The sequence below is a fragment of the Microtus pennsylvanicus genome, chromosome 17 (assembly GCF_037038515.1).
Source record: "Microtus pennsylvanicus isolate mMicPen1 chromosome 17, mMicPen1.hap1, whole genome shotgun sequence".
Taxonomy (NCBI): Eukaryota; Metazoa; Chordata; class Mammalia; order Rodentia; family Cricetidae; genus Microtus; species Microtus pennsylvanicus.
The window spans coordinates 562,268-680,246 of NC_134595.1; the positions used below are offsets into that span (position 1 = coordinate 562,268).

The 117,979-nt window shown below is 41.7% G+C and overlaps 1 protein-coding gene and 2 long non-coding RNA genes across 3 annotated transcripts; all 3 read right to left on the reverse strand.

The window, feature by feature from the left end:
- Positions 1 to 12,186: 12,186 nt before the first annotated feature.
- LOC142836953 (uncharacterized) lies at positions 12,187 to 43,986 on the reverse strand. Its single transcript, XR_012908178.1, has 4 exons — positions 43,897 to 43,986; positions 12,997 to 13,123; positions 12,746 to 12,806; positions 12,187 to 12,214 (listed from the first exon to the last, which is right to left on the reverse strand). It is a non-coding gene; the product is annotated as an uncharacterized LOC142836953 (long non-coding RNA).
- Positions 43,987 to 51,926: 7,940 nt separating this feature from the next.
- Positions 51,927 to 57,125, reverse strand: LOC142837135 (HAUS augmin-like complex subunit 8). The gene is made up of 7 exons (XM_075952099.1): positions 57,098 to 57,125; positions 56,084 to 56,142; positions 55,733 to 55,798; positions 55,491 to 55,649; positions 55,041 to 55,182; positions 53,834 to 53,996; positions 51,927 to 52,095 (listed from the first exon to the last, which is right to left on the reverse strand). The coding sequence occupies exons 3-7, from the start codon at positions 55,781 to 55,783 to the stop codon at positions 51,927 to 51,929; spliced, it is 684 nt and encodes a 227-aa protein (XP_075808214.1). The 5' UTR covers positions 55,784 to 55,798; positions 56,084 to 56,142; positions 57,098 to 57,125.
- Positions 57,126 to 68,210: 11,085 nt separating this feature from the next.
- Positions 68,211 to 76,531, reverse strand: LOC142836954 (uncharacterized). Its single transcript, XR_012908179.1, has 3 exons — positions 76,394 to 76,531; positions 70,981 to 71,030; positions 68,211 to 68,264 (listed from the first exon to the last, which is right to left on the reverse strand). It is a non-coding gene; the product is annotated as an uncharacterized LOC142836954 (long non-coding RNA).
- Positions 76,532 to 117,979: the final 41,448 nt, after the last annotated feature.

Genomic DNA, 117,979 nt, shown 5'->3' on the forward strand with positions numbered 1-117,979 from the left:
AGAAGCCAGATAAGTGAATCAGATCCCTTGGAACTGGAGTTGCAGGAGATGGTTAGCAACCATGATTTTTGGCAATGTAACCTGTGCCAACTGCAACAACACCCAGTGTTCTTAATTGCTAAGCTATCTTGCAAGCTGCATTTTTATTTAAAATTTATTCCCAAAATTTTCTTTTCTAATTCCTTCCTTAAGTCTGTATGAATAAGGATGTGCAACTATATTAATAAAACCTGCTGGGTCCATTTCTGTTGGTTTTGTGTTATTGTTTCAGAACTGAACATGTTGTTTCAGATACATAAATAGGGATCTCATCCCCGCCTGAGGCCAATTCACCCAATTGTAGGAGAATTGCAATCTTTATTGAGCAACATAATTCTGACCCTTAAGTGACTTAGGCTGACTTGGACAGAAAACATTATCAAGAATAAAAAACTTAGATTGGCAAATACCTCATCTAACATTTGCTAGTGCCACAGCCCTGAAGTTGTAGGGCTGCAGGAAAGACTATGGACACTGTCCTGAGCAAACCACAGGCTCCCTGGGTTCAATGGGCCTTCCACCATACCCTACTGACCATTCTCATTTTAGATGACTTTGAAATCCTGAAATTCCTGCCTCCACTTTCTAAGTACCATGGTTATACATCTGTAACCATGCTTGACTTAGTTGGCTTTAACTCCATTTAATCATTCGTTAGAAAGTTGGGGTGAGTAAGATGAGCAGTTACACTTAATTATATTAAAACTCCACCAATCTCCATGAGCCTGGGTTTCAACCATCTGTAGAATAAAGACAGTACTGTGCTCTAGTCTCTTGATGAATTATAATACAAAGATAAAGAAAAACAATTTTGCTCATAGTTGGAAGACAGTGGACCTTAAGACAGGAAGGCTGCATTTGATGGGAGTCAACTGTTACTTAGATCAACCAGTCACACCTTATTGCTATTAATGGCATGTTCGTGGGACTGAATAGAAGGCTCAGCACTTAAAACACTGGCTGCTCACCCACAGGGCCTGACTTTTGATTTCCAGCACCCAAAAGACAGCTTACAATTGTCAGTAACTCTAGTCACAGGGGATCAGACAACATCTTCTAGTCACTACTGGTTCCTGGCATGCCATTGGTATACTCACTGGCAAAACTTATACACTTAAATTAAATTTTATTCTTTTCTAAGGTAATAGACACATGAAGAAAACCCTTTTAACAATATGTAATCATATATATAGATGTCTTTCCACCATTTGCATATCTGGTTCCCTAGGAGGCCAGATGAATGCACCAGATCTCTAAGACTGGGAAATACAAGTCATTCTGAAGAATCAGATATAGGTGCCAGGAATTAAACTTCAGTATCCAAGAGGAGCAGCACTACTGAGCCAACTCTCCAGGTCATAATAATGCTAAAGATGAAGATGAGCTACTATTCCTTCTGTCTCCTATCACTTGAAGGTGAGGAAAGTCCCCTCTTGATGGTTGTCAAAGAATTTAATGGATTTCTTTACCTCTCCATATTGTTTCTGAGTTTTATTGTTAACACAGTTCTCTTGATGTAAGACTATAAAAGCTTCTGTTAAAACCATTCAGAGTCCAGCCAGATTATATTAGGAAAAGTTCCAAAATTTGAGATAAGATTTTATTTTTGGAATTTTTGACACAGGGTATGTCCACAGAGCCATAGCTGCAATGGAATTCACTATGGGCGCCAAGATGGCCACAGACTCAGAGACTGGCCAAACACAATCCTTCAAGTGCTAGGATTATAGCCATACACCTCTAAATCCAGTTGAGGTATATGTTTTTAAATGACCTATCATTTAATCAGAGAATGAAAAATAAAGTATGATTTAAAAGGGACCATCATTTTTCAGATGAAGAGTAAATTTCTTGAAATTCTGTAATTGAAATGTGCAATCATTTAATATGTGCTCAATAATTGGGTCATTGTCTTTACTTTATTAACTTTATCCATGTAAAAATGTTTGAACAGTGTTTGTGTGTATACACCTGGGCAACTCACAGGTGTCTATTATTTTCTTCCCCTATGTGAGTTTTAGTGATGAAACCTAAGGATTTCTTTGACTGCAATTGGTCTCAATTGCACTTATTCAGGATTAAAAATTATTTATGTGTGTAGGAGTGTGCATATGCCACTTCCCAAGTTTAGAAATAAAAGAAAAAACTTGTAGGAGCAATATGGATCACCCAGAGATAGAACACAGGTCATCAGGCTTATCAGCAACCAATTTTAATGAATGAGACAATTAATTGGAATTCAATTGTGGTTTTTGAGAAAGTGTTATAAACAAATGTTTAGTCCCCAGGATAAGCAAGTTAAAAAAATGTTTGTGCCATGGACTGGCTTAGGGGAGCCACTCAGACCATGGGAGAAGCAGGGTCCTGCTAACAGGAAGGCACAAGTTCGGTGAATGACAGACAGACACAACACACAAGAGAGTGGTTGGAATCTGCTGCGATTTTACTGAATTCATGTTTTCATTATATAGTATTCAAACAAAGAACAAATCAGAAGGTCATGTGTCATTGGTTGACACAGTATGAAAGCTTCTTTTAGTCACATCAGCAATATCTAAGAAAAGTACATTATCAGGAACAGGTGTTAGACATAAAGCATCCTTAGAAGAGGAAATCTTGTCCTTGGGACTGTAAACCTCAGACAAGTGGTTTCATGTTAAGAATAGAAAGTTTCTGTCTCATTATCGCTATCATGGCCCTTCCTCTTCCTAACCCTTTATTTCATCTAGTGACCAAATATACCTAATCAGTTCTCTGCACCTGTTGAACTATACTTTTTAATACCTTCTTATGCAGCAGACATCATGGGGGTTGGGATCTAGCAAGCCTATCCATAAAGTTCAAAGTATTATATAACAGTTTTTGTCCATCAACATTAACCCATCTATTCCCTTGCTCATCATACACCCTGTGTATAACAAAGGTTCTGCTGTAGTCTTATACATTCCCATACTGTGCTTCCTTATCCCAGAGCTGTTTCTGAAGAGAATGATCCTTGTCTTGAATATATATAAAAACTATCATTATTATGAAAGAATTTGTGCAAAGTTCATATCCCGCATAGCCATCTAATCGAGAAACCCGTCTATGCCTCAGCGGTGGCTAATACCAGGCTGTCTTCCATTGACCTCCAGGAAGGCTAGTCCCATAGGATACGTAGCTCCCATCCGGTATAATGACATATGTCATGTCACACAGACGACACTGGAGTTGGTGTGGCAGTTTGATCATACAAATATTTTCCTATGCAAAGAGGATTTTGCACTCAAATTATACAGTGTTCATCTGTCTTGTTTACAATCTGAAAAGAGGACAATAGTTTACTATTATAATATTCCTCATAATCTTATTTGAGGACCAGGGAAATGGCTCCATGGGAAAGGTCTGTGGTGTGCAAGGATGGAAAAAGAGGACCAAAAGTAGAAACTGCAAAGTGGTCTTCTGGTCTCCAAATATCTGCATTGGTCCTAAAAACCCATAATCACATTGCACACACACCGTAAATCTTTGTTACAAAATAAATCTTAGTGCCCTTACATTACCTGACATCTTTGGATAATTTCCTTAGAAGGCAATTCTTCAAGATAAAATGGTTAACTAATTGGCAGCAGGGAAGCATGGAACATCAGTATTATGTATATATATTCTAATATATATTTACAACACACATATAAAACATCAAGCTATGGTATGAGATACACAGTTGAATGTTCATTATCCTACTTTATTACATCTCTACCAGATAAATGAAAATACTGTTTTGAGTACACACACGAGATCATTAATGTTTCTTATATTCTCTTCTATTAAGCATTTTTAACATTAACATTGTTAAATTGTGTTGACCAAAGAGCAAATGTTGTGAGTACTTCATCTACTCTTAGACTTGTACTAAGGAGGTAGACTCATGAGGATCAAGAGTTCAAATATATCCCTGAATCATTACTAACATTTAGGCAAAACTGAATAACAAACAAGAAAATCTCAAGGGAATTTGTGGAAATATGAAAAACAAAACCAGGAGCAACAACCCACCACCATTTCATAGATACTCTTACTTAAAAAGTATGATCACACACTGCCTGATATTTAGATAAAAAAAATGAATCAATTAGATGATGGGGTTACCATTCTACACATTATAGTAGAAAAATACAGATTAACAAAAGTCACGGAAGAAAAATAAGGACCACAAAATAAACTTTACTAAATGGATTTGTCACACATGGAGCACACTTTAGTATCTACCTCAAATGTTTCAAAGTAGAAACCACAAGGCAGTGATCTCTACCATCAGTCTTCAGTGAGCATGGTAAATAATTTACTTCCTTCAAGGCTATAATGAAAAATAAATGGATCATTATTTTTTTCTTGAAGCTGAAGACAACTGTAATGTCTAAAGCCTTTACAAAATCATTTTCAGAAAGCATTTTCTTTTATGTGAGTTTATTCATATTTCTGTCTTTTAATTGATACACATAGGCTTTAAAATATTTAGAGCACTAGAAACATGGCTGGGCAGTTAAGAAATGTTTGCTACGTGGACCAAGGTCTGATTTTTTGACAACCTCCTGTAATTTCTGCAATAAAATCCTAGGATCTAATATATCAGAAACCAGCATGCACATTCACATACCCACACAAAGCACACTGATATCACATAATCACAATTAAAACAACTCTTTAAACATATTTTCAGTCATGAAAGTTTTTCTCATGTAAGAATTCATTCCTATAATATAGGTGTTAAGGCACCTAATGGCTTACAGAGTTTTTCTTCACCATGAAGCAATCAGGCAGGCTTGAAGTCTGAGAAATCAATCCTTCTAAGTTGATGGAATCATTTGGGAAGACTTATGAAATGCTGTCCTGCTGGAGGAAATAAGTCACTGTGGGTAGGCTTTTCTAGTTTACACCCTCTGCTTCATGCTGTAAGTTAAGGATTTGAGTTCTTAACCTGTTTTAGCTGTCATGTTAGACAGTTGTAGCAATAACACTTTCTTTCTTTCTTTTTTGAGAAAGTGTTTCTCTGTAGCTTTGAAGTCTGTCCTAGAACTAGCTTTGTAGACCAGACTGGCCTCAAACTCACAGAGACCCACCTGCCTCTGCCTCCTGAGTATGGGATCAAAGTATGCACCACCACTGTCCAGCTGTCATGTCACTTTCATGGTGATCCTGTATCCCGCTGGAGCCAAAGGCCAACTTAATTTTTATAAGTTGACCTAGACATTATATCACAACAGAAAAGGAACAAATATAAATCAATAAAGTTTTACACTTGAATCAGTGATTCCATTCAATTGAGGAGAAATATAAAATCTAAAAGGGTTACATTACTGTTTAAATTCATAGTGCAAGTGTTACAGCTCGGGGGGGGGGAGTTATGCTGACTGACAGAAGTCAGACTATACCTACAGCTATGAAAGGAAGGTAGTCTGGATATTTATAGCTGTGTAGAGAAAGATACCCTGATCTGATGTGGGATTCCCCTCAGTGTGATGTGATTACCATTAATGAATAACGAAACTGCCTTGGCTTGTTGATAGGGCAGAACTTAGGTCGGCAGGGATAACTGAACTGAATGCTGGGAGAAAGAAGGGAAGAGTAAGTGAGATGCCATGGAGATGCTGAAGACAGGTGCTGGGAATTTTACCCAGTAAGTCACAGCCACAATACCATACATAGATTAATAGAAATGGGTTAAATTTATATGTAAGACTTAGCCAATAAGAAGCCAGAGCTAATGGGCCAAGCAGTTGTTTAATTTATACAGTGTTTGTGTGATTATTTCAGATCTAAGCTAGCCAGGTGCCTGGGAACCAAACAAGCAACCTCCCTACAACACTGACTGTCAGAAGTCAGGCTATACCTACAGTTGTGAAGAGAAGGTATCTTGGGATGTGGGATTCTCCTCTGTATGCTGTGAACATGATTTATTACCATTGGTTAAAAAAAAAGTTGCTTTGGCCTACAGCAGGGCAGAATATAGTCAGGCTGGAAGAGAGAGAGAGAGAGAGAGAGAGAGAGAGAGAGAGAGAGAGAGAGAGAGAGAATAGGTGGAGTAAAAGAGATGTAGTTGTTCAAGCAGAAAGATGCCAGAACAGAACATTACTGATAAGCCACAGCCTGTGGTGAGATTAATAGAAATGGGTTAATTTAAGATGTAAGAATTAGTCAATAAGAATCTTGAGCTAACAGACCAAACAGTGCTGTAACTAATATATTTTCTGTGTGACTATTTGGGTCTAGATGGCGCCAGAAACTTCCTCAACAGTCTCAAATTACAATCCTGGATATCTACAGCTGATAGGAAAGCTACCCTGACTGTTATTAAGTCAGGCTATGCCTGAAACTGTGGAGAAAAGGTATTCTGAATAGTTATAGCTCTAAAGAGAAAGGTACCCTCACTGTCCTGTCAGGACATACCTACAGCTGTGAAGGGAAAGTATACTGGATACCTACACCTATAAGGAGAAAGGAATCCTGACTGTTGAGAAGTCTGGCTATCTCCTTCTGCTCCTGATTTGGACCTTGAGATTTCTGTCCGGTGCTCCCATGTGGGTCTCTGTCTCTGTCTCCTTTCATCGTCTGATGAAGGTTAATATTCATGAGGATGCCTATGTGTTTGTCTTTGGATTCACCTTCTTATTTAGCTTCTCTAGGAACATGAATTATAAGCTCAATGTCCTTTATTTATGGCTAGAAACCAAATATGAGTGAGTACATCCCATGTTCCTCTTGGAACTCAGGACCACGAGGGGTGCACCCACACACTGAGAAAATGGGGATGTTCTATCGGGAACTCACCAAGGCCAGCTGGCCTAGGTCTGAAAAAGCATGGGATAAATCCGGACTAGCTGAACAAAGCGAACAATGAGGAATACTGAGAACTCAAGAACAATCGCAGTGGGTTTTTGATCCTACTGCATGTACTGGCTTTGTGGGAGCCTAGGCAGTTTGGATGCTCACCTTACGAGACCTGGATAGAGGTGGGCAGTCCTTGGGCTTCCCACAGGTCAGGGAACCCTGATTGCTCTTCGAGCAGATGAGGGAGGAAGACTTGATCGGGGGATAAGGAGGGAAATGGGAAGCAGTTGCGGGGAGGAGGCAGAAATCCTTAATAAATAAATAAATTAAAAAATAAATAAATAAATAAAAACCCTGGTTCGATTCCCGGAAATCTGGCTATAACTGAAGCTGTGGAGGGAAGGTAGCCTGATACCTAGGGCTCTGAAGAAAATGGTAGCCTGATTGTTAGAAGTCAGGCCATACCTACAGTTGTGAAAGGAAAGTGTACTGGATACCTACAGCTATGACAAGAAAAGGTATCCTTGTAGATGCCCCAAACCATGAGCCTATTTCCACCTAGTCTGAAGGTCAGAGTTTCTTAAGGTGTGGTTGTTTTGTGTTTTGGACTTTAAGAGGGCCCAGGCAGATAAATCCACTCCACCTTGAGCAAAGGTGAGAGAATTCAAACATACTTCTGCTCCTTCTTTTGAATTAAGATGTTTGGCCTAAGGAATGACTGCCTTTAGGATCCTTGGTCTAGGGTCGGTTCACTGCCTGAATAACAGAATGTTTTTCTCAATAATCAAGGACTTGATGGATCAAAGTATTGAAGCAAGTAACTGTTCAGTTGTCCTTGGCATTGTATTAAAGCAGTCTTTCGTCTCCCCCCCCCATTGTATTGAGGTATAAACATAATGGGAAATTAAATGCAGGCAGATTTACAGTATTCACTGGAACTCCCTGCCAGTACTATCCTATGCTTCTGCTTTATTATTTTCACTTGTGTCTTCATTCTCTTTGCTTATTTTTCTAATCCCCAGGCCCCTACCCTGGTAACTGGCATACTTGTCAAAGATGGTCCCTGACAAATACTGGCTATTGGGAAGTCCGGCTATATGTGAGGCTGTGTTCCAGTGGGAGATGTTCTCCATGCAGGATGTAGCAATACTGCTCCTCTCCAAAAGAGCCATCACAGCTGGGCCCTGCTTCATTCTGCTAAGAGAGCTTCAGAACAGAGATGTCCATGGCTGTTATACTCCACTTCCCTAAGGGAGTTTCCTAGCAGAGATGTTCAATGCGTCTCTGTTTCACCCCACTAGGGAGTTTCCTAACAGAGATACCATTTTTTTCTCAGCTTCAGCCCAAATTGTTACTTCTCTGCTTCACTGGAGTTAATGGGAAACTTGCAGAAATGTTGAAGTCGCTGGTGAAGAGTTGCTACTTCTGCTCTGCTCCTTTAAGGGAGTTTGCCAGCAGAGGTGACCAAAGCTTCTCTGTTCCAATCCACTACAAAGTTTCTTACCACTACAGTGAAGGTTTTCACCCAAAACTCATTCAAGAAATTTAATTGGAAGGGAAGAATCCAGGAGAGGGGCTCTCTCTGCCAGGGCAGAAGCCAGCTGAACATGTACAGAACTTATATAGGACTTCTTAGTCACAGAGTATTCCCAGGGAGAAGGTTCTCATGGTGGGAATTGGTTAGATGTCAATCTCTGATCTTGAACAATGCAGAGATTGGCTGGATTTCATGTTCAGGGGTTGGTAGATCTTGAGCTTAGGGATTAGCTGGTTTTGTGCTCAGTTGGTCAAGGGTAGAGTGTGTTTCTTTGGCTTTTGTTTTAGAGTCAAAGTGTGTTCTATCACTTGCCTTTTATAGTCTTTTAAGTCTGATTTCAGGGTCAGGTGTTTCTTTCATTGGCTCTGGATTCAGAAACAAAGTGTATTTCCTTGTCTTGGTTTTAGAGTCAGGATGTATTTCTTTGTCTCCAGTTTCAGAGTCAAAATTATGTATTTCACTGGCTCTGATTTCAGAGTCAGGATGTGTTTTTTTTTTTTTTGGCTGGCCCATTTACCCTACACATAGGACTTCATAAATTCATTTTACCATGAGTTTGTAAGTACAAACAGTATAAAAATGACATCATAATGCTTGAAAAGATTGTTAACACTGTCAAATTTATTTCTACAGAAGAAATAGCTCTGTGTTGTAGGCAGAAGATCCTTGTTCATTCCTGGCTGCCTAGACCCAAAATAATGACACAGAAACAATATTAATTAAAACACTGCTTGGCCTATTAGCTTAAAATTCTTTTTTTTTGAGACAGGGTTTCTCTGTGGCTTTGGAGCCTGTCCAGGAACTAGCTCTTGTAGACCAGGCTGACCTCACACTCACAGAGATCCGCCTGTCTCTGCCTACCTAGTGCTGGGATTAAAGGCATGCACCACCACCGCCCAGCTAGCTTAGAATTCTTATTAACTAACTCTGACATCTTTTTTTTTTTTTTTGGTTTTTCGAGACAGGGTTTCTCTGTGGTTTTGGAGCCTGTCCTGGAACTAGCTCTTGTAGACCAGGCTGGTCTCGAACTCACAGAGATCTGCCTGCCTCTGCCTCCTGAGTGCTGGGATTAAAGGCGTGCACCACCATCGCCTGGCTAACTCTGACATCTTAAATTAACCCATTCCTATTATTTTGTATTTTACCACAAGACTTGTGATTTACCAGTAAGATTCCAGGGCATCTGTCTCCAGACTCCAGATACATGGAGTCTGACTCCACTTTCTTTTCTCCTCTATCTCTGCTTGGAATTCCTGCCTTGCTCTATTCTGCCCTGCTATAGACCCAAAGCAGCTTTTTTTTTTATTAAACAAAGGCAACAAAATATATTCACAGCATACATAGGGGAATACCAAATCACTTTGTAGCTGATTATAAATGTTTTGGCTAAAGATCTGACCAAATACTGTATAATAAGACGTCCTCTTTTTTATTTCAGGTAGTCAATGTCTACTGTAATATGCAAAGATTTTAAAAGATTGCTGCAAATAAAAATTTTACTCCTATATAAAGCACAAATTTTTCCACACTGAATACATTTATAGGGTTTCTCTGCAGTATGATTTTTTTCTCATGATTTAGATTATTCATACATGCAAATGCTTTATCACACTGATTACATTCATAGAGTTTATCCCCAGTGTGTGATCTTTTATGCATTTGAAGAGTACTGTGACGTACAAAGGCTTTACCACACTCATTACATTCATAGGGTTTGTCTCCAGTATGTGTTAGTATGTCTTTGAAAATGACTATAATAAACAAAGCCTTTACCACACTAATTACAAACACAATGTTTCTCTCCAATATAGGTTCTTTTATGCTTTCGGAGGTTACTGTGACATGCAAAGGCTTTACCACACTGATTACATTCTGTAGTAATAAGGGCAGTGGGGCTGCATTCCCAGCACCCCGGCCGCCTGCACTGCTAGCTTATGCCCCGAAATAATTACACGGACACTGTATTCTTTTAAACACTGCTTGGCCCTTTAGCTCTAGCACTTATAGGCTAATTCTCACATCCTGATCAACCCATCTCTAATAATCTGTGAGAACCGGTCTTACCGGGAAGATTCTAGCCTAGTCCATCCTGGGTCTGAACTTCATGGCGTGTGTCTGCCCAGGAGCGGGGCATGCCATCTCTCTGAGGTGTCTGCCCCGAGAGGAGAGCTGTCGAGTCTGAGGTCACTTCCTCTTCCTCCCAGCGTTCTGTTCTGTTTACTCCACCCACCTATCTTCTAACCAATAAAATGGGCCAAGGCAGTTCCTTTATTAGCCAATGACCTTCCTCCATCAACATTCATAGGGTTTCTCTCCAGTATGGCTTCTTTCATGCCTTTGTAGATTACTGTGACATGCAAAGGCTTTACCACACTGGTTACATTCATAGGGTTTCCCTCCAGTATGAGTTCTTTTATGCTTTCTGAGGTAACTGTGACATGCAAAGGCTTTACCACACTGATTACATTCATAGGGTTTCTCTCCAGTATGGGTTCTTTCATGCCTTTGTAGATTACTGTGACGTGCAAAAGCTTTACCACACTGGTTACATTCATAGGGTTTCTCTCCAGTATGGGTTCTTTTATGCTTTCTGAGGTAACTATGACATGCAAAGGCTTTACCACACTGATTACATTCATAGGGTTTCTCTCCAGTATGGGTTCTTTCATGCCTTTGTAGATTACTGTGACGTGCAAAAGCTTTACCACACTGGTTACATTCATAGGGTTTCTCTCCAGTATGGGTTCTTTTATGCTTTCTGAGGTAACTATGACATGCAAAGGCTTTACCACACTGATTACATTCATAGGGTTTCTCTCCAGTATGGCTTCTTTCATGCCTTTTTAGATCACTGTGACATGCAAAGCCCTTACCACACTGGTTACATTCATAGGGTTTCTCTCCAATATGCCTTTTTTCATGTGTTTGAAGAGTACTGTTATGTGCAAAGGTTTTAAAACATTGATTACATTCATAGGGTTTCTCTCCAGTATGAGTTCTTTTATGCTTTCGAGGTAACTGTGACATGCAAAGGCTTTACCACACTGGTTACATTCATAGCGTTTCTTTTCAGTGTATGTCTTTTTATGCATTTGAAGATGACTGTGATGTGAAAAGGCTTGACCACACTCATTTCCTTTATAGGGTTTTAATCTAGTAGGTGTTTTTTCAGGCATGTGAAGATGACTGCCACATGTAATGGCTTTAATACATTGAGTATATGCAGAAGTTTTCTCTCTAGTTTGACTTTTTTCATGCCTACAATGATAATGGTACATGTGAAAGCATTACTACATTTAATACATTGTTGAATTTTTTATCCGTATGAATTAATTTTACAATTTAGTCCTTTTTTAAAGAGGAATTAAATGTTAATGTTTTATTACCATGTTTACAATTTTGTTTTTCCCCATTATTAAGGCTTGCTTTTCATCTTTGAAGATACATGATTCACATTTACAGAATCTTTTTTCTACATGAGAATTTTCGTGTATTTGAAGAGAACTGAAAAAACTCAGAGCTTTACCACTCTTATTGCATTCATGTGTCCTCTACTGTGAGTGATACTACATTTGCTCAGTAAACTAGGACAAAGAGAAATATTTGTACAAGCTAGTACTCATGGTGCTTTTCTGAAATGTGAGATTGTTGATATATTAACAATGAGGCTATAAAACTAATTACTTGTATACTTTTATATCAAATTCAACAAGTATACTCAACATGGAGACTGCTACACATCTTCTGTTTGTTCTGAGAGAGAGAGGTATGCTATATCTTTTCACATCCCTATGCTCATGTGGCTTGTATCCAGAGTAACATATGATATACCTAGTAAAGGAAGAATAACAAATACAAGATTTCCACATTGAGATCACACTTTATGTCCTCATAGACTTGTGGCATCTGGATTAAGGCCTCTCCACAACAGCTGCCCCTTGATTCATGACTCTAACTGCCCCCTCACTGAACTTAACACAGTCACAAGTATATGGATTAAACTACCTTTTCTATGGACTATTAGTGTAATAGAGAGTTTTAGAGATATACTTATCATCTTTTCAACATGTATATCTTTTATAATATTAATAATATGAAATACACAGACAATTTTACAGTATAGTTCTCATTGTATTATGATTCAAATGGTAATATAAGTTAAGACATTGTTTCCTTGACTTCTTTCTTAAAAGAATGACTTGCAAATGCAGTTCACCTATCTGAAATTAAGGTATATGATTTTGTGAGAATTTAATAATTATCAATGCATGTTATTATATACACTGCTGCTGTTGTTTAAAACATATAGGATCTATTACAATTCTTCAGAGGTATATTTGTATATTTATAAATGAAAATTACCTTTCATGTCTTCTAGAACTTTGACAATGTTCTTCAACATTATGGTCTTCCCAACTGTATCCTAAAATATAGTGCCAGACATTATATATTAAAAATTGTAAAAAAAATTTAGCCACCATTTGTAGTAAACCTTACAACCATGCCTGATTTATTTACCCCATTCTACTTTCTCAATCATATTACAAAAGAGCACCATTAACCAATGAACAGTTGTCCCCTTATTTGAAACATGAAAGATAATTCAGCCCTACCTATAGTAGTGAGGTTTCTGTAGGTCTTCACCATCACATCTTTGTAGAGATTCTTCTGGGAAGGATCCAGCAAAGTCCATTCTTCCCAATTGAAGTCGACATGCACATCATCATGGGTCACTGTATTCTAAAATATGCCATACATGTGTACAACCAAAAGCACGATTCTGACAACACTGTAAATGTATACTTCTTTGACGGTATAGTCATATAATTCTGGTGCTCCCCATACTTACTCCATGACACAGACATCATAATTTAATCACCAAGTCACTTTAGAAGCAAAATGAATAGGAGGCTCACCTCTGTCATTTCTGACCCTTTGAATGGGATATCACCTTACAAGAGAAATGCCTACTGACCAACAATGAAAGCTATGTAAACAGATCAAGAGTACAGAGTACAGATAAGAGAAACTGTATGAAAGGTTAATACCTACCTACAAAAAGAAAAATAAGATGAAAAAGCCAGATGTATTGAATCATACCTCTAATCCTTATACTCAAAAGGCAGAGGCATGTATATCTATCTTCCTCTGAGTTGAATACCAGCCTAGTCTATGCAATCACTTCTAGGACAGCAAGAAATACATATTAAATATCTGTTTCACATGAAAAATATCAAACAAATATAAAAGAAATAACTCACAGGTTTTTACTGGTTTCTACAAAGAGTTATGCATTCACTTGAACTCTTTATTCATCTACCAGAAACCTGAAGTGTCCCAATTTTAACTGCAATGTAAATAAGATTTTACTAAAAGCACTGTGTGTTTAAAGTTACAAATTGACAAATGAAAACAATAGCAATGAATATGCTGATTATAAATAATCAACACAGAGCAAAAAAGATAGATCAACAGTAAATAGTCCTCCTGGTCTTGCATACAGGTGGGCTCAAGGACTTACATGGGGGATCATAACTATCCATTGTTCCCAGCTTAGGGTTTCTAATACCATCTTTTGATCAGTGTAAAGACCAGGTACTCATATGGTGCATATCCATGCATACAGGTAAAATACGTAGAGGTAGGCAGAGTAGACAGGATTGAATTCTGGAAGGAAGAAGGCAGAGTCATAGAGAACCACCATGGAGGTGCCAATATCAGACATGCTGCATCTTTCCCGGTAAGCCACAGCCTTGTGGTGATATCCAGATTACTAGAAATGGGTTAAATCAATATATGAGAGTTAGCCAATAAGAGGCTACAGATAATGAACCAGGTAGTATTTAAATTAATACAGCTTCTGTGTGATTATTTTGGGTGTAAGCTAGCCAGGACGACAAGCAATCCCATCTTTGTTGCCAAGAAGGGAACAAAGGGCCACCCTCCTCCTCCTACAAAAATATTCTTTTTAAAATAAAAATTCAAAACAAACAAAACAGGCAGGAAGAAGTTTATGCACCTGCAATCCAATGACTCAGAAGGCACAGGCAGTATTAATGTCATGAATACATGCCATTCTGGGAAACATAATGAAACCTTCTGACAAATTTTAAAATTCAAGATATGGGCGAAGCTCAGTACAATAGCATATGCTTGATAGGAACCATCATACAACAATATTGAAACAAAAGCCAGGAATGCTGGCCCACTTTTAATCCCAGCACTTGGGAGTCAGAGTCAAAAGATCTCTGAGTTTGAAACCAGCCTGGTATATAGAGCTAGTTTCAGGACAGCTAGGGCTACAAAGACAAACCTTGTCTCCAAAAATAAACAAACAAAAATGAAAACAGTGGGCTATTAAACCACCTAGGCACCAAATAGCAGCTAATTCTACTGAATCTTGTGTGATTTAGTGTTAGAATTTATGATGGTGGGGAAGTTATGACAGCAAAAGAAGAAAGCTGACTGATTAGTTTCAACCACAACATGGTAGGCACAAAAAACAGGAAATGGGTTGAGGCTACAGAAACTCATATTGTGGGATTCCCTTCTGTATGCTGTGATTATCATTAGTTAATACAGGAACTGCTTTGGGCTTAAGCAGAGCTATGGGAAAGAACTTAGCTAGGTGGGGAAAACTAAACTGAATGCTAGGAGAAAGAAAGTGGAGTCAGGGAGAAGTCATGGAGCCCCACCAGAGACAGATGCTGAGAACTTTACTAGGCCACAGTCACATAGCAATACACAGATTAATAAAAATTGGTTAAATTAATATGTAACTGTTAGCCAGTAAGAAGCTAGAGCTAATGGGCAAAGGAGTGATTTATTAATACAGTTTCTGTGTGATTATTTCAGGGCTGAGCAGCTGGGAACTAACAAGTGGCTTCCCACAACAAACTGGTGCTTGTGTGGCCAACTAAAATCCACTTAAAATCTTAGAGAGCTTGGAAAAGGATTCTAGACACTAAAAAAATAAAGTTTAGCCACATTTATTTCCCCAAATGGGGTTTGCTTACTGGTGACATGCTGTGGTTCCTTTAAGAGAGTTTTTCTGATTTAGAGATAGCAGGAAAAAAACCTGCACCATTTTGAAATGCTGGCTTTCTGGACTGTGCTGCCACCGTGAACTCTTGACTTTCTGGAGGACCAGCTATGGGATCTGTGAGCAGATTGCTACTGGCAACTTAGATCCCCTATATGCCTGAAAATGGGGCAATGGACTGGATGGAGCAAGCAGGCAGGCCGTATTTGCTCTACCAATGGCACAGCTTAAGTTCCACAGTGCTTAGCATTTTAAGAAGTGCTCCTGAACAGTAAAGAATTACAGACACACAATAGGACAGATTCATACCTAAAAGATCTCTAAATGAGACATGGTGTGTTTAAAAAATGTACATAGGCTTGGGAGAGAGAAGAAAACTATAGAAAGTTATAAAAAGAAGTAAATGGTTTATAAAAATGAAACAAAAGTCTTTAGAGAGACAGAGTATAGAAAATCATAAATTAAAGGAGTAAAGATAATAAAATAAATATTAAAAAGTAATAGAATAAAAAAATAAGCCACATAAACATGGACTATATACAGAGTCTCTGGATTATGTATATTATTGTGTTTTCTTTAATTTTTTTTGGCTGTAAAGGAGCTAAGTAACCAACATATATATTTTAAAGGTATCATGTCTTCAGGATTTGGGTCTAAGGATTTGTTGCTTTGCAAAAGAGGTTCTCTTTTTTTTCCCACAAAGGATGAGAACCTGTGGAATCCCTCCAGACTAATGTGGTTTGATGAAGCAAGACTGCCCAAAAGGTCACTATGATCACACCCAAAAAATTACTTCACCAAATAAAGAGCAGGAAGCAATTTGAAGAGAACTATGCCCATATTCCCAAATACTGTTCATAAATGTTTGTTTACATTTAAAAGGGAATATGCTATAGAGATTTGCATTGGTATGGATCTTGGTTCATTGATACTATTTTAAGGTCAATTTTATTTGTGCATTTCTGCTCTTGATTAAGTCATTGTATTTGTTTAGCTCATTTAAAAATGTAATGTATAATTAAAATATAGGTAAATAGAGAGTCATCTATAATAGTAATAGTTAGTAGCATATTAGATTTTCTCGATGTATAGAAATGTATTTCAGATAGATAGGGATTCTTCAAATCTTTCATAGACTTTCAGAATATAACCTTTAAAATGTTTTAAGAGCTTAAGACTTTTCATGACAATGAGACACATCTGCTCCTGGCAGCAGCAATCTACTTCAAGAGGATAATCAGCATCGAAGAGGCTCCTTATGGAGTTGGTTAGCCATTTGGGCAAGAAACTGCTCTAGGCTGGACTGCTTGATGAACTAGACATGCAGGACTCACAGGGTTCCTGATTCATGAAAGCGTCCGCCAGACATTCTGCAGGACACAGAAGAAGGCAACTGATGGACTATTCCATTGCAAGGCAGAACAGGTCTTCAAATTTCCTACTTTATGGAAAAGTCTGCTTGATAGTATGGACCTGTGAGCTGAAGATTGAATGCCCCCAACAACACAGAATAACTTTGGGTGACTATCCAGGCAACAAGATGTCTTTGTCATTTCTAGAGTTTTGGAAGTTGCTTACAATATACTTCCTGTTTACCTAGGTAATATTATATCCTTCTGGAGTCTCTGTTGGAGTTGAAGAATTGGGAGGTGATATGGAATTCCTCTCTCTATGCTGTGATTATCATTGTTTAATAAGGGAACTGTTTTGGACCTATAGCAGAGCTATAGGGCAGAACTTAGGTGGGGTGGGGGTAACTAAACTGAATGCTGGGAGGAAGAATGCGGAGTCAGAAAGAAGTTATGTAGCCTTGCCAGAGACAGATTCTGGGAACATTAGCTGGTAAGCCACAGCCACATAGTGTTATACAGATTAATAGAAATGGGTTAAATTAAAATGTAAGAGTTAGCCTTAAATAAGAAGCTAAAGCTAAAAGGCCAAGCAGTGATTTAATTAATACAGTTTCTGTGTGATTATTTCAGGGCTGAGCAGCTGGGAACAAACAAGTAGCCCTCTTTACTACATCATATCACAGCCCCAATGAGAGATTTTATCCAGAGAGGCTCCTCCTACTAATGATTTCACCAGCAATCAAATGAAAGTTACCAAGAAGAGGCACATGTTAAAATACATCTTCTTATCTGGGAGGTTTTCATTCAATCAATTAAATTCTAACCTGGGTCACTAGAGGCTTATGTTCATCCAAGAAGAAAATTAATTTGGTCATTTCAATGATACTCATAGTCTGCAATAGCCCCTACACTTTTCAAATGTTAAAAGTCTCTTCTGATGCTCAAAACAATCACTTGACAGTGACTTGTGGACAGAGGTTTCTGTCCTACCTGGTCTCAGTCATTCAATCCCAGAGAAACACACAGAGGTCTACATTAATTATAAACTGGTTGGCCTATTAGCTCAGGCTTTTTATTAACTAATTCTCACATCTTGCATTAGTACATAATTTTTGTCTGTGTTAGCCACAGGGTTTGGTACCTTTAATCAGTGAGGCATTCTCATCTTGTTTCCTCTATGTCTGGGTGATGACTGCAGACTTAGCCTTTCCTCTTCCCAGAATTCTCCTGTTCTGCTCACCCCACATATCCTTCCTGCCTGGTTACTGGTAATCAGCATTTTATTAAACTAATACAAGTGACAAATCTTTGCAAGGTACAAGACCAGTGTCCCACAGCAAATAACATCTTGTAAAAATCAGAAAACAGGGATGGAACCCGGTCGCAGAGGCGGACGGAACATGGTCGCAGAGGCGGACCAGCGGCAGCAGAAGACGCAGGCCGCAGGAAACGGGAACCATTGTGGCAGCAGATACAGGCTGCAAGGACCACACACCGAGACCAGATCGCCCCACATCAATTAAATCAAAGAGGTAGGCCTTTGGTTGGTGAAGTCCCTGGCAAAGGAGGAGCCAGGCCCTATTCCTGAAGACCCTCCTGAGGGGTGAGAGGGACCTTGGCCCCCCGGCAGGAACCAGGAAACAGAGTGAGGGCATTTTGTAAGAGGAGCCCCTGGCCAGCAGGGAAACCTGAACCAGTTTTAAAAGACCCATTAGATAGCATCCATAGGAGGAGATGGGCAGGCTCCAAGGCAAGAATTCACCCAATAATCTGAAAAACAGCATGAAAACACCAGAACCCAACGATCTTACAACAGAAGGTCTTCAACACCCTAACACAGAAGAAGTGGAAAAAATTGACTTTATGAAAGCAATAGAGTCCCTTAAACAACATGTGAAAAATGCCCTTATAGAAATGGATGAGAAGTATAACCAAAAGTTTGAAGAAATGAGTAAATACGTACATAATACCCTGGGAAACCAAGAAAGAACAATCAAACAGGTAATGGAAACAGTTCAAGATTTGAAAACTGAAATGGAAGCAAGGAAGAAAACACAAACTGAAGACCAGCTGGATATGGAAAATCTAGGTCAACGAGCAGAGCCTACAGAAACAAGCATAATCAATAGAATACAAGAAATAGAAGAAAGAATCTCAGATTCTGAGGACACCATAGAGAAAATAAATGCAATGATCAAAGAAAACTGCAAAGCCAACAAATTCTCATCACAAAACATTCAGGAATTATGGGACACAATAAAAAGACCAAACCCAAGAATAATAGGAATAGAAGAAGGAGAAGAGTCACAGCTCAAAGGGCCAGAAAATATTTTTAACAAAATATTGGAAGAAAACTTTCCCAACATAAAGAAAGATATTCCTTTGAATATTCAAGAAGCATACAGAACACCAAACAGACTGGATCAAAGAAAAACATCCCCTCGCCATATAATAATCAAAACACAAAATATACAGGTTAAAGAAAGAATATTAAGAGCTGCAAAGGAAAAAGGCCAGGTAACTTATAAAGGTAAACCGATCAGACTTACACCTGACTTCTCTATGGAAACAATGAAAGCCAGAAGGTCCTGGATAGAAGTACTGCAGAAGCTAAGAGACCGTGGATGCAAGCCCAGACTACTATACCCAGCCAAGCTTTCGTTCACTATAAATGGAGAAAACAAGACATTCCAAAATAAGAACAAATTTAAACAATACGAATCCAGCCCTACAGAAAATAATAATAGAAGGAAAATCGCAACCAAGGAATCCAACATTGCCAACACTGCCTACAATAACTGATGCATCTAGCGACCCTTCACTAGCACAACTCAAAGAAGGGAGACACACAAATTCTACTTCCAAAAACAATAAGAATATCCAGAATTAACAACCACTGGTCATTAATATCACTTAATATTAATGGTCTCAATTCACCTATAAAAAGGCACAGGCTAAGAGATTGGATACGAAAACAGGATCCAACATTCTGCTGTTTGCAAGAAACACATCTCAACCACAAAGACAGGCATCTACTCAGAGTAAAGGGTTGGGAAAAGGTCTTTCAAGCAAATGGTCCTAAGAAAAAAGCAGGTGTGGCCATATTAATTTCTAACAAAACTGACTTCAAACTAAAATCAATCAGAAGAGATCGAGATGGACACTTTATACTCATAACAGGAACAATTCTTCAGGATGACGTCTCAATCCTGAATATCTATGCCCCTAATATAAAAGCACCCACTTATGTAAAAGAAATATTACTAAAACTCAAGGCAGACATTAAACCACACACACTAGTAGGAGGAAACTTCAATAAACCTCTTTCAGCAATGGACAGGTCAATCAGACAGAAACCTAAGAGAATTAAGAGAACTACTGGAGGTAATGAAGCAAATAGACTTAACAGACATCTATAGAACATTCCACCCAAATAGGAAAGAATATACCTTCTTCTCTGCAGCTCATGGAACCTTCTCGAAAATTGACCACATACTTGGAAACAAAGGAAACCTCCACAGATACAAAAAAATATCAGTGTCCACCTGTGTCTTATCAGATCACCATGGATTACAGTTAGAAGGCAAAAACCACACTACCTCCAGAAAACCAACAAACTCATGGAAACTGAACAGTCAATTACTGAACCATACCTGGGTCAAGGAAGAAATCAAGAAAGAAATTAAAGTCTTCCTTGAATTTAATGAAAATAAAGGGACAACATAATCAAACCAATGGGACACTATCAAAGCAATGCTAAGAGGAAAGTTCATAGCACTAAGTGCCCACTTAAAGAAAACGGAGAAAGCATACATTGGAGACTTAACAGCACACCTGAAAGCTTTAGAAAATAAAGAAGCAGACGTGCCCAGGAGGAGTAGAAGACTGGAAATAATTAAACTGAGGGCTGAAATCAACAAAATAGAAACACAGAAAACAGTCCAAAGAATGAATGAAACAAAAAGTTGGTTCCTGGAGAAAATCAACAAGATCGACAAACCCCTATCCAAACTAATTAAACAACAGAGAGAGAACACGCAAATAAATAAGATCAGAAATGAAAAGGGGGACATAACCACAGACACAGAGGAAATTCAGAGACTCATTATATCTTACTACAAAAGCCAATATGCCACAAAACTAGAAAATGCAAAAGAAATGGACATTTTTTTAGATAAGTACCATATACCAAAGCTGAACCAAGACCAGGTGAACAATCTAAATAGACTTGTTACTCACAAAGAACTAGAAACTGTTATCAAAAATCTCCCCTCCAAAAAGAGCCCAGGACCATATTGTTTCATTGCAGAATTCTATCAGAACTTCCAAGAAGAGCTAATACCTATAGTCCTTAATGTATTTCACAATATAGAAACAGAAGAGGCATTGCCAAATTCCTTTTATGAAGCTACAGTTACCCTGATACCAAAACCACACAAAGACCCAACCAAGAAAGAGAATTACAGGCCTATCTCACTCATGAATATCGACACAAAAATTCTCAATAAAATACTGGCAAACCGAATTCAAGAACACATTAGAAAAATTATCCATCATGATCAAGTAGGCTTCATCCCAGAGATGCAGGGCTGGTTCAACATATGAAAATCTATCAATGTAATCCATCATATAAATAAACTGAAAGAAAAAACCATATGATCATTTCATTAGATGCTGAAAAAGCATTCGACAAAATTCAATATCCCTTTATGATAAAAGTCTTGGAGAGATTAGGGATACAAGGGTCATACCTAAAAATAATAAAAGCTATTTACAGCAAGGCAACAGCTGACATCAAATTAAATGGAGAATAACTCAAAGCCATCCCACTAAAATCAGGACACGACAAGGATGTCCACTCTCTCCATACCTCTTCAATATAATGCTTGAAATTCTAGCAATTACAATAAGACAACATAAGGGGATCAAGGGGATTTGTATCAGAAAAGAAGAAGTTAAGCTCTCGTTATTTGCAGATGATATGATAGTATACATAAGCGACCCCAAAAAATCTACCAAAGAACTCCTACAGCTGATAAACACCTTTAGTATTGTGGCAGGATACAAGATCAACTCCAAAAAATCAGTGGCCTTTCTATACAATAAGGATAAGGAAACAGAGAAGGAAGTTAGAGAAGCATCACCTTTCACGATAGCCACAAATAGCATAAAATATCTTGGGGTAACTCTGACCAAGGATGTGAAAGATCTATTTGACAAGAACTTTAAGTCTTTGAAGAAAGAAATTGAAGAGGACACCAGAAAATGGAAGGATCTCCCTTGCTCCTGGATTGGGAGGATCAACATAGTAAAAATGGCAATTTTACCAAAAGCAATCTATAGATTCAATGCAATCCCCATCAAAATCCCATCAAAATTCTTCTCAGATCTGGAGAAGACAAAATCAACTTTATATGGAAAAACAAAAAACCCAGGGTAGCCAAAACAATCTTATACAACAAAGGAGCGTCTGGAGGCATTACCATCCCTGACTTCAAATACTGCTACAGAGCTACAGTATTGAAAACAGCTTGGTATTGACATAAAAACAGAGAAGTCGACCAATGGAATCGAATAGAATACCCTGACATTAACCCACAAATGTAAGAACACCTGATTTTCGATAAAGGAGCTTAAAAGTATACAATGGAAAAAAGAGAGCATCTTCAACAAATTGTGCTGGCAAAACTGGATGTCAACCTGTAGAAGAATGAAAATAGATCCATATCTATCACCATGCACAAAACTCAAGTCCAAATGGATTAAAGACCTCAATATCAGTCCAAACACACTGAACCTGATAGAAGAGAAAGTGGGAAGTACTCTACAACATATGGGCACAGGAGACCACTTCCTACGTATAACCCCAGCAGCACAGACATTAAGGACCTCATTGAATAAATGGGACCTCCTGAGACTGAGAAGCTTCTGTAAAGCAAAGGACACTGTCGCTAAGACACACAGGCAACCCACTGACTGGGAGAAGATCTTCACCAACCCCACAACTGACAAAGGTCTGATCTCCAAAATATATAAAGAACTCAAGAAACTAGACCATAAAAGGCTAATCAACACAATTATAAAATGGGGTACTGAGCTGAACAGAGAATTCTCAACAGAAGAAGTTCAAATGGCCAAAAGGCACTTAAGGTCATACTCAACTTCTTTAGCGATCAGGGAAATGCAAATCAAGACAACTTTAAGATACCATCTTACACCTGTCAGAATGGCTAAAATCAAAAACACCAATGATAGCCTTTGTTGGAGAGGTTGTGGAGAAAGGGGTACACTCATCCATTGCTGGTGGGAATGCAAACTTGTGCAACCACTTTGGAAGGCAGTATGGCGGTTTCTCAGGAAATTCGGGATCAACTTACCCCTGGACCCAGCAATACCACTCTTGGGAATATACCCAAGAGAGGCCTTATATTACAACAAAAGTATATGCTCTACAATGTTCATAGCAGCATTGTTTGTGATAGCCAGAACCTGGAAACAACCTAGATGCCCTTCAATGGAAGAATGGAAGAAGAAAGTATGGAATTTATACATATTAGAGTACTACTCAGCAATAAAAAACAAGGACTTCATGAATTTTGCATACAAATGGATGGAAATAGAAAACACTATCCTGAGTGAGGTAAGCCAGACCCAAAAAGAGGAACATGGGATGTACTCACTCATATTTAGTTTCTAGCCATAAACCAAGGACATTGAGCCTATAGTTAGTGATCCTAGAGAAGCTAAATATGGAGAACCCAAAGAAAAACATATAGGCATCCTCCTGAATATTAACCTTCATCAGGCAATGAAAGGAGACAGAGACAGAGACAGAGACCCAAATTGGAGCACAGGACTGAAATCTCAAGGTCCAAATCAGTAGCAGAAGGAGAGAGAGCACGAGCATGGAACTCAGGACCGCGAAGGGTGCACCCACACACTGAGACAATGGGGATGTTCTATCGGGAACTCAGCAAGGCCAGCTGCCCTGAGTCTGGAAAAGCATGGGATAAAACCGGACTCTCTGAACATAGCGGACAATGAGGAATACTGAGAACTCAAGAACAATGGCAATGGGTTTCTGATCCTACTGCACGCACTGGCTTTGTGGGAGCCTAGGCAGTTTGGATGCTCAACTTACTAGACCTGGATGGAGGTGGGGGTTCCTTGGACTTCCCACAGGACAGGGAACCCTTATTGCTTTTCGGGCTGGGGGGAGACTTAATTGGGGGAGGGGGAGAGAAATGGGAGGCGGTGGCGGGGAAGAGACAGAAATCTTTCATAAATAAATAAATTAATAATAATAAAAAAATATCAACCAAAAAAAAAAACCACCAAGGATAGCCTTTGCTGGAGAGGCTGTGGAGAAAGGGGTACACTCATCCATTGCTGGTGTGAATGCAAACTTGTGCAACCACTTTGGAAAGCAGTGTGGCGGTTTATCAGGAAATTCAGGATCAACTTACCCCTGGACCTAGCAATACCACTCTTGGGAATATACCCAAGAGAGGCCCTATCATACAACAAAAATATATGCTCTACTATGTTCATAGCAGCATTGTTTGTAATAGCCAGAACCTGGAAACAACCTAGATGCCCATCAATTGAAGAATGGATGAAGAAAGTATGGAATATATACATATCAGGGTACTACTCAGCAGTAAAAAACAAGGGCTTCTTGAATTTTGCATGCAAGTGGATGGAAATAGAAAACACTATCCTGAGTGAGGTAAGCCAGACCAAAAAAGAGGAGCATGGGATGTACTCACTCATATTTGTTTTCTAGCCATGAACAAAGGACATTGAGCCTATAGTTAGTGATCCTAGAGAAGCTAAATATGGAGAACCCAAAGAAAAACATATATAGGCATCCTCCTGAATATTAACCTTCATCAGGCAATGAAAGGAGACAGAGACAAAGACCCACATTGGAGCACCGGACAGAAATCTCAAGGTCCAAATCAGGAGCAGAAGGAGAGAGAGCACGAGCAAGGAACTCAGGACCACAAGGGGTGCACCCACACACTGAGACAATGGGGATGTTCTATCGGGAACTCACCAAGGCCAGCTGTCCTGGGCCTGAAAAAGCCTGGGATAAAACTGGACTCGCTGAACATAGCGGACAATGAGGAATACTGAGAACTCAAGAACAATGGCAATGCGTTTCTGATCCTACTGCACGTACTGGCTTTGTGGGAGCCTAGGCAGTTTGGATGCTCGCCTTACTAGAACTGGATGGAGGTGGGGGTTCCTTGGACTTTCCACAGGGCAGGGAACCCTGATTGCTCTTCGGGCTGAGGAGGGAGGGGGACTTGATTGGGGGAGGGGGTGGGAAATGGGAGGCGGTGGCGGGGAAGAGACAGAAATCTTTAATAAATAAATAAATTTAAAAAATCAGAAAACAAGTTACATCTTTCCAACATACAATGGTATAGAATATGGAACACCATTTACACTGCAAAATAGAGAAATGGAGACATAGTGGGAGAAGATTGAACCAAGAGAAGATTGAAGCATAGCAGGACAAATATTAAATCCTGTAGCTCTGTCTCTGATACACAAGGCTTCAGTTTCAAAGGGCTTAGATGGCCCTATCCCTGCATCTAGTTTTTGTTTTTTTTTTTTTTTGAGACAGGGTTTTTCTGTAGCTTTAGAGCCTGTCCTGGAACTAGCTCTTGTAGACCAGGCTGGCCTCGAACTCATAGACATCTACCTGCTCTGCCTCCCGAGTGCTGGGATTAAAGGCATGCACCATACCACCCAGCCCTGCATCTTTTCATATATCTCTGTGGTTAATTTCACTCCCTATATTCAGCTAGTTCTCCACAGAAGATGTTTTATAGTTTAGGCATCTCAATATCTTATGCTATCAAAATGCAACCTAGGCTGTATCAAAATACAACCCTGGCTGTTGTGGAATATTATTGTAAGATGTGTTATATTTGTTTATGTTGTGAAACAATTGTTTCAATGATACAAATATGTGTTGCATTCTTTTATGTTGCATGTGTATAATTCTGTGAAGCTATGATACTGGGCTGGTCTAAAATACCTATTTGGCCTAATGAACAGTCAGTAGCTTGGTAGAAAAGTATAAGAAGGGCTGGCAAGCAGAAACAATAAACAGGAGGAGAAATCTTGGAGGAAAAAAAGGCAGGATGACCAAGAAAAGGAGAGAAAAGCATGGGCCAGTGACTCAGATGCACAGCAAGCCACAGAATAAGAAGTAAATAAAAATTTATACAGAATAGAGAAAGATAAAAGCCCAGAAGCAAAAGGTAGATGGGACAATTAGTTTAGAAACGCTGGCTAGAAACAAGACAACCTAAGACCAGAAATTTATAATAATAATAATAATAATAATAATAATAATAATAATAATAATAATAAGCCTCAGTGTATGTCACTTTTTGAGAGCTGGGTGGCAGACCTCCAAAAGAGTAAAAACAACAACACCAGGTTTTGTCCTCACAGCTTCATGGTATGAACTCTCACAATCTCTTCACTGGGTTTCTGTCTCTGCCAAACATGGATGCCAGTAACAATGCTGAATTGTAACCACAAACTAAAAACCCAGTACCCTAAATTTTGATTCTTTCTTGTTTACAGGACCAGCACATGATGAGTGGTCCTGAAAAGCTTAACTTCTTAATTGACAGACACTAACACACTTGGACCACAGGTGTAGCAGATTTTGTATGAAATTGCTTCCTAGGATTAGGAATCACTTTGCTTACTCCTTACATAAATTGAAGGTTTATGTGGATGGAGTCTTACTCCTGGAGCACCTTGCTAGACTTCCATTCCATGGAAAGGGCCTGTCTATAATAGTAATAAACTCCTTGAAAATCCCTGCTTCTTTCAGTAATTGGTGGCCACCTAAAACTACCTTTTCATTTTCATTTATTTCAGCCCCACGTGTTTTCTTTTTACTGTAGACCTGAATGAATCATCAGTAATAACCATCCAACAGATCCAATATTTCATTTAAGGAATCAGCCCATTTTTTTAAATTGTGCTTTACTAAATATCCAGGTAATAGAAAGATTTTGGAGCCAAAATATCAAACAATGACCTCTAGCTTAATCTGTTATGGAGTCTATAATTTCCAACTGAAATCCTATGATCTCAGTCTCTACTTTCTGGCATTCTTCTTAACATTTCTGTCTTCCTGGTCCTATAAGAACAGCCAATTTAGTTCTGTGTAAAACTTTCTATATTTTTTTCACCACCTAAAGTCTAGATATCTTCTACACTCTTTCAAGAGGCATCATTCCCAGGTTCTGCCTAGCAACAATATTACTTTTGGTTTTCCATTTCTTTGTCCTAACTTGCATTTATGTTGCTCTGATTAAATCCTCTAACCAAAATCAGCTCAGACAATGAGTGGGGTAATTTGACTTCATCATTTTTAGAGCTTAGGATAGAAAATCATGTTAATAGTTGAATGCAAAAATCCATGGACAAAGATTGTTTCCTGGCTTTCTCTCTTGCCCAGTCACTCCTTCATTCATGCTAAGATAGCTCCCTTTTGTAGCCCAAGCCCACTTTCTTAGGGATATTGCCACCCTCATTGGAGGAGCCTTCCCACGTGAATCATCAACACAATCTCTCCCAGATACAGCAGTCATGGCTTTTATGAACCACGCCACTCTGAACACAGTTGAGCAAATGTCCTTGTGGTAGGATCTTTTGGATATATGTCCAAGAGTGGTATAGCTGGGTCTTGAGGTGAATTGACTCACAACTTCCTGAGGACTGCATGTTGATTTCCACATTGGCTGTACAAGTTTGCACTTGTAAAATGAATCCCCTTGCTACATGTCCTTGCCAGTATTAGCTGCCCCTTGATTTATGGAGCTTAACAAATCTAACAGGTGTAAGATAAAATCTCAAAGTAGTTTTGATATTCATTTTCCTGATGGCTAAAGATATTGAACATGTCTTCAAGTGTTTCTCAGTCACTTTAGATTCTTTTACTGAGAATTCTGTTTAGAGGTGTTCCCCATTATAGTTGGATTATTTGCTTTGTTCTTGTCTAGTTTCTTGAATTCTTTAATATCCTAGGTGAGGAAGCCCATAATCACATGGAAAAATATGATATTTACTCACTTATAGGTGGATATTAGCAGTTAAGTAAAGTATAATCACAGTAATCACAGTTAATCACAGTACAATCCATAGACACAGACAGGCTAAGTAACAACAGCTCTAGGGGAGATGCATGGATCTCCCTGGTAAGCAGAAATAGAACAGATCTTGTGGGTATCCTGGAGGCAGGGAGGATGGGAAGAGGAAGGATCAGGTGAGCGAGGAAGAGACAGATGGGGAGAAGACAGGGAAAGATGATGGGAATAGAGAAGCTTTTAACAGGGGATGTGGAAACTGTAGTGAAAACATTCTGGAAACTATAAAGGTGACCCTAGTGACTGTTCCTAGTAATCAAGAATATGGAGGTTGAACTAGCCGTTTTCTGTAACCACATAAAGCTCCCAGTGTTACTGGGACACCAAGCCAGCCACAAAATATTCAACCCACTTGTACCACCTGCAAGATATGCTGGGACACTGGTGACTCTGAGATTTCTTAATGGCCAAAAAATGACTGGTCTAACTTGAAGCTCATACTATGAGAGGAAACCCATAACTGAAAACTGCCTAGATGGCCAGGAACCAGAACTTGAATGGCTCAGAGAACAGGGGTAGAACCAAATAACAGCTGACCAAGAAAAGATATCAATAAAATGATTCTTAACTATTTCTTGCTATAATCATAGGTTGACACCTGGCCTACTTGTTATTAAAGAGGCTTCTTCCAGGGGCTGATGGAAGCCCATCAGAGATCCTTACCCAAACATAAGCTTGAGCTGTATTGATCTTGTAGAAGGAGGGTGTGAGGATTGTAGCATTCAGTGGTTGAGGAAATCAGGAGAACATGGCCCACACAATCAACTAAGTAGGGCATATAGTGGCTCAAAGAAAACTGATGTAGCAATCACAGAGTCTTCATGGCTCTGTGCCAGGTCCTCTGCATACATGCTATAGTTCAGCTTGGGGTGTTTGTGAAACTCCTAACTGTAGGAGTCATGGCATCTCTGACTCTTTTGTCTGTTCTTAGGACCCTTTTCCTTCTATTGCATTGGCCTTGTCTAGCCTTGAAATAAGAGTCTGTGCCTAGTCTTATTGCACCTTGGTATGATTTATTTTGTTGATTTCCCTGGGAGGTCTGCTCTTTTTTTTTTTTGAAGGGAAAAGGAAGCAGTGGGGCTGGGACAATGAGATTTGGTGGGGGAGGAACTGGAATGAGTAGAGGAGGGTGAGAATTGAATCAGGATATATAGAATACGAGAAGAATCAATACAAATAAAAATAAAATGCATTTAGTGTAAGTTCAATGATCCTTATAATCTGTAGCAGCCCAAACATCACAAATGTCCAAAGTCTCTTCTGACATTTTAGACAATCTCTTGACTGTCACATGTTGTAAAATAAAAAAAAATAAAGATTTACAACATATAATAGCACAGGGCATAGTCCCATTCATAAAAACAGGAATATGACTGTGTTACACCTCCCATCTTAGGCAGACTCATGTGTATGTCACACCAGTGAGAACAGATAGGCAGACCACAAACCCATGAAATTTCCACACTCCCTACATTCCCACAGACATGATCTTTCAGCAACCCTACAGCTGCTACCCTCAAAACCATGTACCCACCCCTATATCAGATGCATAGCCTCTGCTCAAGTGCAGGCCACATGAGCCAAAATAAAAAAAAAACAGGTAGGAAAACAGAGGTAAAGACTCTCTGCTGGACCAGAACCTATGGAAGTCACCAGAAATTCACATGGGTTTATCTGTGCACCTCCATTCTTTTAATAATTCCACAACACTATCCCCAATCCCACTTCCCTCCTCTTCTCTGTGTTGTAGCCTTCAACTTCAACTATCTGCAAGAAGTCTATGTAGGCCACCTTCCAAATGACCTTCCTCTGTCTCTCAGTCCCCATCAACACTATCTCTAAATTCCCTATGGTCTCCTCTCCTTTCATGCCCAAACATTGGGTGAACACCATTTGTAAGATTTCCAGCTCTAACTTGGGATGAGAGCACCTGCTCAACCATAGGCCACATAAAGCAGAAAATTAGAAAGCAAATAGAAACCAAGCAAAATAACACCCATGCAACAAAGACAAACTGAGAGATGAGTACCTAGATCCACAAATTCCTAAAACCCAGATACTTGGACAACAACATAAAAACACAATCAACAACAGCCAGAGCAATAAGTCACTACCAGATTCCAGGTATCCTACTGCTGCAAGCTCTGAATATTCCAATAGAGTTGAAGCACAATTAAGACCAACTTTACAAAGATGACAGAAGTCCTTAAAGAAGTAAATGAATCCCTTTTTAAAAAAAGTAGAGAAAAGATAAATGCAGTATTGGAGAAAATTAATATATCCCTTAAAGAAAACCAAAAACAAACAAAGAAACAGTTGGCAGAAATGAAGCTGTTCAAGACCTTAAAATAGAAATAGGAGCAATTAAAAAATATGAACTGAAATAATTATGAAAATGAAAATCTAAATAATCAAATAAGATATTGAACAGAGAATTTCAGACTTTAAAGGCATGATCAAAGAAATGGACATATTGATCAAAGAAAATGTTAAACCAAAAATTTCCTGAAACATAACATCCAGGAAATCTGAAACACTAGAAAAATACCAACCCTAATAATAACAGGAAATGGAGAACTATCTCACCCCAAAAACACAGAAAAAAATATCAAAAAAATTCATAGTCAAAATCTTTTCTAACTAAAATAATACAGGAGAACGCAGGCCACAGAATCAACTAAGCAGGGCTCTTAGGAGCTCACAGAGGCTGAAATAGCAATCATGGAGCCTGTAGGAGTTTGCCCCAATTCCTCTCTATATGTGTTATCATTTGTAGCATGCTATTTTTGTGCAACTCCTAACAGTGGGAGTGGAGAATGTCTCTGACTCTTTTGCCTGCTCTTGGAACCCTTTTTCTCCTACTAGATTGATCCATGCAGTCTTTGATATGTGCCTAGTCTAATTTCAATTTGCTATATATGGCTTTATTGATATCTCTTGTGTGTCTGCTCTATTCTGAAGGGAAATGAAGATTGAGTGGATCTGGTGGAGAAGGGAGTTGTGGAGAGGACTGAGAGAAATGGAGAACAGAAAAACTGCAGTTGGGATATATTATAAGAAAAGTGATGTGTGATGTCCTTCTGTATAAGTGTTGCTTTTATTGGTTAATGAATAAAGCTGCTTTGGCAAGGCAGAATATAGCCAGGTTGGAAGAGATATATATAGAGAGTAGGCAGAATGTAAGAGAGGCCATGTAGCTGCCAAAGGAGAAAGACGCCCCAGAACCTTATCAGTAGGCCACGGCCTCGTGGTGACACAGATATTAATAGACGTGGGTTAAGATGAAAGAGCAAGTTACTAAGAAGCCTGAGCTAGTAGGCCAAACAGTGCTGTAATTAATATAGTTTCTCTGTGATTCTTCAGGTCTGGGTGCCTGGGAAATGAATAAGCAGCCTGTGTTTACAAGAAGAATAAATTTTGAAAAGAGAGAAAGAGAAATGTGGACACAGTGAGGGAAGATTGGTTCATGGTAACACGAAAACTCAGTAGGGCAAACAACAAATCCTTTAGCTGTGCCTCAGACAGGTAGGGATTCATTTTCAAAGAGCTTAGATAGCACTATTCATGAAAAATTATATATATATCCTTATATATTTATTATATATATGTATATATCTACCTCCTATATGTAGTTCTCCATGGCAGATATCTCATAGCTTGGGTATTACAACATCCTATCATCTAAAAATACAATTCTGTCTTCATCTTCACAGCTTCATGCAATAAAAAGTTTCACAGTCTCTTCAGTGGGTTTCTGACTCTGCCAAACACAGATGGACAAAACCATGTTCAACTGAAACTAAAGAGGAAGAATTTATGACTTTAAAATTTTGCTTCTTTCTTTTTTCCAGAAACAATCCAACATGGGTCCCTCCACAACACACACAATTTGGCTTCTAAGTTGTTATGGATGCTACTATGCTTTGTTCAGAGTTCCAGCAGCTTCTGCATGAAGTTGCTTTCTCAGATTAGGAATCAGGTTGCCTATTCCTTTGAGAAATTGAAGACTTGGATAGATGAAATCTTTCCCTAAGTTACCTTCCTAGGCTTCAAACAATAAGAAGGGCCTTCTCTTTAATGGTTCTAAACTTCTTGAAATTTTGTCCTCTTTTTCATGACAGGACTGCCCTTTGAATCTTCCTAGTGTTGTTTTTCTCCACAAAACTGACTTTTTGTTTCTATCCACATCACTCATTTTTTTCCACTGTAGACCTAAATAAATCATCAGGAATAAATACCCAACCGAATCAATGCTTTGTCTAAGAAATCTCCCAACTACTTTTTAAGTTGGCCTTACTCAACTTCTCAGGGAATGGAGAAAATTGGAATGATTTGGGAAGAAAATATTATACAAATGACCCATAGATAAATTTTTCATTAAATCTATTTCCCACTGAAATCCAATGAGCTCCACTGTGTGCATTACTTTCAACACCCCCATATTCCTAGTCCTACAGGAATTGTTAATTAAGCTCTGTACAGTTTTCTATTCCTTTTGCCACCTAAAGTCCTAATATCCTCCACATTCCTCCAAAAGACAACGTTTCCACATTCTACCCAGCAACAAAATCACTTTTGGTGTACCACATTTTGACCTAATTTATTCATTTCTTGCTGTGATTAAATTCCCTAAATAAAAGCATGTGAGGTAATAAACAGGTTTCTTTGACTGATATGTCCAGATCACAATCCACAACTGTGGAAGCTTAGGATAGAAATTCAAGTTACAAAATGAAGGCAAGAGACACTAAGGAAAAATATTTACTGGTTTTCACTCTTGCTTAGTCACTCTCTCTTGTTCAGCTAGCCTACTTATCCCTCTCAGTCCCACTTTCTTAGGGTATTGAAACCATGAGTGGAAGAGAAGAGCCTTCCCACATGAATCATCAATCAACACAATTTTCCCATAGTTAGTAGCAATTTTGATCTGGGCAAAGCCTCAACTGATGTTCTCTTAAGATGACTCTAATCTACATCATGTTGACAGCTGAAGCTAATTAAGGTAGAGATGATAATATAGGAGAAGAAGATTTTTTAACACAAAATCAATATATTAACCATATCAAACATGAAGAACTGAAAAACACAGATAGGTCAAGAAATGAGAAAAAGTAAGCCTCTAAGATCAAGAGGAGAAAACTAAAACTGTTTCTCCACAGAAACTTGCTAAACCAAGAAATGCTGACGGACCTATGAACACCTGATATTCAATAAAGGAGCTAAAAGTATACAATGGAAGAAAGAAAGCATCTTCAACAAATGGTGCTGGCATAACTGGATGTCAACCTGTAGAAGAATGAAAATAGACCCATATCTATCACCATGCACAAAACTCAAGTCCAAATGGATTAAAGACCTCAATATCAGTCCAAACACACTGAACCTGATAGAAGAGAAAGTGGGAAGTACTCTACAACATATGGGCACAGGAGACCACTTCCTACGTATAACCCCAGCAGCACAGACATTAAGGACCTCATTGAATAAATGGGACCTCCTGAAACTGAGAATCTTCTGTAAAGCAAAGGACACTGTCAACCCACTGACTGTGAGAAGATCTTCACCAACCCCGCAACAGACAAAGGTCTGATCTCCAAAATATATAAAGAACTCAAGAAACTAGATGTTAAAATGCTACTTAACCCAATTAAAAAATAGGGTACTGAACTGAACAGAGAATTCTCAACAGAAGAAGTTCAAATGGCCAAAAGACAATTAAGGTCATGCTCAACCTCCTTAGTGATCAGAAAACTGCAAATCAAAACAATTTTGAGATACCATCTTACACCTGTCAGAATGGCTAAAATCAAAAACACCGATAGCCTTTGCTGGTGAGGATGTGTAGTAAAGGGTACACTCATCCATTGCTGGTGGGAATGCAAACTTGTGCAACCACTATGGAAAGCAGTGTGGTGTCTCAGGAAATTTGGGATCAACCTACCCAGCAATAACACTCTTATAAATGGACAAATGAAAACATCAAATATTTATGTTGATCACAAATAATCAACACTGAGCAGGAAACATGTTTCAACAGTAAAGAGTACTCCTGGTCTGACTCAAGGAATTACATGGGGGGATCACAACTATTCATTATTCCAAGTTCAGCGTTTCTAGTTCCATCTTTTAATCAATATAAGGATCAGGCACTTACATGGTACATATCCATGTACAAGTAAATACTAATATTAAAATAAAAATTCAAACCAAACAAAATAGGCAGGAAGAAGAAGGTGATGCACCTGCAATCCAATGGCTCAGAAAGCACAACCAGTATCAATGTCATGAATACATGCCATCCTGGGAAACATAATGATACCCTCTGTCAAATTTTAAAATTCAAGATATGGGTGAAGCTCAGTACAACAGCATATGCTTGATAGGAACAAAAATCATCATAGAACAATATAAAAACAAAAAATCCAGGCCCACTTTTAATCCCAGTACTTGGGAATCAGGTTCAGGGGATCTCTGAGTTTGAAGCCAGCCTGGTATATAGAGCAACTTTCAGGAAATCTAGGCCTACACAGACAAATCTTGTATTCAGAAATAAACAAACAAAAATGAAAACTGTAGGCTACCAAACTGTCTTAGCATCAAATAGCAGGTAATTCTACTGAATCTAATGTGATTTAGTGATAGAGTTTATAATGGTAGGGAAGTCATGACAGCAAAAGAAGAAAGCTGACCAATTAGTTTCAACCACAACATAGCAGGCACAAAGAACAGGGAATGGGTTGAGGCTATAGAAACTCATATCACGTGTCCAATGAGGAATTTCATCCAGAAAGGCTCATCCTCCTACTGGATTCACAAGCAATCAAATGAAAGTTGCCAAGAAAAGAGACATGTTCAAATACATCTTCCTATATGGGAGGTTTTTATTCAATCAATTACATCCTGACCTGGGTCACTATAGGCTCATGGTCACCAATGAAGAAAAATGCATTTAGGGTTACAGTTGGGAATCACTTTGCTTACGCCTTCCATAAGTTGAATGCTTATGTGAATGGAGTCTTACCCTTAGAGCACCTTGCTAGGCTTCCATTCCATAGCAAGGTCCTTCTCTATAATGGTGATAAAATCCTTGAAAATCCCAGCCTGTTCCAGTAATTGACTGCCATAAGAAACTGCCTTTTCATTTTCATTTATTTCTGCCCCACTTGTTTTTTTTTCACTGTAGTCTTGAATGAATCATCAGTAATAACCATCCACCACATTCAATATTCCATTTAAGAAATTAGCTCATATTTTTAAATTCTGCTTTACTAAATTTCCAGGTCACAGGCAGAAAAAGACATATTTTGGAGCCAAAATATCACACAAATGACCTCTACCTTAATCAATTTCAACTGAAATTCTATGATTTCAATCTCCACTTTCTATCATTTCTCTTAACATTTCCATCTTTCTGATCCTACAAGAAAAGATAATTAATTCTGTGTACTACTTTCTATTTTTTTGCCACCTAAAGTTTTGATATCTTCTATACTCTTCCAAGGGACATCATTCCCAGGTTCTGCCTAGCAACAATATTACTTTTGGTTTTCCATTTTTTGTTCTAACTTGCATTTATGTTGCTCTGATTAAATCTTTTAATGAAAAGCAGCTCAGGCAATGAGTGGGGGTATTTTGGCTTCATCATTTTGGGAGCCTAGGATAGAAAAGCAAGCTAATAGTTGAAGGCAAAAATACATGGACAAAGATTGTTTCCTGGCTTTCTCTCTTGCCTAGTCAGATTGGTGCCTTTTGTATCCCAAGCCCACTTTCTTAGAGATATTGCAACCCACAGTGGAGGAGCCATCACACATCAATCATCAATCAACACAATCTCTCCCAGATATAGTAGTTTATGGCTTTTATGAACAAAGCCACCATGAACACAGTTGAGCAAATGTCCTTGTGGTAGGATCTTTTGGGTATATGTTCAAGAGTGGTATACATTGGTCTTGAGGTAGATTGACTCCCAATTTCCTGAGGACTGCATATTAATTTCCACATTGGCTGTACAAGTTTGCACTTGCAACAGCAATGAATCCCCTTGCCAGCATTAGCTGTCACTTGTGTTATGGATCTTAACAGTTCTAAGACTTGTAAGATGAAATCTCAAAGTAGTTTTGATATTCATTTCCCTAATGGCTAAGGATGTTGAACATGTCTTCAGGTGTTTCTCAGTCACTTTAGATTCCTTTACTGAGAATTCTGTTTAGAGGTGTTCCCCATTATAATTGGATTATTTGGTTTGTTGTTGTCTAGTTTCTTGAGTTCTTTAATATCCTAGGTGAGGAAACACAGAATCACATAGATAAACATGGCATGTATTTACTTATGGGTGGATATTACCAGTTAAAGTATAATCACAGTAATCACAGTTAATCACAGTACACTCCATAGACACAGAAAGGCTAAGTAACAAGAACAGCTCTACGGGAGATGAATGCATCTCGTTGGTAAGAAGAAATAAAACAGATTTTATGGGTGCACTGGAGGCAGGTGGGGATGGGAACAGGAAGGATCAGGTGAGTGAAGAAAAGACAGGTGGGGAGAAGACAGGGAGAGATAACTGGAATAGGGGAACTTTTAACAGGGGATGTGGAAACAGTGTAGCGAAAACTTTCTGGAACCTATAAAGGTAACCCTAGTGAGGACTCCTAGTATGCAAGAGGAGGTTGAACTAGCCATCTTCTGTAACCACATAAGGCTACCAGTGGAACTGCGACACCAAGCCAACCACAAAACATTCAACCCACACTTGTACTACCTGCAAGATACGCTGGGGCACTGGTGACTCAGAACTTGCTTAGTGGCCAATAGATGACTGGTCTAACTTGAAGCTCATACTGTGAGAGGAAGTCCATAACTGACACTGCCTACATGGCCAGGAGCTGGAACTTGAATGGCTCAGAGAACAAGGGTAGAACCAAATACAGTTGACCAAGAAAAAATATCAATGAAATGATTCATAACTATTTTCTGCTATTATCATAGATTGCTGTTTAGCTTAATTGTTATTAAAGAGGCTTCTTCCAGGGGCTGATGCAAGCCCATGCAGAGATCCCTACAAACAAAAAGTAGGAAGGAGTATGGAGAGAACTACTACCAAATTCCCAAATATTGTTTATAAACATTTGTTTACATTTAAAGGAGCCATGAAATAGAGATAATACTTTGCATTTGTATAGATTTTGACCTATTGATAAAAATTTAAGGTCAATTTTGTTATATATACATATATATATATATATATATATATATATATATATATATATATATATGTTCTTGTTTAAGGTATTATATTTGTGTAGCTCATTTAAAGATGCAATACAAATTAGACCCCCCCCAAGCCTGCCCTGTTGTCTGCAAGGTCCTTGGCTCAGGAATAGTTTCCTGCTCCTGCACCAAGGCTACCCACCCAGAGGGGTGAATGCCTGCCTATCAGGCAGGCCTGAAGGTCCCCTGCAAGGGAGCGAGGGCACTTTCACCTTGTGCTGCAGGGTCTCCTGTGTTCTACTCGACCCCGCCCTGCTTCCCACGTTAGCCCTTCTGTCCGTGGGTCTTTAGGCTACCAGGCTTCCCTGTTTCAGTGCTGAGGAGTTCCATCTGGATGGTGCTGAGGACTTCCATACAGACAGGAACAGTTCCTGCTTCTACACTGAGGAGATCCACCCAGAGATTCAGTCACAGCAAAGACTGAACCAAGACACCAGGCCTCTCCTGGCTCCATTTGAAGGAAGTGATGGGCAGGCAACAATGCAAGAATTCCTCCAACAACCTGAAAGGCAACATGACATCACCAGAATCCAGGGATCGCAAAACAAGAAGAACTGAACACCCTACTCCAGAAGAAATAGAAGAAATCGACTTTAAATGGAACTATATGAAAATAATAGAGGACCTTAAACAGGAGGTGAAACACTGCCCTAAAGAAATAGAGATGACAAACAAAAAGGTAGAGGAAATGAATAAATCTCTCCAAGATACCCAAGAAAAACAAGAGAAACAAGAAAAAACAATCAAACGGGTAAAGGAAACGGTTCAAGACTTGAAGAATGAAATGGAGGTAATGAAGAAAACCAAACCAAGGAAGGCAGGAGATGGAAAATCTGGGTAAACGAACAGGAACTACTGAGACAAGTATTACCAACAGAATACAAGAGATAGAAGAAAGAATCTCAGACACTGATGATACCACAGAGAAAATAAATGCACTGATCAAAGAAAACAGCAAATCCAACAAATTCGCATCACAAAACATTCAGGAAATCTGGGTCACAATAAAATGACCAAATCAAAGAATAATAGGGGTAGAAGAAGTACAGATTAACGGTCCAGAAAATATATTTAATAAAATTATAGAAGAAAACTTTCCCAACCTAAAGAAAGTTATTCCTATGAAGGTTCAAGAAGCATAGAGAAATAGACTGGATAAAAAAATCTCCATATGAGAATTAAAACTCAAAACATACAGAATAAAGAAATAAAATAAAGAAATAAAATAAAATAAAATAAAGGTTCAAGAAGCATAGAGAAATAGACTGGATAAAAAAAATCTCCATATAAGAATTAAAACTCAAAACATACAGAATAAAGAAAGAATATTAAGAGCTGCAAAGGAAAAAGGTCAAGTTACTTATAAAGGTAAACCTATTAGACTTACACCTGACTTCTCTATGGAAACCATGAAAGCCAGAAGGTCCTAGATAGGTGTACTGCAGACACTAAGAGACCATGGATACAAGCCTAGACTATGTTCCTGTGACAAAAGTTCTTCCCAGACACACAGCTCATTGACATAAAAGCCTAGCCCAGGAACAGCTGCAGGCAGTTGAAGTAGTTTTGGGAAGACAGGCTCATCCTGTATTGGATGTAGTGGCATTTCATTTATGTTGTAATATATAAAGCTTGCCTGAAGTTCAAAGAGTAAAACAGCCCCACTGGTCAGTCTTACTGACCAGGCAGTGGTAACACACACCTTTAATCCCAGTAGCCATACTAGCTGCTATAGAAACCAGTCCTAGAAAGGAATATAATATAATATAATATAATATAATATAATATAATATAATATCCCCAATTTCTCCAAGATTTTATTACTCATGTTCCAGTTGGACAGTCACAGCTTGGAAAGCTTAGAGAAAGCACTGCCATCATAAGGGGATGAAGAGGAGGGAGGGGTTCAGGCTCCGGTGGCAGCTGCTGGGGAACAGGAGGTGAGGTGGCAACACTCTGAGAAGCCCTTTCCTCATCATGGACTTAGAGAAGATTATCAGTCTAAGCCTCTACTGATTTAAGGCTTATTCCAGGAAACCCCAAACCTGCCTCTACCTATACAGCCCACAGGCAGTGATGCATACACACAACAGAAAGGCCAGATGATGCCTGAGTAGGCAAGGGAGGCCAGGCAAGCATAGTGTTTTAATAAATGTGTCTTCTAGAGGCTTTCAACATACTCAAACCTATGGGACACTATGAAAGCAATGCTAAGAGGAAAGTTCATAGCACTAAATACCCACTTAAAGAAAATGGAGAAAGCAAACATTGGAGACTTACATAATATATATAATATATTATATATAATATAATATAATATGGAGACATACATAATATGGCATTTAAAATGTTTTAAAAACTTAGGACTTTTCATGACAGTGAGCCACATCTGCCTCTGGCAGCACATATTATTTCAGAGAGGTTGATGGGCATTAAAGAATCTCATTATGGAATTTGCCTTCAATGTGACTAGCCATTTGGGCAAGAAACTTCTGCTGGAATTGCTTCATGGTATGTTTTATAAACTGGACACTCAGGACCCACAGAAAAATGACTGCTAAAGTTGCCTAAAGAAGGTGAGAAAGTCATTCAAAGTTCCTGCTCCATGCAAGAGTCTGCCAGACATTCTGCAGGATCCACAAAAAAAGGTGACTAACAAACTGCCAATATAGGCAGAACTGTCTTTGAAATTTCCTGCTTCATGGAAAAGTCTGCCAGACACTATGGGCCTATAGGCTGGAGGTGGATGTCCCACTGTTACAGAAGAACTTTGGGTGACTGTCCAGGCAGCAAGATGTCTTTGTCAATTCTAGAGTTTTAGAAGTTGCTTACAACGTACTTCCTGTTTACTTAGGTAGTAGTATATCCTTCTGGATTCTTTGATGGAGTTGAAGAAAGAGACAGTTTTATAATTATAAAAAAATAGATTAGACATAAAACCTTAGACTCAAAAAGATGGAATAGATGATATAGTATTTTTCTTAACTTGCCAAGTGTAAAGGGACTAAATATTGTAACTCTAATTCTTGCTGGATAATGGTTTCATTATATGTAATCTTGCTATGTCAAAATCGAAACCTTCCTTTTTATTTAGACAAAAAATAGGAGGTGATGTGCGATTCCTCCTGTATGCTATGAAGATGTTTTATTACCATTGGTTAATAAAGAAGCTACTTTGGGCTTATGGCTTCACAGAATAGAACAAGTGGAAATTCCAAGCAGAGATAAAGGAGAAAAGAAGACAGAGTCAGGGAGATGCTATGTAGCTGCCGAAGGAGAAAGATGCTGGATGGAACCTTACTGGTAGGCCACAGTCATGTGATGACACAAAGATTAATAGAAATAGGTTAATTTTAGATGTAAGAGTTACTTAATAAAAAGCCTAAGCTATTGGCTAAGCAGTCTTGTAATTAAAATAATTTTTTATAATTATTGCAAGCCTAGGCATCTGTATACACCAGGATATAATAAAATTTGCAAGCTATACAGTGTACACAAGATTAATGTTTAAATTGAATTGTCATGTTAAACTTTCATGATTCCTTGACTACTAAGGGATCATACAAAGAAACACAAATCAGCCTGAACGTTTCACTATCTGAGGGAATTCAACTGGAACTGGGAGGTATATTGTGACCCAGGAACCATGGGCTTACTTTAACCTGAAAAACCTATGACACAGGTCTCTCAAGGAAGTTAGGTCAGGCCAACTCCATGGTTCCCTGCAGAGCTTACAACCCACAAAAATTTTATGACTTTGACCTCCACTCTCTGCCATTACTCTCAACATTTCCATCTTCTAGGTCCCAAAGGAACAGCTGATTAGGCTTTTTGTTCAGTTTTATGATATCTGTAGCATTCTTATAACAGTCAACATTCCAAAGTCTTTTGCAGCACTTGAGTCCCATTTTTGTTCCAACTTTCTTCTCTGTTGCTGCTATTACATTATCTAATCAAAAGCAACTCAGGTAATGAGTAAGTTTATTTGGTTGTTAACCCTATTTCACAATTCTTAATTATGGGAGCTTAAAGCGGATACTCAAGCTAAAAATAATAGCTAAAGGCAAAACATGTGGAACCATTATTTTCTGGCTTTCTCTCTTGTTTTGTCACTGTCTTGTGCTTAGCTAGCTCTTCTATCTATCCCAGAGCTGCTTGCTCAGGGATATTGCCAACACAGTGGAAAAACCTTCCCATATCAATCAAAACCAACACAATCTCTCTCAGACAATTTAATCAGACATTCTGATCTAGGAATACCCTAATTGGTGTTTTCTCAGATCACCCTAAGCTATGTCATGCTGATAGCTGAGGCTAATTAAGAGAAAAAGACAATATTATACAAAAATATTTTAAAGATCTAAAGGCAATGTACTAATAGCATCAGTCACTTGATCAGCAAAAACACAAACATGAAGATAGATATGCCAGAAAATGGAAAATGGCAAACATATAAGATAAAGAAGAAAAAACTAGTACTGTCTCTCCACAGAAACTTCCCAAACCAATAAAAACTCAAGGAACTAATAACATGAGAAATTTTTTGAATACAAAGTTAGTGAGACCATTATTTTCCAGAAATGAAGAATATTCTTAAATAACAATTAATAAAATCAATAACATAGATGACAAAGACACAAAGACATATTGTGCTCCTTTAAATAAAAACTACAAGATTTTAACCAAAATCAAACTCTAAGAAATCACTGACCAGCACTCATCCTATAGACTTCAGTTCTCTCTCCTTTAACAATAACAAAAAATGGCTTGGGTGAGGAGGGATGTTCCACCAAAATTGGAGAGATTCCCTTGAAACCTTCTCATGTCTTAACTTTGTAGAAAATAGTTTTGACTACTAAAAGGATCTCATTATCTTATAGTAAGGAATAGGATGTCTCCTAGGGTCACTTAGATACCATTTGTATCACATGATTGATAATTGCCTGTAAGTCTGCAATCAGAGTGAGGAAATGAAAACATTTTTATACAAAATGCAAGATAACAGATTTTTTAAAGAATCAGTGTACACCTAAAGCAACTTGTTTTACTTTAATTGCTTTATAAGTCAAAAGTACTTTTGAAAACAAGTTTATTGTTATTTTTTGCATATATTTTACATGAGTTAGAATATCTTCCATATGTATGCAGGTGACATACAAAAAAGAAGGGTTCAGATGCTTTGGATCTGAAATGGAAGAGTTATGAGCCTAACAACTTGAGTTAGGTATCTGAACATAGGTCATCTCCAAAATGAGTATGTGATGAGCCATCTGCCAACATCCATAATGGCTTTTATCAAATAAACCAAAAGTCTCTCGGATTAACAATAACAGCAACAAAACCAAAATAAATAAAGAAGTAAATAAATGACCCTTGGAAACATGATGCATCAAAATTAAGATGATGTGTGTGGTAAATTTGCATGATAAATACATTAAAATGACAATGCAAAACAATTTATAACAGGAAAACTGATTACAAAGTTATATTCATAGTGGAAACACCCAGAGTAATCAGTGGGATTATGAAAAAATAGTACACAAATTGACATAATATGAATTCTTGCTGGGTTGTGGCGATGCACACTTTAATCTCAGCACACGGGAGGCAGAGACACGTGGATCTTTGGGAGTTCAAAGTCAGATGGTCTACAGAGCAAGTTCCAGGACAGGCTCCAAAGCTACAGAGAAACCCTGTCTTGGGGGGAAAAAGCAACAACAATCAAGAATGTGTACAATATTTGAGAAAGAATAAAGGAGATGGAGAGAAAAAGAAGAGAGAATAGGCAGAAAAATATCATTAACTATTAATAAAAAGACCAAAGAAAACTTAGAAGACATGTGATCTTAAAAAATGTTACTCACCTACCTATGATTCTATGTGTAGAGAAATTAAATAAATAAAGACTTCACAATTTTCACAAAACTACCTCAAAATGACCCATAAACTCTTCTTTCTGACCCTACAGCTACTGGTATTTGTTCCAAACAGTGAGGCCCCATGCTCTAGAGACCTCTCCTTCAGTCTTGTTATATTTTCAGGTAAACCCAGTCTCACTGATGCCCAATACCAAAGCAATATAGTATAATTTCTGCTTCCTGTCACATGGATTATGGCACAAGATATAGATTCTGCCCTATCTACCTGCCCAACACCATACACACCTAAGAAACCTCTGCAGCTCAGAAACTCTTTTTGTCACCTGGAACTAAATATCACTGAATGACATCATTGTGGCTAGTAGTATCAGACAAATTAGAAGCATTTTAATCATGTATTGCTAAAAGACAGTCAACATCACCATAGTTCTACCAGCTTTTAAATTATTTGAAACATTTATAAGACAAACTTGAAAGTAGAATGTAATATTCAGAACTTCTAGAAATAAAAGTATAAGTTTTCAAATCTGTCTTCCCACTGCACACCAAAAGCATGACTCTGTGTGTACACTGGACAGTGATATTACAAGTATAATATTCTACCTTGCCGGGGCTGCAGAGTGTCCCTCTTCCCAGGAAATCCATATACGGGGAGGCACAGAGGACAACGACCACTGCCCAGGTCATTACATAGGGCAACAGAACCACAGCCTGGCTCATGGTCCATCCAAATCCCAGCAGAAATGACAGTTCAACAGACCTTCTCTGAACACCCTATACTCACCATGGCATAGCTTGTGGTATTCCTAGGGCTGGAGAGATGGCTCAGTGGTTAAGAGCACTGACTGCTTTTCCAGAGGTCCTGAGTTCAATTCCCAGCAACCACATGGTGGCTCACAACCATCTGTAATGAGATCTGGTGCCCTCTTCTGACATGTGGGCATACATGGAGGCAGATTTTTGTATGCAAAATAAAAATAAATAAATCTTTAAAAAACAAAATAGTATAGTTAAAAAAACTCACTTCAATAAAAGTAGAAAAGAATCCTGAAAAGAACCTGCAAGAAACCTGCCACTATTATACCTGATTGCTAAGACTTTCAAGAATCTCTCCTTGGCTAGGGCCATTCATCTTGGCCTCAGAATATTGTCAGCTCCCCTACTGGGTGATCAAAGATCAAATGACTCAGATAGCACAGTACTTCCTGTTCTGTCCTTCCAGCCCAGTGGTCAGGGCCCTAGATAGAAAGTGAGTAATTTAGTAGATAATCCTCCACTTTCAAAGAGCATATCCTGTTCCTCATCCAAAGCACAGGGTCTTTTGTGTGCACATCCTATTACATACTCAATGTGCACTGCAGCCAACCCATTGCCTCATACCTGGGAAATCTTGCAGCCAAACACAGGTCACATTTACAACTGCTATTAAAGACAAGTGGGCCATGAATTAGAAGACACTGAGGGATTGTGGTAAGTCTTGGGAACAGGCAAGAGAATGTGGATACAATACTGGAAAGAGCCTGTAAACTATCTCCTGCTGGTGCTCCTAATTGCCAACCAGAGTCCCTCATTAGCTAGGACCACCCAGCTGGGCTTCCAGACATTGGCAGTTACCCTACTGGGAGAGCAGAAATCAAATGTCTTAGAAAGCAAAAATCCTCCAGGTTTGTCCTTCCACACTATGGTCAGACAAGATACTAATCTGGAAATTTTGTAGTTTAGTAAAATCTTCCATTTTCCCAGAGCACTTCCTGTTCCTCCTCCAAGGCACATGGTCCTATGTGTACACTTTCCATTACACACTCAAGGTCCAGAGTAGCCAACCCCTTACTTCATAGCTGGGAGGTCTTGCAAACAAACACAGGTCACAAACAGTAATTGTTATTAAACAAAAAGAAGCCATGAGAATTAGAACACAACAAAGGGTCTATGGGAGGGCTTAGAGGCAGGAAAGAGATAGTGGAAATAATGTATTTATAATCCTGAAAAATTCTGTTAAAAAGTTGAAACAGATTTTATGGTCATGTGCCCCAGAGACCAGGGATTTGTATCAGAGCACACGAAGTGCTACTCACATCATTTCTCTCACAGTATACATCTTAAACCTAGAAAATAAATCATGGTAGACAGGGCCACACCATTTTATCCAGCTCTTCTATTTTACTTGAACTGCTGTAACTACAGTAATTTGGTTTAATGATAAGTTAATTTCTTTATATAGATTCTTGTATGCATGGTCTGTGGACCCATGAAATGGCCAGTCAGCACATTTATGGAACATTTAAAATTGATTACCTCACTACTCACTGCTAATGTCAACTATTGTCACAGTAGGAAAGCTTTTACCTTCCTTCTTTCCCATCCCTTTTTCTGATGTGACGATACTGGCTTTAGAATTGGTCCGTGAACTCAGTTATTACACAGGTCCTACTTCACTTGTAAATTCACAATAAAATCTAAAGAAGTTGGAGTATACTCATTCACTGATCTATTTCTCCTTCACACAGACCAGTCAAGGTCCAGCATGGTAGGAGTTGCTGGACTGTTTTTGCAGCACTAGGTAGCAGAGGCAGGATTAGGAGTTCATAGCAATTCTCAGTTACATAGTATGATGCAAGCCCGAGCTACAGGAGACACTGATCTAAACCAGTTTGTCGCAATCTTCCTAGTGCTATGACTCTTTAATACAGTTACTCATGATGTAGTATTCTCCCCACCTATAAAACAATTTTCACTACTACTTCATAACTATATTTTTGCTGTTATGAATCATAATATAAATATCTGTACTTTTTGATGGTCTTAGGCCTGTCCTGTGATAGGTTCATTTGATCCACCAAAATGAGTCATAACCCACCAGGTTGAGAATCACTGCTCTAATCTGAAATAAATAAAAAGATGAATAAATAAACAGCTCTTAAAAATGAAATTCAAAACCTGGGAAACATTAGAAAATACAAGATTATAGCAGTTATGCCTTTGAAGAAAATGAAATCTAAAATATGACAACCATTAATTGATTTCTTAAAATAATAAAAAATAATTGAACACTTAGTTATACTGACTTTGTTTTTTCTTTTTTTTTTTTTGTTTTTTGGATTTTCGATAAGTTATAATGACTTTGAAACAGAGTAGGCACTTCCCTGGTAGGGAGAATGCCATTAGTAAGAGAAAGCATGACTTTGTCCCATGTAAAATGTTAGCTTCTGAGTGCTGTAAGCTGACACATGGAGTTACAGCCAATGGCCTGTGTCTCAAACATCTGAGCTGAATTCACTGTGTCAACCAGGATTAAATATACCTGCATGGGAGAGTTCACTAATTGGAAACTAAATATGTAGTTGTTGAAGCTATCCTCCTTAAACTGCACACCCACTGGTGTCTGTCTTCATTCACATGCAAGAAATTAATGTATGATGGGAAAACACACCAAAAGTCACACACTGTGTCAATCAGGTCCTTCTTTGTAATGGATACTCCTGAAGCTCACTCCCTTAAACTTCATTCTGTGATCTAGTTATTGTCCAGTTTTTCCCCCTTCCAGTGTACACAGTATACTGTTCCTACACTTCGGGTCTGAAGGGAGAAGCCATGCTCCACACACAAATCCTTTTATTGTTATTGCAATGGACACCACCACGATAAGACTCAAAGTGGTAATTTTAGAACTCTGTGGTGCAGCATACTTTTAATCCAAAAATTTATGGCGGTTAACCAAGAGGATAGCAAGGGTAATGCTCTGTGGGGCTACAGACAGGATTCAAGTCTACCTCAAACAGTATAGGGGACATTGACTTTTAAAAACTGAAAACTGCAGCTGTCCTAGAATTATTATACTTTCATGGCACACAGGTTGTGACCCTGTAATGGCCCCTTGGGCAGCATGTTAGAGGTCTTTGATGGGGAAGTGGGTCTTTTGGCAGGTTGTAAATCATGGTTGTCTCATTTATTATAGAAATGTATCTTACTCGCTTATTAATCCTGGTGAACAAACATTTGCATCTCATGATACTAATCTCTAACAGGCATGGCCAGCATACTACTTATCTTTGGGGAATTTGGGATGCAGTACTCCCTCACTTAAATTCTACTTTGTGTGACTTAATGTCTCCTAAGAACTGGCAAATCCTTAAACTATTAATTCTATACTCAATTATGCTCTCCTACTTCACAGTTTAGCAGCGGAGTGCCTCTACACAGGAGAAACCATTTATGAGCTCCACAAAATTAACTACAGATGGATCCTAAACATAAATGTTAAAAGTGCAGAACTTCTGTAGATACTGGAGAGACCAGTAGGCTCCGAGTTTGGAAAATTTGGTGATATCTCTCCACATGCGACAACATAAGCACTACAGGCACCACCATTTGCAGCTCCCAAAGCTCTGCTCTGTGCAGACACAGCCCACCCAGGCAGTGAAGTTATTCAGAGTCTGCCACAGGAGTTGCAAGGATCACTTAGGGCTACTTAGGATGAGGCAGGAACACACTAAACTCTGTGTTTGTCCACTGGCTCCCGCCCAGCCAGGCGAAGATGCATCACATCAGCCACGAGCCTCAGCAGTCCGCTCCACCTAGTTTGGGGACAGCAACCCCAAACCCACAAAGCCCAGCCACTCCTCCACACGTGGGAGGAGCAACTACGTGCACCAAGGCCAGCAAACTCCTCCCCACCTGGGGACATTGGCCCCTTGCTCTCCTTGGCTTGCCTCTCCTCCCATTCAGGAGAGCAACCACTCACTCACCATGGTGCAGCTGCCTAGCTGACAAACTTTAACCCCACAAGGGATCACAAGGCGAAGTGCATGAGAGAGACTGTGATTTCTTCAGGAAGTGCTAAACCGGAAGTCAAGCTCCCGGAAGAACCCTCCCATTTGACTGGTGGAGGCTCTCATTGGCTAGTAAGGTCTGAGTGACAGAAGCAGGTAAGCAGAAGGGACACAGCACAGCATTCCCAGCACTGGCGGCTAATCTACAGAAACAAATCCCAGATTGGTTGGAGATCTAAGTCAAGTTCAACAGCAAGTCTTTTGCTAATGTAAATCAATGGGTTTGGTTTTAAAAGGAAGTATACAAATTCAGAAAGAGGCTAATCAGAAAACGAGAAGAACATTGGGTAAACCAAGAACTTTATAAACAAAGTCCACAGTGGTGTTGGAACTGATAACCACAGCTTTCACCCTTCTGTGTAAAGGTTTGGGTTCTGAGGATCTGAAACAACCCTTTTCCAAAGGCCCTGTCCCCACATCTTTGCCAGCTCTCCCACCCAAGCGTATTCCTGAGATCAGAGACAGAGCTCTGTTGCTCTATACATCATTGCCTTAAGGAAACCTCCCAAAGCCTAGGTGGGTTGCCAAAGTCAGAGAGGCCTAGTTTCAAGTATTTTCTAGAAGTTCTGCACTTAGCACTTGACATTTAGGTGTAAGGTCCATTTGGAGTTAATTTGTGGACATTGTAAATGGGGTCTCATGTACTGTGTAGTACTCTACTACTCAGTCGCAATGTAGAATTGGTGATATAAAGGATTGACCAATGCTTAGAGAGTAAGCCACACAATATAGAATTTAGCTGAGGGAGGGCTGCCTTTGAAATACACCCAAAGACAAGTAGTATGTTAATCAGAACTATTAGAGATTTGGATGCAAAGATGTAAATGTTTATTTAACTTTTTTGTATACATGTCTGTAGTGAAAAAAGCAAATGAGATACTCACCAATAGAAAGGATAGAGAGTCTGCCTGTGTAACTCTCTAGAGTAAGCTGGAGCATCACAGTTTTAAGAGGGATTTCTTAGTTGTGTTGGACTGGATCAATTCCATGATATTTTGTTATGTGTTTGCTGTTTCTTGGTATCAACTACATACATTAAAACCCAAAAGCATGGTTATAGTGGTGAAATACCTGGTTAAATCCAGACCCTCCCAGCAGGAAGAAAATAGCCAAAAATCTAAGCAAGAAAAGAAGAATCAAGAATCTAGGATTAGCCAGTTCAGTGACTGTGTTTCAAGAACTAGCTGAAGATAAAGTTAGATTGTAATCTTGGAAGTGATCTTGAGAGGCAGGGAGTTGCCCCCTTGTGACCAACACTGGATTTTTGAAATTTTCTATGACACTTTTGGATCACTGGGCTATGGTTTCTTCCCTTAAAAACTCCTTCTCCCAGTCACTCAGGGTCAAACTCTTCCCCTGCATGGGTTATGAGTCTTGGCCCCAGTGTACTGGTTCCCATCTCATTGATTAAAGCCTCCTGTGATTGCAGCAAAGATGGTCCTTTGTGAGTTACTATGGGGAGTGTCGTGTTATCCCAAGACTTGAGTGAGAGTCTCCCAAGAACTGGGGGTCTTTCAGTAGTAATGCCAAGTATCATATGAATAATGTATTGTGTTTTATCTAAGGTTTAGTTGAAAAGTTTATACCTAGGAAATACTAATTTATTACATTATCATATACAGTTTCTATTCAGATTTCTTTTGTTGTTACTCAGCACTATCTAAAGACAAACAATTGGTACCTTCCTGTGATCACTTGTGACTGCTTACCAAGGATGACCACCACCGGGTTTGCTGACTGTTAATATTCCATCATGAAAGAAAGTATCCCCTCCATCTGAGTACACAGCCTCTTTTCCAGTCACCTATATGCAAATCATGCCTAATGACATGTGACCTTCTGGTTTCAGAGATGAACTAGAGTACACAGCCTGGAAAAGACTTGGGAGGATGTACATTCTTTGTATGCACCTATGAGAAAGCCATTTTTAAAAGTGGGGATTTACCTTGAGTGCTATCGGGCTTACTTTCTACGTTCACTGAGAAATGTATTGTAATGGAAAGCATATGTGCGGTGGAAGAGTAGAGAGAAGGTAAGCTCCACATATGCAGCTATGGGAGAGCCATTGTACATACTAGATGGAGACGTGCCTGTTTGGCTGCCTTTTGGGTATCTTAGTTAAAGCTTCTATTGCTGTGAAGAGACACCATGACCACAGCAACACTTATAAAGGAAAACATTTGATTTAGGCAAGCTTACAGTTTCAGAGGATTTAGTCCATTATCAACATGGCAGAAAGCATGGTGGATGCAAGCAGAAATGGTGCTGGAGAAAGAGCTGAGAGATCTCCATCCAGATCAGCAGGCAGCAGAAAGTGACTATGAAATACTTCAACAAGGCCACACCTCCTAATAGTGCCACTCTCCATGAGACTTTCGGGGCCATTTTGATTCAAACAACCACAGAATCAAAACCCTTGTAAGTACCTTTTCAACCACACTCAATAAGAAAATAAAAGGAAGATTTTGGAGCCAAAATATCACACAAATGACCTCTAACTTAATCAGTTATGGAGTGTATCATTTCCAACTGAAATGCTATGATCTCAATCTCTACTTTCTGACATTCTTCTTAACATTTCCATATTCCTGGTCCTATAAGAACAGCCAATTTAGTTCTGTATACTAATTTCTATATTTTTTTCACCACCTAAAATCTAGATATCTTCTACACTGTTTCAAGAGACATCATTCCCAGGTTCTGCCTAGCAACAATATTACTTTTGGTTTTCCATTTTTTTGTCCTAACTTACATTTATGTTGCTCTGATTAAATCCCCTAACCAAAATCAGCTCAGACAATGAGTGGGGTAATTTGACTTCATCATTTTTAGAGCTTAGGATAGGAAATCATGTTAATAGTTGAATGCAAAAATCCATGGACAAAGATTGTTTCCTGGCTTTCTCTCTTGCCCAGTCACTCCTTCATTCATGCTAAGATAGCTCCCTTTTGTAGCCCAAGCCCACTTTCTTAGGGATATTGCCACCCTCATTGGAGGAACTTTCCCACGTCAATCATCAACACAATCTCTCCCAGATACAGCAGTCTGTGTCTTTTATGAACCACGCCACTCTGAACACAGTTGAGCAAATGTCCTTGTGGTAGGATCTTTTGGATATATGTCCAAGAGTGGTATAGCTGGGTCTTGAGGTGAATTGACTCACAACTTCCTGAGGACTGCATGTTGATTTCCACATTGGCTGTACAAGTTTGCACTTGTACATGTCCTTGCCACATATCCTTACCAGCATTAACAGTCCCTTGTATTATGGAGCTTAAGAAATCAACAGGTGTAAGATAAAATCTCAAAGTAGTTTTGATATTCATTTTCCTGATGGCTAAAGATGTTGAACATGTTCACGGTGGGTTTATCATCTTATAGTTCTACCAGCAATGGAAGAGGATTTCAGTCTCTTTACAGCCTCATCAATACTTGTCGTTTCATATATTTATGTGTATGAGTGTTTGCCTGCATTTGCTGCTGTCCTTAAAGGCCAGGGATTGATTGCTGGCCTAGGATGCTGTGTATTTTAGGAAATGTCTGTCCAGGGTGTGTGAGCCAGCCCAATTGTGAAGACCGGAGGACAACTTGCAGGGGTGAGTTCTCTCCTTCCATGTGCATGTGGGTTCCAGGGATGAAACTTGGGGTAGGTATGGCAGCAATCAGCTTTACTTGGTGATCAGGCTTGCTGGCCCTGCAGTATCTTCAGAACTTCCTTGTGGACCTTACTGGGTGTGGGGACTCCAAGGGTGTTCAGTGACCATCCAAATCTGCCTAGCCTCTCCACTCATTGCCCCCCACTGTAGGCGGCATAATAACCAGGCTAGCTTAATATGAAACAGCAAATTTTAATGAACTTACAACACCAGCCATCCAGTCATGAGCAGGAAATACAAACAAAGAGAGCTGTGGGGCTCATGCTCGCCAGATTTATAGGTAACATTAGCCCAAGGCGAACACGCCCCCTAATGGGCTGGGCTTATCCCTACACCCCACCACCAGGAGTGTGGACATTGGTGATGTCTGCTGCCTCTGGACCGAAGTACCACTGGCAGCACGAAGGGGTGCCTTGGGCCTCTTCCCAGACTTCCTGGTTCATCAAGGCTGCCTCCTTGCTGGCCTGGGAAGAAAGCTCCATGGCCAGACTGAAGATCCTGTGGGCAGAAGAAAGAGAAGGGACAACTTCGCCTCTGGCCAAGAACTCTAAAGGAGATCTTAGAAAAACAAACTTGTTAGAGAAATAGGTTCTCTCCTTCCATACAGATCCTAGGGACTGAACTCAGGACACCAGACTTTCCTTGCTGGCTGATCTCAGGACCCTAATGGTGTCTTTGGAAGTCAACAAGGGTGGCTGCCAACTTGGGGGCAAGGGTGCATGTGTCCATATGGTGCTGCAAACAGAAGCAGGGCCTGTGTATACTGAGTTCCCTCCGTCCCCAGCTCTCCCTCTTTTGAAGGAGACAGCACCTAAGATTCCTAGGCTGACCCTAAACTGATGACCCTCCTGCCTCAGCCCCCAAGCATCTGAGACAGCTGACAGATCTGTGCCCCCAGGCCTAGCAGGAAAGAGCTGTGTGGTGAGCCTTGAATGCATCCTTCATCCTCCTGTTCACCTGGGACCTCAGTGCCCCACACCCTCAACAGTGGGCAAATTTGATGTGAGGAGACCTTGTTGGTGCCAAGCTAGATGTGAGATTCAGCCATTACCACATGGTCAAAGGCCAGGTGTCTGAAGACTTTAAGAGCCCCTAGAAGGAGGGCATGTGTCCAAGAGTGAATACCAGGTACATCTGTACTGCTCAGATACTGACTGGGAAAACTTGTGGCCATACAGTGGTCACAAGCACAGGGAGACATCCTCAGTCTATGCTCCATATGAGTGATGGCTGACCCATTCTGTAGGCCAGCGCTGGGTACGGCACTTCAGAATCCCGGAGAACTCCTATGGGCATCTCCTTAAATGCATTTTTTTGGAGGTGGCCAAAATGGCCAAGCCTGCCTGATGACCTCAGTCTGATCCCTAGGGCCCACAAAGTGGAAAGAGAGAACAGACCCCAAAGCCGTCCTCTGACCTTTACACTCATGCCTTGGCATGCACATGCCCAAACATAAAAATACGTAAAAAAACAAAAACAAAACCCCAACACGTGTGATGTTCACACCTGCCATTCTAGAACTCTGCAAGCTGAGGTGGGAGGATTTCTGCACGTTCAAAGCCACACTCGGTGTTACAGATTGAGACCTTGTCTTAGAAAACACACAAAACAACAATGTCCCTCAAGAAACCGCGAGACTGGCTAGGCAGTGATGGTGTGCAGCTTCACTCCCAGCTCTTGGCAGGCAGAGGCTGGCGAATCTCTGAGTTCGAGACCAGCCTGATCTACAGAGCGAGTTCCAGAGTGAGAAACTCTGTCTAGAAACAAAACAAAACATACAAAAAGAAACCCCCAAACATCCTGCTAAGACTGACTTCTGAATGACGTTTAACATGTGTTGAGCAACTGTCCGGCTCAGAAAAGGCTCTCTCTGTCCCCTGCTGACCTGGAGCTGCCCTATCTAGGGCATGAGACTGAGTGTGGGATGCTTTCCTTGTCCGTGGTGACCTCAGGTCTCTACGGTCCCCAGTCCTACTCTGCTGGACTCTGGCACAGTATGAATTGATGGCTTCACTGCACCCAAGGTCCCAGTGTCTCAGAACTCAGAAGTGGGCTAGGAGTGGAACAGTGCTGTAGTAGTGAGGCACTCAATAGCTGAGTCCTCAAAAGCCCAAACAGTCTTCACCTGAGAGAGCAGCTGGGTGGGGTTCCACCTCCAGCAACCCAACTAAAAAGAAAGGGATGATGGAGAGAGGAGGGGAGGGATGGAGGGGAAAGGGGGAGGCCTGACCCACACCTGTAGAGCTCTTGGTCCTTCTTGGTAATCAAGTCCCTGAGTTCCTCCAGCAGGCGTGACACCTGCGCGCTGGTGTCTGGCACCTGCCCGCTGGCGTCCGGGGAGGAGATGCCCAGCTCGCCCAGGAGCTGCAGGGTGGTCTTTAGGGCCGGCTCCAGATCATCTGTGGAGATACAGGCTGTTAGCAGAACTCCGGTGCCCAAAGCAGCAGCTGTTTAAGCTGTGCAGCGTTGGCTCTTCTCTCACACTCAGGGAACAGGGCCATAGGGAGGGATCTTAGGAGATCTCACTCGTCCCTGGAGTGTGGGTGCCAAGTGCATGCTGGGAAGGCAAACCCAGTGGGGAGCGCACAGGTGCTTCTGTGACTGCTGCCCAGGAGACTCCTGTGGACCAGGGGAGCTGGGGCTTCAGGCTGCAAGCCGCTGCTCTGTTCTCTCACCCTCTGTCCTTCCACTACGAGCGACAAGCAGGATGCACCTGCCAGATGTGGCTTGGACCTGCACTTCCTGGCCTCCGGATCTAAAGAGCTGAGGTTCTGGTATCTGTAGCAGCTGTGTGTCCCAGGCACAGACCTGCACCACACACAACCCAGCAAGGTCATGAGGGTTAAAGGACCTGTTCCTGCTGTGTCGTGTCCTCACCTCACCGTCAGTGCTGGGGTTTTGCTGGGTACAGACTTGCGAGGGGCAGTTTGCTAGGAGGATCGCTACAGCTTCCAGGTCAACACTATGCTCTTTTATGGAGCCAGGGTCTCACTGTGTTGTAGCTCAGGCTGGCCTGGAACTCACAGCCTCCCAAGAGTCAGACAATAAATGTAGGTCACCATACCTTTTTCATTTGTTACGTAGCCCAGGCAGAGTAAACCCTGTGCAGCTAAAAAGTCCTAAGGAGGATGTCTGCTCCAGAGAATCCCTCAAATGACCTCTCAACACCTCCACCCTGTTGGTAGGGCCCAGGGCTCAGGGCCGGTAGATAGGTCACCCTGCCCCCAGAGGACTCAGGGCCGGTAGATAGGTCACCCTGCCCCCAGAGTCTTCCAGCTGTGAGGTCCAGCGTGGGGTTGGAATCGTGACTCAGCTGCCTGTGTCCTACTTGGTCCACACGGGTTCCAACACCACCCCAGGGTAGAGTCACCTAGAATATGGTGCATGTGAGACTTGAGGCTCCTTCCTGCTGAGGCAATGCCACACAGCAAGGCTGTTCTTACCTAGGAGTTCCTGCCCACTTCCCTGCATGTGGATGCCCTGCATGGGAAGCTCATGTCGTGTGGCGTCCAAGGCTGTGGCCAGTGTCTTGTATTGCTCCTTGAAGCGCTTTGCTACAGCCTCGAGAGGGCCCAGCACCTCCATCTGCAGGCAGAAGGGGACACTGTGAGACACACCGCTCACTCGCACAAGAAGGGCCAGCTTCCAGGTAACAGGACCCCCTCTGACCTGCCCTGGATGGGGCCCTGTTGCTATGCTAAGCTCCACGGTGGGACAACATCAATGCTGGCAGGTGCCAAGTATTCTGCAGACTGTGTGGCAGAGACAGGTGTCCCATACAGAGTACTACATTCGTATCAGGAGCCTAAGCAGGGCGGGCAGAATGTAAGTGGTGGCAAACTGATCCTGGCTCCCTCATGCACCCCTAGCCTCAGGAGCATGCTCAAACCCACCTGGGCATCCAGGATGGTAGCCAGCTCCTGATGCTTCTGCTGGAGCAGCAGCTGGCGCCGCAGCTCCAGCACCCGCTGCTGTAGACGCTCCTTCTCATGGCATAAGGCCACCAAGTCCTTCTCAGCCTTCTCCTCCAGCACAGCCAGGTTGTTTTCCATCTGTGGGTCGCAAGACCAACTCAGGTGGGGTGGGGGAGGTGACAGAGGACACACGCTGTTTTGTGAGTCCCAGTTAAGCTCACCTTCACAGACAGCAGGGTCAGCAGTAGTGTCTGCGACTCCATCATGTCCATGGTCTCCTGTAGATCCTGCAAGGGTCCTGCTGTTCAATTCCCAGTAAGCCATGTTGACCTGGCTCTTCCGGGCATGGCAGAACCCCAACCTCTGTGCACTTTATAGGTTCAAATGGTGTCCGCGGGGCTGAGGATGGAGTCAGGTCACACCTTGCCCAGAAGGGTATGGGTGTCTCCCCACTCAGTATATGGGCACACTGACCTGAGCAAGGACCCATGGACACCACAGCCCTAGCCTCCATCCTGGAGGACTGGCTGCCGGGAGTCAGACCTACCCACCGTCTGCTCCCCAGTGCTCACCTGTCTTTTCTGGGGAAGGTGTGTCGTTCCTTTTGGGCCAGTCAAGGGTACATGAGGCCCTGTGTCAAAAAAATGGGATGGTTTGGCTGGCTGAGACCATAAAGATGCTTCCTTGCCTGGCAAGCCTGATGACGCACTCGATCCCTGAACTCGCAGGAAGCTGGAGGGAGAGAACTCCAGAGTTGTCCTCGGACATCAAATGTGCCAAGGCATCAGGAACAAGAACCAATGACGACAAAATGACAAAAACAATAACCAACAAACAACATTCCTCAGCTTTGGTACTGCAGACCTCTGGGCCAACTAGATGCTAGCCAGGGGCATCCTGTGCACCAAGGGCCAACCGGCAGCTGTGGTTCATCCATCAGAAGCCAAAATCCAAATAAAATGTCTGCATACACCCTAACCCTAGTCAGTCCCTTTTGGTGAGCACCTGTTTAGGCCAGGCAGGTCCTGACTCCTGACTGGCCCGTCTTCAGGAGGTGCTCACGCCGCACATGAGAACATCCTAGCCAGGCCCATGTGCTGCTCTCATCCCCGCCTGGGAACAGAGAAATTTTTGTTCCTGTGTTTTGAGATAGGGTCTCATGCACACCCTGGTTCAATGGAGCCCACGTGGCCAAGGATGACTTTGAACTTCTGATCTTGCCACCACCTCCCAAGTGTCCAAATGTCAGGCACCCCATTGGTTATAATTTCTGTAGCATCCTAAACTGACAGCAAGTAGCAGCTCCTGGATCCGCAAGTAGTTCCGTGGACATATGGTTGGGCCTCAGACACTCTGCCTATGCTCCCATCACACACTTGAACCACATCCTTTCTGACAGAGACCCTTAATGCTAAGTTTTCACTCACAACCTGACACAATCTAGGATCACCGGGGATTGAGGGACTTTTGGATCAGGCTGGACTGTGGACAGTCTGTGATGGGTTGTCCTGATTGCCCTGAGGGAGGCCTGGCAGCTCCTTCCCTGCTGCCAGAGTCCCACCCTTCCAACCCTAGCCAGGACTCACCTTTGACCTTCTGCAATGTGCTGGGCTTTCTTCCCTGTGGTGACTTCCCTCCAGCAGATGCAGAAGCCTGTTATGTAAACAGACAGTCAGAGGTCAGGCCACTTGACCTTTGATGCATTTGCTTAAAGGTCAGACAGAGAAGCAGGAGTTTTGAGACTGCGAACACGGGAGAGTCAAACAGTGGACAGCTACGTTCATCAGACATGGGAATTAACGGCACACGTGCTGGACTGCCATCTCGATGGGTGTGTGTTTGCGTGTGCTGTGGAGGGGCTGGCGACCGACTTCCTATGGCACTCTCAGGATGCGCTGACTTCTACACAGGTTACTCTGGACTTCAGGAGACACTGACTTCTCCCTGGCCTAAGTCTACAAAGCTCACAAACAGCAGCTGCACCACCAGCAGCAGTGGATGCCCAGCTGTCAGGTACAAGAAAGGCAAGGAGCACAGTGGGGGTTGTGTCGTGGTTCATTCTCATGCACCACTGGGTCTGGGGACCCTCTGTAGGAAATAAGGAGGCAGCAGGATGGAACAGGAAAACTAAAACCTACTCCTTGTCAAAACTACCCAAGCCTATTCAGACTAGAGCAAAGAAGTTTTCCAAGCCTGAGGTTCACTCTGGGCAACCACCTGCAATGGCCCTAGGTGTCAGGCCAGCAGGCAGCAGACTCCACCCTGCATAGGTGCTGCCAGCCAGGCCCTCAAGGGCACGAAGAGAATCAGCTGTGAAGAACAAAGTGCAAGCTCTGCTTCTCGCCTGCCTGACAGTGGGGCTCTTGACCACCCTGGCCATGATTGCACAGGAACTGCTGTGGCCTTGGCTCCGGAACTCGGGGTCATCGTGCTCTACAACTGCTTGTGCCAGTGCCCTCCCCTCAGAACAATCTGCATAAGGGACCACACACTCACGCAGACCTGGCTACCCCGGGTGGTACAACAGCCAAGGGCTGTGGGGTTTAGGGTCAGATACTGAAGAACCCACAGTGAAGGTAACTGGACTGAGTGTGACCAGAAGCTGAAGAGTTGACTCGCTGGTTAAGAGGAGAACTTGGATTCAACTCCTAGCAGTTGGGCCAGTGTGTAAAGGTGCTTGCCACCAAGATTGCCAAACCAAATTGATGCGCAGGACCCATGTGGTGGAAGGTGAGAATCAATTCCCACAGGTTGTCCTCTGGTAACCATATGTACAGTTGGCCCGAACCCTTCTCTAATGAATAAAAATGTAGTTAAGTTTTTAAAAAGTCACCATGAATCTCATTATTTGTACACTCAATTGCAATTAAAATGTTTCAAAAGCACACCCCTAAGAATTCCAGACTAGCCTTTGTTTACGAGCTACCCAAGCAGCACGGAGATCTGATCTGGGCTCCAGGAGAGCCATCATTGGGGTAAGTGAGTGCAGCAGCAGCCCGGAACAGGGAACTCAGATGTTCCTCATCCCTCCTACACTTCCTGGTCATCCTGCAGGGGCTATACTGCCCAATACCTCCTCTCTCTTTCTATCCCACACAGCTTGCATCCAGAACCCTCCCCACCCTGTTTGCCTCCCTCCCCTCTTTGGCCACATAACATCTCCCAGCTCAGCCTGTTCGGGTGCTGGGACTGAATCTGAATCGGGAGGGCAACCGGGAGGGCAGCAGTTCCTTTGTTTCAATAGCCTGCCTGCAGCAAGCAAGGTAGGCCCTTTGTTTACGAGCTATCCAAGCAGCACAGAGATCTGATCTAGGCACCAGGAAAGCCATCACTGGGGAGTGACATCAATGGGAAGGTACATCAGTGGGCAAGGAGACCTGATCCTGTAAAAGAAGATCCATAGGGGAGCATTCGGAGGAAGAGATGGGCAGGCACCAATGCAAGAATTCACCCAACAATCTGAAAAACAACATGAAACCACCAGAACCCAGAGACCTCACAACAGGAGGACAGGAACACCTTAATCAAGAAGAAGTAGAAAAAATTGACTTTATGAAAGTGATAGAGGCCCTTAAACAGCATGTAAAAAAAAAGCCCTTATAGAAATGGATGAGAAGTATAACAGAAAGTTTGAAGAATTGAATAAATCAGTGAATGCTACCCTAGGAAACCAAGGAAAAACAATCAAACAGATAATGGAAACAGTTCAAGACTTGAAAACTAAAATGGAGGCAAAGAAGAAAACACAAACAGAGGGCCAGCTGCACATGGAAAATCTAGGTAAACAAATAGAGACTACAGAAACAAGCATAACCAGCAGAATACAAGAGATAGAAGAAAGAATCTCAGATTCTGAAGATAACATAGAGAAAATAAATGTTCTGATCAAAGAAAACAGCGAGTCCAACAAACTCTCATCACAAAACATTCATGAAATATGGGACACAATAAAAAGACCAAACCTAAGTATAATTGGAGTAGAAGAAGGAGAAGAAGTGCAGCTCAACGGTCCAGAAAATATATTTAATAAAATTAAAGAAGAAAACTTTCCCAACCTAAAGAAAGATGTACCTATGAAGGTTCAAGAAGCATACAGAACACCGAAGAGGCTGGATCAAAAAAAAAAAAACATCCCCTCGCCATATAATAATCAAAACACAAAGCATACAGAATAAAGAAAGAATATTAAGAGCCGCAAAGGAAAAAGGCCAAGTTACTTATAAAGGTAAACCTATCAGACTTACACCTGACTTCTTTATGGAAACCATGAAAGCTAGAAGGTCCTGGATAGATGTACTGCAAAAACTAAGAGACCATGGATGCAAGCCCAGACTACTATACCCAGCCAAGCTTTCGTTCACTATAAATGGAGAAAACAAAATTTTCCAGGATAAAAACAAATTTAAACAATACATAGCCACAAATCCAGCCTTACAGAATGTAATAGAAGAAAAATCACTAACCGAGGAGTCCAACAATGACCACAATAACTCAGACATCTAGAGACCCTTCACCAGCGCAACTCAAAGAAGGGAAACACACAAACTCTACTACTAAAAAAGTGACCGGAGTTAACAACCACTGGTCATTAATATCACTTAATGTCAATGGGTTCAACTCACCTATAAAAAGGCACAGGCTAAGAGATTGGATACGAAAACAGGATCCAACATTCTGCTGTTTACAAGAAACACACCTCAACCACAAAGACAGGCACCTACTCAGAGTAAAGGGCTGGGAAAAGGCTTATCAAGCAAATGGACCTAAGAAACAAGCAGGTGTGGCCATACTAATTTCTAACAAAGTTGACTTCAAACTTAAATCAATCAGAAGAGATGGAGAGGGACATTTTATACTCATAACAGGAACAATTCATCAGGATGAAGTCTCAATCCTGAATATCTATGCCCCTAATATAAAAGCACCCACATACGTAAAAGAAACATTACTAAAACTCAAGGCAGCCATCAAACCGCACACACTAATAGTAGGAGACTTCAACACTCCTCTCTCACCAATGGACAGGTCAATCAGAAAGAAACCTAACAGAGAAATTAGAGAATTAATAGAGGTAATGAATCAATTGGACTTAACAGACATCTATAGAATATTCCACCGAAATAGGAAAGAATATAACCTCTTCTCTGCAGCTCATGGAACCTTCTCAAAAATTGACCACATACTCGGTAACAAAGCAAACTTCCACAGTTACAAATAAATATTAGTAACCACCTGTGTCTTATCAGATCACCATGGATTAAAGTTAGAATTCAACAACAATGCTACCCCCAGAAAGCCTACAAACTCATGGAAACTGAACAGTCAACTACTGAGCCATACCTGGATTAAGGAAGAAAGAAAGAAAGAAATTAAAGTCTTCCTGGAATTCAATGAAAATAAACAAACAACATACTCAAACTTATGGGACACTATGAAATCAGTCCTAAGAGGAAAGTTCATCGCACTAAGTGCCCACTTAAAGAAAACAGAGAAAGCACATATTGGAGACTTAACAGCCCACCTGAAAGCTCTAGGAAAAAAAGAAGCAGACTCACCTAGGAGGAGTAGAAGACTGGAAATAATCAAACCGAGGGCTGAAATCAACAAAATAGAAACACAGAAAAAATCCAAAGAATCAATGAAACAAAAAGCTGGTTCCTGGAGAAAATCAATAAGATTGATAAACCCCTATCCAAACTAATCAAACGGCAGAGAGAGAATATGCAAATTAATAAGATCAGAAATGAAAAGGGGGACATAACCACAGACACAGAGGAAATTCAGAGAATCATTAGATCTTACTACAAAAGCCTGTATGCCACAAAACTGGAAAATGTAAAAGAAATGGACACTTTTTTAGATAAATACCATATAGCAAAGTTAAACCAGGACCAGGTGAACAATCTAAATAGACCTGTTAGTCATGAAGAATTAGAAGCTGTTATCAAAAACCTCCCTACCAAAAAAAGCCCAGGACCAGATGGTTTCAATGCAGAATTCTACCAGAACTTCCAAGAAAACCTAATACCTGTACTCCTTAATGTATTTCACAACATAGAAACCCAAGAGTCATTACCAAATTCCCTTTATGAAGCTACAGTTACTCTGATACCAAAACCACACAAAGACTCAACCAGGAAAGAGAATTACAGGCCAATCTCACTCATGAACATCGACTCAAAAATCCTTAACAAAATATTGGCAAACCGAATCCAAGAACACATTAGAAAAAATATCCATTATGATCAAGTAGGCTTCATCCCAGAGATGCAGGGCTGGTTCAACATACGAAAATCTATTAATGTAATCCATCATATAAATAAACTGAAAGAAAAAAAACCATATGATCATTTCATTAGATGCTGAAAAAGCATTTGACAAAATAAAACATCCCTTTATGATAAAAGTATTGGAGAGATTAGGGATACAAGGGTCATACCTATATATAATAAAAGCTATATACAGCAAGTCGACAGCTAACATCAAATTAAATGGAGAGAAACTCAAAGCTATTCCATTAAACTCAGGAACATGACAAAGCTGTCCACTCTCGCCATACCTCTTCAATATAGTGCTTGAAGTTCTAGCAATAGCAATAAGACAACATAATGGGATCAAGGGGATTCGAATTGGAAAGGAAGAAGTTAAACTTTCGTTATTTGCAGATGATATGATAGTGTACATAAGTGACCCCCAAAACTCCACCAAAGAACTTTTACAACTGATAAACACCTTTAGTAATGTGGCAAGATACAAGGGCAACTCCAAAAAATCAGTTGCCCTCTTATACACAAAGGATATGGAAGCAGAGAGGGAAATCAGAGAAGCTTCACCTTTCACAATAGCCACAAACAGCATAAAATATCTTGGGGTAACTCTAACCAAGGAAGTGAAGGATCTATTTGACAAGAACTTTAAGGCATTGAAGAAAGAAATGAAGAAGATACCAGAAAATGGAAGGACCTCCCTTGCTCTTGGATTGGGAGGATCAACACAGTAAAAATGGCAATTCTACCAACGGCAATTTATAAATTCAATGCAAGGTCCCTTCAAAATTCTTCACAGATCTTGAGAGGACAATAATCTACTTTATATGGAAAAACAAAACACCCAGGATAGCCAAAACAATCCTATACAACAAAGGATCTTCCGGAGGCATTACCATCCCTGACTTCAAACTCTATTACAGAGCTACAGTAACAAAAACAGTGTGGTACTGGCATAAAAACAGAGAAGTCGACCAATGGAATCGTATAGAAGACCCGAATTTTAATCCACAAACCTATGATCACCTCATTTTCGATAAAAGAGCTAAAAGTATACAATGGAAGAAAGAAAGCATCTTCAACAAATGGTGCTGGCACAACTGGATGTCAACCTGTAGAAGAATGAAAATAGACCCATATCTATCACCATGCACAAAACTCAAGTCCAAATGGATTGAAGACCTCAATATCTGTCTGAACACACTGAACCTGATAGAAGAGAAAGTGGGAAGTACCCTCCAACAGATGGGCACAGAAGATCGCTTCCTATGTGTAACCCCAGCAGCAGAGACATTAAGGGCAACATTGAATAAATGGGACCTACTAAAACTGAGAAGCTTCTGTAAAGCAAAGGACACTGTCACTAAGACAAAAAGGCAACCTACTGACCGGGAGAAGATCTTCACCCACCCTGCAACAGACAAAGGTCTGATCTCCAAAAGATATAGAGAACTCAGACTTTAAAATGCTAATTAACCCAATTAAAAAATGGGGCACTGAACTGAACAGAGAATTCTCAACAGAAGAAGTTCAAATGGTCTAAAGACACTTGAGGTCATGCTCAAACTCCCTAGCAATCAGGGAAATGCAAATCAAAACAACTTTGAGATATCATCTTACACCTGTCAGAATGGCTAAAATCAAAAACACCAATGATAGCCTTTGCTGGAGAGGCTGTGGAGGAATGGGTACTCTCCTCCATTGCTGGTGGGAATGCAATCTTGGGCAACCACTTTGGAAATCAGTGTGGCAGTTTCTCAGGAAATTCGCGATCAACCTACCCCTGGACCCAGCAATACCACTCTTGGGATTATACCCAAGAGATGCCCTATAATATGACAAAAGCATTTGTTCAACTATGTTCATAGCAGCATTATTTGTAATACTCAGAACCTGGAAACAACCTAGATGCCCTTCAATGGAAGAATGGATGAAGAAAGTGTGGAATATACACACATTAGAGTACTACGCAGCGGTAAAAAACAATGACTTCTCGAATTTTGCATGCAAATGGATGGAAATAGAAAACACAATCCTGAGTGAGGTAGCCTAGACCCAAAAAGATGAACATGGGATGTACTCACTCATACTTGGTTTCTAGCAATAAATAGGGGTCACGGAGTCTACAATTGGTGAACCTAAAGAATCTAAATAAGAAGGTGAACCCAAGGAAAATCATATAGTTATCATCTTGGCTATGGGAAGTAGACAAAATTGCCGGGGAGAAAATTGGGATCTTGGGGGTGGGGTGGGATTGGGGTAAGGGATGATGGGCAGAGAAAAGTGAGAAGGGGAGGATGGGGGGAACTTGGGGAAACAGGATTATTAGGATAAAGGAAGGTTAGATAGGGGAGCACGGAAGCACAATTAATAGTTAAGGGAGCCACCTTAGGGTTTGCAAGAGACTTGAACCTACAGTGGCTCCCTGGGGCCCAAGGCAATGTCCCCAGTTAGTTCCATGGGCAGCTGAGGACAGGGAACCTGAAATGACCCTATCCTATAGCAATACTGATGAATATCTTGCATATCACCATAGAACCTTCATCTGGTGATGGATGGAGATAGAGACAGAGACCCACACTGGAGCAGTGGACTGAGCTCCCAAGGTCCCAATGAGGAGCGGAAAAAGGGAGAAGATGAGCAAGGAAGTCAGGACCACGAGGGGTGCACCCACCCACTGAGACAGTGGGGCTGATCTATTGGGAGATCGCCAAGGCCAGCTGGACTGTGACTGAAAAAGCATGGGAAAAAACCGGACTCTGAATATGGTGAACAATGAGGGCTGATGAGAAGCCAAGGACAATGGCACGGGGTTTTGATCCTACTTCATGTTCTGGCTTTGTGGAAGCCTAGCCAGTTTGGATGTTCACCTTCCTAGACATGGACGGAGGTGAGAGGACCTTGGACTTTCCACAGGGCAGGGAACCCTGACTGCTCTTTGGACTGGAGAGGGAGGGGGTGAGGAGTGGGGGGACGGGGAGAAGGGTGGGAGGAGAGGGAGGGAAATAGGAGTCTGCGAGGAGGCGGAAAATTTTTTGTCCTTTTCTCAATAAAAAAAAAAAATTCCACACTAAAAGGGGCACGTGCCGAAGCCAGATGCCACCCTCACACATCATACATGAAAGCCTGTCAGAACCCAAGAAGAATCACAGGGTTCAGGTCTTGAGACCCCCATGCCAGCACGTCCCTGACGCTGACTTGGGAGCCCATGCAGTCAATCCCCAGCAGGTGCTGGGCTCTGGCACATGAAGGCCTGGGCTCCATCAACAGGTCTGTGTACACACCTGATTGCTGTTGGATAATCTTTTTGTATGCTGTAAAGATGTGTCTCTGCCCAAGGCACCTTCTGATTGGTTAAAAAGAACCTGAAAGACCAATAGCTAGGCAGGAGAGAACAGGTGGGGCTTCCAGGAGAGAAGGGAACTCAGGAAGAATCAGAGGCTCTCATAATTAAGCCAGGGAGACACTAAGGGAGTCAGCAGTACAGAGAGGTAAGGAGCCACATGGCAGAATGTAGACTAATATAGACGTGGTAATTTTTTTAAGACAGATTTTTCTGTGAAACAGTCCTACTGCCCTGGAAATTTTGACCAGGTTGGTCTTGAACTCACAGAGGTCTGTCTGCCTCCTAAATGTTGGGATAAAAGGTGTGTGCCACCACCACCACCCGCCAGAGCTAGTTGGGAACAAGTCTAGACTAAGGTCAAGCTTTCATAATTAATAAGAAGTCTCTGTGCCATCATTTGGGAACTGGAAGTCTAAAGAAGGTCCAACAACAGATGACCAACAATTGCGGTTGGACGTGGTTGCCCTGTCTTTAATTCCAGCCTTCAGGAGGTACAGGGGTGGATCTCTCTATCTCTCTAAGTCCCGGCCATGTAGGAATATGTAGAGAGACACTGTCCATAAAAGAAAAAAGGCAGAAAAATCCATAATGGTCTTTTATTTGGGGGGGGGTGAGATAGGTTTTCTTTTGTATTTTAATAAATAAAGACTGCCTGAAGATCTGAGAGTAAAACAGTCCCACTGGTCAGCCTTACAGACCAGGTTATGGTGTCACACACCTTTAATCCCAGCCCTACAGAGGAAAAAGATGGGGGAGAAGTTCTCAGACATAGTCTCATTCTGAGAAATCTGGAGGCAGGATCGCCATTTCAGACTGAGGGAGAGGCAAGAGCCAGTGGCTGGCTGTTTTGCTTTTTAGACCTTCAGACTGAAACCCAATTTCTGACCCTGAGCGTTTATTAATCATGCTTCAGGGTTTCTCTGTGCAACAACCCTATCTCTCCTGGAACTAGCTCTTGTAGACCATGCTAGCCTTAAACATACAGAGATCCGCCTATGCCTGCCACCACCGCCGGGCTGGAATATTGATTGGTCTTTTGAAAGCAAATTCAGAACTTGTGCTCAATGACACGAGAGCTGCTGCCTGTGGCTGTTGACAACAGGCCACGAAAGCCAACCACTGAAAACCCTGACTCACTAGCGAGAAAATGTCCACGGTAGAACATGTAACAAACAAACCAGCAACAAAATGAGAATTTAATGGCCAACAAGCAGGGCTGTGTGGTGTGTAGTCTGGCAGTCACTTTGCAAGTCTGAAGACCTGAGTTTGAATCCCCAGCATCTACACAGAAACAAATCCACTGTTGGGCCCTAAAGCCCCACCAAGGAGAAGGTCGCCCCAAGAGACATTCACAACTCGGTTGATGCAATAGCAAGAGGAATTTTTATTCTGCTGCGGCAGAGGTCCCCCAGCCTCGAGAGGAGAAGGACGACTGCTTTGTCTATTACAAGCTCTTTTAAAGGAAAAAAAAACACAAAATCAAGGAGGGGGGAGTACAAAATCAAAGGGAAAGCCCAAAAATCATTTGTCTACTATTTTGACTAGTTCATTTAATGGTCAGCTAACTCTACTTAATCAATGTTGTAACAGTTACAAGGAGGAGCCTTGATCAATGTCATAGTTACAAGGAGGAACCTTGATCAATGTTATGACGGTTACAAGGTCGTCTCACCCCAGTTCCAGGGTCCAGGTCTATACAATGGAGATGGAAAGTACTCAAAGCTCTCGTGCACGTGTTGTTGGTTACCAGGGCCCTGGTTCCGAGGAAGGGGGTGCAGTAGTGCTAAGGGGCCTCTAAGTCTTTCACCACAAGAACCTCTCACCCTAGCAAGGGATGAGGAACACAAAAGGATCCCAAGAGCTGGCAGTTCAGTGAAATCCTGTCACAAAAGAAAGATTTCACTCTGGCATCCATCCATGTGTACATGCATGGTTGTACAACCTGCAACACACACACGTACACACACACACACACACAAAAATAACAAGGACCAATGCAGAGCAATGCCCACCACCAACTGCCTTGGAGACACCTACTGAAGTCACAGAAGTGTGCCTGGGAGAAACGTGAAATGGTGTTCAGGAGGAATGGGAGCACACAGCACAGCCCAAGCACCCCTTATCCACAACTGAAATCTGAAACTCAAGATCATCTGCCCCACACTCAGGGAAAGGGCTGCTCAGCTGGAAGTGGGCTCCACTCAGGACCAGCCCTTCTGAGATCCATTCAGCCTCAGGAGAAAGCGCAGGCTAATGTTACCATGACAACAGACACTCAAGACTCCAGCCAGACCAAGGTCACCTGATGGGGTAGCAGAACCAAAATGCCTTGTATAAACACATGGGGGCACTGTGGCCAAGCCTTCAAGGTGGCAACAGCCACAGGGTGAATGGAAGCAGGGATAAGTAGCTTGGGAAAGCTGTCTGCAGGGTGATGTGAGAATCCCTTCCCTTAAACCAGACTTCCAGTCAGAGCTTCAGGAATCCTGGGAACCCTCACCACACTTCCTGGGGCACAGGCCAGGCAGATGGGAAATTAACCTTCTGATTGTCATAAACCAAGCCTGTGCTCAGCAGTCCTGCCTGGCCGTGACAGACAACCTGGAACTGGATCCTGTGCTCCAGGGATGTGTCACCACAGGGATGAGCCTGCAGCTGACCCCAACATGTTTCCCCCATTCTTGCAATGCAGTGCAGCTTTTGGGGCCTCAGGAAGCCCTGCCAGCCTTGCTTATTGACAGCTGAAAAAGTATCACACAGGAAGATGCAGAAGTGAACGTCACCCCTGCCAGCTGTGCCTGTGGCCCACACCGAGTGCCGCTGCCACTGCCCATCACTCAGGAGCCTCCTGGGTGTGAAGGGATAGTGCTGGAGGACAGATCTGACAGAACAGAGGCCCTCAAAACAGGAGGGGCAGAGGAGGTACATACGACTGATGGACACTGGTGTCACTCTCACCAGAGACTCAGGACTGTGCCCAGAACCTGGAGGCGGCAAAGGCCCCAATGGTGTCTTCCAGGATCGGGCTGCAGCTGCCACGTGCCCTCCACCCATTCCTAGTGGCTCCAAGAGTAAAAGACTCCATTACCTTCTTAGTTTTCTTCTCATATTGCAGGTATCTGGACTCAACCACTCTTCCTCCTGCAGACGACACAGTGTGTAGTAGGAGCTGCGGGCTGCATTCCTGCCACCCAGCTCCCAGCCACCTGGCTAGCTTATGCCCCAAAATAACAACACACAAATTGTATTCATTTAAACACTGCCTGGCCCCTTAGCTCTAGCTTCTTACTGGCTAATTCTTACATCTTGATTACCCATTTCTATTAATGTGTGTAATCCCAAGGTACGCTTACCAGGAAGATTCTAGCCTACATCCATCCTGGGTCAGAGCTTCATCGCGTCTGCCCTGGAGAGGAGCAGCGGCATGGCCTCTAACCTCACTTCCTCTTCCTCCCAGCATTCTGTTCTGTTTACTCCCCCCACCTATGTTGTAACCTATCAGGGCCAAGCAGTTTCTTTATTAATTAACCAACAGTGTTTGTTAGAGAAGAGGAATGCTGCAGCATGAAGACATAGAGCATGAGCAGGACCCCACAGTGGAGAGCCGGGGCCAATGACAGGAAAAGCACCAGCCTTACAGCCCGATGCAGACTGGCTCCTTCAGTCTCCCCAGTATGCACATGGCAGCTACTGCAACTAGTACCTTCACAGGACACTCAGTGTCCATAAGACACTGATGGAATGTCTCTTGTATGTGGGTCCTTGGAGTAGGAGCAAGTGCCAAGTAAGTTCAAAGATAGAAACATTCTAGACCGTGAAAGCCAGGGGCCAGTGGGATGGCTCACTGGGTGGAGGGCTTGAAAGCAAGCCTGATGACTTTGGTTCAACTCTCAAGAGCCTTCCTCTGATCTCTAGATGTGCACCTTGGTATCCCCCTCACCTTCAGTAAATAAGTGCAATTTTTTTTTAAAAAAAAAAAAAAGGAGCAGGAGAGATGGCTCAGTGGTTAAGCGCTTGTTGCTCTTGCAGAGGACTGGAGTTAGGGTCCCAGCACCCACAGGGATGCTTGCAACTGGAATATCCGTTCTGGGAGATTCAACACTCTCTCTGGTGTCCAAGAGCATCTACATTCATGTGCACAGCCCCCTCCCACCTACCAAAACACAAAACAACAAATCCCACAGCATTTTGGGTCTATCCCTCTCTGGTGGAGTCCATCTCTGTTTGTGCTTCAGTACAGTAAAGCTGGGCTGCCCACCGTGGTCTTAGTATTCCCACCTTCCTATCTTTAAATCAGAGGGATAGAGATCCACTCCTGTAACCCTAGATGATGTTAACTGTTGTGAGGGAATGGCCGTGCTGGCATGGATTTGGGGGTTCTCGCTGAGATCCTGCAGAGGCTCTGAGAGCATAGGTAATGGACGTAAAAGGCCAAGTCAGACTCTGCCTGGGGCTTGTGCCAGGAAAAAGCTTGGAAAATGCAGTCCAGATGTAGGAATCTGACCCTGGTTCAGTTTAAACGTGTTGAGCCTGCAGCCAGGACAAACAGGCCCACTGGTCTATGTGCCCAGGCCAGCTCTCAGACCCTGCTTGCCAACCATGGAAGACTCCAGATTTCTCATTACAGCTGGTCTGTGGTCGTTTGTACCTTGACCACTCATGTTTCTCAATTAAATGAAGCTAGCAGATTAAAAAGTAACAATAAAGTTAAAGACAGGAGAAGAGCCCACAGCAGCCCAGGGGCAGGGAAGCTGGGGCACACGTGAGCCATGTCAGACTCTGTACCTTTGGGTTGGGGAGGCCTATGTCCAGCTCTGTCCTCACCACCACTCCAGCCTTTATCACGGGTGGACCCTCATGAGACTCACGCACAGATCCAGGCCCCCTTGGCGGTGGCTGGGGCATCTGGCCTGGCCAGTGTTAACAAAACCAGGCAGCATGCAAACATGTCATAGCTTACACACAAAACTGCCAGGCTGGGGCCACTCAGTGGCACGGTGCTCAATTGGCACAGTGAGGGCCCCAATTCTACTTCTGCCATCGCAGTAAACAAACAAACAAAATATCTGCTGAGGATATAGGTCAGTGGTTAGGCGCTTGCCTAGCAAATGTGGGGCCCTGGGCTCCATCCCTAAGACCAAACCCCAAGCCCCAAACCCAACCAGGTCCAGTGATCACTGTCAACCCTGAGGGTCCGAGTTTAGTCCTCTGGACTCCTATGGTGCAATGAGAGAAACAACCACCCAAATTATGCCTAACCCCCATGTGTGTGCCACATGTGCTACCTGCCCCACACGAAGTGTAACAAAAAAAAAAAGGAGCCTATGAGGCTGAGGAGTACTTGCTCTTCCAGCACCCACACCGGGCAGCTCCACAGGTTTCTGAAGGAACTTGGATCTGTGGCCTGTGCACATCTAGAGCTACACTTTCGAGGGACTTCAACTCTCCAAAGGACAACTACAGTCACAGGACACCTCAGGGACAAAGACAACCCTGAGTCCCCAAAGGCATGCCACTGAGCAGTGGAAGTTTCAGACTTGTCTCTGTCTCCCCTGCCCCCAAGAAACCCCTTTCATGAACTAGATGGCACCCTGGAGGTTGAGGCAGGAGGATCAGGAGCTGACCGGCAACCTGGGATCCATGAGACTTTCTCAGAGAACAGAAAGGTTCAGCATGTAAGGCACTTGCTTGCTGCCCAGCTTGATTGATGACAAATTGACTCCCACAAGTTCCCTTCTGACTTCTATACTCATGATACAATATGCACACCCCTCCAAAGAGATTACACGTGTAATAAAAAAATTGAACAAAAATCGTTGATGAAGACAAAACAAAACACTTTCCTTAAAGCGCTCACCTTGTACTCTTCTTCCTTTTGTCTTGGGGGCACCAGTGGCTGCGGGCTTCCTACAAGAGAGAAGAGAGATGTGCTATTCATCCATCTACAAGATCTGCAGAGGCCAGAGCCACCTTCCGTCAGCTGCAGCGGGGCATGTGAATATCGTCCCTAGACAAGCAGGAGGTGGAACCCCCACAAGACCAACTTCCTCCTGAAGGCAGTAGAACACTGGCCCACAGGGATCAGAGCTTCCCGACCAGGAAGATCCCTGTCTCATCAGGCTGGTGTGACAACAGCCAGAGAGGTGGGAGGGCTTCGGAAGGGCTGGGGCTGAGGATTTGCAAGCACAGGGGCTGGAGAAGACAGGAGGGAAGAGTCCAATGGTAAGGATGAGATGGCAGGTTGGGGAGAGGACGGTGACACAGCCTTTCTCTGCAAAGTGTCAGTTTCCTAGGCTCCCCGGTCACTGTCATGACCAGCAACTACTCAACTTTGCTATTCTAGTACCAAAGTTGACAGACACAATGCGTGGGCCATGTGGCAACAAAACTTTGCTGACATAGCACATTTTGGGTCACACATCGCTCATATGTCACCAAATAGTTGTATTCTCTAAATATTTTCATTTTTATTTATTCTGTGTATGTCTGTGAGTGCAGCTGTGTAAGTGCCACCAACTGTGCGTACCGTGGTGCCTCCAGAGAGGTTAGGGGACAATCTCAGCATAGGTCACGTTCCACCTTCTCATCCACGGCTGCGTATACCAGGCTAGCCAGTCCTCACCCCTGCAGACTCTCCTGTTTGGCCTCCCATCACCCTGTAGGGTGTGCTAGGAGTGCAGGCACTACTGCATCCAGTTTCTACGTGGCTTCTGGGGACCCAAACTCAGGTTGTCAGGCTTGTTCAGTGATAATTAACACACACCCGCACCCAACAACAGGGTCTCACGCTACAGCCAAGGCTGGCCCAGAACTCATCATCTTCCTACCAGGGCTGGACAGACAGTTTGCAGGATAAAGAGTTTGCTGCTCTTGCAGAGGACTTGAGCTCAGTCCCCAGCAGTCCAGCTCTGGGGGTCTTAAGCCTCTGCTGCTGGCTTCTTCCTGAAGCCTACAGATGGTAGGGGCTTGGCTTTGGGAAGCAGGGCAGGTGCACCTGCTGTGGTCCCTCAGGATGCCCCGGGGTCTGCCCATCAATCACGGAGGCCTCAGCAACATGGCCTTGACCTGACCTGTGCCCATCACTACCCGTGTAAAGAGCTGGAAGTCTGAGGTATAGTGCTGGTCAGGAGGCTCCACCCACCGGCCTCTTCTCTGTAGCACTTCAGCCTTTTAAATCTGATGCAGTATGTGGTGCTCACGTCCTCTGACACACGGGAGGGCAAAGGATGACTTTTGTAGTTGGGTCCTGGGAATCCTGAGGCTATGAGGCTTGGTGGCAGCACCTTTACCTGCGAGTAAGGAAGCTGGCCTGGGGCCGCGTGTGGTGGTACAAGTCTATAAGCTGCAGAGGCAGAGGCAGGTGGACCTCATTGGGTCAAGTGTCTAAGTGAGGGGCCTACTTAACTTATCATCTCTCAGCATCCCAAGTGCCTGTCACAGAGCCAGCCTGGCAGGCATATCCTGCCCCTACCCTGAAGTTCCCCAGCTTCTCTTTTCTATATAACTCAGCCATTTTGTCCACTTGGTCTGTATGTTTCTAGTGCTCTCTTTGCTCCCTCTCTCTCTTCTCATGGCCTGGTTCAGGCTGCTGGGCAGGTTCAGTATGGACTCTTCCTGATGCCTCTGGCTGTACTTTCCCTCATATCTACAATAAACCTTCTGCTCAACCATATACGTTGGAGCAGTCATGTCCTCATTTTTCTTTTCTTTTCTTTCTTTACTTCTTTTCTTTCTTTACTTCTTTCTTTTTGAGACAGGATTTCTCTGTGTAAAAGCCTTGGTGAGAGCTACCTGCCTCTGCCTCCCAAGTGCTGGGATTAAAGGCCTGCAGCACCACTGCTGGGCCACATCCTCATTTTTCATTCAGATCTCTGTGATCTGTGAGCTGGAAGCTCACAGGGTCTCCACAGGGAGTTCTGTGACAGTGTGCTAGTATTCTTTGACTTATTAAAATATTCCTTTTAATCGTCTTACATTCACTAGCATTGGTAAGCTGTAACTAACTGGATAAAATACATGCCTAAATTTAGCTTATATGTCCAGTTTAAATACACCAGGTAATGGTGCCCAATTCTCAAGTGCCTTTACAGATCTGAGAGTATGGCAATTTAACAAAAGTGCTTCTAACACAGACATGCCAGCTCCCATGGCACCTATAGCTCCTCCAAGAAGATACATGGTTACAAAGATCTTCCGCCTTGAGGCTTGCCTTTGGGTTTTGCAAAGACACCCACACACCAAAAAGCGGCCTTTTACCTCTTCAGCTTCCTGGATGCCACCCGGGGACTCAATCTTCTCATCCTGCCATGACAGGTGGACTAAATCTTCCCCCCACAGGAAAATCTTGGGGCCTCTTGTACCCAGCAGCTAACGGCAATCACTGCCTCCAGGCTGATGTTCTCCGAGGACTAAGGAGAGACTTGGGATTGCCTGTGTAGCTAAAAAAGGTGTCTCATTTTTGCCCATTTATCCCCTTAGATCTGTCTAATGGCATTTGGTGACTTAGGATACTGTTCACTTATTACTTCATCCATGGCATTTGACAACTTAAGGTACTGGTAGCTCATTACTTCATTTGAAGTTTCCTGCTAAAATACAAACAGGTGTGCCTCTTTCAAGGCTTCATAGTTCAGATTAACAGGTGTATCTTAAAAATCCAGAGTTCCCAATTCCCTTTAATTGTCTTCTAAAATGTGCAAACCTTCTAACCTAAAGCAACAGCCTTTTGCTATGACACCAAGATGTAAATCTGTTCCAGTTCTCTTACAGATACCTACAGGTTTCTGGAAAAAGTTCTACTGCTGTATCAAAAATCAGGTCTGGTAATAATAATAATAATAAAAACCCCAAACAAACAACTAACAGTCTTCCAGAGCCTGTTTTTTTTTTAATTTTTAGATTTATTTGTTATGTATACAACATTCCTTCCGTGCTGGGCGGTGGTGGCACACGCCTTTAATCCCAGCACTCGGGAGGCAGAGGCAGGCAAATCTCTGTGAGTTCGAGACCAGCCTGGTCTACAATAGCTAGTTCCAGGACAGGCTCCAAAACCACAGAGAAACCCTGACTCAAAAAACCAAAAAAAAAAAAAAAAAACCAAAAAACAAAAAACAAAAAAAACCCCCAAAAACAACATTCCTTCCTTGTATGCCAGCAGGCCAGAAGAGGGCACCAGATCGCATTATACATGGCTGTGAGCCACCATGTGGTTGCTGGGAATTGAACTCAGGACCTCTGGAGGAGCAGTCAGTGCTCTTAACCTCTGAGCCATTTCTCCAGCCCTCCAGAGCCTGTTTGAACCCCACCCATTTTCACGCATATTTTACAGGTCACTCTGGCCATCTGGGCCAAGACCAACTTACAAAGCGCTCTCCAGAAAACGCCAACACCTGCACCAGCTCCTGGGACTTCACCACTGGTACCAACTCTCCTGGATCAAGGACACCTAACAACTAAAATCTGGTTTTATCTGCTAGTGTGTCCCAATTGTACACCCGAGCCTCACCTGTACAACTAGGGCACTTCTCTGTCCCATTCTTTCTGGCAGTTAATGACTTCCCATGGCTAGCCCTATTCATAGGGCCAATGATAACAAATGCCTCCTGCCTTCTCATCTCTCTCAACCAACAGCTGCCTGAGGTCTCCCGGATGACAGTAAATGGGAAGCCGCTCCAGCCACGCCTCTCATGAGCCCACCAACTCCCCCCTTGCCAATGTCACTCCATGCTCACAGGAAGTGGCCAGACCTGAGTCGGGTCCCTATATCCAAGAGTCTGGGATGTTTGCGTGAAAGCGTCACCCCAGCCCCTGGCATCCATTTCAAGCCCCTTCCCCTGGGAAAGCCCACCAAGCCTCCCCAGGGAGGGTCAGGACCACTCCCACAGGGTTTTTAGGCTGTCCCCCAAAATATGAACATGTGGTCTCCCCTTCTCTCTCTTCCCCTCACCATGCTTTCCTGGTGCCACCCAGGAGCGCTCCATCAAACATGGGCATCTTTTATTCGGTCTAATTTGGTCTGATTGGAATTATTTGTGTTGGCAGAGAGGCTCGTCTAAGAAATATTCCTAACAAAAACAAAAGCTGGCCAGGTGGTGGTGGCGGCGCACGCATTCAATCCTAGCACTAGGGAGGCAGAGGCAGGTGGATCACAGTGAGTTCGATGCCGGCCTGGTCTACAAGAGCTAGTTCCAGGACAGACTCCAAAACTACAGAGAAACCCTGTCTTGAATACAAAAACAAAAACAAAAAACCAAACAAAAACAAAAAATGGTTTATTTGAGACAGGTCCTCAGGTAGGTAACTCAGGCTGTCCTTGAACTCGGGATTCTTCCACCACCACCTCCTGCCTGTGCTGACAGGCAGGCTTCTAGTGAAGCTCAGGTGGGGTGGGAGAGTTTCTTTACCATCACTGAGTACTTGTGGTTGCCACTAGCATCAACCCGCCCAGGTGTAGATTTTTATCAATTTCCAGACCATAACTCTCAAGCGATTATTTTGTAACTCCCCGACTCTTCCCCCCTTTTTAAAAAAAAATATTTATTTATTTATTCATTCATTCATTCATTTATTATGTATACAATATTCTGTCTGTATGCCTGAAGGCCAGAAGAGGGCGCCAGACCTCTTTACAGATGATTGTGAGCCACTATGTGGTTGCTGGGAATTGAACTCAGGACCTTTGGAAGAGCAGGCAATGCTCTTAATCACTGAGCCATCTCTCCGCCCCCCCCCCCCCCGACTCTTCCCTTATCAGTGCTTCAAAACTCCTTTCAGGAAAAAAGTAAACCTGAAATTCTAAGAAAAAAAAACCTATCCAGGCTCCAATACTTCCCAAGCTCACTAACAAGGATGAATCCCCGCAGTGCTGTGGTGCAGCAGACTGGTCCAGCTGCTGCTGGGGGAGCACACTAATCATCCCCGCGGGAAGAGTGGCAGGAACTGGAGAGTTCGAAGCAAGCCTGGCTTACAAGAGACCCTGTCTTGGAACCAAAACAGAACAAGTCACACACAGAACTCAGGAGGTTGAGTGCTCCCCTAGATGCAAAAGCTAGGAACCATGAGGCTAAGTTACCTGCTGCCAACACCAAAGTACCACACACAACTCCACTCTGAGCCGCACAGGAGATGCTCAGAGCCTGGGCCTCCAGGCTGGGAGGGATTCGGGGAGTGGCTCTAAGGAGCCCCGTTCTCCCGCTTGGGCACCCGTCAGCCCAGGCTCTGGACAGCCCTCGGGTGCCCCTAAACCCCGCCCTACTGTGCCCCCAACTCACCCCGCGTCCCGCTCCGAGGAGTCCGCCATTTTCCCGCCTTCCACTCAAAGAGCCTCTTCTCGGGGCTCCGCTCTCTAGGAGGCAGGCAGGACAGTGGGGCACTGGGGCCTGTCAGCAAGTGAAGCCAAGGAGCCCGCTTTTTTGGGAGCGCGCTCTGAGGGGGCAGGGCTCTGTAGCGCCCCGCCTCTCACAGCTCGAGGGAGCCAGAAAACAGGACCACACCAACAGCAGGGGCGTGGCTCTAGTGGGCGTGGCCCAGAGCACCCCTCCTCCCTGGAGCAGGGCGGCCAAGGTTCAGGTGAGTTCTTTCAGTGGTTCTCCTGATGGGAGGACAGAGCCGGGGTTGGTGCTGGTGTCCCAGGGCGCGAGGGTGTGACGCGGCCTGGGGGTCGCGGGGTGACTGATGGGGGCGAGAATGGCGGGCTTACGGGGCTCGAGGGCGCCTTTGAGCAGTGGCTGTGGAGAGGACGTGGCTGAGGTGGACACTGAGGAGGGGGTCTCAGGAAATCCAGGAGGCCAGGAAGGCGGAGCTGAGGGCCCGAGCTGGGGAAAGAGGCATCTAAAGCGCGGTCCTAGCTCTCGGGTGTCGCCGAGGTGTGCCAGGCGCTCAGAGAATGGGACAAGTTCTGCGGCTGCCCTCTAATGGGAGTGGAGCCTGCAAAAGATGGGCCTGGAAAGCCATGCAAGAACAGCTCCTCAGAGAGCCTGAGGTGGGGGGGAGGAGGAGGAAAGGGCTCCAGCGGCCCGGGAGATGACAGGGTGCAGCCTCTGGAGGCTCGCCCCCGCCTTCCCCTTCTTGATTCATCATCTTCTTCCTGACTTCACACCCTGACAGCTGGGTGATCTGCAGGGGAGAGTCCCAGCGTCCTCTGGGTCTGTCTGTCTCTGCCTTGGAACGTGCATCACTTTCCGCTCCAGAAAGGACTAGCCAGGTTCTAGGGGAGCTAGGGAGAAGTGCTAATGCTCCAAATGGCCAGGAGCCGGGTAGGGTGGAAGCCACCCTCTCACGAGAGTTGCATCCATGGACTTAAATGGGTAAAGCCCGACATACCGGAAATGTGTCCCCCGGCAGGGGTTGTGAGATCAGCACCAGGGAAGCACAGCTGCCAGCAAGCCCTCCGTTCTTTTTCCGGGGTCTCCTAGCCCTAGGGCTTCTGAGGGGAGGCCTATCTGCCTCTTTGGCTTGGATGCAGCCCCTCATGTTACAGCTCCTTTATTCCCTGAGTATTGTCTGGTCTTAGACTCCAGTCCAGGAATGACTGGAGGTGGCATTGACAACTGAAAAGTTGTCAAAGGCCCATCTGCTCCTACAAGGGCCTGGAACTGCCTAGTTTTGGATGGCATGACTTTCTTCTTTCCCCTCCCCTATTGCTAGGATTGCCTATCTGCTGTGTGCTTGCAGAAGAAAACCAGGTTTAGAGTTCCATTTGGTACACAAATCTGAATATAAAGAAAGTCTCAGAGACATGACTGCCCTATTCACTTCTGGAATGGTCTGTAAGAAAGCTCTCATCTTAGCCTGCCCTAGGGCACACTGCTCAGTCATGCCTCTTGCAGTGTCAAAGACTGCTTGGGTCTGGAGACCCCAGGGAGGACCTGAATCTTCCTATGCCAAGGCCGTGTGGTTTCCACTGTGCACTCAGAGCATGTGACTGCGTGGGGGTCTCCTGGAAGAAGTGCCCTGTGTCTGGTGTCCTCCTCTGCAAAGTAACTGGATTGGTCTGTGTCAGCTTTTTCCATGAGCTGACCCCACTCACTAACTTTCGTGTTTCTGGTACATACCCTTTGGTTTTATGCAGCCCTGACTTTCTTCTGTCTCCTGCATTGCAATCCTGGGCATGGAACTTAGAGCCTTACACGTTCATGCTGGGTAAGTGTTCCACCATGGAGCCATACCCCTAGCCAGGTATCCAGTGTGCTTCTTGCACAAAGCACAAAGCTGTGGCTTTGACCTCCTGGTTGGGTAAAACCCTCTCTCAAGTCCAGCTGATGACCGTGTGGGTCAGTTGGGGACTCAGGACTCCTGGCTTGACACCCTTCCTGACAAGACCATGAAATAGTGGCGTCTCTTCCCTCATCTCTGGAGTGGCATGTGCTGGATGGGTCCAAAGTCTGCCAGAGCAAGAGCCGGTTGTGCCAAGTGCTTGGCTGCCTCCTGAGAGCAGAGCTGAGATCTCCTTGTGCCTCAGGGACAACTACTGTCCCTTTTCATAGAAAAAATGATATTCCCATTGGGCAGGTGCACAGAGTGACAGGTGGCATGTGTTATCAAAGGGGCAGAACTGGAGATCGAGGTTTAGGATGAGGGGAGTTCATTATATATCCTCCGAAGAGGTGGCTGATCCCAGCCACACCTGGAAGTCATGTTAGTGATGAACCGCAATGACTGGAGCAGAGACCCAGTTGCAATGGGGTCTCTGCTGTTTGGCACACTTGCTGGCCCCTGCTTTTGTTTGTCCCAGCTATCTATTCCATTCAGCCACCAGGAGAGGGTCTTTGTTCTCTCAAAGTAGTGCTAGCTTTGGAGCTGGAACCCTAGACTCTGTAGAACCAGGGAGCATGGCTGACAGGCTAGGTTCATGCTCCAGCTCTCGGCACATTCAAGGCCCAGGCATCTCCAGCACCACAAGAGAACAAAAAGCCAACAAGTCCTTGATCCTCAACCCTCTACAACAGCCCTTAATTCAGATGTGGCTGTCAGACTGTTGTGATATTTGGTGTGGGTTCATTCTTTGGCCGCAGGGCCAGCTTGTCTACCCTGTGATGCTGTAGCATCCTTGGCTCACATTATCATGAGGGTGGTGACCAGAGATGATGACAGGTTGTGTCATGTGGAGTGAGCCACATGGAATGCACCCAAGGTGAGAATAGATGCTGTGTGTGAAATTATGGCTACAGCCCCTCCTGGCCTCAGTACTTCTCCCAGGCATTTTCAGGAGTTGGGGGAGAGGTGGGGAGACCTTGGATACTAATTCTGCTAGCTGCTGGGTGGGAGGAGAAATACCCTGGAGGAACCAAGGTAGGTGGGCCCCATGAGGCAGCCTGACAGGCACAGCAGGGCCATTGTCTCTCTTGCCATTGTATCACCACTGACCTGAGTTTCTGGAGACTCTGTCCTCATCTGGGAACAAACTCTCACTTTTCTTGCAAGATTAGCTATACCAGACTCCAGCATGAAAGGTTGTCTGATTGCCATGCCTCTGATAAATGGCATTATCTCCTCCACGGCCCAGGCCGCCAAGGTACTCATCCTTTCCCACACTGTTGAAGTTCTTTTGGGGTTTGTGTCTTTGTTCCTTGCTGTCCCCTCTCTTTCTGCCTGTTCCTTTTGACTCCTCTCACCAATGACCGTGACATAACTGCTTTCTTCAGTGGGAGAAGGTCGCCTAATCTGGAGCTCCTCCAGCTAATGACTCTCTCTCAGATGTGCACCCCTCCCCATGTCCCACCTGCCAGGAATTTGTGTCTTTGAGGTCCCCAACCCAGCTGTGCCAGGCAGCCCCTGCCCAGCCCATCATTCAGCCAGACCCAGGCGTGGCCTCCTCACAGAGCAAGACAGGCCATTCTTTTCTGCCCTCGTGGTTCCCTGAGGGACAGAACAAAGGGTCTTGTCTCTGCACTGCTATCCACTTTGGCTGGGAAAATCCTCCACTATTAGGCACGTTGGAAAAATGCAGCCGATGAGCTCGGGATCTGCTCATTTCCTAGTCAGGGATCCCTGAGAAGTGATTCAGGGGTTCAGCCTGGAGGATTGTGCTGTGATGAATAAGCTGGCAGAGTTGACTCATGTAGATCCTGGCTCTGCAGGGTGTCATAAGCACATGTGTGGACGGGTGAGGTGGAGTCAAGCTAGAGCCAATTCTGGCAGTCTTGCATCTGCCACAGACTAGATGGACAACCCTCAGGCCATCATGAGGTTCTGAAGGCCAGGAGTCCAAGACCACATACAGACATGGCCACCTCCTTTGGGGTTCATGGTAATCTACCCCAGGCTCATGGGTGGCCCCATCTTCCCCCTTTGTCTCCTGTCATCTTTCTTTGAGCTTGTCTCTGTGTCTTAACTAGGAGGACACTAACCGCACAGATGAAAGTCCATGTTGGGGATCTCGCTTCATTTTAATCGTCATTGTAAAGAACCTTGTTTCCTGATGGAGTTGTCTTTAAAGTCAGAGGTGGGGATCTTGGAGTAGCCTTACGTGTAGTCCCAGCAGATATGCTGAGACAGGGAGGAAGATCCTGAGTTGAGACCAACCTGGGCTGTAGAGCTACAGTTTCAATGACCAAAAAGTAAAAGTTAGCATCCTGGGCTTTAAGAATTGATCTCATGAGCAAAGGGTGAGGGCGTCTTGGCCCTTAATGCTAGATCAGTGACAAACTTGGTGTTCAGCCAGTAGAGGGCTTTGGGGAGACAGATCATCCCCCGACACTCCCCCCCCACACACTGTGTTCATCCAGTTCCTTCTCTGTTGAATAAACACTTGCGCATGCCTTTAATCCCAGCACTAGGGAGGTAGAGGCAGGCGGATCTCTGGGAGTTCGAGGCCAGCCTGGTCTATGAGAGCTAGTTCCGAGACAGGCACCAAAAGCTACAGAGAAACCCTGTCTCAAAAAACCAAAAAAAAAAAAAAAAAAAAACCACTTTAAGGAATGAGTAAGTTGGTTGACCACGTCAACTCTGGAAAGCTCCTGGGAAGGGAGTTCTCTGGATTCTACCCTCTTATGTTCACAGTAAATCCAGAGAGGCTGGGATTCTGTCTGGAAGGAGCTGGTGATCTTTGGGGACTTTTGCGGAGAGGGATTGCCCAAATTGGCCTTGAATTCCCAGTCCTTCTACCTAAGCCTCTCAAGTGCAGGATGACAGGTTTTGAACCACCACACCTAGCCTTTTAGATATTCAAGACAGGGTTTCTCTGCAGCTTTAGAACCTGTCCTGGAACTAGCTCTTGTAGACCAGACAGGCCTCCAACTCACAGAGATCTGCCTGCCTCTGCCTCCCGAGTGCTGATATTAAAGGTGTGCACCACCACCATCTGGCTTACACCTGGCTGGCTTTCTTTTGTGGTTTGCAAGGGGCTGTGAGTGTTGGGTAAGGGACCAGGTGAAATTTACAAACAGCATGAAGTGGGATGCCCTATTCATATCATTTCTTGTCACGGAGAACAACATCCCAAAGCTACTCCATCATGGATCAGCTACTGCCTGAGACTGAGACAATTGGTTTAAAGAAGCTTCTGGAATGGTTTCAGAATCTTTCAGTGAGAATGGAGGGTTGATTGGGAGCCAGGCTTGGAGTGGGCCCTTGGGGACAGTGAGGGGAACAGGAACTGTTTTGTCTGTGTAGTCAGGAGTTCACACCATGGCAGGAACTGTGAAGGTGTCCAGGGGCAGAAAACTTGTTTCTAGAGCCACGGGGAAGCCTGGAGATATGGCTCAGTGGTTAAAATTGCTTGCTGCTTTTCCAGAGGACCAGAAATATGTTCCCAGCAAGCCACTGTGGGCAGCTCACAGTCACCTGTAACTCCAGCCCTAGGTGACTCTGATGCCGTCTTCTGCCCTCTGCAAATGCTGCAAACACAGTATAAGTCAGCACAGACATACATAATTTAAAATAAATAAGCTGTTATGGAGAACAGGAAGCCAGACCTTGGAGGTAATAATGCTGCTTCCAGAGCAGCAAGGCCACAGCTGTGCATCAATATCAGCACCCAGACCTGGGTTCTTCCTACCGCCCTTCCCAGAGTCAGAGCCACCTTCATTTGTTCTTGAATGAGTGAAGCCAGTAAGGGACTCCCGTCTCTGTCCTTAGGTCCCTGGAACTTCCTCAGGCACTCATTTCCTGGTGAGGATGCTGGGGTCCCTGGACTTGGCTTGGGATGGTGACAGGATCTCCTTGTCCACAGAGATGGAATTTATCGGGGTAGGTAGGCATGACTGTGGAAAGGAATTGTGAGCACCTGGTCCACAGGGGACTTGGTCTGACTTTCCTCATGGGCTTAGCAGGGAAAGACAGGTTGGAGGTGGAGTGTGGACTTGGCCACCGAGGCAGGTGTTTATTTCTTGAGGTCACTGTGTTTACATCCCTTTGCTGGATCTGTCATGAGTCTTGTGGGCATGGGAGGGGCCAAGCTACCTTCTCCTGTACCCCTGAGACTCCAGGGCACCCCTGAACTGTGTGGCAGTCACTCCGTGATGCTTGGGGATGGTAGTTGTTCTCTATAGCAGGCAGTATTCCGGCCTTGGTCTGTGAGGATTCAGTGACACCATACTGCCTGATGACATTGTTCCCTGGAGATACTCAGCCCAGTGGCAGTCACTGATGTACATGAGAGACACGCTTTCCACACTACCTGTCCATGCTGGCCCTAGGGCCTGGGCTTTGCTTGGTGACATGAGTGCCACCGAGCTCCCACGTGGATAGGTTTCCAGTGGGTTAGGTGGTGAGTGTCACCAAAGGTATACACAAGGGCAGGGCTTGTGGTGCTGGGTCTCCTGGTTAGATCCCTTCTCACAGGTCACAGAGGTCCTGAAGGCGGAGTCCCTGTGGACTTTGGAGGAAACTGGACAGGAGTTTGTTATTGTTAATATTTGGGATTTTGTTCTCACTGTTGGAATTAAACCTGGGTCCCCGCATGCTGGGCAAGGGCTCTGCCACAGCAGAAGATCATTTCCACATCCAAACTCATAAATTCTCCCAAACCTGGAACTTTCTGAGCCACTCACATGATGCCATGGATAGAATATTCCTCATGCAGCAACATAAGATGGATTGCCGTCAACAGAGACCCAGTGCAAATGTTGCAGGGCTGACAGATGAATGGCAGGGTCGATGCAGAAGCTTTTTGGCTTATAGTTGGGTGGAATCTTCAGCATGACTTTTTTTTTTTGAGAGCTAGCCTGCTGGCCTGGAACGTGCAGTCTTCAATCTCCTTTGTAGCAATCTTCTGCTTCAGTTTCCCAAGTACTGGGATCACAGGCATGTATGCAGAGCTGCCTTTTTTTTTTGTATTTGTACATGTTGTAAAATCCAGAAATGTCAAAAATCTAAAATGCTATGATCACGGGCATTTCCCACAGAGGATTCTTGACCTTGGGAAACATAGGAGACAGTATTTTTTGAGTGACTACTTCAATCCCAGCCTGAGGCCCAGCCTCACATAGCCAGTGAGATGGAGAGTCCCATGGTATGACATCACTGGGGAGTTCCCACACAGAGAGCTGTTAGGCTGGGGAAACCCACTCAAGAGCCTGACACTAGGTCCCTACCACCCTGGGGGCCTTAGATGACCCCAAATACAGAACCTTAATTGGCCTTACCTCCTACACTGTAAGTTAACTGCCCTTCAAAACAAATTGGGAGCCCAGTCACTCTGAGGCAGGAGGGTTAGGAGCCTAAGGCCAGTGTGGACTCCATGGGAGGACCCTGTTTCAGTAATCAAATGTGTGGGATAAAACCGGACTCTCTGAACATGGCGAACAATGAGGGCTGATGAGAAGCCAAGGACAATGGCACGGGGGTTTGATCCTACTTAATGTGCTGGCTTTGTGGGAGCCTAGCCAGTTTGGATGTTCACCTTCCTATATTTGGACGGAGGGGTGAGGACCTTGGACTTTCCACAGGGCAGGGAACCCTGACTCCTCTTTGGACTGGAGAGGGACAGGGAGAGGAGTAGGGGGAGGGGGAGAAGGGTGGGAGGAGGGGGAGAAAGGTGGGAGGAGGGGGAGGGAAATGGGAGGCTGGGAAGAGGCGGAAACTTGTTTTTTTTTCCTTTTCTCAATAAAAAATAAAATAAAAAAGAGTCTAAGTCTTGCATTGGAAATGGTTTGGCTAAATCATAAGAGGAAGATAACTATGACTATCTAATCTTCAACCCCCTTGAAGGCCTGAGAAGGGAGATAATCTTACTTGAGTAGGCAGGAAGTGAAATCAAGCAGCTTCCAAAATGTGCAGTATATGAGAGAAGCAACTGGCTACCTGGGCAATCACTCAAAGTCTCATTTGCAATGTTGAAGCAACCAACTTTGACCAAGGCCTTAGTGTAACTGACAGACCATTTTCAGAGGCAGGAAAATTTTTAGAACCATCTTACCCTATTTTGGCAAGGTTTGGCAGTCTTTTTTCTTGTGTCCTGCTATACACCATGTGCTTTGTCAGTGGTCGATGAATGGGCAATTCCTTGACCAAAGGCCAATTGTGCCAAGAAGAAAACAAGCTCCAAGTGGCATATCTTTGCTGTTTAACATTCTCTTGGAAGTAGATCAGTGCTCTCAGGAGCAATTGTATTGTGTCTCACATCAATGGAACCCTAAGTTATTTAAATGCCATGTTCTACAGATCCTTGAAGTGGTTGAAAATTACCTATTTATGCACACATATTTCTATGTATCTAAAAAACCTAATTAATCTGACTATATGTATAACAAACTTGAATAACTATTGACCTATTATACTTAATACCTGTATAACTTAAAGACTAAGACTTTATATCATAATATTAAACATTTAAACAACTTTGCAGTAAAAAGGAACAATGACCTCAAAATGTAAGCAATATATAAGTATCTTGATCAGAGGTAGGAATATATATTGTAATATGATAAATATATACTAAAATTGTATCAGTATACAAAATGTCTTAAAAAGGTAGAAACATGTATGCATACAATCTGATGAAATAACTTTGCATGGGTGTACAAATATTGTAAACAGAAATAACAAATATAATTTGAACTTTGATGTGGGAGTGTCATATATCAATCTGTTGATTTCATTGGTTAAGCAATAAAGAAACGGCTTGGCCCTCATAGGTTAAAACATAGGTGGGAGGAGTAAACAGAACAGAATGCTGGGAGGAAGAGGAAGTGAGCTAAGACTTGACAGCTCTCCTCTCAGGGGCAGACGCCTCAGAGAGACGCCATGCTCCCCACTCCCAGGCAGACACACGCAATGAAGCTCCAACCCAGGATGGACGTAGGCTAGAAGCTCCCTGGTAAGCCACCTCGTGGGCTACAGCAGATTATTAGAAATGGGCTAGTCCAGGTGCGAGAGTTAGCCTAGAAGAGGCTAGATAGAAATGGGCCAAGCAGTGTTTAAATGAATACAGTTTGTGTGTTGTTATTTCGGGCATAAGCTTGCAGGCGGCCGGGGTGCTGGGGATGCAGCCCCACCACTCTTATTACAACAGAACTTGTATTAATATACAACAAACTATACAAATGTAAATTGTCCATAAGTAATAGCTCAAAAATTTTTACTTTATTACTCACTATGATTATTATTAGTATGAATAAGATCACACAAAATTACCTGTTACCCCATTCAATTTTTCTCTTTGTTTTCTCTTTAGATTATTGTCTAGTATAATTGCAAATGATTTCTGAGTAGTCAATAGGGTTTTCAAAGTTTTTCTTTGAAGTTCTGACCAGAATGTTGTGAGAACGTGCACCATTTTAGCAGCTAATACCCAAAAAACTGAACTTTATTTTAGTGCTGTCAGCATCATGATTTTATCTTAACCAGGTGGAGTCATTGCTGTGGGGCCACATCTTCCTGGAAACTTTAAAGATTATTGGAGGAAAGGGATCTGTAGAAAAATCTAATGTTTATTGTGGAAAACTAAACATCATTTATAAAGACATATATTCAATAAAAATACAATATAGACAAAATAGGCATGGAGAAAGAAAAATTTTCTATTTTGTAACCTAAGTAATTGACAGAATCTCCTCTTTGAATCTTTCTAGGAACAATTTGTAATCCCCATTTAGGCATTTTTTTTTTTTTACTTTTTGAAACATTCTTTTTAAGGTATCTGCATTTGAATCAGATAACAAAATGTCATCCATGTAATGGTAAATTACAGTCTTATAAAATTGCTTACATATTATTTTCAATGACTGACAAAGTTTTGGCACAGGGTGGGGCTTTTGAGCATTCTCTGTGGGAGGATGGTTCATTGGTATTTCCTAGTAGGCTGAGAATTTTTATAAGTAGGCACTGTGAAGGCAAATTTTCCTCAGTCCTGTTTTGTAGAAACAATCCTTTAAATTAATAGCTATGACAGGCCATCCTTTTGATAACAGACAAGGCAGAGGAATTTCAGATTATAAAGAGCCCATAGGTTCAATAACCTTGTTAACAGCTTCAAGATCTGTTGCCATTTTCATTTTTCAAATTTCTTTTTAACAACAAATACAGGAGAATTTTAAGGACTGGTAGAATTTTTAATATGTTGAGCATCTAGTTTCTCCTGTACCAACTGTTTTAAAACTTTCTGTTAGAGACCATTGTTTAAACCATATTGCTTTCTCAGTAAACCATTTTAAAGGCAAGACCATTAGAATCTCTGAAGATTTGCTGGTTGTTTTGTGTTCTTGTACAGCCTGAATGTCTGATGACCTTTGTCTTAAGTTTTTGGTACTGCAGGAATGTTAACCTCAATATTTCATTGCTGCAACAGTTCACAACCGCATAAATTCATTGCAGTATTAGCTACATAAGGCCTCAGCCTTCCTTTTATTCTTTTGGCCCAATGCTTTTACCCCATTTCATGCATTGTTTTACTTGAGATAGGGTTTTAATTCCTAGGAACTGAATATCTGCTTCTTGATGAGGCCAATTCGGATGCCAAGATTCTGGAGTAATGATATTTACATCTGCACCCATGTTTATCAAGCCCTCAATAACAATGCCATTTACATTTTTAGCTTTGGTCTTTGATCATTTATAGAAGTCTGCCAGAATATGTTTTTTTATTTCCTACTAGAGTTTTTGATTTATCCTCCATATCTATTTTATCATTCAGACCAGTATTGTTTTTTTTTTACAGTAGGCACTGGATTTTTTAAATTTTTTTGTGGGACATGTTTGCCACAGTAACTGAGAAAGATTGGGCCCATTGGACCTGTGAAAGGCCCACAAGGGAGTTCTCCAATGGTATCGGATTGTCCTGTCTCTCCTTTGTCAACCTACATTATTGGACCAATGTTAGTCTTTGCCATGCCTCCTACAGACACCCAAAGGCTGAGTCCTCCTATTCTTGCCATTTCTATAGTAGATATTATTTCTAGGAATTTCTTGTCTAAAATCCTTTCTCAGATGTTCTATTTTACCACAATTAAAACATTTAGCATTTTGCTGTTTCCTTATACCATTGGAAATCACTTCTCCTACCCAATTTATTATTATAGTCAAATGTCTCAACATTCATTGTATCCAGATCCATTCATCCATTAGTACTGATCTGACCTTTAGAGGCCCAAGGATCGTTTTCCATTCTAAGTTGTCATTTTTAAAAGCTAAATATTTAATAAGTATACATCTATCTTCTGGGTCTGTTACTCCTATTTGTCCAGCCTTAGTTAATCTTTGAAAAAAAGTCACTAAAAGGTTCTCTCTGACCCTGTTTAACCCTAATATATATTTTTTCTATTTTGGTTTCTGAATCCTGTACCAAAAATTTAAGGCTGCTGTGTTGCATAAGTATAAGGTGTGTTTTTTGTAAAGAGCCTGGTCCTTAGGATCAGAGTAAGGACCCTCGCCAAGAATTTGATCTCAGGAACTCTCAAGTTCTTTTGCTTTTTACTTTTGTTCAAAAATTTTTGTCTTTTTTTCCCAATAACCTTTTTAGAGAAGCTGCAGTCCATCTTGTAGGACCCCTGAGATTAACTGAAGCCAAGCTTGTAGGTTAGCCTTATTGCTTGAAGCCCACGTTTTGATCATTTTCCTAACAAAGGGTGAATGTAGGCTGTAAGAAATGATTGCTTGGGGCTGGAGAGATGGCTCAGTGGTTAAGAGCATTGCCTGCTCTTCCAAAGGTCCTGAGTTCAATTTCCAGCAACCACATGGTGTCTCACAACCATCTGTAAAGAGGTCTGGTGCCCTCTTCCAGCCTGCAGGCATACACACAGACAGAATATTGTATACACAATAAATAAATAAAATAAATATTTAGAAAAGAAAGAAATAATTGCTTACTTAATTTCTTTTAGATCACTCATATGAATGGGTTCCCATTTATATTTTTTGACTACCTTAGGGTACTTGGTGACAGATGGTCAGTTAGAACTCTGGGTAAGCCATCCAGGAGTTTGGTACATACTAATCGGGCTAAATTTTGTCTTTGTAACTTTTTTCCCTGCTCAAATTTTTGATAATTTTTTTTAATCTTTAATTTTTTTTTTACTCCTGCCTTTTGTAAAGTCTAGATCTCCTGTCCAGTATTTTTTTCTAATGCCCTCCTTGAAGATTTCAAAGTATGAAGTCTGTCCTTGTACAGAATTTTTTTTACAGTTTTTTATTGATTTTTATTGAGCTCAACATTTTTCTTTGCTCCCCTTCCTGTTTCTCCCCTCCCACTTTCCACCCTCCCCTGAAGTCCCCATGCTTCCAATTTACTCAGGAGATCTTGTCTTTTTCTACTTCCTGTGTAGATTAGATCTATGTAAGTTTCTCTTACTGTCCTCATTGTTTGTTGTCTAAGTTCTCTGGAGGATAAAAAAAAAAAAAGATGGAATCTTTTTTAGATTCCTCTGTTGAGAGTTCTCTGTTTAGGTCTGTAATCCATTTTTTAAATTGGATTATGTGTTCTTTTGATGACCAATTTCTTGAGTTCTTTGTCTATTTTAGAGATCAGACCTCTGTCTGATGTGGGGTTAAGTGAAGATTTTTTCCCATTCTGTAGGTTGTCGTTTTTTCTTGTTGACCATACCCTTTGCTTTACAGAAGCTCTTCAGGTTCAGGAGGTTCCATTTATTGTTTCTCTCAGTATCTATGCTGCTGGGGCTATATTTAGGAAGTGGTCTTCTGTGCCAATGTATTCAAGTGTACTTCCCACTTTCTCTTCTATACGGCTCAGTGTGGCTGGCTTTATCTTGAGGTCTTTGATCCATTTGGACTTGAGCTTTGTGCATGATAATAGATATAGATTTGTTTTCATTCTTCTACATGTTGTTATCTAGTTATACCAGTACCATTTGTTAAATATGCTATATTTTCTTCCATTGTATAACTTTAGCTTCTTTGTCAAAAATCAGGTGTTCAAAGGAGTGTGCATTAATATCTGGGTCTTCTATTGGGTTCTGTTGGTCCTTCTGTCTGTTCTTATGCCAATTCCAGGCTGTTTTCAGTACTGTGCTTTATAGTAGAGTTTGAAGTCAGGGACTGTGATGCTTCCAGAAGTTATTTTATTTTACAGGATTATTTTGCCTATCCCGGGTTTTTTGCTTTTCCATATGAACTTGAGTACTGTTCTTTCGAGGTCTGTAAAGAGTTTTGCTGGGATTTTGCTGGGCATTGCATTGAATCTGTAGATTGCTTTTGGTAAGATTCTACTTACCCAAGAGCATGGGAGATCTTTCCACTTTCTGGTGTCTTCTTCAATTTCTTTCTTCAAAAATTTAAAGTTCCTGTCATCCAAGTCTTCCACTTTTTTGTTTAGAGTTACTCCAAGATATTTTATGCTATTTGTGGCTATTGTGAAGGCTGTTGTTTCTCTAATTTCTTCTCTAGCCCTTTTATCATCTGTGTCCAAGAGGTCTACTGATTATTTTGAGTTAATCCTGTATCTTGCTACATTACTGAAAGTCGTAGAAGTTCTTTGGTAGAATTTTTGGGATTGCTTATGTAAACTATCATATCATAAGCAAACAGTGAGAGTTTGAATTCTTTTTCTATTCTGATTTCTATCCCCTTGATCTCCTTTTGATGTCTTATTGCTCTAGCTAGGACCTCAAGAATTATATTGAATAGATATGGAGAGAGTGGACAGCCTTGTCTTGTTCCTGATTTCAGTGGAATTGCTGGGAGTTTCTCTCCAATTAGTTTGATATTGGCTGTTGTCATGCTGTCTATTGCCTATATTATGTTTAGGTATGTTCCTTGTATCCCTGTTCTCTCCAAGACCTTTATCATGAAGGGATGTTGTATTTTGTCAAAAGCTTTTTCGGCATCTAATGAGATGATCATGTGGTTTTTCTTTTTCAGTTTTTTTATATGGTGGGTTAGATTGACAGATCTCTGTATGTTGAACCATTCCTGCATCTCTGGGATGAAGCCAACTTGATCATGGTGGATGATGGTTCTGATGTGTTCTTGGATTCGATTTGCCAGTATTTTATTGAGTATTTTTACATCAATGTTCATGAGTGAGATTAGCCTGTAATTCTCCTTCTTAGTAATGTCTTTCTATGGTTTGGGTATCAGGGTAATTGTAGCCTCATAAAAAGAGTTTGGCGATGTTCCTTCTGTTTCTATTGTGTGGAATAATTTGAGGAGTATTGGAATTAGCTCTTCTTTGAAAGTCTTGTAGAATTCTGAGCTAAAACTATTTGGTCCTGGGCCTTTTTTGGTTTGGAGACTTTTAATAGCTATTTCTATTTCTTCAGCAGTTATAGGTCTGTTTAATTTGCTTATCTCTTCTTGATTTAATTCTCATAAGTGATATTTATCCAGAAAATTGTCCATTTCCTTTAAGTTTTCCAATTTTATGGAGTACAGGTTTTCAAAATATGACCTGATGATTTTCTGTGTTTCCTCCATGTCTGTTGTTATGTCCTCCTTTTCATTTCTGATTTTGTTAATTTGGATATTCTTTTGCTGCCTTTGGTTAGTTTGGATAGAGGTTTTCTGTTTTGTTGATTTTCTTGAAGAACCAACTCTTTGTCTCACCGATTTTTTGTATTGTTTTCTTTGTTTCTATTTTGTTGATTTCAGCTCTCAATTTGATTATTTCCTGTCTAGTTATGTTAGCTGAGTTTACCTCTTTCAGTTCTAAAATTTTCAAATGTTCTGTTAATTCACTAGTGTGCTTTTTCCAGCTTCGTGTAAGTGTTTAGTGCTATGAACACTTAACACTGCTTTCATTGTGTCCCATAAATTTGGGTATGTTGTGTGGTCATTTTCATTGAATTTTAGGAAGTTTTAAATTTCTCCCTTGTTCCATCAATGATTCAGGTGAGCATTGTTTAATTTCCATGTGTTTGTGGGTTTTCTGGAATTAGTATTGCTCTTGACTTCTAGTTTTAAAACATGGTGATCTGATAAGGTACATTGGGTTATTCCAATTTTCTTTTATTTGTTGAGGTTTGTTTTGTTACCAAGTATGTGGTCAATTTTTGAGAAGGTTCCATGAGATGCTGAGAAGAAGGTGTATTCTTTTCTGTTTCGATAGAGTATTCTATATATGTCTTTTAAGTCCATTTGAATCACAACATCTGTTAGTTCTCTTATTTCTCTGTTCATTTTTTGTCTGACTGACCTGTTTTGTGGTGAGAGTGGAGTGTTACAGTCTCCCACTATTAGTGTGTGGGATTTTAATATATTATTTAAACTTTAGAAGTTTTTCTTTTACATATGAGGGTGTCCTTGTATTTGTGGCATAGATGTTCAGTATTGAGATTTCTTCTTATTAGTCTCCTGTGACTAATATGAAAAATGACCTTCTTTATCTTTTTTGACTGATTTTAGCTTGAAGTCTATTTTGTTAGATATTAATGACCAGTGATTGCTGTCTCCTGTTAGTTTACTTTTCATTCTTGGTAATGTTAATTTGTGTGTTTTTCTCTTTGGGATTTGCTGCTATGAGACCATCAATTGTCTATGTTTTTGTTGGTGTAGCCAACTTCCTTGGGTGGGACTTTTCCTTCTAGTATTTTGTGTAGGGCTGGGTTAGTAGCTAGGTATTAGTGAAATCTAGTTTTGTCATGAAATATCTTGTTTTGCCTTACTATAGTGATTTTAAGTTTTGCTGGATATAGTAGTCTGGGCTGGCATCCATGGTCTCTTAATGACAGCATAACACTTGACCATAACCTTATGGCTTTCATTGTCTCCAGTGAGAAGTCAGGTGTAATTCTGATAGGTCTACCTTTATATGTTACTTGGCCTTTTTCCTTTGCAGCTCTTAATATTCTTTCTTTACTTTATATGTTTAGTGTTTTGATTATTTGGCCAGAGGACTTTTTTTTTTTAAATTGAGTCTATTTGGTGTACTGTAAACTTTTTGTTTCTTCATAGGCATATCTTTTTTTTAGGTTGGGACCATTTTGTTCTATGATTTTGTTAAATATATATATTTTATGTGCTTTTGAGTTGAACTTCTTCTTCTATACCTATTCTTAGAATTTCTTTTCATTGTGTCCAATATTTCCTGGTTATTTTGGGTTAAGCTTTTGTTAGATTTAATGTTTTCTTTGACTGATAACTCTATTTCCTGTACTGTATCTTCAGCACTTGAGATTCTTTCTTCCATCTCTTGTATTCTGCTGTTCATGCTTGCTTTTGTGGTTCCTGATCGTTTCTCATGATTTCTGTTTCTATAATTCCCACAGCTTGTATTTTCTTTATTGTCTCTATTTCAGTTTTTAAGTCTTGAATAGTTTCTTTCATATGTTTGATTTCCTTTTCTTGGTTTTCCCTGAGGGATTTGCTGATGTCTTCCAAATTTTGTTTGTCCTTTCCTCCATTTCTTTGAGGGAACTTCTCATTTCCTCTTTAAGAGTTTTAAACATTCTTTTGAAATTATTTTTAGGTCATTTTCTTCTGCTTTATCTTTATTTGGTTGTTCAAGTCTTGTTGTTGTAGGGTCTTTAGGTTTACTGGTATTGTGTTGCTATTTCTGCTATAGCATGTGACCTTACCTTTTCTACTCATCTTTTCCTCTAATAGATGTGGTTGGGGCTGTCTGAGATTCTGTTGATTAATCTTTTAGGTGCTAAAGAATCCAAAGCTCAGATGGTTGTTCCTTGTGGTACAGTCAGTGCCACAGTTCTAGTTTACCCATTGGTTACTCTGTGTTCCTGGAGATAGCTCAGTGTTCATGTGTTTTTCTCTGCTCCCTTGGAGTTTGTTGTCTCAGGCCTACTAGGTTGCTGGCTTTTACCTGTTTCTGTAAATCCTGGTCTGGATCCCCTCCTGTAGATGTCCCTTGCCTGGAGTTGGTCCTGCAAAGGTTTCTGGTCTACTGACTCAGCGTTCCCAGGCTTGGGTGCACCCAGAACAGCAGAGGACCTAGCTCAAGCTTACTCCCTCAGAGGTCCCAGACTCATGGTTGGACCCGCAGAGGTTCCAGGTCTCTGCCTATTGCCTTTGATGTTCCAGAACAATGCCCAGGCCCACAGAGGTCCTGGCTAAGGCCTACTCCCTCTGACGTCCCAGACTCATGCCTGGCCCCAAGAGATCTCTGGTTCCTGCCTACTCCCTCGGAGGTCCCAGATGCACGCCTAGACTGGCAGAGGTCCTGGCTCAGGCCTAGTTCCTGAGAGGTCCTAGGAACTCATGCTGAGACCCACAGGGATCCTGGCTTAGGTCTACTCCCTTGAAGGTCCCAGGTTCACGTTGGGACTCTCAGCAGTCTCTGGCTCTGGCTCACTTGCTCAGCGGTTACTCCCCAGTACCTGTTTCAGTGGAGATCGCTTACTCTGGATCTTGGACATAATTTTTATGGCATACATATTACCTTCATGGACAGACACTCTATCCATCAATCTATCCTAACTGTTTAACAGATTTTGCTTAATACATTCAACAGCATGAATTCTCTCAGACAGTGTCTCTTCACCCTCCATCATTGACTGGGTTTGGGCCATCAAATTGGTTGTATCCTTCTCCAGAGTGCCGATTTTTCCTTTCAGCTGGTCATTATCAGTCTTAAAGTGCCTCATTCATGGCTCATTAGTTATCAAACCATTTTTAAAGGTGAAAATATGAAATACAAAGCTAATCCCTGGAATGAAATATAGGGATGTAGGATGGAAATCACATAAGCCTTGCATAATACCATACATGGTATAAGTTAAAAAGCTGTTGTCTTGTATTGACAAATTACTTGTTATGTTGACATTATAAATCTCACCTGTCATAAGGTATATCGAATTGAAGTATGTGCAATAACTGTTACCGGTCAGCAGGTGTCGCAGTTGTATTTGCCTGGTAGGAAAATCCTAGCCAAGGACTTTTCAAATTGGTTTTAACCCATTAGTTACTGAAAGATATGCTTAATTTAGGATCAGCTATTAAAGTGATCAAAGTGATTTTGAGAGTTGGTGACGAGGATAAAGAGAAAATCCAGAGCCTTCCATCAGTACAAATCACAAACCCTGTACTCCACAAAGATCCCTCTGTGGCCGCAGCATGGGTACTGGAGGGACAGGAAGGCAGCAATGCCAACAGAGACATCCAGGGAACCCCACACCCCACCTGTGCCTTTGCAACGTGCCCGGGAAGCCAGACCCAGAGCAGCTCTGGGATGCCACTGAGGCCAGAGATTGCTATAGAGCCATGCACAAGGAGGATCAGTGCCCAAATACCTACGTGTGATCCAGTGGTGGCTGGGTGGAGTTGCGTGGGTCCTAAAAAGTGGATGTAATGGTCCCCAAGCCAATTGTTGAAGGACATGGGTCAAAGAATCCCAGGCTAACTCCAAGACATACTTTTTTATTTTTCTTTATATTTTTCTTTATTATAAGGGGCAAACTCACAAAACAGGAACGAGAAGTCCAGCATCAGCTGTGTAACATGGGAACCACAGAGAGAACCCTGGGCAGGCCAGTGGTTTTCTCCAGGTACCCAAAAGGTCACTCCCTATCCTGGTCCACCCTCTTAAAGATCATTGGCTAACAGAGATTCCCCATCAAAACAACATTATTCTTACCCTTGGCATGCAATCTATTCTTATAGGTAACTGGTTTTTTGTTTAAACCTTTTTGTGGTTGGTGTATCTATTTTTGCCTAATTTAATGGACTGATTTTGTATTTTCTATGTTTTTGGTAGTCTTTATATTTTATTTTTAATCTTTGAGTTTAAAAAATGTGCATGATTTTAGGAACACTATGTGAAATTGATGCTCTAGATCATTTAGACACAGAGAACAGAGAGAAAATTCTTTGTACTCTTACTTTGGCCACTAAAATTTGAGCATTGTTATAGACCTAACTCAGGGCCTCCAGTCTGCTACTGAGCTACATCTCTAGTCCTTGTTATTTAAGTTGGGTCTTAGTATATAGCCTGGGATGGCCTTGAACACTCATTTCTTCTGTCTGTACCTTCCTAGTTCTGGACCACCACACTAATCAGGAATCTGTCTAATCTAGACCTTTCTTGATGTTTTTCCCTTCTTTCCCCCACCCCCAAGATAGAGCTCCAGGCTAGCCAAAGCTATATATAGTTAAACCCTGTTTTGGGGTGGGGGAGAAAGAGGGAGAGGGAGAGAGATGAGGGTAAAGAAAGTGTCATATAAGTTAATATACAGAAAAGAGTTCTGTAACACAGTTGTTTCTAATTTAGTCTATTTTTCATTTTGCTGGACTTTTGTACCTTTATTATTATTACAAAAATAATATAGCATCTATTCTAAGATTAATACAGTCGGGTTCAAGGGCATATGCCTGTTATCCCAGTTTCGGAGATAGGTGAGAGATAGAAGGATTGCAATTTTAAGGGCAGCTTAGGCAACATAGAAAAGACCCTAGGGTTGTAGGAGGAGATGGATATAGATGCACATAGATAGTAATCAGAGAACAAAACTGCCCTCATTGTCAATGTGGCAATTTCTCAGAAAATTAGGAAACATCCTTCCTCAAGACCCAGTAATACCACTTTTGGGTATCTATTCAAAGGATGCTCAATCATGCCACAAGGACATGTGCTCAACTATGTTCATAGCAGCATTGTTTGTCATAACCAGAACCTGGAAACAACTGAAATGCCCCTTGACCAAAGAATGGATAAGGAAAATGTGGTACATTGACACAATGGAGTATTATAAAACAGAGAAAAATAATGATATCTTGAATTTTGCAGGCAAATGAATGGAGCTAGAAAACATCATTTTGAGTGAGGTAACCCAGATACAGAAAGACAATTATCACATATACACACTCATAGGTGGTTTGTAAACATAAAGTAAAGAAAACCAGCTCACAAATCAATCTCAGAGAACCTAGACAACAATGAGGACCCTAAGAGTGACATACATAGATCTAATCTACATGGGAAGTAGAAAAAGACAAGATCTCCTGAGTAAATTGGGAGCATGGGGACCTTGGGAGAGGGTTGAAGGGGAGTGGAGAGGTATGAAGGGGAGCAGGGAAAAATGTAGAACTCAATGAAAATAATAATAAAAAAACATAATCTCAGTCTTTTCTTGGATTTTATTAACCAAATAGTTTTTGATATTTAATATTCCAACAAATTTAATCATTGAAAATGTGCTTTGATATGTTGTCTTCCCCTTTAGGAAGTATTTAAAGAAAGAATTGGCTATATGCACGTTTGAGGTATTAAAATCTTTGGGTCCCATCACTAGAACTGCTTAAAGAACTTAAGAATATAGTAAGTTTTTAACCATTATGATGTGAAGTTCCTTTGTTTCAACTTTAAGAATAGTAACTAACCTTTTACTTCTGTGTCACTTTTCAGGCTGTAGAAGGTGATCATACTTCAGTTAGTATTTTGGGCATTAGTAATGTCCATCCTCTCTTGGTTCTTATCCAATGAATTCCAGAGCTAGAATCACATGACCTACAAATATTCATCTCTGATTGGCTGAAAAAATTGTTGTATTAATAAACAGAGCCGAACTATGTGTGTGAATGCAAACATGGGAATAAGAATCATTGAAACCCTTGAATCCCATTCTTCCCTACATCGAACTTGTGCTGAATCCGTCAACTACTACGATTGCTGAGAGTAGATGAATCTGAGTTTATTCACCCATATGCCATTCCTGTGACTCATGCAATTCTGACAATGGCACGGAAACTCAATCTTGAGAGTGCACTGCATTATTTTAATTTGGAATTTCTGTGCCTGCCATTGAGAAATGGCCTGGGTCTGCATTTTCCTTCTCTGCTTGGTTTTGCTTAGATCAGGATCAATTACCCCTTGACACTGCTAACAAAGGAGGAAAAAGAAAACAATTATATAGGTAATGGTACAAATTGTGGAATATAAATGAAGATTGTCACATTCTTAAGTAGGATAAAGTATCTATAACAGTTTATATGAAATTTTTATTTTGTGCCTGAATAGTGTTTAGAAGTGCTTTATTACTTTTAAAATAGTTCTGTATCTTATATATTTTCCTGGCTAAATGCTGAGTAACTTTAGGAAACAAAAATGAAAGTAGTATAAAAGTGGAGAAGAAATAGTAAACTGTTCCACTGCAGGAGTTGTGTTCTCATGTAAAACATTCAGGCCTCAGGTAGCTAATAATTTTTAATATGCCTTATTATTAAAACTTTTATGTGTGCTTTCTGGATATTTGGAAGACTTTAAAAGATTTGAAATTTGTGGTTTTGTTCTAGCTCAGAGGTTCTCAACCTGTGAGTCCTTTGGGGGCCATCGAAGGACCCTTTCACAAGGGTTACCTAAAACCATTAGAAAACACAGATAATTATATTTGCTTTGTAACAGTAGCAAAATTACAGTTATGAAGTATCACTGAAATAATTTTATAGCTAGGGGTCACTACAACAGGAACTGTATATTAAAGGCACACAGCATCAGGAAGGTAGAAAACCACTGTTCTAGCTTGATAATGAAATCCCACTTCCAGTGTTACCTTTTATAATTTTTTTTAACTTTTATGCCAAAATGGATTTAAAAAATGACTGAAACCAAGTCTGTTGTATAGCAATAAAATTAAGATTGCAGAATTGTTGATAAAGATATTTGTAATCACATTATATGTTCACGATGGTGAACTTCAATGATGAAGAGACTTGTCTACTTTATTTCAGAGGTTCTGATAACATATATTTTTGTTAGTTTTTTTTTTTACAGGAAATGGAATGGGTTTTGAAGCTTTTATTACTCACTTAGGTATGTTGGTTGTGGCAGTGTGCACAAAAAGAGAATAAGCAACAGTTATGTTCCTGACCACAGTTTCTGTGATTCTCTCTGGGTAAGACTTCAGGATGCCACCTCAAACTCTTCATTCTATCTTTCCTTTAAGATGTATAACAGTTCTCGCCTTTAATCTCAGCACTCAGAAGGCAGAGGTAGGTGACTCTGTGAGTTTCAAGGACAGCCTGGTCTATAAAAGCTATTTTCAAGGCAGATTCCAAAGCTACAAAGAAACCCTGTCTCAAAAAAGAAGTATAACAGTTTGATGCATTTATAGGAGACGGTTTTGTCTGCCAATATTCATTTCTAATGAATTAATGTTAAATCAATGTATTTTTGTTGCTTACTTCAAAAACATAAAATGGTTCTCCTTGAAGAAAATAATTTTAAGAATATTTAGAACCTTAGAAAATGCAGAAGAAACAATTTTTGTAAGTCTCTGATAAAGACTTAATTGTTTTACAGTACATGAAAATTGTTACTTGTTTTGAGAACATCATTGAGTCAGCATTTTAGCTTTCCTTAATATTTTCTTCACACAAATTATGAAGTAATAATCTGTAAGCATATGTCATTGCAAAGACATGATGTAATTTTAGTCATTTTAATGTGTGCTTTACTTCATTAGCACAACATAACCATTGTTCACATGCCTGGGCAAAGGCCCTTTTGTCAGAGCACCATCTATATCTATGACAATGGACAACAAAAGGTTTCTGCTCCTCTCAGATTCCCTGCCATGAATGAGGTCAGTATATGTAGCTTCTTTGTTTTTTAGGACCCTAATTGATTGCAAAATCCTAAGTATATTTAGAAAATACATTGTAAATATTTTCCTAAAATGCTATGATATACTTTTCTATCTCTGTGAAATATGAACTAGTGATGAAGTAGCTTCAAGCTTTATTCTCCACACAGGTTAGAAAAGCTTTTTGAGATTGGCTAATTTAAGAAAGTCATCTAGATGAAGTAGAATATTTTTTCAGAATGATTTTCCTAGTAAGTTTCTTATTTCTCATCATGACTATTGAAGGTAGCTTTTAATTAACATTATACTGTTACATAATACTCAATAAATTTTGTAGGGGAAAAGTAATTATCTCTATTTTAGATAATAGTAAAGCTTTTTAACTTTTAAAAATAATGCCCATTGCCGCACAGTAGTAAATCCAACACTCAGGAGGCAGAGGCAGGTGGATCTTTGTGAGTTCAAGGCCAGCCTGGTCTACAAGAGCTAGTTCCAGGACATGCTCCAAAACAAAAGCAAACAAAAAATTCAACTTGAAAAAACAAAACCAAAAACCAGACAAACAAAAATACCCATCAAAAAGACTTACTGATTCATAAAAGTAATGTCTGGTTTATCTCAGTTAAAAATAAATTTGATGTTGATGCCTTAGGTATATACTTCTCTATTTATGTTGTGATCCTGTTGAAAAATTGACTTTCACTTCTATTTTCAAAGTATTTGCTTACTTTTATATAAATGATTTCCTCTTATTTTTACTTAATTTTTAAATTTAGTTATTTATCTTTCCATCGGTTGGTATCAAACCCAAGCTTCATACATGCTAGACAAGTACTCTACCATGGAGCTACATGTTCAGCTCCATAGTATCTCAGTTCATAGTTTAGTTTTGTGTTTTTTAGGATAGGGTCTTATTATCAGCTCATGATCCCTTTGCTTTGGCCTTCACCAATGCCAGGACTTAAGTATGGGCTACCAGCTTTACACTGTTTAAATGTGAAGAGAGAGATATATTTCAAATTGTATGATTTTAAATAATTTTTGTCATTTGTTGTTTAATTTTTAGAAATTTACTTCCTGTTGTATTGGTTCAGCCGAGCAAAGAACCACTACTCCTCCGCCATCATTAATAAGAAAATGTATGACTTTGTCTCATGTAAAATGTTAGCTGCTGGGTGCTGTGAGCTGACACATGGAGTTACAGCCAATGGCTGTGTCTCAATCATCTGAGCTGATTAACTGTGTCAAGCAGGACTGAACATATCTGCATGGGAGAGTTCACTAATGGAAACTAAATGCTTAGTAGTTCAAGCTCTCCTCCCTAAACTGTACACCCACCGGTGTCTGTCTTCATTCACACGGAAGGAATTAATATATGATGGAAAATCACACACTGTGACCCATCAGATCCTTCTTTGTAATGGACACCCCTGCCACCCATGACCTTAAACTTCAGTCTGTGATCTAGCTATTGTCCAGTGTGTCCCCTGCAGTGCACACTGTACACTGTTCCTACTCTTCTGGTCTGAAGCTCATGACCTTAAACTTCAGTCTGTGATCTAGGTATTGTCCAGTGTGTCCCCTGCAGTGCACACAGTACACTGTTCCTACTCTTCTGGTCTGAAGCTCGTGACCTTCGACTTCAGTCTGTGATCTAGGTATCGTCCAGTGTGTCCCCTGCAGTGCACACAGTACACTGTTCCTACTCTTCTGTTCTGAAGGGAGGAGCCATGCTCTATATGACTCAAACTGATAATTTTAGAACTCTGTGGTGCAGCATACTTGTAATACAAAAATTTATGGTGGTTAGCCAGGAGGATAGCAAGGGCAATGCCCTGTGTGGCTACAGACAGGATTCAAGTTCACCTCATCAGTATAGAGGACATCGACTCTAAACTGCTTTTCTAAAAGCTGAAAAATGCAGCTGTTCTAGAATTATTATACTTTCATGGCACACAGGTTGTGACCCTGTAATGGCCCTCGAGAAGCAGGTTAGAAGTCTCTGATGGGAAAATGGGTCTTCTGGCTGGTTGTAAATCATGACTGTCTCATTTGCTATAGGAATGTACCTTAATGGCTGATTAATCCTGGTGTGTCATGCCCATCTCGACCAGCAAGGAAGATGCAACACCAGAGCTCTTCCTGCAAGAAGTTTATTCAGGACCTTTTGACAATTGAAGATATCTCCCTCTCTCCCCGGGCAAACCTCTCCCAGCCATGAAAAAGGCATGGGCCACCAACCCTGGATTGCCAGGTGGGCACTGCCCATAAGTCCATGCACATGCAAGCAGCTGACAATCATTGCATGATAATAGGATGAGTCAGGCCTTAGCCATAGGAGTTGATTATCATAGAGAGCACTCGCTTTTGGGATCGTGGAGGGCAGAAGCCAGCACCATCAGATGCGGCTCCAGGCAGCTCTCTACATCACCATCAGGTGCAGCTCCACGCAGGTCTCTACAGTTCCCCCTTTTTGTTTTGTAAAGCAACAGGCAAGAGTAGAGGTCTGATCTCTGTTAAAAATGGAGCTTGTACTATTGTCTGTCCAGGTATCATCCACTCAGAGAACACTAGACCTGTCCAGTGTCTTTTTTACAGAGGTGGGAATTAGACACCAACCCACATGCAATCAGACTTGCTCTTCTTGAAGTCGACTTCTCTGTCCTCAAGTGCAGTGCACAAGCCTCACATCCTGTGCTCAATTATAGATAACCAAGCTTGAGGGGACTGTCCTGCTTCAATGGCCATGAAGGCCTGAATGATCATAACTGCATTGAGATGCTGTGAAACCCTTATGTGACAAATGCACCATAGGCATACCAGGGAGGCAAGCACCATTAAGCCTGTTAGGGCTCCTATTCCCACCCACTCCTTCAGATGATCCATGGCTGTAGTGATTCAGGAGGATAGTCCTTCTGCCAGGCTGGTATCCATGCGTGTGGAATTTGCAGTTGCAATCACCACTGACAGCTTTTCCAGTTGTTTTTCGAATTCACCAGACCAATTACCTAAAAGATAGCTAGACAATTCTCTAGACAAATTATCTGCATGAGTAAATTGACACGGGTCATCCCTGAATTCCCCAAGAATGCCCCTCCTACTGTGTTCAGGGCAGACCACACAGAGATAGCCACGCCCCAGCCAATCCCACCAGAAGCCACTCTCCCGCCATCAGGACACCCACCAGAAGCCACTCTCTCTCCATCAGGAACTCCTGAAGGTCTCGTGCTCAGAGCAGCTGTGCTCCAGCTTGTCTCAGCTCCAGCACTTGTTGCATTTGCTGATACTCTTAACACTGCTGTGGCATCCGCCAGGCTAGGCACAGACTGGGCTGTGGCAATGTGCCTTCCACCAGAGCCACCCAGCAAAGCTTTGCTCCAGCTGCCCTCTAGCCCCACTGCACTCGCCCTGGGTCCAGACTGGTGCATGGAGTGGAGTGGAACTCAGGAAAGCAGGCTAGCTGCTCTGCAACCACTGAAGGGTGGAGCAGAACTCAGGAAAGCAGGCTCGCTGCTCCGCAACCACTAAAGGGGCCCCACTTACACCATGTTTTAGGGAATTTGGGCATTGTCAATCTGTCTGGCTACTTCCTGCTGAGCAGGGACACTGCATTCTTATGGGTTTTTACTGCAATTTACTGCCATTTTCCAGCCATGCTGGGAAGTGGGTCTTAGCAGTGGGAGAGAGGTGGAGGCTAGCGGCTGGCCACTACCCTGTAGGGGGTGGGGCAGGTATCGGCCCAGCCGGTTGCCCCGGGCTGGGACAGAGGTCCAGGCCAACGGGCCTTGTCAGGGTCGTGCTGCCCTTCTGTGCCCTGAGGCCTGCACTGAAAGTGGGCCTAACGTTTTTTGCCTCGTCGGTCCTTGAGGCAGGTCCCAGGGTTTGCATGCATCGCAGACCCTCAGTGTCCGCTGCCTGGAGCCACTTGGTCTCAGAGCCACAGCTGCTCACACTCCACTGCAACATCAGGAAGCCTCGGTAATTCAAACCACATGAATATAACTCCGGCGGCAAAATCCAGATCTCTACCAAGCTTGTCCCAGGATGACACATTAAGATTGCCAGAGACGGCAAACCAAGGGGCAATTGTGTCACATTCAGCCAAAAGCCTCTCCAATGTGCTCCATAACAGCTCATTAAGAGCCAGAAAAATAGGGTGTGATGTTGAAGTGCCCATTCTAAAATCCTATTCTTTCTTTTAGTTTCACTTTGACCCATGCGCTTTAGTCGCAGCTCCCATTTTCACCCGTGTGCTTCAGTCGCGGCTCTCACTTTGACCCGTGTGCTTTAGTCGCGGCTCTCACTTTGACCCATGTGCTTTAGTCGCGGCTCTCACTTTGACCCTTGCGCTTTAGTCGCAGCTCCCATTTTCACCCGTGTGCTTCAGTCGCGGCTCTCACTTTGACCCTTGCGCTTTAGTCGCAGCTCTCACTTTGACCCGTCCGCTTTAGTCACAGCTCTCACTACCCTGCTCTCCCTTCTTACTGGCGAGAGCGGAAAACCCACTTTTGTCGCGGATCCCCAGCCTTACCTGAGGACTTACCGGTGCAGCAAGTTCTGAGCTCCATGGAGAGAGGTTTGGAGGTTCCCCATAGGGGCCACCATTTGTCACGCCCACCTCGAACAGCAAGGAAGATGCAACACCAGAGCTCTTCCTGCAAGCAGTTTATTCAGGACCTTTTGACAATTGAAGATATCTCCCTCTCTCCCTGGGCAAACCTCTCCCAGCCATGAAAAAGGCATGGGCCACCAACCCTGGATTGCCAGGTGGGCACTGCCCATAAGTCCATGCACATGCAAGCAGCTGACAATCATTGCATGATAATAGGATGAGTCAGGCCTTAGCCATAGGAGTTGATTATCATAGAGAGCACTTGCTTTCGGGATCGCGGAGGGCAGAAGCCAGCACCAGTAGGTGCGGCTCCACACAGCTCTCTACATCACCATCAGGTGCGGCTCCATGCAGCAATCTACACTGGTGAATAAACATTTGCATCTCATCATACTAATCTCTAACATGGTTAGCATACTACTTATCTTTGAGGTATTTGTGGTCCTCCCTTACTTAAATTCTACCTTGTGTGACTTAATGTCTCCTAAGAACTGGCAAATCCTTATACCATTAATTCTATTATCAATTCTATTCTTCTACATCACAGTTTAGCAATGGAGTAATACTCTACACAGGAGAAACCATTTACAAGCTCCATAAAATTAACTACAGATGGATTCTAAACATAAATGTTAAAAGTGCAGAACTTCTGAAGATACTGGAGAGACCAGTCTCCAAGTTTGGCAAATCTGGTGGTATCTCTCCACATGCGACAATATAAGCACTACAGGCACCACCACTTGAGGCTCCCTACACTCTGCTCTGTGCAGACACAGCCCAGACAGTGAAGTTATTCAGAGGCTGCAAGCAGAGATCACTTAGAACTACTTAGGATGAGGCAGAAACAAACTAAACTCTGTGTCTGTCCACTGACTCCCACCCAGCCAGGGGAGGTCCCACCACACCAGCAGCGAGAGCGGCCCCTCACATACCAAGGCCGGCCACTCCTCCGCACATGGGGACATTGGCCCCTCACTCACCTTGGCCCACCACTCCTCCCATCTGTGGAGAACAACCACTCACTCTCCATGGTGCAGCTGCCGAGCTGACACGCTCTCTTCCCACAAGGGAGTCTAAGGTGCAGTGCATGAGAGAGACTGTGATTTTTTTCTTCAGGAAGAGCTAAACCAGAAGCCTGACCAGAAAGAACCCTCCCATTTGACTGGTGGGTCTGCTGGAGGCTCTGATTGGCTAGTGAGGTCTGAGTGACAGAACAGGTGGGTTAATCTAAAGACAGACATATCCCAGATTGACTGGAGATTTGTGCCAAATTTAACATCAATGTCTTGCTAATGTAAAACAATGGGTTCCGTTTTAAATGGAAGTATACAAATTCAGAAAGAGGGTAATCAGACAATGTTGCACAAGAGGAACACTGGGTAACTCAAGAACATTATAAACAAAGTCCACAGTGGTATTGGGACTGATAACCAGTTTTCACCCTTCCATGAAAAGTTATTGGTTCTGAGGATCTGAAAAACCATTGTCCAAAGACCCTGGCCCCATCTTTACCAGCTCTCTCAAGCATATTCCCGAGATTAGAGACACAGCTGTTATTGCTATATACATGAGGGCCTTAGAGAAACCTCCCAAAGCCAAGGCAGGTTGCCAAACTCAGAGAGGCCTAGTTTCAAGTATCTTCTAGAAGTTCTGCACTTAGCATTTGACATTTAGGTGTAAGGTCCATTTGGAGGTAATTTGTGGGAGTTGTAAATGGCATCTCATATACTGTGTATTACACTACTAAATTAAAACACAGAAGAGTAAAATTGGTGATAAAAAGGATTGGCCAATAATTAGAATTTGGCTGAGGGAGGGCTGCCTCTGAAATACCCCAAAGACAAGTAGTATGTTAAAGAGGACTGTTAGAGATTTGAATGCTAAAATGTTAATGTTTATTTACCTTTTGTGTATACAAATCTGTAGTGAGAACAACAAATGAGAAAACCCCTGTATAAAGGACACTCTAGATTAAGCTGGAGCATGACTAGTTTTAAGAGGGATTTCTTAGTTGTGTTGTACTGGATGCTGTAAACATCAATTCCATGATGTTTGTTATATATTTGTTGTTTCTTGGTATCAACTACATACTCACATTAAAATCCAAAAGCATGGTTACAGTAGTGATGCCATGTATCATACAAAGAGTGTCTTGTGTTTTATCCAAGGTTTAGTTGAACAGTTTGTACCTAAGAAATATTAATTTATTACATTATCTTTTAGTTTTGATTCAGCTTTCTTTCATTTAATTGTTATTACTCAGCACTATCTTAAGACAATCAGTACTTTCCTGTGATCAGCTGTGCCTGTTTGATGGAGGAAGGTCATTGGTTAAGTAATAAAGAAACTGCTTGGCCTCACTGGTTAGAACATAGGTGGGTGGAGTAAACAGAACAGAATGCTGGGAGGAAGAGGAAGTGAGCTCAGACTCGACAGCTCTGCTCTCTGGAGCAGAGACGCCATGCCCCGCTCACCCGGCCAGACGCACGCGATGAAGCTCCAACCCAGGATGGACATAGGCTAGAATCTTCCTGGTAAGCCACCTTGTGGACTACACAGATTATAAGAAATGGGCTAGTCCAGGTGCGAGAGTTAGCCGAGAAGAGGCTAGATAGAAATGGGCCAAGCAGTGTTTAAATGAATACAGTTTGTGTGTTGTTATTTCAGGGCATAAGCTAGCAGGCGGCCGGGGTGCTGGGGATGCAGCCCCGCTGCTCCTATTACTATACCTGTTTACAAAGGATGACCACCAACACTTTTGCTGACTGTTGATATTCTATCATGAAAGAAGGTATACCCTCCATCAAGTATGTAGTCTCTTTTCCAGGCAACTGTATACAATGATATGTGACCTTGTGGTTCTAGGGATGAGCTAGAGTACACAGCCTGGGAAAGATTTGGGAGGATGTAGATTCTGTGTATGAACCTATGAGAAAGCCATCTTTAAAAGTGTTAATTTAACTTGAGTGCTAACAGGCTTACTTCCTACATCCACTGAGAAAAGTAATATAATAGAGAGTATACAGGCAGTGGAAGAGTAGAGAGAAGATAAGCTCCACATATGCAGCTATGGAAGAGCCATTGTACACACTGGAAACATTCCTGTGGAGCTGCTTTTGGGAATCTTAGAGTTTCTATTGCCGTGAAGAGACACCATGACCACAGCAAAAACTTATAAAGAAAAATATTTTATTGAGGCTGGCTTACAGTTTCAGAGAGTTTAGTCCATTATCATCATGACAGAAAACATGGTGGATACAGGCAGACACGGTACTGGAGAAAGAACTGAGAGTTCTACATTCAGATCAACATATAGCAGAAAGTGACTATGACATACTTCCTCCAACAAGGCCACCTCCTAATAGTGCTACTCTGTATGGGACATTGAGGTCATTTTGACTAATATCACTGCAGTATTAAAATCTTTATATCTTTTCACCCATGTTCAGTAAGTAAACTCAACAAAATTCTTGGTTCTTCAGGATGGACTTTGGTGAAATTGTACTTTGCATCTTCACTGGGACTTACATTTGGGAAAGACATTGCTTCCTCCCCTCCACAGGGGAGAAATACCTCACAACAGATCATAAACATATTTGTCAATGTTTCTATTTCTCATGATACTAGAAAATAGCAGCACATAAAAGAACATGTTAGAAGAACATAAAAGTATAAATGCCCTTAGTGAAAAAAAGAACTATACGAAGATAATGATGACTGAGTGGCTCTAGAATAAATGAGGGTCTGAGTAAGTTGTTTAAGGTATATAAAGGATGAGATTTAGAGATCATATATTTATTGAAGTTGGAAAGATCAGATATCAATTATTTCAAGGACTGGCTAAAATGTATGTCAAACAAAGTTTATTAAGTTTATAATATTGAAATATTATAAAGTAGTTAAAAGTACAAAACTGGTGTAAAACTGATCTTCTAGGTGTTTAATAATCATTCTTAGAGGCCATTCTAATGTGGTCAGAGGGATCAAAAGGGGGAATATTCCTCCCCTTTCCATACAAGGTCAAAGAGGTCCCTAGGAACAAGGGCCATTGATCACTTATTGTTCAGTTCATGGAGGCCATGGAGAACCCACTCAATAAATCTGAAACATTATCAAGTCTAAAATGGAGGATCAAGGTGGGAAATATTTCCTCAAGGCTTCAAAAGAAGCCACAGTAATAAAGCAAAGCCTTTGCATTATTCTCACAATGATGGACACACGATAAAAGAGAGACTTGAAGAGTCTGAGATCCCTTCCAAGCCCAAGTGACTTCTGAGTACTAGTTGCTCAACTGGCCTTGACAACAGAGAAAGAAAGATTAATTTTGGCAACCTGCATTGTTCTTCAGTACTCAAGGAGAAAATTTAATCAAAGACTATGAGAATTGGTAACAACACAAGGGATAGCACTCCACAGACATTAGATATGTCTATATGAGATGTTATTTAGATAACAAATCTCACTAACATTTTCTTCTTGACTAAAAAGCTGTTGTCCAGATGTGAGACATCAGACCTTGGCTCCTAGAACACCTTCCCACAGCAAAGAAGGAAAGGACATTTATTGTTTTAACATTCAAATTAAATGATGCTAAATACCCTTTCTCTCTCTATTCAGAAGATACATGGGAAGGGCATCATGCTGACTTTTGGCTGATAAAACAGATATAAAAGGGTGTGAAAGTTGGTTATGTGTTCATAACTCTGGAGACCAACTTTAGAAGTTAAAGGGAAACATCTAACAGATGGGGACTATTGTGAGCTCATCAAGAATGTCTTATAGACTTTGGATATTTTAGCTCTTCCCAGACAACAGTAAAGGAATTCATTTTCTGTCTACATCTGAGAGTTTGGTCTTTACAAGAGTCTCTCTGGAAGGGTATCACAATACTGTCACCTGATACCCTAAAATCGGCTAGAAGAAACCAGATCAGTCATTGCCCCAATCCCACAATGGTAGTTAGTGTTATCTCTTCAGAGGGAGGTGGGATAAGAACTGGAGGTAGAAATTAGACAATTTAGGGTAAAAAAAACTCGTATGGCTCCCTATTGGCTCCATCATGGCTCATAATCTACTTCTCACTGGTACTCCTGATTGCTAGGCTTGCCCAGAGTCCCTTAATAGCTAGTATTACCCAGCTGGGCTGCAAGACAGTAGCAGCTCCCCTACAGGACTAAGTCAGCACAGCCCTTCCCAACTTTGCCATCCCACCCTAGGGGAAGACAGGGCCAAAATCTGGTAAATTTGTATTTTAGTAGAAAGTTTTCCAGTCTCCTGTTCCTCTTCCAAGATACAGGGTCTCTTGTGTATGTATTCTATTATAGAGTCACTGACCAGTGTAACCAACCCTTTTCCTCAGAGCTCAGAAGTCCTGAAGCCAAAAATAGGTCACATTCAAACAGTAAGTCTTGTTAAATCAAAATGAGGCCATGAATTAAAAAACAGTGAAGTATCTATGGAAGGGCTTAGAGGCAAGAAAGAAATGATGGAAATGATGTAACTATAATCCACAAAATTACTCTAAAAATTATTCCTAAAAAGGCTTTATGATCATGTGCTCCAGAGACTAGGGATTTATATTAGAAAGCACAAAATATTAGTCACACATTTCATCTCAGGCTGTCCATCTTAAATATGTAAAATAACAGTTCTTTTAGGCAGGGGAATGCCATTTTATTCAGTTCTATTTTGGTCAAACTAGTATAGCTATTTTAATTTGGTTTCATGATAAGTTCTGTTCTTTATCCAGATTCTTGATTCCTTGCTCTGTGGATGCAAGAAATGGCTAGTCAGGAGATTTAATAATCATCTAAAATTGATTACCTCACTGCTTATTTCTAATGTAAGCTACGGTCGAAAGGGGGAAAACTTTCATCTTCCTTCTTGCCCATCCCTTTCTGTGCTGGGACTACACCTGCTTTACAGTTTGTCAGTGAACTCAATTCTTACATGGGTCCCTTTTTATTTGCAAGTTCATAATAAAATCCGGAGAAGCTGGAGGACACTCATTTACTCATCTATTATCCTTCTCACTGAGCAGTTAAGGCCCAATCTTGAAGCAATTGCAGGACTTGCTTTCTGGGTAGCAGGAGCAGGATTAGGTGTTCAAAGCAATTCTCAAATATGTAGTGTGAGATAAGCCTAAGCTACAGGAGACAGAAATAAATAATCAACAGCATTTGAGAAAAAAATGGAAAGAAATTCTTAATGACCTGGAAATAATAGGGAATAGAAACAAATAGATTAGTGCAGAGATTAGAACATTTAAAGTAAATAAAATTTAAAAAGTGAAAGTAAACAATTATCTTTTTAAAAAACATAAATATAATTTTTTAAAAACACAGTTATACTGACTTTGGACAAGAGAAAAACCTTCCCTGGTAGAGAGACTGACATTAAAAAGGCATTACTTCACCATGCCCCTATGTGCGATGTCAGCTGCTGAGACCTGTGACCTGAAACACACAGCTGCAGCTAATGGATAGAATCATGACAGGCAGGATTGGACATATAAGCATAGGAGAGTTCCCTTGTTAGAAAGTCAATATTTATTGACTCAAGCTAACCTTCCCGAATTATACAGCCCAAATCTAGCCTGCCTTCATTCTCATGACAGATTAACATATGCTGGGAAATTACAAAATCACTGATCCTGTCACAATCAGGTCCTATTTCATAATGGTGACTCCAGCAGCTGTTTGCCTACCTACAGTGTATGCAATAAACTATTCCTCCTATTCTGGTCTGAAAGTGGAAGCCATGCTCCGCATACAAATCCCTTTCCTGTTACTGTAATGGACAGTTGACTACATGTCTTAAATTTTCAATTTTAGAGCTCAGTGGTCATTGTGTTTTCATCCAAGAATTTAGTTTAATTACAAGGACAACAAGGTCATTGCTCTGGGGAGCAATGGTGTGGGATCAAGGCTACCTAATCCAACAAAGAAATGTTTTTCTCAGAAACATTTTTCTACAATGCTTGAGGTACTGCTATTCTAGAATTAATATGTCTTCCCAGTGATAAATCATTCACACACTTAAAGTTTAATAGACATAAATTCCGTTAATAACAGTATGCATTCATGGTGGTTAATGCTAAAAGAGGAGACCACCTGGTCCAGATTTTGCATTCCACATATGCTGTCATCCTTAAGTCTTTTTTTAGGTTCAGGCCTGAGGTTATACATTGAACAGTGTAAATAGGGACAGGAGAATGCAAGTCTAGCCACTTAGGCAGATGGAGATTTACAGAACAAAACTATCTTTGAGATTATGCATTATGATAAAAATAAAATATATCACAATGTATGACTTAAAAGAGAAATAGATCTTAATATATGATCTAAATGATATATTTAAGATGTATTGATGCTACAATCCTCACATATACAAAGGACATAGAATACAAATTAAAACAATGTTATGGGAAAGTCACCTATCCACACTGTGATTGTTCTTAAGTCAACAGCTGTTCTGAGCCATTCTAACCTCAAAATAATCCTTCTTTTGCCTCCAAGCTAGCTGTCTCAGAGAAAGGCCACAGATGCTTTTTTGATGAACAGCCCTGATTGGTGTTTATTTCAAGTCTGTGACATTACTGTAGAGAATCTCATTTTTTAAGTTTTATTTTATGTATATGGGTGTTTACCCACAGGTGTCCCTGTGCAGTACCCGCAGAAGCCAGATAAGTGAATCAGATCCCTTGGAACTGGAGTTGCAGGAGATGGTTAGCAACCATGATTTTTGGCAATGTAACCTGTGCCAACTGCAACAACACCCAGTGTTCTTAATTGCTAAGCTATCTTGCAAGCTGCATTTTTATTTAAAATTTATTCCCAAAATTTTCTTTTCTAATTCCTTCCTTAAGTCTGTATGAATAAGGATGTGCAACTATATTAATAAAACCTGCTGGGTCCATTTCTGTTGGATTTGTGTTATTGTTTCAGAACTGAACATGTTGTTTCAGATACATAAATAGGGATCTCATCCCCGCCTGAGGCCAATTCACCCAATTGTAGGAGAATTGCAATCTTTATTGAGCAACATAATTCTGACCCTTAAGTGACCTAGGCTGACTTGGACAGAAAACATTATCAAGAATAAAAAACTTAGATTGGCAAATACCTCATCTAACATTTGCTGGTGCCACAGCCCTGAAGTTGTAGGGCTGCAGGAAAGACTATGGACACTGTCCTGAGCAAACCACTGGCTCCCTGGGTTCAATGGGCCTTCCACCATACCCTACTGACCATTCTCATTTTAGATGACTTTGAAATCCTGAAATTCCTGCCTCCACTTTCTAAGTACCATGGTTATACATCTGTAACCATGCTTGACTTAGTTGGCTTTAACTCCATTTAATCATTCGTTAGAAAGTTGGGTTGAGTAAGATGAGCAGTTACACTTAATTATATTAAAACTCCACCAATCTCCATGAGCCTGGGTTTCAACCATCTGTAGAATAAAGACAGTACTGTGCTCTAGTCCCTTGATGAATTATAATACAAAGATAAAGAAAAACAATTTTGCTCATAGTTGGAAGACAGTGGACCTTAAGACAGGAAGGCTGCATTTGATGGGAGTCAACTGTTACTTAGATCAACCAGTCACACCTTATTGCTATTAATGACATGTTCATGGGACTGAATAGAAGGCTCAGCACTTAAAACACTGGCTGCTCACCCACAGGGCCTGACTTTTGATTTCCAGCACCCAAAAGACAGCTTACAATTGTCAGTAACTCTAGTCACAGGGGATCAGACAACATCTTCTAGTCACTACTGGTTCCTGGCATGCCATTGGTATACTCACTGGCAAAACTTATACACTTAAATTAAATTTTATTCTTTTCTAAGGTAATAGACACATGAAGAAAACCCTTTTAACAATATGTAATCATATATATAGATGTCTTTCCACCATTTGCATATCTGGTTCCCTAGGAGGCCAGATGGATGCACCAGATCACCAAGACTGGGAAATACAAGTCATTCTGAAGAATCAGATATAGGTGCCAGGAATTAAACTTCAGTTTCTAAGAGGAGCAGCACTACTGAGCCAACTCTCCAGGTCATAATAATGCTAAAGATGAAGATGAGCTACTATTCCTTCTGTCTCCTATCACTTGAAGGTGAGGAAAGTCCCCTCTTGATGGTTGTCAAAGAATTTAATGGATTTCTTTACCTCTCCATATTGTTTCTGAGTTTTATTGTTAACACAGTTCTCTTGATGTAAGACTATAAAAGCTTCTGTTAAAACCATTCAGAGTCCAGCCAGATTATATTAGGAAAAGTTCCAAAATTTGAGATAAGATTTTATTTTTGGAATTTTTGACACAGGGAATGTCCACAGAGCCATAGCTGCAATGGAATTCACTATGGGCGCCAAGATGGCCACAGACTCAGAGACTGGCCAAACACAATCCTTCAAGTGCTAGGATTATAGCCATACACCTCTAAATCCAGTTGAGGTATATGTTTTTAAATGACCTATCATTGAATCAGAGAATGAAAAATAAAGTATGATTTAAAAGGGACCATCATTGTTCAGATGAAGAGTAAATTTCTTGAAATTCTGTAATTGAAATGTGCAATCATTTAATATGTGCTCAATAATTGGGTCATTGTCTTTACTTTATTAACTTTATCCATGTAAAAATGTTTGAACAGTGTTTGTGTGTATACACCTAGGCAACTCACAGGTGTCTATTATTTTCTTCCCCTATGTATGTGAGTTTTAGTGATGAAACCTAAGGATTTCTTTGACTGCAATTGGTCTCAATTGCACTTATTCAGGATTAAAAATTATTTATGTGTGTAGGAGTGTGCATATGCCACTTCCCAAGTTTAGAAATAAAAGAAAAAACTTGTAGGAGCAATACGGATCACCCAGAGATAGAACACAGGTCATCAGGCTTATCAGCAACCAATTTTAATGAATGAGACAATTAATTGGAATTCAATTGTGGTTTTTGAGAAAGTGTTATAAACAAATGTTTAGTCCCCAGGATAAGCGAGTTAAAAAAATGTTTGTGCCATGGACTGGCTTAGGGGAGCCACTCAGACCATGGGAGAAGCAGGGTCCTGGTAACAGGAAGGCACAAGTTCGGTGAATGACAGACAGACACAACACACAAGAGAGTGGTTGGAATCTGCTGCGATTTTACTGAATTCATGTTTTCATTATATAGTATTCAAACAAAGAACAAATCAGAAGGTCATGTGTCATTGGTTGACACAGTATGAAAGCTTCTTTTAGTCACATCAGCAATATCTAAGAAAAGTACATTATCAGGAACAGGTGTTAGACATAAAGCATCCTTAGAAGAGGAAATCTTGTCCTTGGGACTGTAAACCTCAGACAAGTGGTTTCATCTTAAGAATAGAAAGTTTCTGTCTCATTATCGCTATCATGGCCCTTCCTCTTCCTAACCCTTTATTTCATCTAGTGACCAAATATACCTAATCAGTTCTCTGCACCTGTTGAACTATACTTTTTAATACCTTCTTATGCAGCAGACATCATGGGGGTTGGGATCTAGCAAGCCTATCCATAAAGTTCAAAGTATTATATAACAGTTTTTGTCCATCAACATTAACCCATCTATTCCCTTGCTCATCATACACCCTGTGTATAACAAAGGTTCTGCTGTAGTCTTATACATTCCCATACTGTGCTTCCTTATTCCAGAGCTGTTTCTGAAGAGAATGATCCTTGTCTTGAATATATATAAAAACTATCATTATTATGAAAGAATTTGTGCAAAGTTCATATCCCGCATAGCCATCTAATCGAGAAACCCGTCTATGCCTCAGCGGTGGCTAATACCAGGCTGTCTTCCATTGACCTCCAGGAAGGCTAGTCCCATAGGATACGTAGCTCCCATCCGGTATAATGACATATGTCATGTCACACAGACGACACTGGAGTTGGTGTGGCAGTTTGATCATACAAATATTTTCCTATGCAAAGAGGATTTTGCACTCAAATTATACAGTGTTCATCTGTCTTGTTTACAATCTGAAAAGAGGACAATAGTTTACTATTATAATATTCCTCATAATCTTATTTGAGGACCAGGGAAATGGCTCCATGGGAAAGGTCTGTGGTGTGCAAGGATGGAAAACTGACCTTGATCATCATATTAAGAGGACCAAAAGTAGAAACTGCAAAGTGGTATTCTGGTCTCCAAATATCTGCATTGGTCCTAAAAACCCATAATCACATTGCACACACACCGTAAATCTTTGTTACAAAATAAATCTTAGTGCCCTTACATTACCTGAAATCTTTGGATAATTTCCTTAGAAGGCAATTCTTCAAGATAAAATGGTTAACTAATTGGGAGTGGGGAAGCATGGAACATCAGTATTATGTATATATATTCTAATATATATTTATAACACACATATAAAACATCAAGCTATGGTATGAAATACACAGTTGAATGTTTATTGTCCTACTTTATTACATCTCTACCAAATAAATGAAAATACTGTTTTGAGTACACACACGAGATCATTAATGTTTCTTATATTCTCTTCTATTAAGCATTTTTTAACATTAACATTGTTAAATTGTGTTGACCAAAGAGCAAATGTTGTGAGTACTTCATCTACTCTTAGACTTGTACTAAGGAGGTAGACTCATGAGGATCAAGAGTTCAAATATATCCCTGAATCATTACTAACATTTAGGCAAAACTGAATAACAAACAAGAAAATCTCAAGGGAATTTGTGGAAATATGAAAAACAAAACCAGGAGCAACAACCCACCACCATTTCATAGATACTCTTACTTAAAAAGTATGATCACACACTGCCTGATATTTAGATAAAAAAATGAATCAATTAGATGATGGGGTTACCATTCTACACATTATAGTAGAAAAATACAGATTAACAAAAGTCACGGAAGAAAAATAAGGACCACAAAATAAACTTTACTAAATGGATTTGTCACACATGGAGCACACTTTAGTATCTACCTCAAATGTTTCAAAGTAGAAACCACAAGGCAGTGATCTCTACCATCAGTCTTCAGTGAGCATGGTAAATAATTTACTTCCTTCAAGGCTATAATGAAAAATAAATGGGTCATTATTTTTTCTTGAAGCTGAAGACAACTGTAATGTCTAAAGCCTTTACAAAATCATTTTCAGAAAGTGTTTTCTTTTATGTGAGTTTATTCCTGTTTCTGTCTTTTAATTGATACAAATAGGCTTTAAAATAGTTAGAGCACTAGAAACATGGCTGGGCAGTTAAGAAATGTTTGCTACCTGGACCAAGGTCTGATTTTTGATAACCTCCTGTAATTTCTGCAATAAAATCCTAGGATCTAATATATCAGAAACCAGCATGCACATTCACATACCCACACAAAGCACACTGATATCACATAATCACAATCAAAACAACTCGTTAAACATATTTTCACTCATGAAAATTTTACTCATGTAAGAATTCATTCCTATAATATAGGTGTTAAGGCACCTAATGGCTTACAGAGTTTTTCTTCACCATGAAGCAATCAGGCAGGCTTGAAGTTTGAGAAATCAATCCTTCTAAGTTGATGGAATCATTTGGGAAGACTTATGAAATGCTGTCCTGCTGGAGGAAATAAGTCACTGTGGGTAGGCTTTTCTAGTTTACACTCTCTGCTTCATGCTGTAGGTCAAGGATTTGAGTTCTCAGATTCCTGTTTTAGCTGTCATGTTAGACAGTTGTAGCAATAACACTTTCTTTCTTTCTTTTTTGAGAAAGTGTTTCCCTGTAGCTTTGAAGTCTGTCCTAGAACTAGCTTTGTAGACCAGGCTGGCCTCAAACTCACAGAGACCCACCTGCCTCTGCCTCCTGTGTGTGGGATCAAAAGTATGACCACCACTGTCCAGCTGTCATGTCACTTTCATGGTGATCCTGTATGCCGCTGGAGCCAAAGGCCAAATTAATTTTTATAAGTTGACAACAACAGAAAAGGAACAAATAAAGTTTTACATCTGAATCAGTGATTCCATTCAATTGAAGAGAAATATAAAATCTAAAAGGGTTGCATTATTGTTTAAATTCATAGTCCGAGTGTTACAGCTCTGGGGGTGGGGGGAGTTATCCTGACTGTCAGAAGTCAGACTATACCTACAGCTATGAAAGGAAGGTAGTCTGGATATTTACAGCTGTGTGGAGAAAGATACCCTGATCTGATGTGGGATTCCCCTCTGTGTGATGTGATTACCATTAATGAATAACAAAACTGCCTTGGCTTGTTGATAGAGCAGAACTTAGGTCAGCAGGGATAACTGAACTGAATGCTGGGAGAAAGAAGGGCAGAGTAAGTGAGATGCCATGGAGATGCTGAAGACAGATGCTGGGAATTTTATCCAGTAAGTCACAGCCACAAGACCATACACAGATTAATAGAAATGGGTTAAATTTATATGTAAGACTTAGCCAATAAGAAGCCAGAGCTAATGGGCCAAGCAGTTGTTTAATTTATACAGTGTTTGTGTGATTATTTCAGATCTAAGCTAGCCAGGTGCCTGGGAACCAAACAAGCAACCTCCCTACAACACTGACTGTCAGAAGTCAGGCTATACCTACAGTTGTGAAGAGAAGGTATCTTGTGATGTGGGATTCCCCTCTGTATGCTGTAAACATGATTTATTACCATTGGTAAATAAAAAAAATTGCTTTGGTCTACAGCAGGGCAGAATATATTCAGGCTGGAAGAGAGAGAGAAAGAGAGAGAGAATAGGTGGAGTAAAAGAGATGTAGTTGTTCAAGCAGAAAGATGCCAGAACAGAACATTACTGATAAGTCACAGCCTGTGGTGAGATTAATAGAAATGGGTTAAATTTAAGATGTAAGAATTAGTCAATAAGAATCTTGAGCTAACAGACCAAACAGTGTTGTAACTAATATATTTTCTGTGTGACTATTTGGGTCTAGATGGCTCCAGAAACTTCCTGAACGGTCTCAAATTACAATCCTGGATATCTACAGCTGATAGGAAAGCTACCCTGACTGTTATTAAGTCAGGCTATGCCTGAAACTGTGGAGAAAAGGTATTCTGAATAGTTATAGCTCTAAAGAGAAAGGTACCCTCACTGTCCTGTCAGGACATACCTACAGCTGTGAAGGTTAAGTATACTGGATACCTACAGCTAAAAGGAGAAAGGAATCCTGACTGTTGAGAAGTCTGGCTATAACTGAAGCTGTGGAGGGAAGGTAGCCTGATACCTAGGGCTCTGAAGAAAATGGTAGCCTGATTGTTAGAAGTCAGGCCATACCTACAGTTGTGAAAGAAAGTGTACTGGATACCTACAACTATGAGAAGAAAAGGTATCCTTGTAGAGGCCCCAAACCATGAGCCTATTTCCACCTTGTCTGAA

What these genes read in the sequence shown, in the direction of transcription:
- LOC142837135 (XM_075952099.1), bottom strand. Translation starts at nt 55,783, where the DNA reads ATGGACATGATGGAGTCGCAGACACTACTGCTGACCCTGCTGTCTGTG. An exon ending in AAGTGGGCAGGAACTCCTAG is followed by an intron (nt 53,997 to 55,040) that starts GTAAGAACAGCC and finishes GTATCTCCACAG; the next exon opens with ATGATCTGGAGCCGGCCCTA. An exon ending in AAGGACCAAGAGCTCTACAG is followed by an intron (nt 52,096 to 53,833) that starts GTGTGGGTCAGG and finishes TTCTGCCCACAG; the next exon opens with GATCTTCAGTCTGGCCATGG.